Genomic DNA, 118,199 nt, shown 5'->3' on the forward strand with positions numbered 1-118,199 from the left:
AAAACAATAGTGGTCTTGAGGAACACTGAAATTTAAAGTTGATTTGTCAGAGAACAAACCATCCACAGAGACAAACTGATATATTTCCGACCGATAAGATCTAAACCAGGCCAGAACTTGTCCGTGTAGACCAATTTGGGTTTCCAATCTCTCCAGAAGAATGTGGTGATCGATGGTATCAAAAACAGACTACTAATAGGGGTTGCAAAATGGAAGCAGATCATTTTAGAAAGAGAAGGTCCAGATTGTCTAGTCCAGCTGATTTGTACGGGTCCAGGTTTTGCAGTTCTTTCAGAACATCTGCTATCTGGATTTGGGTGAAGGAGAATCTGGGGAGGCTTGGGCAAGTATCTGCGGGGGTGCGGAGCTGTTGGTCGGGGTTGGGGTAGCCAGGAGGAAAGCATGGCCAGCCGTAGAGAAATGCTTATTGAAATACTTGAAATTACTTTAGAGCTCAGGGACTTTCAATGTGGCACCAACAAGTCAGTTTGTCAAATGTCTGCCCTGCTAAAGCTACCCCGGTGAACTGTAAGTGCTGTTATTGTGAAGTGGAAACGTCTAGGAGCAACAACAGCTGCATAGTGCAAACTGTAAAGTTTGGTGGAGGAGGAATAACAGCCTGGGGCTGTTTTTCATGGATCGGGCTAGAACCCTTAGTTCCAGTGAAGGAAAATCTTAACGCTACAGTATACAATTACATTCTAGATGATTCCGCCCTTCCAACTTTGTGGCAAGAGTTTGGGGAAGGCCCTTCCTTGTCATGACAAAGCGCCTGGGCACAGAAATGGTTTATCAAGATCGGAGTGTAAGAACTTGACTGGCCAGCACAGAGCCCTGACCTCAACCCCATCAAATACCTTTGGGATGAACTGCAAGCCCAACCTCACTAAGGCTCTTGTGGCTGAATGGAAGCAAGTCCCCGCAGCATTGTTCCAACATCTAGTGGAAAGCATCCCAGAAGAGTGGAGGCTATTATAGCAGCAAAGGGGGGACCAACTCCATATTAGTGACCATGATTTTCAAAGGAGATATTCAACGAGCAGGTGTTCACAAACTTTTGTTCATGTAGTGTATTTTAGGTAGGAAAATAAATTAATGTAACTGAACAATACTATTAATCTCTGTGTTTTTTGTTATTGCAAACTATGTTTGAATTTGTTGTGGTGCGCGTGCTACGTTCCCCAGTTTCTGTGTTGTAGTTTGTGTATTTATGAGTGTGTTGCAGGAAATGGCTTTCTGAAATTCTCCCCAAGCAGCTGATTGGTCAGCCCTATTCATGATTGGAGAGCTGACCCCACCCCCTCGTCAGGACGCAGCTGTCTTCAATTACCAAATCCTGCTGAAGCTATTTAAACCAGTGTTCTGTTACTCAGAGAGGAGATGATTGCTGAGAGAGAGGAGAGGCTGATGACTATGTCATGTTGGTTGTTGCTGGGAGCAGCTTTGGTATGAACTGTGTTAGTTTGTTGCTCAGTCAGATGGCGCTTATTTGATATCCTGTGTTTCTCTTTTTTTTCTAAATGGTTTAATATTCTGTTTAATTTGTTCCCAGGGGGGAAGGGACCTAGGGAGTGCTTGGGCAAGAGGCCCGCGGGCATACATATACCCACCCGTAGTATATTCACTGTCTAGACACAAGGTAAGACCTGGGCGGACCACTCCCTGTATTTTGGTTAGGACACCAGGTGGTGCAAGGTAAGTAGTGTGTAGGCAGGTAAGATAGGAGAGGGGGCTTTGACATTTACTTTCTTTGCTTTGGTTCCGTCCAGCCCCTTTTCCCCGTATTACCGTGTGAAGGAACACATTCCTAGTAAATGGTAAATTCTCTGCCTTTTGTCATCCTTACTCGCACCTACAGTCCCATACCTCTTTCACACCATGGGGAGTTGAGTTGTAGCAGGGTGTCGCGTTCCCTCTTCCTAGAGGCGTGCGTAACAAACTACGTATACCCATTCCTCACCGTGGTGCTATGATGTAAGGGACAATTTCACCTCATAACTGCAGAATTCCACTGTTTGCTGTAGACCTGAGGATTGGTTAGGTGGAAGCAATATTTCCACACAGCGAATTTGAAGGCAGGATGAAGAATCACCATAATATTGTCTATTCGCTCCGACGTGGCACAGGTCTAAGGCACTGAATCGCAGTGCTTGAGGGATCACTAGACACGGTTTGGAAACCCATGAGGCGTCGCACAATTGGCCCAGTGTCATCCAGGTTAGGGAAGGGTTTGACCAGTCAGGGTTTCATTGTCTCATCGCACTCTAGCGACGCCTTGTAGCAGACCGGGCACCTGCAAGCTGACTTCGGTCGCCAGCTGGACAGTGTTTCCTAGGATCCTTTGATGCGGCTGGCTTGCGGGGTTAAGCGAGCAGTGTGTCAAGAAGCAGTGTGGCTTGGCAGAGTCGTGTTTCAGAGGACGCATGGCTCAGACCTTCCCCTACAGCAAACAGTGGTCAGGATACTTTCATCCTCCTTTGACAGCAAAGTAATTTGGTTCACTCATTCACTAAACAAATCCTAGCAAGTGAAGCTCATCTGAAGAAAATAAAATATGGGGTGTTCAGTTGGTTGAAAAAAATGTGTTGCTACATTTTACAACGGTACATACCAAACATGTTTTCCCGAAATGGTGCAAATACTAGGAACTTGGAGGTTAGCTAGATTGGCTAAATCCCATCTGGTGTAACCATTACTGGGAATTCCAGGTTAGGTAGTGTTTGGTGTAACACAGAATCTTTGACTAACCTTAGCGATACTGTCCTCCGATTCGTGGAAAAATATCCTCATAAAATGTCTGCCTAGTTGAAGGTCCCTTTTGAATTTAGAAAATGCTCCTTTATTAAAATACAGTTCTTGCTCAATGTGTACACCGCCATCTTGTCTTTCAAGTCTTCTCACATTGAGACAGGTGGGCGTCCACCCCAAAGTGCCGCATATCATGAGACAACTGCCTTGGCTACTAGCTACTCAAATGTTAGACATGTTCATGTTTTGCGCCTATATGACAAAATCCCACAATTTTGAATGTTTCACACACATCCATGAAAAAAATGAGGTCCAAACATTTAAGTTAATTGTACAACATTTTTAACCCGGAGGCTTATGGATTTGTCAAATAGCATTAATGTGGGCTACCATTATCATTCTAGGTGGCGCACACTGCTAAGGCAGTGGGGCGGCAGGTAGCCTAGTGGTTAGAGCGTTGGGTCAGTAGCTGCAAGGTCGCTAGATCGAGTCCCCGAGCTGACAAGATAAAAATCTGTTCTGCCCCTGAACAAGGCAGTTATAACCCACTGTTGCTAGGCTGTCATTGTAAATAAGAATTTGTTCTAAACTGACTTGCCTAGTTCGACTTCAAGTCGGGACACTTTAACCATGTTTTTGAGCCTCTCCCTCTCAAGCTTTTTTTTCTTGAGGAAAAAAATAACACTGCTCGATTCAAAACCCCATAGCGTAGGCTACTACTAGCCTACAGTCTCCTCCCCAGGAGGGCATAATCACCTTATGGGTAGGCTCCACCATGCTTTCGCCTCCCCTGGCCTGGAAGCCGAGGCTGCATATGGAATTAAGGGGGTCAATTGGGTTCATCATGAATTGAGGTGTCCCATATGCATTAGCAGGTTATAACGCAGACACTATGAATGAAAGGTTATATTGTTGATTGGAGTTCCGATAGTAACCTAAAGTAAAGGATCAGTTAGATTAATACTGCCATCTGTAGGATGATGGGAGTGCAACCTATACTACTACCGGGCACTTTAACGCATGTGACAGCAGGTGATAAGATTGCATATAAAGCATTGTAATCCTACATTTAGGAGTACCCGCCCATGTAATATAGCCTATGCAATATGATTATTAGGCAATAGCAGTGTGTTTGTGTACCAAGGCTGAAAGACGTACCTTAAATGTATTAGTCTTCTGTAGACTACGTCCCTATTTCCACACACAAACACAACATACGCAAATCCACATTTCAAAGGGGAGGGAAAAACGTGCGATTCGAACCCTTGCCACAATCTGCGTCAATTAATTTCCTAGGTCACTTCCCAGAGAGCAATTTGACCAGTCAGTCAAATACGCGTGATAGTGAATGTGCAGTTGGACTGAGGTATGAACAAGTATTGGAAGTCCAAGTAAATCTGCGATTTTAATTGGCTGAAATGCATTGAGCCGGAGAAACTTTAAAATGGTTGCTTATGTTCATGGGGGCAAGTATGGCCGCCCCCATGTCCTCAATCTGCCATGTCTGGTTTGAATGACAACCTATGTGCAATTAATAACCATCTGTACTATTGGGCATCACACAACCTATTTTGTGGAGGAAATAATCTAGTTTTACTAACAAAAGTCAGAATACATCGAAAACCAATGTAACGGTCTTATTTTAACAAGGTGTTACACAAACAAAAGGGTCAAGGTGTTGAGACTTCAATACAAGTTTATGATAAAATTCTGATAAACTTCATTATCGATCAATACAAAGTAGGGAAGAGAGTAGGCCAATCCAAATGAAAGAATGCATTCGTCACCATTTTGTAAAACAAAGAAAACATTTCAGACATGACTAAAATATCAAATCAGGTACAACTTGGCAGTCTCTGGGTCCACAAAAATACATTCACAACGATAAAAAAAAAAAAAAACACGCTGATCTACTTGAACAACCGCTTCGTCGGGGAACAGTGTCGGGAGTAGAAACGCCAGGTAGAAAAGTCTGAAGCCCGGTCGTCTTGAAGTAGATTTACTTTGAAGGGAAAAAACAGCAAAAAAAAAAAAAAAAAACTTCCTTTACCACAGGCGTTTGGAGCCAGAGAAAAATATAACAAGTGGACACAAGTTGAGGAGCAGTGGTCGTGGAGACCACCTCAGTTACGGCAGGGATTCTGATGTGCTGCAGTTCAGTGTGTATGTGAGACGGTGGACTCAGTAGATTCGGCCTCGGCTCCTGCCTCCCCTGCCTCCGAAGCCTCGTCCCCGGCCTCCCCTGAAGCCTCCGCGCTGTTCTGGAATCACAACAGAGGGACAACAGGTCAGTATGAGGACTCATTAGGGCCAGGAGTTTTCCACATTGCCTGACCTGGCCAGGAAAGACTGGGCCCTAGTTTGAGTAATTTAGCATGTTTGAGGGGAGAAAACACGATGGCAATGTGATATATCTCAAACAGCCTATTAAAAGTAAGAAATAAATTGGGTTACATGGTCAGGGGAAAAAAACTACCGCCCAGACTCAATGTATTGAAGCTAAATGGCACAGCGCAGGCATTTATCTCTATCAAATCCTTTCTGGGTAACAATTAAATACCTTACTGTAATAGTTCTCCACTCAACTAGTCAAGAATTAAAAAATAAAACTATTTCTCAAGCAAGAATTTTGCTAGGACCGAGGGAGTTCTATTAACCTGAGGTGCGGTGCACCGTCTATGGGCCGTGACATGAATGGGCAAAAGTGGTGACGCTGCGTTTTCATGGTACGAGAGAGGGCAAACCGGATGTCATTGTTTTCAATGAGAGCACGACGGTAAATACCGTTGAGGCTGTCGATGAATGCCGTCGATGAATGCCGTCGAGGCTGGCGGTGAATGCTGTCGATGAATGCTGTCGAGGCTGGCGGTGAATGCTGTCGATGAATGCTGTCGAGGCTGGCGGTGAATGCCATCAGCTGCCAAGGTAGAAGGGACTCGCCCGCCCGAGTTTAAATATTTCAACTTTTGACATCTTCATGAGCATAATTTTCAACCGGATGTTAATTTGCACGGTTTTGTTTACTGAAATCACCATAGCAACGGATACCATCACGCTGGCTTGCTTTTGCCGTCATCAACTTTCTAATCCACTATGCCGACTGGTATGCCGTTTTTTTTTGCGTTCCTAGTCTAAACGCTGCATGAGGGAGGAGCGCCCTTCTCAAAACGAACAGGAATCTGCGCCGTTCGGTCATATTGTCAACAAGGCAGCATGGTGGATCATCCAGAAACATACAGTAGCAGTCATAAGTTTGGACATATACTTCAAGTGTTTTTTATTTATTTTACAATTTTCTACACTGTTGAATAGTGAAGACAAACTATTAAATAACACATATGGAATCAGTAACCAAAAAAAAAAAGTGTTAAATGAAAATATTTTATATTTGAGTTTCTTCAAATAGCCACCCTTTGCCTTGACAGCTTTGAACACTCTTGGCATTCTCTCAACCAGCTTCACCTGGAATGCTTTTCAAACAGTCTTGAAGGAGTTCCCACATATGCTGAGCACTTGTTGGCTGCTTTTCCTTCACTCCGCGGTCCAACTCATCCCAAACCATCTCAATTGGGTTGAGGTCAGGTGATTGTGGAGGACAGGTCATTTGATTCAGCACTGCAGCACTCTCCTTCTTGGTAAAATAGCCCTTACACAGCTTGGATGTGTGTTGGGTCATTGTCCTGTTGAAAAACAAATGATTGTGGGACTAAGCCCAGACGGGATGGTGTATCGCTGCAGAATGCTGTAGTGGCCATGCTGGTTAAGTGTGACTTGAATTCTTAATAAATCACAGACAGTGTCACCAGCAAAGCACCCCCACACCATCTCCTCCACGAAGGGAACATGCTTCACTACCCCTGCGTCTCGCAAAGACACATCGGTTGGAACTAAATATACCAAAATTGGACTCAAACCAAAGGAGAGATTTCCACCAGTCTAATGTCCATTACTCGTGTTTCTTGGCTCAAGCAAGTATTTCCTTCTTATTGGTGTCCTTTAGTAGTGGTTTCTATGCAGCAATTCAACAATTAACAGTTGATATATGTGTCTGTTACTTGAACTCTGTGAAGCATTTATTTGGGCTGCAATCAGTCAGGTAACTCCAAATGAACTTATCCTCTGCAGCAGAACTAACTCTGGGTTTTTCTTTTCCCGTGGCGGTCCTCATGAGAGCCAGTTTCATCATAGAGCTTGGTTTTTGAGACTGCACGTCCAAAGTTCTTGAAATGTTCTGGATTGACCGACCTTCATGTCTTAAAGTAATGATGGATTGTCATTTCTCTTTGCTTATTTGAGCTGTTCTTGCCATAATATGAACATGGGTCTTTTACCAAATAGGGCCATATTCTGTATACCACCAGAACTGATTGGCTCAAACACATTGAGGAAAGAAATTCCACAAAATAACTTGACACACCTGTTAATTGAAATGCATTCCAGGTGACTACCTCATGAAGCTGGTTGAGAGAATGCCTGATTGCGTGAAAAACGTTTTTTTTTACAGTACAGTGAAAATTGGTTAACTTTGTTAAAGCAAGGCCCCTGAACTCTCGTATTTTCTGCACTATGCAATGATATGGGCAACGACCATGTAAGGCTTTCACAACATACAGAAGGGTGCTGGTTATCAAGGGGCAAAGTACTGACACACAACAAAAAAAAATGAGACAAGCTTAAAAGTTCTTTACTGACCAGAATTTTCACTTGTCTGACCACTTGCATGATGACGAGTTTCTCACATGACTGGCCTATCTGGGTGATGTTAATTCTCGCCTGAATGATCTGAATCTAAGATTACATGGACTCTCCTCGACCATATTCAATGTGCGGGACAAAATTGAGGCTATTATTAAGAAGTTGGAGCTCTTCTCTGTCTGCATTAACAAGGACAACACAGTTATTTCCATCATTGAATGTTTTTTTTTGTGTGCAAATTAACTCAAGCTTACGGACAATGTCAAATGTGATATAGGGAAGCACCCGAGTGAGTTGGTTGTGCAATTACGCAAGTACTTTCCCGAAATGGATGACACAAACAACTGGATTAGTTATCCCTTTCATGCCCTGCCTCCAGTCCACTTACCGATATCTGAACAAGAGAGAGCCTCAAAATTGCAACAAACGGTTCTGTGAAAATTGAATTTAAAATCAGAAACCGCCAGATTTCTGGATTGAGCTGTGCTCAGATAACAGCGCGATTTGCCAAGGCAGGATTAAGACACGGATGCCCTTTGCAACCACGTACCTATGTGAGAGTGGATTCTCGGCCCTACCTAGCATGAAACTGTAATACAGGCACAGATTGTGTGTGGAAAATGGCCGACTCTCTCCAATTCAGCCCAACACTGCAGAGTTACAGTGCCTTGCGAAAGTATTCGGCGACCTTTTGCCACATTTCAGGCTTCAAACATAAAGATATAAAACTGTATTTTTTTTGTGAAGAATCAACAAGTGGGACACAATCATGAAGTGGAACGACATTTATTGGATATTTCAAACCTTTTTAACAAATCAAAAACTGGGCGTGCAAAATTATTCAGCCCCCTTAAGTTAATACTTTGTAGCGCCACCTTTTGCTGCGATTACAGCTGTAAGTCGCTTGGGGTATGTCTCTATCAGTTTTGCACATCGAGAGACTGAATTTTTTCCCATTCCTCCTTGCAAAACAGCTCGAGCTCTGAGGTTGGATGGAGAGCATTTGTGAACAGCAGTTTTCAGTTCTTTCCACAGATTCTCGATTGGATTCAGGTCTGGACTTTGACTTGGCCATTCTAACACCTGGATATGTTTATTTTTGAACCATTCCATTGTAGATTTTGCTTTATGTTTTGGATCATTGTCTTGTTGGAAGACAAATCTCCGTCCCAGTCTCAGGTCTTTTGCAGACTCCATCAGGATTTCTTCCAGAATGGTCCTGTATTTAGCTCCATCCATCTTCCCATCAATTTTAACCATCTTCCCTGTCCCTGCTGAAGAAAAGCAGGCCCAAACCATGATGCTGCCACCACCATGTTTGACAGTGGGGATGGTGTGTTCAGCTGTGTTGCTTTTACGCCAAACATAACGTTTTGCATTATTGCCAAAAAGTTCAATTTTGGTTTCATCTGACCAGAGCACCTTCTTCCACATGTTTGGTGTGTCTCCCAGGTGGCTTGTGGCAAACTTTAAACGATACTTTTTATGGATATCTTTAAGAAATGGATTTCTTCTTGCCACTCTTCCATAAAGGCCAGATTTGTGCAATATACGACTGATTGTTGTCCTATGGACAGTGTCTCCCACCTCAGCTGTAGATCTCTGCAGTTCATCCAGAGTGGGCCTCTTGGCTGCATCTCTGATCAGTCTTCTCCTTGTATGAGCTGAAAGTTTAGAGGGACGGCCAGGTCTTGGTAGATTTGCAGTGGTCTGATACTCCTTCCATTTCAATATTATCGCTTGCACAGTGCTCCTTGGGATGTTTAAAGCTTGGGAAATCTTTTTGTATCCAAATCCGGCTTTAAACTTCTTCACAACAGTATCTCGGACCTGCCTGGTGTGTTCCTTGTTCTTCATGATGCTCTCTGCGCTTTTAACGGACCTCTGAGACTATCACAGTGCAGGTGCATTTATACGGAGACTTGATTACACACAGGTGGATTGTATTTATCATCATTAGTCATTTAGGTCAACATTGGATCATTCAGAGATCCTCACTGAACTTCTGGAGAGAGTTTGCTGCACTGAAAGTAAAGGGGCTGAATAATTTTGCACGCCCAATTTTTCAGTTTTTGATTTGTTAAAAAGGTTTGAAATATCCAATAAATGTCGTTCCACTTCATGATTGTGTCCCACTTGTTGTTGATTCTTCACAAAAAAATACAGTTTTATATCTTTATGTTTGAAGCCTGAAATGTGGCAAAAGGTCGCAAAGTTCAAGGGGGCCGAATACTTTCGCAAGGCACTGTATGTGCATCCTTTCAAGCACACCCTTCTCATTAACCTGTGGTGAGTTATTCACAATTTGACGAACAAATTAAGTTGTATATGTAATATGGCTAAATAAAGAGCAAAATTATTGATTATTATTATATTATTTGTGCCCTGGTCCTATAAGAGCTCTGTCACTTCCCACGAGCCGGGTTGTGACAAAAACTCACATTCTTATGTTTAATAAATGTATTTAATAAATGTATCATTTAGTGTGTGTGTGGTAGGCTTACAATGATGGCAAAAAACAACATTTGAGAGTGCGCTGACCTCGGTGCTATAGGGGGTACGCAGCAGGAAAGTTGAATGTTTGAAGTGGTACGGGACTATAAAAAGTTTGGGAACCACTGGTATAGAGTGTCTATACCAGAAGTTAATGGTTATCTGTAGGAGGAAGGTACATGGTGTGTGCAATTAAGCTTGGAATGTACTGAGTGTAGCGAAAACAATCACGTGGCAGGCACTGATATGGGTAAAAAAAAAACATGGATTAGTGATGAAGGGGGTTGAGGTCAGGTCACGTTAAGGGAGAAGGAACAGTTTATTACCCGCTTCACTTAATTTCCTGCCGAGCAACAGAGATGTGGTGTTTAGAGTGGAGGAGGAGATTCCACCCCAACTTGGGGTGGGTGTATGCATGCATACATACACCACTAATGGAAATGTGTCTGTCTGTTCAGCTGTTCAACCCTTTGGGATGAATAAACTTAGTTTAACTTAGTCATAGTGTCCGTCGAGTTCTTACTCTGATATTTCAAACCTAACACCATATGTAGCATTAATTTATAAAAACGTTTTCTATCTGTATCCATGTTGTTTATGAGTTTCTAGTGGATAAATCTAATGGTTCAAGAGAACATTGCCTAATTAAATGGAGAAAAAAAAAGCATCTCAACAACGGCATTATTTTCAATTAAATCTGCAACACTTTAGTAAAATAGAACGTTTTACAGCTACGCCATTCTATTGTCATTCTAAAAATCACATTATTTGATATGTTTTCCATGTGATACGGCACACACAGAGGGCCAGAGATAATTAGACATCTGTGTTCATTGGAGTTCCCCAAAAGGCCCTCTGGTAAACTTAAAATAAACTTGAAAGTCACCAAAATTCTAGTCATTTACTGGTCAACTTTGAAAGTTTCCAGTAATATACCCTCCCTTTGCAACCCTAGGCACAATGCAAGGTGGAAGTGAACAATATCCACCACACACACACACACAATGGATAGAAAAAGTAGGCACCAAACATGTTTATAGTTCAGTAAATGACTCTCATACCCAGAGTGATTAAGTTACACCAAGTGCAGTCGACTAAGGTAGGTGATACCAAACGAGAAAACACAGATACAATGTCCGTGCAACGTTCTACTGTTTAATTAACATGCTACCCAAGTGCCACCCTCACCGTTGGTGAAGTTGCCAATGGTGGCGCTGTACTTGCCGCTGGGGGGGTTGTATATCTGTCGCGCGTTCCTTCGGGGCAGCGGGGGGGACAGAAGCTTTTTCATGGTACTGCCCGTGCCCATCTCCTCCCCGGATGGGCGCTTCAGACTGTGATGGGCACAAAGGGCAAAGGTCACAGAGGTCAGTTGGGGGTTATAACGCTAACACTACTGTTGCGTTTGCAGTCTTGTCTGACTAGGTGCTTGTACTGAGAAGTTGGTAGTTTCCTTACATTGATGTGGGCGGGTCAGTTCAACCACGAATTAACATTAAAACGGACATTGTACTCAAACATCAACTTTTGTCAGATGTTTCCCCATACCATCCACAAAATCTGGACCCTACATGGTACTCATAACTTTCATTTCTTTTAGATTGCGGAAAAGAGATGGATTTACATAAGATGGTCTGGGATGTGAACTCAAGACTACTTTTGAGGTCTGAACATTCTGGATTTTAGAGTGTAAGGTTAATAACACTCCATCAGAAACCAGGTGTTCTCGGTCACCAGATAACCCGTGACAACATGAGAGAGGCTTACGCTACAGCCTCAGCCTTCTGGACAGGCCTCCAGGACAGAGTGACCGTGCTCTTGTACGATGGCGGGTTGTGGAAGAGATCCTGCAGAGAAAGGGGAACAGTAATGAGAATGTAAGAGACGCAACTAGCTACATAGGGTCGGAACCCAGTGTTTTAACACATTGATTATGAACGTCTCACCTTGATCAGAACGTTGATGTTGTTAGTGATCTTCAGAGCCACCACTTTGATCTTGTTCTAAGAGGGACGACAACAACTATTACACTAGAACAGAAGGAACGCACGGTTAACAAGGTCTACAGAGACCTCCTGATTGAATCTGCGCGATTCTTTGCGGCTCGTGAGATACCGTCAAGAGGAAACATGGCAATTTCTCGTTCAGAGCGCCAAAACAGCCGGTGAGACGATACATACCTCGTCGGTCTTCAGTGCATCTCCCGTCTTGCCTTGAAGGGCTACTCGCAGCTGGCGAATGTATACCTGCAGCCCTCTGGCAAAGTACTGTAACCTGAAGGTGGGAGAGAAGACCAAGTAGGGTTAAAGTGACTGAAGAAAGAAACAAGATGACTAACATTACTGGCATCCAGACTCTACAGTGGAGACCAGGGCCTAAAATGTACTTTGTGGTCCACCAGACACTGTGGCAGGTAGATTAAATACAATTACCAGCCAAAATATTTTACCCCCATATTTACATTTTAAAAAAATATTTAAAAAACACATGTTCATGCTTTGTAATGTTTCTAAAACAAGAAAAGTATTACTAAGAAGTAATGCGGAATATTGCTCAATTTCATGTCATTTTTTGTGACCCAAGTTTTAGTCAAAAGAGAAACCGTTCAGCTACTACTTGAAGGTCTGGAGGTTACCATGGTAACGGGGCTGATATTTGTGATCTGAATAGGCTAGGGCGTCTATTCGCCATCAGTTGAAGCAGCAGAATCAAGCCAATGTTGAAAAACAGCAGCTTGTGAACAAAAAGTTAAATTGCCAAGAAACACAAAGACTAAGTGCCTTTACAGTATGGCTGACCCCATTTAGTTGACAGGCTGTTGGTCGGCCGAGATTTCTTCAGTCGAGCGGTAGCAAAAACATTTTTATAATCTATAAATACATTTAAATCGCATGGTGTATAAGACACCTGTCTGATTCACGCCTGTCTGAGTGGACAGATCCACTGTGGAGGCTAAGACGTGTGCTACTGAAAATGGTATATAGTTATATTACATAAGAACAATGGTGCAACACTAATCAAAAATATATTTAACAAATGCGCTTTCTCCCTCAGTGTGCTGCTGAATTGCCACCTTTTCCTAGACTATGTTGCTACGTGCATAACAGAAAAGTTAAACCCGCATATTGGTGTTGAGCACAATGCCATGGAGGAAGCAGCAGAATGAGGTGAGAAAACAGCCCTTGCCTTGCCTAAGTGAGGAGAGAGGAAACCAACGTAACTAGGTCTATAATTAATAGCCTAATTGTTAAACAGGCCTGGCTTCGTAAATCATCAATATGTCTACAATATGTCTACAGAAAGACGACAGATCCTGCATCTGTTGCCTGTTTGAGTGTTTGAGTGTTTGAGTGTTTGTTTAATAGCATACTGATTCCGTGACCACCAAGCCTCGCGCAACATGACAGCATACAACTGACCCAAACGATTGGAAATGATAACTCATCCATAGCGTTAAAATGCATCTGTTCAGTGCATATCTGAAAGCTGGTGGGGGGTGTATTTAGGACGTACTGCGGATCGCTAAAATATCTTAACGATTATGATCTCACTTCCTTGACTCAAACATTACGGCGACACTATAGGAAAGAAAGGTTTAGAAACTTGGGAACCAAGCTCGAGTTATCAGTGTGACCCTGCCACACAGACATGTTGATATACTATTGTCACGCCTAAAATAAAAACCTCCAGGCTTCAGTCATAAGTCAATTTATTGGGAAAAAAATGTATAATTACAGGGGGCAGTTTGAAGAAAAAAAATTATCCCGTCCAAATCGTCCTTCTGGAACGACGGTCATTCTGGAGTAAATTACATAACTAACCCTCTCTACGAGTAATACTAGTCCCGGGCATGCGATGCATACATGCATCACGTAAAGAGAGCAAGGGTTGAGGGAATAGGAAATGTTTCTCCTAAACAAATTAAGGATTTCAGTAAAATAACTTTTACGTCAGAAATGGCTGTAAATATGGTGCAGATTCAGCCAGGCAGACAGCACGATAAGCACTGATGATCTGTAGCCTCCTTCTACCTGATCTTGAAGTCTTTGAGGCGCTCTGCATTTATCTTGTCGATGAGGAAGTCGGGCAGCTTCTTTCCCAGCTGGTGGAAGCTGAAGAGAAGACACTCCACATAGCTGAACTGCAGCTTGGGTTCCTCGCTCATCGTGTTCTCGCCGTTCTCACCCTCCGCCTCTGGGGGAAGCGGCATGAACTCCTATACACAGGGAGGAAAGGGTTGATCAGTTCGTCTTATACCAGCCAAGACCAGTCAAGGACAACACGGACCACAGCAAACATTGACCGGGCACACCAGAGCACCTCGTGTGTGTTGACGAACGGTGGCGATTCAACATGTAGGATCTTCAGTAAACAAAAAAGAAAATGACGCCCAATGTTCTGTGCTAAGAGGCGATAGGACGGCCACTCGTTGCTTTTAGCGGTCGTTGGCACGGTCCGTTTTGGCCATTAGTCTTTTACCAGTCTAAACAAACCAGATTAACGTGTCCTGGTCAACTCCTAACCACTATCCCTCAATAGTGACACATCTGAAGGTACTAGAGGGGTATGCAGTACAGTGAAAGCACATTGAAGTCCCTTAGAAGGCTGAGCTAGGCTGTTACTTACCAGCAGCTTCTCAAACAGCATGAGGAGGTTGGCCTCCACCTTCTCCATGTCCCCACAGAACGGACTCATCTCAGCAAGCAGCTTTAGCACCTACACACACAACATATGTCAATGCTATTATCCTGGCATGTTGGAGCCAACATGGAGGACTAGTTGCCGGAACACTGTATGGTCGGTACAGGGGAGGGCGGTAACTGACCTCCTGCTGAATGTCCAGCTCTGCCACAGGACTTGTCAGGGTACTGAGGTTGGGCAGGACGTGGTCACAGAAGTAGGTCACAAAGCGGGAAGAATGGACATTTTTCTGGAAGGGTAAAAAAAAGTTGAAGTCTCAGAAGAAAACGAGTTCTAAGAGGTGGGTGGGGATTGTCTACTTGATGTGGTTGGTCAAATCAGTTCAGAACCTCGACCAACAAACATGCAGAAATAGGAATGAAGTAACAATGGGAGGTAACGGCACAAACAAACACTGAAACGCAGCGCTCTCATTACGAGAGTAATTAGCCATTGGAAAACAATTGACAGTACGTGTGTTTGGTGATACTGTGTGTGTTGTGAGTGTGAGATTGCAGTTCTCAGTTGGTAAAAGTGTGGAGCTAGCAATGCCAAGGTTGTGGGTTCAAGTCCCACAGGGGGCACACACAAAAATTGTATGCACTCTATAAGTCCCTAAGTGAAGTATATTATTATGACTTGGCCTGTGTGTGTGTGTTTTATAACACACACAGAAAAGACAGGCAGGGCCTGGCACGTGTGTTATAATGCGTGTGTGTTGGGAGTGTACGGATCACTCACAGCGAAGAGGGGCCTGGCCTGACCCGTCAGCTTGTGTATGCATCACTCACGGAGAAGAGGGGTAGGGCCTGGCGCGTGCACTGCAGCAAGCGGTCCACGGTGTCGGGGTCGGCGGGGTTCAGCGCCTGCTCCAGGAAGGCCTGCTCCACCACCAGCTCCACCAGCTGCTGCCGCCCGTTCACCGTCTGCAGGCCCTTTAGCGCCATCAGGATGCGCATCAGCAGCACAAACTCCTCCCCTGTCACATCCTCCAGCACCTGGGGTTGGAGGGAGAAGGGTTCAGAGGTCAATGTGGGTCAGAGGTCAATGTGGGACAGAGGGCTGAGAAGTTTAGTGGGCACAATGCAAAAACAAAAACAACTAAAACGGGGAGGGACTATATGGAATCATCCAATAAGAAAGTAATTCTCGCTTGCAAGACATTTGCTACGTTGTGCCCTAATGAACATGATCAAGGAGTCAATGTTAGGCTGACCAGTTACAAATACATCCAACACGCAACTAGATTACAGATCCTTCCTATGGAGATCTTGTATTCAGTTGGCCAATAATAGTAATAAAAACACATTCTACTTCATCCTACTTCAGCCCTTTCACAAAGTGCTCTACTAACCAGCCCCCAGAATGGAGTGTATCACTCCAGGTGATTCACTTTGATAGCTGTACAAAAGCAGAGAGATATGGAACAGACCTTCTTTGTCTCGGTGAACACGTAGTCCTCCACCTCCTTGGTCATGGTGTCCTCAGGCAGTGTCTTCAGCTTGATGGAGAGGAACTTGATGGCCCTCTCCCTCACTATGTCCTCCCCCTGCAGGATCTGAGAGAAGAGGCCTCGCAGGGTAGCTGAGGCAAAGCGGAGATACAGGTTGGCTAGACAAAGAACTTAGAGGCTATACAGAACTTGTGCCTTGGGAGGGGGCTCTTGAGCCAAATGAGGAATAAGAAGCATGTTATGCTCACATCAACAAACTACATCTTCTAACTCTAATCCAACGCCCGTTTTCCCCCCTTCATTTGGGATTGAGGCCTGCCAAATCTCTCTTAAAGCGTTATGCGAGGTTCTACACAACAGATCACGTGGAGTAAAGCCAGCATCAGGTATGAAAACATCTGAAAAACAGTTCTCTTCGTAGAGTCTTGCATGAATACATGAAAATGAGCCACATTATCCTGACTGTTCACTCGTGAAGTTGTCCGTCTTCTCACAATTGAAAGCCAATTCAAGCATGAGAGAAGAGACGCTTACCCTTTGCGTCCATCTTGAAGATCGAGACCAGCGCTGTGTTCACTTGACTGAATTCGGCCGAATCATCTGTAAGCACCAACGTAGAAGAGAGTATAACAATTGGTCCATCACTGTCACAGAGAGCACATATCTTCTATTGACACAAACTACACCGTAGCATACATAATGTCCACTCCCACCATAGCATACATAATGTCCCATTAGAGGGATGGAATGTAGGAGCATCAAAGCAGAGGGGTTGACCCAGGAGTGGCAACGTGAGTGGGAGAGAGTGGAGAGGGGGAGGCAGTGTCTCTCTATCCAGAAGTCTGCGAGGAAGGTCAGTAGGCATTTGTGGAGTAACAGGGGGATGGGGTTCTGTTGTGAAGGCTGAGGTTGGGCCATTGTGGATTGGGAAGTGTGTGATTGCTAGCTGGGAAACACCCAGGTGGGAAGTGTGAGGAATGTGGAGAGGTAGAGAATGTGAAGCATGTCCTGTTATATTGCTGAGGATAGGAGGACTTTTTTCTGTGAGTTGGCCAAGTTGGGCGTAACCAAATTTTCGCTTGTAACAACTTTGGGTTCAAATGACAGGCAGAGTGAAATACCAAGGACGTTGTGGTTTCTCCCTTCCATTGGCCTGCACCCACGGGTGTGAGACTATTAGATAATGGAATGTGTCATTTGAACGACAACCTGAGAAAGGCAGCAATACGGAACGCAGCGTCTTTCCCGGGAAACGTACAAGAATTAGTAGTCTAGGTGGGTTAGCTCAAGAGTACTGTACCGGTCTGGAGAAGCTGGGTCAGGATATCTGCTACCCTGACAATGTTCTCCCCGGCTGCGAAACGGGGGAGCTCTTTGATGGCCTGCCTCCGAATCTACAGGAGGAAGGAAGAAGAAAAACGAACAGGTAAAAAATAGAGCGCGACTACTCCGACCAGGCACTTCTACATCGATTGATTTCTCAAATCTAACTTTGTTTATGATTCAAGTGTGTATAGTGGTATATGCATGTTATGTTTTGTCAACTCCATTGTGCACAATGGTATTTTCCAAATGGAAATGATAGTCCCAATGATATAATCCTTACCGAGACATCTTCATCCTCACAAAGGTCAAGCTGAGCATTGATTGCCGCATCTGCCAGCTCTGGGAAACTGCTGAAGAATTTGGGAATGAACTGTGCAGCCAAGCGCTTCTCCTTGGGACCCCCTTTCACGCCATCAAGGATCACCTGATAGGCATATTTGTGCTAGAGAAGAGATGGAAACAAATTTATACATTCACACGCTTGATACATCACTGTACAACATTAATTTCAAAAGCTTCCAGTGATTTGGTCAAAAGTGTTCAGTAGAGGACTAGAAAACAGAGTTCTGCCAAAGAAGCATGCAATCTTTGACGCCATTGGCATAATAGTTAGCTAGTTGCCAGCAGTAGGAACTAGCGCTGGATGTTGGCGGCATCTTAATTGAGAGGGACGAACTCGTGCTAATGGCTGGAGCGGAATGGTATCAAATACATCGAAAACACATGGTTTCCATGCGTTTGAGGCCATGCCATTCGCTCCGGCAATTACTATATGCCGTCCTCCCCTCAGCTGCCTCCTGAGCCAGTTAGCCTTTGAGTTTTACATTGTAAATCTTACCAACGTGACAAGTGGCCAGAGTCATGGCATAACTACGTTTTCGGCAGCAGCTGTGCGTGGGAATCAACTCATATTTTATTTATTTCACCTTTATTTAACCATATTGGCCAGCTACAGTACTCAGTTAGCTACCACCTAAAACCGTCGTTAAAGTTGTTTGCACATAACTAACTACTGTAGCTAGCGTAGTTCCATGGCCGAGATAGCTGGCAAGCTAAACTAAAAACGCCGGGAAACGTTCACTGAAATGAAACAGGATTAACGTTAGCTAACGTTACCAAGCTAGCTAGGCCCCTTTTAGCTAGTTAGCAAGCTAACGCTAGTTAGCATGTCCAGACAATGCGGGCTATGTAGCCAATACGTTGGCCTAACTTTCACATTTAGCTTCCACTGCTGATATACCGGATATGAAAAGGTACCTATTCTGGAAGATATTTCAATTAGCTAGCCAGTCATCTGATGCTTACCTGGCCCAGGTCCTCTGGCTTAGCATCGGCAAGGATCCCATAGTTACGATACAGCTCCTCGATAGTGACCGCCATCAGCGTGCGTCGGACTGCTTGTTGTCGAGATGAGAACGTCACCAACAATATTCCACAGATATGACTTTCAATTCGTCACCTTTCGTACAGAACTTCTCCAAACGTAAACAACACTACGTTCTGGTAGTACGGTGTGTCGGAAAAGGGGATGGGGAGAGGAAATGTCTAGTAAGCTCGCTGTGAACGAAACCCCGCTGTCCGTTCCTTTGCTTCCACAATTAACATCAGGAAGAACGTTAATGCGCATGGGCCCGCTTCAAACAACATCAGCGTTCTGCAATGTTAATCTTCATCATATTCCTTAAAATACTGTTGTTTTCATTTTACGAGTGCCGAGTGAAGTAATACATTTGAAAGCAGTGATGGCAAACACATATCCTATACATAAAGTAGGGATACTGGCCCGTTCATTTACATAATTATTTATTGGCACAGCTCCTTTATATTTTATTAACCAGGCAAGTCAGTTAAGAATAAATTATTTTTTACAATGACGGCCTAGGGACAGTGGGTTAGCTGCCTTGTTCAGGGTAGAACGACAGATGTGTTTTACCTTGTCAGCTCGGGGATTCGATCTAACGAATGCCATGCAAAATCAAGCGGAAGGTAGGTCAATGCCAAAGAATGACGCATACTAGTGTGGTTTTTGAATACCTGTAGAGGGGATGATAATTTATTACCGAACATAATAATCCAGACCACATTATTTGACTCATGGTAAAGGCACCCATGGCTGATATGTCACTTTTGGCTTCCACATCTTGGAGCACTGGTGGCTCCAGTCATTCATTAGTACTGGAGGAAAACCTCCATTGTTGCCTCGTCCATTATACAATAGTTTGGTTGTGGTATCCATTGCATTCCCAGCAACCTTTGGTGTGCTGCAAGGGTCCCGGCGTCTCACTTACTAAAACCAATTAAACAAACTCCTGTAGTCCTCAACTCAATTCAGCAAGACAGGATCACAGGAATCGGACTCCAGCTCCAAACTGAAACCCGTCGCATATCCTAAACAAAAATACTTAAGTGTTATTTTTAACAGTAACTCAATACCCTTTTCACAATATTGTGATCAAAGCCGAGTTGTACTGGGATGGCCTGGTTATGCATCCACCGTAGTTGCTGAAACCATGCTGGAAAGGACAACACGGTTCGAGTCGGCCTTATAGTTTGAATCAGGCATACAAGTGTACTGCTCATCTATATACTATCATGCCATGGTTTGACAACAGAATGGGCAGATATTAGCCTACCTGTCTCCACTCTGGACGCCCGTGGGAATGCAATAGTTGAGCTCCAGCCGGGCGATGTTTCCGAGTCGCAGCACAATTCCCGCTCCGTAAGACCAGCGGATACACTCTGCCAGTTTCCTCAGGTGTGCTTGAGGCCCGTCACCTACAGGAAAACACAGCGTGAGTAAACCTAGAGCAGTGGTTCCCAAACTTTCCCCCTCAGGCTCCCCTTCCAGCATTGAGGAACATCCCGCGCGCCCCCCCCCCCCCCCCCCCGCGCCACATCTATTTCTATGGGCACAAGCACGGTTTATGACACAGCCTGTTCACATCCCTCTTGTTGGCAGAGAATATTTTGCAGGTTTAAAGCTCACTTCGCACAATTCTGCACATTTTGTCATGAGGTACAGATAATATTTTGCGGTTTTAAAGCGAATCGTTTTGCAATTCTATCTATGTCTAATGTGTATTCATGTGATATGAGTGACTCAAACATTACTACACAATCTACGGGCTAGAAAAACATAGCTGAAAAAAAAAACATTTTGATCTGGACATTTCTGACAAGTTATAAGTAGCTCTCTAAGGTATGCAATGACTGACATGACCAGAGAACAACTGATGATGCACTACCCAATCTCGAAATTGCACATTGTGCATTCTACTGCAACAAATTTTAAGAGTAGGTTGAAAGCCGAACTGAGTTGCCCTACAGTATGGGAACCACTAAGCTGGTTCCCATACTGAAAAGCGCAGAGGATTCTCTTTCCCTGTATAAAGTCGCAGAACAGACCATTGTGCAATCAACTTTAATTTCTAGCAAGCAGGGAAGTTAGCGATCACCATTGTGACCTCAAAGCTCATCCCTAAGCTAAGTACCCTGCGACTAGACACCTCCCTCTGCAACTGGATCCTGGACTTCCTGACGGGCCGCCCCCAGGTGGTAAGGGTAGGCAACAACACATCTGCCACGTTGATCCTCAACACTGGGGCCCCTCGGGTGCGTGCTTAGTCCCCTCCTGTACTCCCTGTTTACCCACGACTGTGTGGCGAAGCACGACTCCAACACCATCATTACGTTTGCTGACGACACAACAGTGGTAGGCCTGATCACCGACAACTATGAGACAGTCTACAGGGAGGAGGTCAGAGACTGCCAGGACAGCAACCTCTCAATGTGAGCAAGAGAAAGTAGCTGATTGTGGACTATAGGAAAAGGAAGGCCAAACAGGCCACTATTAACATTGATGGGACTGAGGTGGAGCACATCACCAACCAACTATCATGGTCAAAACACACAGACAGTCGAAAAAAAGAGGGCACAACAACACCTTTTTGACTGAAAAAATTTGGCATGGGTCCCCAGATCCTCAAAAAGTTCTACAGCTGCACCATCGAGAGCATCCTGACCGGTTGCATCACCGCCTGGTATGGCAACTGCTCGGCCTCTGACCGGAAGGCGCTACAGAGGGTAGTGCTTACGCCCAGTACATCACTGGGGCCAAGCTTCCTGACATCCAGGACCTATATACTAGGCGGTGCCAGAGGAAGGAAAGCGGTACCAGAGCGCCAAGTCTAGGACCAAAAGGTTCCTTAACAGCTTCTACACCCCCAAGCCATAAGACTGCTGAACAACTAATCAAATGACCAGCCGGACTATTTACAGCTACTCAATGTTTATCTATGCATAGTCACTTTACAAATTACCTTGATTAACCTGTACCCCTGCACATTGACTCAGTACCCCCTGAATAATGCCTCGTTATTGTTATGTACATTTCTTGTTACTTTTTTATATACACTGCTCAAAAGAATAAAGGGAACACTAAAATAACACATCCTAGATCTGAATGAATGAAATATTCTCATTAACTATTTTTTTCTTTACATAGTTGAATGTGCTGACGACAACAATCACACAAAAATTATCAATGGAAATCTGGATTTGGAGTCAAAATTAAAGTGGAAAACCACACTACAGGCTGATCCAACTTTGATGTAATGTCCTTAAAAGAAGTCAAAATGAGGCTCAGTAATGTGTGTGGCCTCCATGTGCCTGTATGACCTCCCTACAACGCCTGGGCATGCTCCTGATGAGGTGGCGGATGGTCTACTGAGGGATCTCCTCCCAGACCTGGACTAAAGCATCCGCCAACTCCTGGACAGTCTGTGGTGCAACGTGGCGTTGGTGGATGGAGCGAGACGATGACCCAGATGTGCTCAATTGGATTCAGGTCTGGGGAACGGGCGGGCCAGTCCATAGCATCAATGCCTTCCTCTTGCAGGAACTGCTGACACACTCCAGCCACATGAGGTCTTGCATTAGGAGGAACCCAGGGCCAATCGCACCAGCATTTGGTCTCACAAGGGGTCTGTGGATCTCATCTCGGTACCTAATGGCAGTCAGGCTACCTCTGGCGAGCACATGGAGGGCTGTGCGGCCCCCCAAAGAAATGCCACCCCACACCATGACTGACCCACCGCCAAACCGGTCATGCTGGAGGATGTTGCAGGCAGCAGAACGTTCTCCACGGCGTCTCCAGACTCTGTCACATCTGTCACATGTGCTCAGTGTGAACCTGCTTTCATCTGTGAAGAGCACATGGCGCCAGTGGCGAATTTGCCAATCTTGGTGTTCTCTGGCAAATACCAAACGTCCTGCACGGTGTTGGGCTGTAAGCACAACCCCCACCTGTGGACGTCGGGCCCTCATACCACCCTCATGGAGTCTGTTTCTGACCGTTTCAGCAGACACATGCACATTTGTGGCCTGCTGGAGGTCATTTTGCAGGGCTCTGGCAGTGCTCCTCCTGCTCCTCCTTGCACAAAGGCGGAGGTAGCGGTCCTGCTGCTGGGTTGTTGCCCTCCTACGGCCTCCTCCACGTCTCCTGATGTACTGGCCTGTCTCCTGGTAGCGCCTCCATGCTCTGGACACTACGCTGACAGACACAGTAAACCTTCTTGCCACAGCTAGCATTGATGTGCCATCCTGGATGAGCTGCACTACCTGAGCCACTTGTGTGGGTTGTAGACTCCGTCTCATGCTACCACTAGAGTGAAAGCACCGCCAGCATTCAAAAGTGACCAAAACATCAGCCAGGAAGCATAGGAACTGAGAAGTGGTCTGTGGTCACCACCTGCAGAACCACTACTTTATTGGGGGTGTCTTGCTAATTGCCTATAATTTCCACCTGTTGTCTATTCCATTTGCAAAACAGCATGTGAAATTTATTGTCAATCAGTGTTGCTTCCTAAGTGGACAGTTTGATTTCACAGAAGAGTGATTGACTTGGAGTTACATTGTGTTGTTTAAGTGTTCCCTTTATTTTTTTGAGCAGTGTATTTTTTTGTTTTTAATAAATATTTTATTAACTCTATTTCTTGAACTGCATTGTTGGTTAAGGGCTTGTAAGTAATAATTTCACACCTGTTGTATTTGGCACGTGACAAATAACATTTGATTTGCTTATAAAAAAAATGCTGCTTATTAACAGATGGTGCCACTCCTTCCAATATAATGCTGATTGAGTCCTGCAGATTTCTAATACGGATGAATTTGAACAACATTGATTGTGGGGTGAATTACATCTTTAAACACCCACCATAGTTGAGGTTACACAGGTTCCCGGCATTGAGGAAGAAGTGGATCCTGAAGAGGTCTCCGAATCCCCCTTTGCCTGGATGGAAGGGCAGCGGAGTAAACAGGTGGACGGCTCCAGCCCAATACACCTCACCTCCTAGGTAGTCACCTGTCATGCCAACAATAAAACCACACACGTGATGTGAGAATGTAACCTAAATCGGACTTTATTGAAATGGATAACATCTCACCTTCACTCTGAGGGCCGATGCTGTACATACTGAAGCCCCTGACGCTAGTAGGACCACCGAGATAGAACCTAAGAGACGAATAGGTCAAAAATCTAATCAAATTGTATTTGTCACATGCTTCGTCAACAACAGGTGTATACTAACAGTGAAATGCTTACGGGCCCTTCCCACAATGCAAAGAGGGGGAAAAAAGAGAAATAATAGAAAAACAATAACCCAAGGAATAAATAAACAATGAGTAATGACAACTTGGCTATATACACGGGGTACCAGTACCGAGTTGATGTGCAGGGGTATGAGGTAATTGAGGTAGATACCGTATATATAGGTAGGGATAAAGTGACTAGGCAACAGGATAGATAAGAAACAGTAACAGCAGCGTATGTGATGAGTTAAAAGAGTTTGTGCAAAACGGGTCAATGCAGATAGTTAAATAGTTAACCAATAGCTACTTGGACAAACTATTTAGCAGTCTTATGGCTTGGGGGTAGAAGCTGTTCAGGGTCCTGTTGGTTCCAAGACTTGGTGCATCGGTGCCGCTTGCCGGGCGCTAGAAGAGAGAACAGTCTATGACTTGGGTGGCTGGAGTCTGACAATTCTTGGGTGGCTGGAGTCTGACACTGCCTAGTATAGAGGTCCTGGATGGCAGGGAGCCCGGCCCCAGTGATGAACTAGGCCGTACGCACTACCCTCTGTAGCGCCTTGCGGTTGGTGCCGAGCAGTTGCAGGTAGAAACCATTTAAGGGTCAAGAAACAACATGGTATACAGATAACGTGGCAGGCCACATTAAAACCGTCTCGCGGGCCAAGTTTGACACCTGCCGTGGATATTCATACTGACAGAGACTTTGTCATTTCCTCAAACAATCGTCTATATTTACTATCGATTAATTATTGCAATAATGAAAGTAGTCAACCCGAGTAGCCTAACTTTTGAGCAAATGCAGAGTACTATAAAGTGCTGTGAAAAATGATTTGCCCCCTTGCCGATTTCTTGTTTTTTTTGCACATTTGTCACACTTAAATGTTTCAGATCATCAAACAAATTGAAATATTACACAAAGATAACCCAAGTTAAACACAAAATGCAGTTAAGTGATGATTTTATTTATTAAGGGAAAAAAGCTATCCGAACCTTCATGGCCCTATGTGACAAAGTAAATGCCCCCCCCCCTTTTTAAAATATGAATTTACTGTGGTTGATCACATTTCTTGGAAAGCTGAGTTCAATTTCACTAGTCACACCCAGGCCTGATTACTGCCAGACCTGTTGAATCAAGAAATCACTTAAATAGAACCTGTCTGACAAGGTGAAGTAGCCAAAAGATCTCTTAAAGCAAGACATCATGCCGCGATCCAAAGAAATTCAGGAACAGATGTAGATGTCAATGACTTTGTTTCTCCAGTCTGGAAAGGGTTACAAAGCCATTTCCAAAGCTTTGGGACTCCAGCGAACCACGGTGAGAGCCATTATCCACAAATGGAGAAAATTTGGAACAGTGGTGAACCTTCACAGGAGTGGCAGGCCTACCTAAATTACCCCAAGAGCGCAGCGACGACTCATCCAAGAGGTCACAAAAGAACCCACAACAACATCTAAAGAACTGCAGGCCTCACTTGCCTCAGTTAAGGTCAGTGTGCATGACTCAACCATAAGAAAGACACTGGGCAAAAATGGCATCCATGGCCCGAGTTCCAAGGCGAAAACTACTGCTGACCAAAAACAACATAAAGGCTCATCTCACTTTCGGCAAAAAACATCTTGATGATCCCCAAGATTTTTGAGAAAATATTCTGTGGACTGACGAGACCAAAAGTTGAACTTTTTGGAAGGTGTGCGTCCCGTTACATCTGGCGTAAAAATAACACAGCATTTCAGAAAAAGAGCATCATACCAACAGTCAAATATGGTGGTGGTAGTGTGATGGTCTGGGGCTGCTTTGCTGATTCAGGACCTGGACGACTTGCTGTGATTGATGGAACCATGGATTCTGCTCTCTACCAAAAAATCCTGAAGGAGAATGTCCGGCCATCAGTTCATGACCTCAAGCTGAAGTGCGTTTGGGTTCTGCAGCAGGACAATGATCCCAAAACACACCAGCAAGTCCACCTCCGAATTGGCTTAAAAAAACCAAAATGAAGGTTTTGGAATGGCCTAGTCAAAGTTCGGACTTGAATCCGATTGAGATACTGTGGCGTGACCTTAAAGGTGGTTCATGCTCGAAAACCCTCCAATGTGGCTGAATTAAAATAATTCTGAAAAGAAGGGTGGGCCAAAATTCCTCCACAGCGATGTGAAAAACTCATTGCCAGTTATCGCAAATGCTTTGATTGCAGTTGTTGCTGCTGAGGGTGGCACAACCAGTTATTAGGTTTAGGGGGCAATTACTTTGTCACATAGGGCCATGAAGATTCAGATAGCTTTTTCCCCCTTAATAAATAAAATCATTGCTTAAAAACTGAATTTTGTGTTTACTTGGGTTATCTTTATGTAATATTTAAATTAGTTTGATGATCTGAAACATTTAAGTGTGACAAATGTGCAAAAAAAACAAGAAATCAGGGAGGGGGCAAATATGCTCAGTCACAGTTGGTTCCACCCCCTTCATGCAGATTGGGGGCATCATAAGCCACTCTGGGTTCATCCGGTCGTCATCTGCACAGGGTGGTTGTCTTAACCCCACCCTGGCTTAGTTTCCCAGATGCAAGAATGATTTTGAGACAATGAGGGACTGTTCTACTCCTAAGCTATCCCTAGTAAAACACATTATTGTCTATGCAATGCAGTCTTTTAACTAATTTGTCAGCTCAAGCCATCTCTAGTGAACATACGCCCAGATTAGCTGCAGGGAACTAGAGCAGAGACCATAAAAACACAGCATTAGCAGGACAGAAATGTCTTCCCATTCGTTACGTATTCATTGCTAACTATTAATATCCAACAAATCAGGTAAACACAATTTTTCTCTCACACACCCCTGGTTTTTCATTGACGACATTGTGGAATAGAGAGTATTGTCTTACCTGTCAGCAATGCAAGTTGGCTTATCTCCAATGGGCAGGAGGCATCCCCCCCAGAGAGATGCAGACAGGACCTGGAAGATAGAGGAAGAGGTCTCAACAAAAGTGCTCTCCCACTTGCTCTTTTATCCCAACCTGTCCAAAACCATTTTTCAACCCTCCATCAACAAGCTGTTGGTGTTGTTATAACTTGTGTTTACTGTAAAGGTGACTATTACTATTCCAACTAGAGATCCATGTGTGTAACTCAAGTTCACACGCAAATTTCTCCCTGATCAATAAAAACAATTCAGGTTCTCACCGAGTCCCAGAAGAGACGTCTGTTAAACTGGATCTCAAAGTCCTCCTTCAGGAAGCTGGCATCTCCTCCAGTGTATCCTGCCAACTCCTGCAAAACCACAGCGATGCATCGGCTGAATGTGTTGTCGGTTCAAAATGGTTTAAATAGGAAATCATTACTGGCTGCAACACCGGGTCAGGTAATGTCAACCCACACACCTGGTTGATCTTCAGCAAGGCCCCCCTCCTGGGAAGGATTGCCGAGTTCCTGGTGTCGATGACCATGGAGTGCTGCGATCGCAAAGGAGAGGATACATGTTGATGAAAAGTATTGTCTCAAATGTCTCAGTGGGTCGAATCCTAACTTGAGATTTTGGCAACATCAATGCAAGATATACACAAAAACCCACATTTTTAGTGTACAGATCTCAAAATAGGATTTGAGTCCAAATGTATTATCACGATTAGGCAAGAATGCAATCAATGTATTGATTGTTGCTGCCTTCTTCGCCCGGCCCCCATTGTAAAAGAGACACTGGGTCTCAATGGGCTTTTCCTGATTAAATATATATATTTTTAGTGTTTTATCTACTAAAGGTAGTTGTGTGAGGATTGTGAAGCGGAACTGAAGTCCCGGTACCGAGAGTGATGACTTGAGGGAGTGGCCGCTCTCCTCCCGGACTGCAAACGAAGCGGTACGCTCCAGACAGCCCAGCTCTCGCCACACCCCCTCCCACTTCAGGGTGTGGTTGGTCTTCCAGAGAGGGAACTGTTTGTATGCAAAACAGAAAGGGAGAAACCCAGAGAGGATCAAGCATTAGCAAAAGCATTGCCGGCAGGATGAAATTGAATAGAAAAGTAGCTGAGAAATTCCATTCTACTCATATTAGTTAGCGTAACAGCAGCAAAAATGTTAAAAAATCACCTTGGTTGTTTCACACAGAGTCCAGAGGTAAACACAGAGCACAGGAGTATGCCAAATGAGAACTTGTACAATAATGATAGATTAATGGAAAATGATCTTTACACTGAACTCTGTGGAGACACCGCGATCAGTCTCTCTCAGCGAGCTCCATGGAAATTGGCCTGCAACTTTGTACAAGTTGACAGCGAAACTGCAACAGCCAGAGAAAGTCAATTAGATTGATCCCAAACAAAAATAACTCAGGGAAATGCAGCATAAACAACAACACAATTCACTGTTTTTGAAGCATTGCTGATGATGGAATTAGCAGCTTTGTTTTGTCTCATACCTGCGCTCAAAGTGGCCAGGTTGGGGCTTGAAGAACGACAGCCCGTAGGAAGTCTCTTTGGTGCCGTAGGAGACCTGGAAGGTGAGCTTTTCTGCAGAACCGAAGATATTGGGCAGCTTGAGACCAAGAACCTAAAGTAGGAGGCAGGTAAACTAATAAAAACAGAGGATGGAACCTCAATTGCACTTGTAATCACCACCATGGTTCAACCTAAATTAATCTTTCCTCAATTCCTGGTATCCGCTCACCTCGCTTCCTTCTCAAAAGGCATTGGAGAAGGTCCTAGGGGACGGATCTTGGACCTTCTCCTCCAATACGGTTGAGAAGGAGGCGAGGCGATAGGACGTGAGGAATGAATTGAAACGATGCATTGAATAGAGCCCATCACTCACCATGCAGCCTTCGTTATTTCCAACCATGGTGTTATAGCTACCAGTCATGCGTCTCAGCTCAGTCACATCAAACGTCACATCTAGTCCATTAGGCAGAGCATCCACCCCTGAAAGGAAGTATTGTTTTTGTTGTTGTTTTGAGTGCTTTACCTACTTTCCCATTGATTTTAGTCCCTTCCAAAGTAAAATACAACATTTTGGACAGACACTGTGATCAGAATAGATCCCCTTTCTAACCACTGTACCTTGTGAGGTATCGATGACAACATCCACTTGTCTGAAGATACCGAGACGCAGGAGCTTCTGTCTGGCTTCGTGGGCTCTCCTCATGACCTAGAACAAACAGTAAACAAAGTCGATCCTACTTTTGCTATAGTCTCTATACAGACTCCACGTGAATAAACATGGTCTGTACTGTACTGATAGATTCACTCACATCAATCAAGTTCTTGGCACGGAAGACATCAGCAATCTCGTATGTTAAGCAATCCTCCTTGGTTCTTCCGAGACCATCTATGTGTACACGCTGGACTATGACCTACAGGGCAAATACATGAAATGTTATAATCAGCAGTGACAGCCAACAATGTAAAAGGTAACTTTTACATTCAACCACACAGAAATTCTTATGGATTAAGTCACAACTTGAGTCAATGCGGTTTTCATTCAGAACTGAGTGAAAAAAAAAAAAAAACATACATCTTTGTTTTCAAGGACCTCTTGTTTTGACTCCTGCTCCATATCTGGCCTCTCAATGTCATCTGCATGAAACCCCAGCTCAGGTCCCTGCATTGGTAGAGGATCAAGACTCTGCAACACAACAGATTTAGTGATGAATACGTTGACTTATCAGGCTATATCTTCAATATTAAATCTATCTGTACAAAAGGCATTCGCTGAACAGGTAGTTGGGTGGATGTTGTGTTTTGGTCATTATGAAAAGGTACGAGTTCATCTCAATAGTTGTATTTTTTATTATGGAGTAGTGGCCCTCAAGCCACAACTCTACTACCATATACAGTTGAAGTCGGAAGTTTACATACACCTTAGCCAAATACATTTAAACTTAGTTTTTCACCATTCCTGACATTTAATCGGAGTAAAAATTAGGTCAGTTAGGTCTTAGGTCAGTTAGGATCACCACTTTATTTTAATAATGTGAAACGTCAGAATAATAGCAAAGAGAATGATTTATTTCAGCTTTTATTTATTTCATTATATTCCCAGTGGGTCAGAGGTTCACATACACTCAATTAGTATTTTGTAGCATTGTCTTTAAATTGTTTAACTTGGGTCAAACGTTTCAGGTAGCCTCCCACAAGCTTCCCACAATAAGTTGGGTGAATTTTGGCCCATTTTGGCCCATTCCTCCTGACAGAGCTCAGAGTCAGGTTTGTAGGCCTCCTTGCTCACACACACTTTTTCAGTTCTGCCGACAAATTTTCTATAGGATTGAGGTCAGGGCTTTGTGATGGCCACTCCAATACCTTTACTATGTTGTCCTTAAGCCATTTTTCCACAACTTTGGAAGTATGCTTGGGGTCATTGTCCATTTGGAAGACCCAAGCTTGCGACCAAGCTTTAACTTCCTGACTGATGTCTTGAGATGTTGCTTCATTATATTCACATCATTCACACCCCCACAACATGATGCTGCCACCCCCGTGCTTCACGGTTGGGATGGTGCTCTTCAGCTTGCAAGCCTACCCCTTTTTCCTCCAAACATAACAATGGTCCTTATGGCCAAACAGTTCTATTTTTGTTTCATCAGACCAGAGGATATTTCTCCAAAAAGTACGATCTTTGTCCCCAGGTGCTGTTGCAAACCGTAGTCTGTTTTTTTATGCCGGTTTTGGAGCAGTGGCTTTTTCCTTGCTGAGTGACCTTTCAGGTTATGTTGATATAGGACTCGTTTTACTGTGGATATAGAGACTTTTCTACCAGTTTCCTCCAGCACCTTCACAAGGTCCTTTGCTGTTGTTTTGGGATTGATTTGCACTTTTTGCACCAAAGTACGTTCATCTCTAGGAGACAGAACACGTCTCCTTCCTGAGCGGTATGACGACTGTGTGGTCCAATGGTGTTTATACATACGTACTATTGTTTGTACAGATGAACATGGTTCCTTCAAGCATTTGGAAATTGCTCCCAAGGATGAACCAGACTTGTGGAGGTATCCACATTTTTTTTATGAGGTCTTGGCTGATTTCTTTTGATTTTCCCATGATGTCAAGCAAAGAGGCACTGAGTTTGAAGGTAGGCCTTGAAATACATCCACAGGTACACCTCCAATTGGCTCAAATGATGTCAATTAGCCTATCAGAAGCTTCTAAAGCCATGACATCATTTTCTGGAATTTTCCAAGCTTTTTAATGGCACAGTCACCTTAGTGTATGTAAACTTCTGACCCACTGGAATTGTGATACAGTGAATTATAAGTGAAATAATCTGTCTGTAAACAATTGTTGGAAAGATTACTTGTGTCATGCACAAAGTAGATGTCCTAACCGACTTGCCAAAACTATAGTTTGTTAACAAGACATTTGTGGAGTGGTTGAAAAACAAGTTTTAATGACTCCAACCTAAGTGTATGTAAACTTCCGACTTCAACTGTATCTACGACAAAATCCATGTGTACGTGGGTATGTTATCATGTGTGTGTGTCTCTTCACAGTGCCTGCCGTTCCATAAAGTGTATTTGTATCTATTTTTTTAAATCAGATTTTCCTGCTTGCATGTGTTACTTGATGTGGAATAGAGTTCCATGCGGTCATAGCTCTATGTAGTACTGTGCGCCTCCCATAGTCTGTTCTGGATTTGGGGACTGTGAAGAGACCTCTGGTGGAATGTCTTGTGGGGTATGCATTACATGGGTGTCTGAGCTGTTTGCTAATAGTTTAAATAGACAGCACAGTGCATTCAACATGTCAATACTTCTGACATAAACAAGTAGTGATGAAGTCGATCTCTACTTTGAGCCTGGAGAGATTGACATGCATATCAACGTTAGCTCTCCGTGTTCATATGTAAGGACCAGTCGTGCTGACCTGTTCTGTTCTTTCCTTCCCTCTTTGTGGCACCTGACCACAAGACTGGTATTTACAAGTCACATTCTTCAAAGTGTCATTAGTTGAATTCACTGGAAATTTCAGCTTGTTGTTTAAAGCATCTAATAATGCAAATGATTAATGCACCCCCATGCATATGATCGGTGCCCTCACTATTTCAGATCAGTGGCTGTAGTGCGCACAATACACGAGCAACGTTCACCAATGCTGTTGTTACAACTATGCAGCATTTGATCATGTTAATTTCCTTCACTTCCTGACAAGGTATGGACAGTTCGTGTTTCTGGAGTTTAGCTAGTTGCCATAGTTGGCAAGCTGTCCAACTGGACCCCTTTCGCTTTGCGTGCTGACTACGCTAGCTACTCCGGTTACTGTACTCAGAGGTCATGCGTTCACCCTTTGCATTTTAAGCAGTTATCCTTACCCTCGCGTGGACGGTTCCCATGATTACGTCTAGAATGTACCGTACTTCAAATGTTGGTGTTAATTTTAAGAAATGAAGGGACATTTAATTCACACTCGGCACAAGAGAAATGTAGCTTCGTGGACGCCATGACACCACCAACACCACGCCCCCTCATCCACCCTGGGGGTGTTCAAGATGTCAACGTTTCACAATATATTGCAGAACTAAAGAAAAATTGCAAACAGTTGCTTACTGTAAACACAAAACAATAGTGTACACACAAAACCTCTTGATAGCCAGTAAAATGAATATTTTCAAAACTGAAGTGTTGCTGAGTTAACATATAATAACATGTACTTGGATTTGTGTAGGACTTTTGGAACGGGTGCATGCCCATTGATGTATGGTGGACAAGCCGAGGCAACTTGCATTCAAGACTGTGACCATACTGGGTTCAGACAACACACATCTGACTGTATAACTAATCCAATTTGACCATTACTTTCATTATTATGAAGAGTTCGTATAGCCATCATAGACATATCATTCACAATATCACACACTCAGAGTGATGGGACAGAGATCTCCAATTTTATTAAGATATAAACGTTGCTGAGCTTCTCTGTAAGCCCTCCTTCCTGTAAAAAAATATATAGAAAAAAAGACAAAGATAATCACATCACACAGTGTCTCACAATAACAAACATTTTATCCACTGAATGAATATTTGTCTTATGTTTGACTTAAAAGAGATCCATAGATCTTACGCCTCTCTCTTGAAGGTCTCGTGAGATATCTTGTCCTTGGCCACACCTTCAGGACACGCATTAAACTTCTCAATCCCCAAAGTGGTTAGTGCTGCGAAACAGAATCATACATAGTATGTTGAATGAGTGTTTCCTTGGGAGTGATGGAGAGGCATAAACATTGGGTTGTGGTAAAGTATTATTAGACTTACAAGCTTAGACTTATATAGGCTGAGTCCTCGGTATTCCCTTGGTATGCCCCCTACTTGTTTTTTATACACTTATCTGATACAGTAGGTACCTCACTGTCCTATCTCCTCCAAATTATTTCTCGGCCATTGCCTCGCAAATGATCAAATGGCCCATTTCTGACTCACCCTCCTTGTACTGAACAAAAGTGATGTACCCTTGGTTGGTAGGGTCCAAGATGCCCAAAACGGCATCCAGGTTTGTGTCATTGAACAGGCTTGGGCAATCCAGTGACCGCATTTTGGATACTCTCAGTTGTTCAAGCTGTGTGATCAGGAACTCGTTTGGTCTCTCTGTAGTAGAAACAGCACAGATGATGGGGAAAAAGACGTATGTCATGTGTCAATAGTCCACAATGCGTTGCCTGCCCTGCTAGGTAGGCTATGTCATAGGAATGATCCTCCTGTTTTGCAGTAGATCACACATTGTCTCTGTACCTATACCCCCTGTATATGGCCTCGCTATTGTTATTTTACTGCTGCTGTTAAATTATTTTTTACTTAACGCTTTTTTCTATTTTTTTTTTACTTCTCAAAGCATTGTTGGTTAAGGGCTTGTAAGTAAGCATTTTACTGTAAGGTCTACTACACCTGTTGTATTCGGCGCATGTGACAAATACAATTTGATTTGACTTTAACCTGACCTTATCTCAACCATTCTTTTTGCAAACTAGTGTGAAACAGATCATGAAAAACAACACTATAGTATAAGAAAGAATACAAAACACGAGATTTGGGGAGGGGGGTTTAAATAACTAATGTTGCCAAAGAGGATGCTAGTGATGAGATTATTATGATGACCCTCTTTCCTAACGTTAGTCAAGCAGTCAGTGCAGTTAGCGTTAGCACAGCAGGCTAGCTTACCTTTTACTTCAGCCACCACACAAGATGGGAAGAAAATGTTAACAAATGATGAAAAATAAGTCTAACCTGGTCTGTAAAAGAAGAGCATGCTTGTTAAATTATCCATGAGTTCGATAATTTTGTGTTTTCTAAGATAATCTGCAGCCTCTTGCTCTCTTGGTGTCGCCATTCTTCTGAAAAGTATATGTAGCTAGCTACATTGGTTGCTATCGGTGGTTGCTATGGATACGCCAAATCGCCTGACGCTCCTCCTCGTCTAGCGCTCTGAATAATCAAAACCAGAATGATAACTATCAGAATAATTTAAAAGTTTATTCATTAATAAATAATGAAATTCAGATTTGGATATATCTATATTTTTTGTTGTTGCGTGTGGACCCAACATAAGTCTATTTAAAGCATAAACACAAACATTTGATTCACATCTGTTGATTAAAAACCCAATGAACAGTTACATACATACAGTATCTGACATACTCATACTAGTCTGCACAGAAGTTACATGAGTGATCCATCAGACATGGTTAAAACTTGAGCTCACTTTGCTATGGCTCTCGCATCAAGAACAGCAAAAGGTTGTCTGCTCTGCAAGTTGTCCCATACTCAAGACCTCATGAGCTCTCCATGACAATAGGTTCGATAAACGCAATTGTAGGCTCCTGACCTAAATGTAAATAAGAACTTGTTATTAACTAACTTGCCTAGTTAAATAAAGGTTCCATTTCTTTTTATAGTCTGAGGAGCCTGAAGCGCCATCCAGCCATGTGAACACATCATTGAGTAACTTTGAATAGAATTGGCACACGTCAATTTATACCACATTCGTTTCATAACAAATGTGATACGCATATGTCCATCCAATTTCTTATTCACATTTGTCCCTTTGTGGTTTTTAAACATGTGCAATATGTACAAGGATTGCTCTAGAGTTAGATACTGTACAAAAATGTAATCAGTCAACGGAAAGGGTCACTGTCTTTGGGCAGCAACGGCAGCAGCCTCTTCTCTGGCTTTAAATCCCAGCAGTTCAGTCCTCAATTCACCAGGTTTGGGAGGGATTTCTGGAATAGTCTGGCAAAGGGAAATAAAAAAGGTGCATGCATTACATTGGAGTATCAGCAACATTACAAGCAATGCATTTATGATCTTATGAGCAAGTACGCAAAACACAAGACCATGTGGACCCTTCATTTTACAACACACGTGGTCATATAATGAAAAAGCAAAAAAAATAAAATAAAATATTTTACCTTTATTTAACCAGGCAAGTCAGTTAAGAACAAATTCTTATTTTCAATGACGGCCTGGGAACAGTGGGTTAACTGCCTGTTCAGGGGCAGAACGACAGATTTGTACCTTGTCAGCTCGGGGGTTTGAACTCGCAACCTTCCGGTTACTAGTCCAACGCTCTAACCCCTAGGCTACCCTGCAAATGAAGAAATGGGGGAAGGATAGGAGTTTTTCCATGCTTACCAGATCGGGTCTGTAGTACTGATGGACAACTTCTGCTCCGACAAACATAGATAGTACACTGGCACCAAACATCCTCAGGTACCGAGGCCATGACACACCAGCAGGCATCTTCACATCAGCCAAGAGGACCAATCAGTTACCTATACAGGGGAGAGACAGACAGTGGTATAGTGGTAGTCATTAGCAGAAAGATTTGGATTGGTTCCAGGTGGGTGGGCGTTGTGCTAACCCTAACCCAGTACCATCATTGTATCGAATAATCAACACAACATGCTAAGGCGTTGTAGTAGGGTACATTCATTACTTTCGATAATCACAGCCACAGGAAACACAGTTTACATGTTAAACACAGATTTTCTGACATTACATGGCACGTCATCAGGGATCCATTGCCATACTGCTACAGTAGTTCTAGGTCTCCAAAATCTCTTATATCTCAATCCTTAGCTAGCTATGTCACTTGGCATATGTAACGTTACCTAGCTAGCCAAGTAGCTAGCCAGCTAGCAGTAGATATTTTGTCTTTGCTCCATAGTCATACCACCCAAAATAAACACTCGCACTCAGCTATTGACATTACCTTGCTCTATTCTGAAACAGACAAAAGGCGAGTTTGAAAAACGGTCGTTTTCCAACAGAAATCTATTTATCATTGAAGCACATCGATAGGTCACTTAACGTAACAGCACTGCTAACACAGCCTTCTTCTTCTTTTTTTAGAATGTTATGTTACCGCTGTGGGTAATATTTGGGCGCTACTGCCACCTATCTCGTTCCGTTTTCGAGAGATGGAATCTTTAGTTGTGAAATTCTGAAACTACTTTTCCCATTCTGGTAAAACGCGTAATGTGCCTACAGTGTGTAGATAAGCTACATTTAAATATAATGGGTTAATGGCACAAAAAGCCAAGTTGATGTGAGCCCAGATCCATACTCCAACCCAGTAGGTGGCGACAATGCAAATACTTTTGCTAAGAACAAGCCAACAAACTGAAGACAGATCCCCCCCCAATGTTCCTAAATGGTCTTTGTTTTGGGTGCATTGATCGCCCTCATTCGGTGCATTTGCTGAAAAGGGAATTGTAAACATATGTATAACAGGTATGTCTATACACAACATCTTTTATTAGTTACGCTAGCACGTTTATATACCCTCCTCACAATTTTCCAGAAAGCTTTTTTTAGTATAGTAGACTGTGTAGCTAGAATTAATGTTGGTTGTCCGTAGCCCTTCCTACCACCAGACGTCTTTGTGGTGCTATGATAACAATCCGTTTGCCAAATCTAAAGACCTACAGCTTGTCAATACTCCTATTGTGGTAACTTAGAGCGTAAAGGCATATCATTGTAGCTAACAGCAACATGAATATTAATTTATTTAAGTAAATCCTCGTAAAGATGGAAGAAAAGCAGTATACGTCACTGACGGTTCCTACGGATTATCTCCAACAGTGGTGAGTTGTCCTCCAAATGTATTGGTGTTGGAGGGTTTGCTTAAAATAAAATTATTGTGGAGTGTCAGTGCAGTCTATATCATGATGAAATAAATAGCATTTTGTAACAACTGACAAAACAGTTACTATTGTCGAGGCCTACACTAGGCAATTCTTAATTGTCATCACAAACACATTCAGAAAAAAAGCATGCTTCTTATTGCAACACTACTTTTAAAATGAAGAAGCAATAATGGTCCTGTATAGACGGACAGACAGACAGGCAGGAATTCAGAAAAACAGACCGACAAAACAAAGACATCTCTCTACATGTTACATGATCAAATGTAAGATTTGCAATGAAAAAAAAACGGTAATTGAAAGTGTATATGCAAAGTTACTCTGTTGATGCAGAGTATGAGGCAACGTGTCATTGATAGGCCATTTACATTTAACTAAAGTAGTCCTAGACCTTAAAAAATATGCTTCATTAAAACATGGTCATTAATAGCACACATCCATATCAAATGATTGGCCCATAAGTAGGGCCATAAGTTTTTTTTTTTTCTGACCAGGAAACGACATGTCAAACCAATGTGTGTGTGAAACGTATTCTTTGAAGGCCGCTATCATTGATGTAAACTCATTCTCAGATCCTAGGAGCATGAACAATTTCTCTATGGGTCCTCCCATCGTTGGTGCGCCATTTGTTTGTCATCAGTTTTGTGTCGGGACAAATCCCATGAAGACAAAAGAAGATAGTGTCACCCCAGTCTGCCTCTTGTCCTGTTGTCTTCTCGACCTGTAGGTACCAGTCCACCCAGCAGCACCCCCAAGCTCAACATGTGATGCAGTACCATAACACAGGTCATATGGGCCATTACATGGAGGGATCCAGAGAGGACCGGGTCATGACAGAGCTGTCGGTCCACCAGGAGCTCCCAGTCCACCAAGAGCTGGACTTCCATCATGACTTCCTCGGCCATCAAGAGCCAATTGTCCAACATCATCAGCCTGTGGATACATCACAAGGTATGTGATTACTGCCCCTCCCCCTACTTAGCCATGCAATCTACCATGTTTGCTTGGTAAATATTTGTACAGCTCGATTTGCCACTCTGTGCTCTCTTTCCTCCACATACCGTAAACACATTTCCACCAGTCCCCATCTCCCTGGTATTAACATGAATTCACCCATCCTCGTGCAGTGCTGTTCCTGTAATCAATTGGTCAATCAATTCAATTATATTTGTCTCGCACCATTCGCAGAATTAGCGGGCATGTTTGAGAATACATTGCAGTTGGACTGCACAGGATCACTGATCTAGAAATCACCTTGCTTCCCAGATAGGCACTCATTATATGATCAAGATAAGCGATTCTGCACCTGGCCTGAAACAGATTCACCTCAAACGTGTTCATTTTCTTTCTTTTAGCTCCAATGCCAGGGAAGAGAAAGAGAGGTAGGCCTCCCAAACAGAAGCCTGGGGAGGGCCAACCGCAGGAGGAACACGATCAGGCAGAAGCTCTGAAGAAAGCCAAAAGGACCCTTAACCGCTTCAATGGCATGTCAGTGGATGAGGTCATGGCCAAAACCCTGCCAGACATTATTGACCACAACCTCGACATTTTGATAGTGAGTTTTAACGTCATTCAACGAGTGACATTTTTGGAGTGGGAATGTCGAGTAGGACTTTTGATGTGAAGTTTGGCTACATTTTGCTTTATCTATACCATTTTCCCCTAATGATAGCCCGTGGATCAAACGCAAATGTTAATTAGATTAAAGCTATGAATTGTGTAAATCTCAAAAATTACTTTTTTTTTTATTAAAAAAAAAATCTCTAGCATGTTGCAATAATAAGGTATTGTATTATCCCTTTCTCAGATTGGTATCAATCCAGGACTATTGTCAGCCTACAAGGGACGACATTACCCAAACCCAGGAAATCATTTTTGTACGTTTCACTCAGTATTCTTTTTTTCACTTCTATTTCCATATATCCAGAATACTGTAATATGACACTCTGACTGCTTGATCAGGGTCATGTTTATTGGGGCACACCGTAGCAAAACGATGTGCAATGGAAAACAAAAGCTAGCTGTTCTTGTTGGACAAGTTCAGATAGTACCTCCCTGCTTAACTCATTTGAGACAGCTTTCTTCCGTTTTGTACCTAAGTGAGCACGGCCCACGTTATTAGTAACATTACGATGAAAGTGATTGAGCTTGTTCTTGTTTCGGAACTTAGGGAAATGCCTGTTCCTCTCTGGTCTTACTGATGAGCAACTCAACCACATGCACGATCGAAACTTACCGGAGAAATATGGCATTGGCTTTACCAACATGGTGGAGAGGACAACGCCAGGAAGCAAAGACCTCTCAAGGTGTCAAACCCCCTTCTTTTTTTTCCAAATGTATAGTTATTGTCAAATGTATGTTATTTAACGTGCCATCACAGTAGTATTTATAGTAATAAAACTACCTTGCATGATGTGTTTTCTCTTCAGTTTAGAATTGCCATCATGGTAAATTGGCTGTTCATTGTCTAGGCTAACTGTTGCTATTTCTACAGCAAAGAGTTTCGTGAAGGAGGCCATCAATTGGTAGAGAAGCTGAAGAAATACAAGCCGCTAATTGCAGCTTTCAATGGAAAATGTGAGAACATTTTTAGAGGATATCAGTAATTAGAATTGTATTTTTTTTAATGCTGCCTTTTACACTTAACTTACTATTAAAAATGATTTTCATTGCATTGCTCTTCTTTGGCAGGTATTTACGAAATTTTCAGCAAAGAGATCTTTGGAGTGAAGGCAAAGAAACTCGAGTTCGGCTTACAGCCGTACACAATCCCAGAAACCGAAACGGTAAGTAGTTTTACCAAAATAGAAAGAAGTCGCAAATGTTTGTATTTTGATGTTTGTAGCCATTCTCTCATTGGCTGTTCTTCTAATTGGCTCTTCCTACTGTTGTTTTGGGGTCTGTTCAAGAGGGTGCAGCGTTATAGAATATTCAGATAGAAATGTATTGTGTGTCGATCAAGTTTAGTGTTTGTGAGTCATGTCGGCTCTACACATTGCATTCCTACCTGCAATGTTGCGAACGTTTTCACTCATTAAATACACCCCAGGTGTGCTACTTGATGCCCTCGTCAAGCCCCCGCTGTGCCCAGTTCCCCCGCGCTCAGGACAAGGTTCACTTCTACATCAAGCTGAAGGAGCTACGGGACAAGATCAAGGGTGTGGCCCCAGTCGCCCGTGAGGTGCAAGAGACAGAGTACCACTTCGACTTGGGACTTGCCAAAGGTAACTGAATTAGTCTCCCTTTGCCACACTTCAAAGTCTCGTTCATTTGGCTATTTCAGAACGAACGTGTGAAAGCCGGATACTGAATCTCTTATACAGTGCATCAGAAAGTATTCAAACCCCTTGATTTATTCCACATTTTTGTTGTTACAGGCAGAAATCACAATGGATTACATGTATACAGTACCAGTCAAAAGTTTGGACACACCTACTCATTCCAGGGTTTTTCTTCATTTTTACTATTTTCTACGATGTACAATAATAGTGAAGACATCAAAACGATGAAATAACACATATGGATGTATGAATGTAGTAACCAAAAAAGTGTTAGACAAATCAAAATATAGCCACCCTTTGCCTTGATGACAGCTTTGCACACTCTTGGCATTCTCAAAACCAGCTTCACCTGGAATGCTTTTCCAACAGTCTTGAAGGACATATGCTGAGCACTTGTTGTCTGCTTTCCTTCACTTTGAAGTCCAACTCATCCCAAACCATCTCAATTGTGTTGAGGTCGGGTAATTGTGGAGGCCAGGTCATTTGATGCAGCACTCCATCACTCTCCTTGGTCAAATAGCTCTTACACAGTCTGGAGGTGATTTGCTTCATTGTCCTGTTGAAAAACAAATGATTGTCCCACTAAGTGCAAACCAGATGGAATGGCGTATCGCTGCAGAATGCTGTGGTAGTCATGCTGGTTAAGTGTACCTTGAATGTTAAATGAATCACCAACAGTGTCACCAGCAAAACACCATCACACCTCCTCCTCCATGCTTCACGGTGGGAACCACATATACGGACATCATCCGTTAACCTACTCTGCATCTCAAAGACAGCGGTTGGAACCCAAAATCTCAAATTTGGACTCATCAGACCAAAGGACAGATTTCCACCGGTCTAATGTCCATTGATCGTGTTTCTTGGCCCAAGCAAGTCTCTTCTTCTTATTGGTGTCCTTTAGTAGTGGTTTCTTTGAAGCAATTCGACTATGAAGGCCTGATTTACGCAGTCTCCTCTGAACAATTGATGTTGAGATGCTGTCTGTTCCTTGAACTCAGAAGCATTTATTTGGGCTACAATCTGAAGTGCAGTTAACTCTAATACACTTATCCTCTACAGCAGAGGTAACTCTGGGTCACTTGAAGAAACTTTCAAAGTTCTTGACATTTTCTGGATTGACTGACCTTCATGTCTTAACTTTTAACAAGGCACACCTGTTAATTGAAATGCATTCCAGGTGACTACCTCATGAAGCTGGTTGAGAGAATGCCTAGTGTGCAAAGCTGTCATCAAGGCAGAGGGTGGCTACATTGAAGAATCTCAAATATAAAATATGTTGTTTTGTTTAACACTTTTTTTGGTTACAACATGAGTATGTATGTATGTGTTATTGTATATATATATATATATATATATATATATATATATATATATATATATATATATATATATATATATATATATATATATATATGTATATATGTATGTGTTATGTATGTGTTATTTCATAGTTTCGATGTCTTCACTATTATTCTACAATGTAAAAATAAAGTAAAACCCTGGAATGAGTACAACATTTTAATTGGTGCTGTGTGTGTATATATACATTATCTACACACAATACCCCCTAATGACAAAGTGAAAACATGTTTAGACATTTTTATTGAAAATTAAATGCAGAATTTTATTTCCGTAAATATTTACACCCGAGTCAATACATGTTAGAATTAACTTCGGCAGTCTTTCTGAGTAAGTCTCTTAAGAGCTTTGCACATCTGGATTGTACAATTATTTGCACATTCTTTTAAACATTTCTCAAGCTCTGTCAAGTTGGTTGTTGACCATTGCTAGACAGCCATTTTCAAGTCTTACCATAGATTTTCAAGCAGATTAAAGTCAAAACTGTAACTAAGCCACTCAGGAACATTCAATGCGGTCTTGGTAAGCAACTCCAGTGAATATTTGATCTTGTGTTTTAGGTTATTGTCCTGCTGAAACGTGAATATGTTTCCCAGTGTCTGTTGGAAATCCGACTGAACCAGGTTTTCCTCTAGGATTTTGGCTGTGCTTTGCTCCATTCTGTCTCTTTTTTTTTATCCTGAAAAACTCCCCAGTCCTTAACGATTACAAGCATACCCATAGCATGATGCACCCACCACCATGCTTGAAAATATAAAGAGTGGTACTCAGTGATGTGTTGTGTTGTATATGCCCCAACAGTTTAATAGTTTAGCAATGTCTAACAATTCACAACAATACACACATCTAAAGTAAAAGAATGGAGTTAAGAAATACATAAATATTAGGACGAGCAATGTCAGTGGCATTAACTAAAATACAGTAGATTAGAATACAGAATGTACATATGAAATGAGTAAAGCGTTATGTAAACATTTGACCAGTGATTCTATGTACAGTGCCTTGCAAAAGTATTCGGCCCCCTTGAACTTTGCGACCTTTTGCCACATTTCAGGCTTCAAACATAAAGATATAAAACTGTATTTTTTTGTGAAGAATCAACAACAAGTGGGACACAATCATGAAGTGGAACTTTCAGTGCAGCAAACTCTCTCCAGAAGTTCAGTGAGGATCTCTGAATGATCCAATGTTGACCTAAATTACTAATGATGATAAATACAATCCACCTGTGTGTAATCAAGTCTCCGTATAAATGCACCTGCACTGCGATAGTCTCAGAGGTCCGTTAAAAGCGCAGAGAGCATCATGAAGAACAAGGAACACACCAGGCAGGTCCGAGATACTGTTGTGAAGAAGTTTAAAGCCGGATTTGGATACAAAAAGATTTCCCAAGCTTTAAACATCCCAAGGAGCACTGTGCAAGCGATAATATTGAAATGGAAGGAGTATCAGACCACTGCAAATCTACCAAGACCTGGCCGTCCCTCTAAACTTTCAGCTCATACAAGGAGAAGACTGATCAGAGATGCAGCCAAGAGGCCCACTCTGGATGAACTGCAGAGATCTACAGCTGAGGTGGGAGACTCTGTCCATAGGACAACAATCAGTCGTATATTGCACAAATCTGGCCTTTATGGAAGAGTGGCAAGAAGAAAGCCATTTCTTAAAGATATCCATAAAAAGTGTCGTTTAAAGTTTGCCACAAGCCACCTGGGAGACACACCAAACATGTGGAAGAAGGTGCTCTGGTCAGATGAAACCAAAATTGAACTTTTTGGCAACAATGCAAAACGTTATGTTTGGGGTAAAAGCAACACAGCTCATCACCCTGAACACACCATCCCCACTGTCAAACATGGTGGTGGCAGCATCATGGTTTGGGCCTGCTTTTCTTCAGCAGGGACAGGGAAGATGGTTAAAATTGATGGGAAGATGGATGGAGCCAAATACAGGACCATTCTGGAAGAAAACCTGATGGAGTCTGCAAAAGACCTGAGACTGGGACGGAGATTTGTCTTCCAACAAGACAATGATCCAAAACATAAAGCAAAATCTACAATGGAATGGTTCAAAAATAAACATATCCAGGTGTTAGAATGGCCAAGTCAAAGTCCAGACCTGAATCCAATCGAGAATCTGTGGAAAGAACTGAAAACTGCTGTTCACAAATGCTCTCCATCCAACCTCACTGAGCTCGAGCTGTTTTGCAAGGAGGAATGGGAAAAAAATTCAGTCTCTCGAACTAAGGATCCAATTCGGGAAAGTCATATTCCTTGTAATGCTGGGGAGTTACCGCCGCTCTGATATCCAAAAGTTATTTCCGGCTGTATGAAACAATACAAACTTCTTGGGCAAATAATGTAAGAAATAACACACAAAAAAACAAAATACTGTAAAGTTGCTTAGGAGCTAGAAGCAGAGCTGCCATATCTGTCAGCGCCATCTTGTCATCAAGTCAGTTAAGGACAAATTCTTATTTACAATGAAGGCCTACCCCCCCCCCCGGCCAAACCCTCCCCTAACCCGGACAACGCTGGGCCTGTTGTGTGCTGCCCTATGGGACTCCCGATCACGGCTGGTTGTGACACAGCCTGGGAACAAACCAGGGTCTGTAGTGACGCCTCTTAGACCGCTGCGCCACTCGGGAGGCCCCTTTTCACTCTGTAATTTAGGTTAGTATTGTGGAGAAACTACAATGTTGTTGATCCATCTTCAGTTTTCTCCCATCACAGCCATTAAACTCTAACTGTTTTAAAGTCACCATTGGCCTCGTGGTAAATTTCCCTAATCGGTTTCCTTCCTTTCCGGCAACTGACTTAAGAAGGACGCCTGTATCTTTGTAGTGACTGGATGTGTATATATACACCATCCAACGTGTAATTAATAACTTCACCATGCTCAAAGTGATATTCAATTTCTGCTTTTTTTCCCCCTTTACCATCTACCAATAGGTGCCCTTCTTTGCGAGGTATTGGAAAACCTCCCTGGTCTGTGTTTTGAAATTCGCTGCTTGACTGAGACCTTACATGTGAGGGGTACAGAGATGAGGTAGTCGATTAAAAGTCATGTTAAACACTATTATTGCACACAGAGTGAGTCCATGCAACCTATGTGACTTGTTAAGCCAATTTTTACTCCTGAATGTATTTAGGCTTGCCATAAAAGGTGTTGAATACTTATGGACTCAAGACATAATCTATTCATTTTTTTAAATTTAATTTGTTAAAAATTCTAAAAACATAATTCCACTGACATTAGGGGCCATTGTGTGTAGGCCAGTGACACAATCTCAATTAAATCCATGTTAAATTCAGGCTGTAACACAACAAAATGTGGGGGAAGTCAAGGGGTGTGAATACTTTCTGAAGGCACTATATACACTGAATATAATGTCATTGTTAAGTAGGGTGTCCAATCAAAAACAGATATTTTGAACAATGGGTAACATGTGTTAATTGTGTAGATAACCCTCAAAGAAAAACAATGGTCCAAACATCAGGTCTCTATCATAAACGGTTTAAAAGTTGTTGGAGTGTTTACCCTTGTAATATGGTCAGAATTAGGGTGACAAAATCCATGGCAGTGGAAAAAGTGGTTAAAAATCAAATCTGGAAAGTTGCATCGTGTCAGCTACGCTAAATTCTGTGCAAGAATTAAGGCGATTGGCTACGAGACAGGCTCACTTTCCCATTGAACTCATGTTTCTTCTTGAATCCGCAGGACATAAAACAATATAGAGATAGGATTCTGAGTCATGACATGTAGTATTTTAGTATACATTTCATATTAATTAGACATTCCTGTTCTTTTTCAAGGAGTTCTCACAGAAACAAGCGTATCTTTGCGAAATGTCAACGGAGCATTGAGCGAATACCAAGCTTATTTTCAAAAGCCTTTTACATGAATTCAGCTCATGTCATGCTAATTTTACTTTCTGCGACCCACGGAAACTACTTAAGACAACGACCACAAATTTGTAAAATCCTCAAAAGTTCAAAAAAAAACCTGCATGGCTATGTCAGAGCTCTGCGTTTATTATCGGATCTATTATCTTACGAAGTCCAACTTTTTAGATAATAATGTTTATTATATGTTAGAGAAAGATCCCACTGAACGATTCAGAACATGAATAATCATTTGTCTTGCTAAAATGTATTTTTGATAACATAAGGAAGTGAAATTTCATCACCAAAGTGCATTTTCACCCACTCTGGGCACAGTGGGTGGACACCCTTGCATAATGAATATGACTGATATGATGATAATCATACCCTTCATGTTAGGCAAATTATATTCAGTCGTTTGGTGTACATGCAAAGGAGAAACGAATGTCATCCGTTTGTCAAGGCAGTTCAGAGTGTTGAAGATGAGTAACCTTGTATTTCCTGTATCGCTGCGCTACAGAAGATGCTAAGAGGATGGCCATCAAGGAAGAGCAGGTGGATCCGGAGTACGAGAACTGCGGTGGGGCGTCCCAGGATGCAAAGCAAAGCACCAGCTACTGCAACATTTCCTCCACCAAAGAGACTGGTGAGAGTAGGTTTCTGTCGGTTTCTGAAGACCAGAGTGCTTGTGTTTTTAAAAAAAAACTTTCGTTAGTTAACCTGGGCCATCTGAGGCTGATCGAAAAGTAGATCCGAAAGATGAGACAAGTTAGCATCACTAGTCATACAGGTTTTTAAGTTTGTTAATCTAAAATGACATATGTAATGAAATATATTCTCTTTGTTTTTGTTTTTTGCTTCTTTCAGGAATGCCCAGTAAGGACCAAGCTACAGCAATGAGCCACATGCCATACGACCAGTGGATGACACAGTCGTTTGCGGACCAGATACCGGACATTAGCTGTAACAGTAGCAATGTACCTCAACCTCAGTTGGGAGCAGAAACCTTTTGAAGAAGGTCCCACAAGAAGAGTCATTGGGTCATACCGTTTGAGGCATCATAATGCATGCGTCACACTAGAAGGAAGACGGAGGGGAAGTGGCCCATCTTGACTGGACTCCCATTTTCAAATCCTCTTTAAAACACAGGCCATTTTTTTTCTTAATTTTGTAACTATTTATTGCATTTCATACAGCATGTGTCCAGTGTCTTATTTTTATATTTTTAAAGAATGGGAATTTTGTCGTATATCTCACTTGTGGAAGTGTAATTGTGCTCTGGAATTTTCAAGTTTGTTATTACCGAGATATTAAATCAGTTGTAAAACTGAGTTATTTTGTGTGATCGCAGAACTTATTGATGTACATTGTTCATGACTCATTAGGGCACACCGTATGAAAACCTATGGCAACGGGACACGAAAACAAGCGTTCCTTTTGTTGAGATATTCAGATAGTTACCTCCCCGTTTGCTTCCGTTTTCTGTTCAGTGACTTCAACTGCTGAAAGGTTTGAAGAAAACAGAACAACGGGGATGAACTGAAATGTAAAGTTTTTTTTAAAATTTATTTATTTATTTATTTTTTTACCGTACCGTGTGCCCTAATGACCATGATCCTAATTTCCATCTTCTGGATTCACGGCCACCTTGTCAGCAGTTCCAGCGGGTCTCTCAAGGCCTTTTTGCACACAGACAGTTTCAGTTGCTCAAGATCAGGTGAAGGCAGCCCCAAGTTTCCTCCTTGTGGCGGATGTTTATGGCGTTTGTATCACTCATTTTAATACTGACCCATATATTTCACTTCAGCAGAGCTGCAAAGTAATTGCCAAATAAATGAGACCCGGCGACTTACAATTTCACATGCGAAAGTGTTAATGCACCCAGAATTGAATCACGCCTTTCATTAAACAGAAATAAGCATGTCTTACCGTAACCAAAATGGTTAGGTGGAGGTGTTTTATAATTTACATGGATTGTAACTTTATTTTTTTATGTGACTAGGCAAGTCAGTTAAGAACAAATTCTTATTTACAATGATGGCCTACTGGGGAACAGTGGGTTAACTGCCTTGTTCAGAGTACAGAACAACAGATTTTTACCTTGTCAGCTCAGGGATTTGATCCAGCAACCTTTTGGTTACTGGCCCAACGCTCTAACTGCAAGGCTACCTACAGCTGAGTCAAGCTTTCCTGACACACCTGTGAAAAACATTCTGGCTACATCATGTCAATCAGTCTATAAAGTGTATGCGAGTGGCCGAATTCTACTCATGGATTATGAGTGTGTTTCAATTTACTTACTGGGTTGTATCTTTTTGAGGAAGAAATCTGGCTCCCTGTAAATCAGTCTTGTTTTGAGGCTACACTTTGTTGTGTAAGGATTGAGGATTTATATTGACCCTAAAGAAAATATAGATTATCCCATTCAAACCTTAAAGCCTGGCCTGAATGAATGCTGGACTTATCTGGTGTTGATGATGATGTTGGGTTTAAAATCTTCAATATCAAACACAAATGGTAGACATTGGTAAGTTCAGTTGTTCTGATACTAATACGATATTGTCGTACTGTTGTAATTGCATAGTTTTTATTTCACAGCCACAAGTGGAATAGGGATTGTCCATATTCCTATAGAGGACCACAGTGGGAGTCATAATACCCATAAAACCTAGCGGTCAAACAAGGAAAGGGTTCTAATCGTTTTTCCACTATTCATTTTTTCCCATAGGGGATTTTAGAAACACTTAAAATAAGGGATGTCTTTTGTGTAGGCTTACCCTGGTGTGACATTTTGATAAGTGGAAATCTCTCTTGGAACACCAGGTGACATCAATAGACGCCTGTATTTACACCCCCCCCCCCCCAAAAAAAAATTAAACGCTAATTAGCTGTTATTGTGGCTATCATAAAGAACTACAAATGCCATAATCGAGATGAGACTTCCGAATTGAGGCAAAGGTAAGAATTGGCTACATTTCTTGGAATGGACAATTCTGTGAAATGTCTTGTGCAAGTTTTAAATTAACACAATACCTGTTAGCAAACGTGTCAGCTGGAGATGACATGCAGGAGCTTGCAGGGATTTGTAGTCTTGCATGATGTCTACTTTGATGCTAATTAGCATTTTTGAATCAAAGTAAATAGAGATGAACATATTGATAAAAATCCCCTTGTCCGAGAGAAATTTACATGGTTTTCAAAACGTCACGCCAGAGTAAGGCTACACGAAACACAGCCCTTATTTGAAGTGCTACTAAAATTCCCCATGGGAAAAATGAATGGTGGAAAAAACAAATGGAACCATTTCCCTGTTTGACCACTAGGTTTTATGGGTATTATGACACCATTGTGGGGCTCTATTGTGTAACAAATCTTTCGACACAATGCAAAACATGGCTGAAGTAGTAAAGAGACATGTTAATGCAATGTTGTTACTACACACAAAAAAATGTTGAGGGGTTCTTTGAGGGTGATGTGTAACCATTTTTCAGGTAGGGTGCTTAAGTGGTTTATGGTTATGCTGTCAAAGGTTGACCACCTCTTTTATCAATGCCAGTTCTGCAATCTTTGTAAGAGCATGTGACAATTATGGGTCTACAGTGCATTTTACAGTAAATACATGGAAGTTAGTAGCCTGTAAGTTGCTGTGAATTTTGCTTTACCTAACTGGCAACTAGCTATCAGTAGGGCTGGGCGACATGGCTAATAAATGATGACGATATATATATTTTTTTCATTCGATGACAATAATTATCACAATATTAATCAAATAATGTTTAAAAGGTGCATATCTGCCTCAGACTCTAAACGTGTTTATATCGTTATTGGGGGTTAGTAATTACCTCAACAAATTATTGATTTATCGCCCAGCCCTAGCTATCAATGTCAAAAAGCTATCCAAATTCACAGTAACTTAATAACCAGTAACTGCTAGTAACTTATCTGCAACTAGCTGCCATTAACTTACTGTACTTTCACTGAACTTTATTGATTACAAGATAGCTTAACATTAGCTGACAACTACTAATCATTCTTTGTGGTGAGTACACTTGAGACTCAGCCTCCCTCACCAGACCTCAACATTTTGGTTGAGAGCCAACTGACCTTCCTGTCACACCAACAAGTCAGTGAGCATGACAGGGATCAGCCACAGTACGTTACTGTGAATTTTACAATAACTACTTGCAGCAAGCTGACAGTAATTTATTGAAAAATAAACATGAACTTCCTGGTGACCAACTTCCATTAAGTTACTAGAAAATGCACAGTAAACCCTCTTAACAGTGCAGCTCTTGATTGTCACAGGCTCTTACAAAGCTTGTAGAACTGGGAGTGGACAAAGGAGGTGCTCAACCTTCACTTAAACTGGTACACACTACCACTAACAGTTGCCACAAATACACTATATATACACAAGTGTTTGGACACCCCTTCAAATGAGTGGATTCGGCTAATTCAGCCACACCTGTTGCTGACAGGTGTATAAAATCGAGTACACAGCCATGCAATCTCCATAGACAAACATTGGCAGTAGAATGGCCTTACTGAAGAGCTCAGTGACTTTCAAAGTGGTACAGTCATAGGATGCCACCTTTCCAACAAGTCAGTTCGTCACATGTCTGCCCTGCTAGAGCTGCCCCGTCAACTGTAAGTGCTGTTATTGTGACATGGAAAAGTCTAGGAGCAACAACGGATCAGCCACGAAGTGGTAGGCCACACAAGTTCACAGAATGGGACCGGCAAGTGCTGAAACACGCAGCGCGTAAAAATCGTCTGTCCTCATTTGCAACACTCACTACCGAGTTCCAAACTGCTTCAGGAAGCAACGTCAGCACAATAACTGTTCGTCGGGAGCATCATGAAATGGGTTTCCATGGCTGAGCAGCCGCACACAAGCCTAAGATCACCATGTGCAATGCCAAGCATTGGCTGGAGGGGTGTAATGCTGACCGCCATTGAACTCTGGAGCAGTGGAAACACGTTCTCTGGAGTAATGAATCACGCTTCACCGCCTGGCAGTCCAACGGACAAATCTGGGTTTGGCAGATGCCAGGAGAACGCTACCTGCAGCAATGCATAGTGCCAACTGTACATTTTGGTGCAGGAATAATGGTCTCGGGCTGTTTTTCATGGTTCGGGCTTGGCCCCTTAGTTCCAGTGAAGGGAAATCTTGACTGGCCCGCACAGAGCCCCGACCTCAACCCTATCGAACACCTTTGGGATGAATTGGAACACCGACTGCGAGCCAGGCCTAATCGCCCAACATCAGAGCACGACCTCACTAATGCTCATGGCTGAATAGAAGCAAGTCCCCACAGCAATGTTCCAACATCTGGTGGAAAGCCTTCCCAGAAGAGTGGAAGCTGTTATAGCAGCAAAGGGGGGACCAACTCCATATTAATGCCCATGATTTTGGAATGAGATGTTCGACGAGTAGGTGACCAAAAGTATAACATGTTTTAGAACATGCGCCCAAGTATGCTAATGAGCCCCTGTTTATTCTCGCTTCTCTTCCTCGCGAAGAGCATCTCTACTCTAGCGCTCATATTGGATCCCTGGTTTCTGGCTTAACGGCTCACAAGTGAACCATGAAAAATATCGCTGCAGGGCGTAGGTCTTAGGACTCTGTCGAGAGGTTGGGTACTAACCATTGTGTTCCTCACAATGGCCAGTGCTATCCCGTCCCAGGATGAACCTAGTCCGTCACTCAAACCCCCCACGTTCTAGTGCTTGCAGTTCCATGATTGCGGGAAAGATTCCCACCCTCTATGCATCAATTCCTTGGATTAGGAACACGCCCAAGAGGTGCTCAAGGACCCGGAGTCAAGAGAGCAGGCCTGAAAAGGAGGCTTAAATGGGCTTCTATCTCGATAGCCCCTCTTGCCTCCGAGCCAACAGTGATAGCTGAGGCTCAGCTCTCCGCATCAGAGCCCAGTTGGGCCGAGGTCATGGATAACCATAACTCCCCCCTCCTCACTGTCTGACGACGTAAGAACCGACTTGCCTAGTTAAATAAAGGTTAAATAAAAAGGAAGACGAGGATGACTATGGGATTAATATTATGGATATCCTTGAGATAGCACAGGTAATGGGGATGACCCCAGCCTGGAAATGCGCAACAAGGAGGAATCCGGGTTTGGCAACCCTCTCACTGGCTCACCACCTCAGCCTCTCACGACATGTTACAATCGACACCAGCGCCTCACTCCCTGGGAAGGCGGAACACTTTACTGCCTCTGTTTTTGTCAGAGGACTTACAAGCCCTCAGCCCAAGCAAGAGCTTCTAATGAGACCTTTTTATTGTTATGATGTCAGGCTTAGCAACTGGACTCAATACACCCTAGACCCAGATGCTTGGGAGGTTATTTGGCCATTGGCCCAGCTTTATTGCAAGGAATTATAACTACATCCTGTCCCTTTCTTCACTGGGGAGAATCACTGAGGACAGGGAAGGAACGACCATCTACCTCTCAGCATAACATCTATGATTCATCCTCTTTGAATAAACCAATTGTCCTCCCCCTGATTTGCTTTGGGGTCTGTGTTATTAAAGAATAACATCAACTGCTAACACTCCTGTAGTGCCATCCAAGGCTGTGGTCGTATCACGAGCCTAGCGGTGGTGGGAGAAAGGGCTAAGCTTATCGAGCCTAACAGACAAAGAACAAGTGGACCTCCTGGATGCCCCAGTGAAGCCCAAGGAGTTGTTCGGGTCCAACGTCGATGCCATGCGGCAGAAGTGTGGCGTGCAAAAGCGAAGCTCGTGGCAGCCTGCTGGATCCTGCGTCGCGCCCCAGCCGCCTCACAGCCGTCTCTACAGGTTATAGAAAAGAGCAGAAGCTCCAAACTCTCCACTCAGAACCTAGTCCTACTTATCTAAAGGTTATGGAAAAGATAATAAAACAAAAGCACTTTAGTAAATATTACTGTCCACAAAAACACTACAGTAAATACTACAGTATGCCGTAGCACAGTCCGCAAAAACACTACAGTAAATACTACAGTATGCCGTAGCACAGTCCGCAAAAACACTACAGTAAATACTACAGTATACCGTGTGTAGAGGTGGCAGGCGATCAGAAGATGAGGTGTGGTTTATTTGGGGCATGGCTTTCAATTTGTTCTTTTTAGCCACGGCCCAGAGTGAATGTCATTCCAGGTAATCTGTTCTGTTGTATTCACCATGCAGAACTGTACTGCCAACACTGAATCTGTAATGATACTTATGTAGTATGTAGTAGTTAGAAGCCTCTACTCAACAATCATGCCATTTATCTGGGGTTTACAAAGGCCATAGTTTTTGTAAAGCTCACCTGCAAAAGCCCTTGGAAAGTGGAGGCCTACCTATCTTTAAACAGCAGTACTGGGCTGCGAATGCCAAGGCGTTAACTCACTGGCGATTTGGGTTTCCCTGATGTGTTAGACGCTGATGCCATCCTGTGGCTAAGTATGGAAGTCTATACCACAATAAATACCTATCTTATTTAAAAATATATATATATATATATTTAACCTTTATTTCAATTAACTTAAGGCCTTGTTTTTCTCCAAAGCAGAGTGCCCAAACAAATTAACAGGCAACAACTTTTTTTAGAAAATATTCTTTAAGAATTCTAAACCAGATTATGCATGTATATAAGGTGCCTGATACCTCTGTATACACCCCGATATGCTTTAATCATTATTTGGTTCCATCTCAGGATCATAAGGTGTTTGTTGAATGGAAGAAAGGGCTGGCCACAATTGAAGACCTATACTAGACTGTTGGGGAGTAGTGAACTACATGTAGTTCAACCAGTAATTGAACTACATGTTGCAGCAGCTTGGTGGTAGTTGAACTCAATGCACTTTGTTGCCATGTAGCAGTGTAGTTAACTACTGGAACTAGTTAGACACAGTACTTTTTTTGCAAAAAATAAAAGAAAATGTGTGAAGTAGGCAAGATGTTTTTTTAGCATCAGTCCTGCCTAATTCTCGCTTGAAACACATTTTGTTTTAAAGAGGCTAAATGACACATTCTGCTACCAGTCTATGCAGTCTATGACAATTGGTAATCTATGACATTTTAGATTTAGATATAATTTATCACAAGTAGTTTTGTAGTGAACTACCTTTTCAAAGTAACTTTAGTTAGGTAAACTATATTATTTTAAAAAGGTAGCTTTAGTGTTGCTTAATTGAGCTGACAGAGCCTACCTCCCCAGAAACCTATGACCTTTGGCTTTCACCTAGAATTGTTTATTTATGACAACAACAACAAAACACTTTCCAACCCATATGATCTAGTACACAATAAAAGTATAATAATACATACAGTGCCTTGCGAAAGTATTCGGCCCCCTTGAACTTTGCGACCTTTTGCCACATTTCAGGCTTCAAACATAAAGATATAAAACTGTATTTTTTTTGTGAAGAATCAACAACAAGTGGGACACAATCATGAAGTGGAACGACATTTATTGGATATTTCAAACTTTTTTAACAAATCAAAAACTGAAAAATTGGGCGTGCAAAATTATTCAGCCCCCTTAAGTTAATACTTTGTAGCGCCACCTTTTGCTGCGATTACAGCTGTAAGTCGCTTGGGGTATGTCTCTATCAGTTTTGCACATCGAGAGACTGAATTTTTTCCCATTCCTCCTTGCAAAACAGCTTGAGCTCAGTGAGGTTGGATGGAGAGCATTTGTGAACAGCAGTTTTCAGTTCTTTCCATAGATTCTCGATTGGATTCAGGTCTGGACTTTGACTTGGCCATTCTAACACCTGGATATGTTTATTTTTGAAACATTCCATTGTAGATTTTGCTTTATGTTTTGGATCATTGTCTTGTTGGAAGACAAATCTCCGTCCCAGTCTCAGGTCTTTTGCAGACTCCATCAGGTTTTCTTCCAGAATGGTCATGTATTTGGCTCCATCCATCTTCCCATCAATTATAACCATCTTCCCTGTCCCTGCTGAAGAAAAGCAGGCCCAAACCATGATGCTGCCACCACCATGTTTGACAGTGGGGATGGTGTGTTCAGGGTGATGAGCTGTGTTGCTTTTACGCCAAACATAACATCTTGCATTGTTGCCAAAAAGTTCAATTTTGGTTTCATCTGACCAGAGCACCTTCTTCCACATGTTTGGTGTGTCTCCCAGGTGGCTTGTGGCAAACTTTAAATGACACTTTTTATGGATATCTTTAAGAAATGGCTTTCTTCTTGCCACTCTTCCATAAAGGCCAGATTTGTGCAATATACGACTGATTGTTGTCCTATGGACAGAGTCTCCCACCTCAGCTGTAGATCTCTGCAGTTCATCCAGAGTGATCATGGTCTTCTCCTTGTATGAGCTGAAAGTTTAGAGGAACGGACAGGTCTTGGTAGATTTGCAGTGGTCTGATACTCCTTCCATTTCAATATTATCGCTTGCACAGTGCTCCTTGGGATGTTTAAAGCTTGGGAAATCTTTTTGTATCCAAATCCGGCTTTTAACTTCTTCACAACAGTATCTCGGACCTGCCTGGTGTGTTCCTTGTTCTTCATGATGCTCTCTGCGCTTTTGACGGACCTCTGAGACTATCACAGTGCAGGTGCATTTATACGGAGACTTGATTACACACAGGTGGATTGTATTTATCATCATTAGTCATTTAGGTCAACATTGGATCATTCAGAGATCCTCACTGAACTTCTGGAGAGAGTTTGCTGCACTGAAAGTAAAGGGGCTGAATAATTTTGCACGCCCAATTTTTCAGTTTTTGATTTGTTAATAAAGTTTGAAAGATCCAATAAATGTCGTTCCACTTCATGATTGTGTCCCACTTGTTGTTGATTCTTCACAAAAAAATACAGTTTTATATCTTTATATTTGAAGCCTGAAATGTGGCAAAAGGTCGCAAAGTTCAAGGGGGCCGAATACTTTCGCAAGGCACTGTATATGAAATGATCATGTTTGCAATGCAAGGTAGCTTGCTAGGTACGTTAGCTAGCTACCCACCCTAAAAGTTGTCAATGTAGTTCGAAACACATTTTTAAAACAGTAATGTTTCTTCCACATAGGGGTAACAGAACATTACTTACTTTGATTAACATCATCCACTGTCATTTAAAGGAGATCCTGCAGGCAGCAGTTGTAAAGTGCCAAACAGGTTTTGGCAAACAGCTTGATGTTGATGTTGTTGACATAGCAAGGGAAATTGACCGGCTGGCTGAGTAGAATGCTTAAGTACAGTGTCATAATGGGTCGAAAGAGCCTATTAATTTAATATTATAAACTGTGCTTAGTGCTCTGAATGGCTGAAAGTCGTTTTATATCAGACCGCATACCATGGGTATGACAAAAAAGTACTATTTACTGTTCTAATTACGTCAGTAACCAGTTTAAAATAGCAATAAGGCACCTCCGGTTTTGTGGTATATGGCCAAATGACCACGGCTAAGGGCTGTACCCAGGCACTAACAGCCTATACCAATACCCTCAATGGCCTTATTGCTTAAATATAGGCTAAGATTGTTAGGTTGAATACTGTGACTCGGTGTGTTAGTTTTGTGAATAAATAACATGCAACGTTCATTTGAATGGTCAGCAACTAGAGAGATAGTAACCAGAGTTTTACATTCCCAAGTTTATTGCTCATATCAGCAGGGATGTAGTCCTGCCATAGTGCAGGTGAGGGGCGCTCCCTCACTTTTTTCAATTTGGTAAAAAGTATTCCTGGAAAATTAATAATGATAAATTCTCAAATTCTATTTAATTCCCACATAAATTGCATGAAAATTATAGAATGACTAAGTAAATAAATATGCAGGCAATAGCAGCCTATACGTAGGTAAATGGTGGTTTCTTCCCCATCTTCTCCCAATGCAGAGCACGATTGATGAATAACTGTGCAGAGGCCCATAGGTTGGATGATTCACCACTTTGAGTGGGCCAAATCTGACATAAGAAATGCTAGACAGAACTCCAGGGGTTGCTAAAACTGCTGTCCTCAAAACAGTTTCTTATGGATTTGGGGCTCGTGTACGATGCACTTGAACTCACCCTACTGTTCCGAGTGCTTAGTTTATGGAAACGTACCACTATTGCAAATGCAGATAAACTGATCCATCACATGAACCTTATCACACCAAAGAGATCTAGGATCCAAATTCACCACGTGTATGCCTTGATGATCAAATAACTTTTATACAGTGAAGCCCAGGCCAGAACCATATGTGACCATGGTGCCGTCCTTTCAGCACCGCGATTTGAATGGCGCTCAAATCACTTAAAATAATCTTCATCTGTTGGCTAAGCCTAATGCCTATTCATCACTTATTGTTATTATTATTACAAATAGAAGATTATAACTTTTCACAATGGTGTTCATTTAGTAAAGTTAGATCAAAGCTCAATCAAATGATTAATTCGTATTAAACAGAACCGAATATAATATAATAGCATATATGCCTACTGTAGCATAGTAGGTCTAGAAGTAACGCCAAAAACACCTCGGTCATTTATTTTCTCTAGCTGAATAGGAGCTTTTCTTTTCTCATGTGACCAACACTCAAAGGCGCGTGCCACTAAGCAGGACAAAATAGGCCCACTAGAAAGGCTTATACATTTGTTACCACCACCTGCTTTAATTCGCTCACGAAACAGGAATACAAGAAAATCTAAATGCTTATTCTCATGGAGCTAATTCATATCAAACTAATGAAGCGGCAACCTTGCCTGCTTGCAAGTGGTCAGAGTGTTGGAAGCCAATGGAAAACCACCTCGCGAGTTTAAAAGTCCGTAGAGCAAACCAACGCTGATATGGGGGGGGATGTGGCTTGGGTTATGTATATTTTTTGCGGTTCATATTATAATTAGCATGAATCCCTGATGTCAATATAAATGTTTGTTATACATGCACTAAAAGTTGACGTATTATTTCAGGAGAAGAACGTTTTTACTTTTTTTCCCTATTAATCATGTTGGTATATTCCCATGTCAAAGTTGACGTGCATCGCTTTCTTTGTTGCATGCTAGAAAGTCCAAAGGGAAATTGATAGAGTACAATCGTTTTCAAGAAAAATAATAATAAACACATTCAACCATATCTGTAAGAGGTATGTATGCATTTGGTCAATTAACGTTACATTTGGTCAATTAAATACGCTTTGTATTTATTGGACAGCGAACCGGATCATTGCTAGTTAGCAAGTCATTCATCCATGCTATTTAGCGGAATAGCTAACCAAGCTAGTTAGCATAGCTATATTCGCCAGCTAACGTTAAGTATCCATAATGGCTTAGATTTTGATTTAAAGTACACTATAGACGAAGTAGGGGTAGAATGTGTGGTTGTTTAATTTGTTGACAAACAAGTTACTAAAGCGACACTAGTCTAGCACAACATTTATCCTTTTGACTTTTCTCCCTGACACTTGCTAGCTGACGTATTCATCCTACAATGCCAGACATTGACAATGACCAGGAAATGTGCTATATCCAAATCAGAATAATAATAATGTCAATATGAATATTGATCAGACTAACAAAGTAAATCCACCATAAATAAAATAAAAGAAAAGCTGTGTGGATGACTGCTTGTCCTCTCAAAATATTTTCAACAGTGTTGAGTTCTCATAGCGCTCAGGAAGGAGATGCGTTCTGTTTTCTAGAGATGAACATACAACAGCAAAGGACCTTGTGAAGGGGTTGGAGGAAACCGGTGCAAAAGTATTTATATCCACAGTAAAACGAGTCCTATATCGACATAACCTGAAAGGCCGCTCAGCAAGGAAGAAGCCACTGCTCCAAAACCGCCATAAAAAAACCAGGCTATGGTTTGCAACTGCACATTAGGACAAAGATTGTACTTTTTGGAGAAATGTCCTCTGGTCTGATGAAATGGAAATAGAACTGTTTGGCCATAATGACCATTGTTATGTTTGGAGGAAAAAGGGGAGGCTTGCAAGCTGAAGAACATCATCCCAACCGTGAAGCACGGGTGGCAGCATCATGTTGAGGGGGTGCTTTGCTGCAGGAGGGACTGGTGCACTACACAAAATGGATGGCATCATGAGGATGGAAAATTCTGTGGATATATTGAAGCAACATCTCAAGACATCAGTTAAAGCTTGGTCGCAAATGGGTCTTCCAAATGGACAATGACCCCAAGCATACTTCCAAAGTTGTGGCAAAATGGCTTAAGGACAACAAAGTCAAGGTATTCGAGTGGCCATCACAAAGCCCTGACCTCAAACCTATAGAACATTTGTGGGCAGAACTGAAAAGGCATGTGCGCGCAAGGAGGCCTACAAACCTGACTCAGTTACACCAGCTCTGTCAGGAGGAATGGGCCAAAATTCACCCAATTTATTGTGGGAAGCTCGTGGAAGGCTACCAGAAACATATGACCCAAGTTAAACCATTTAAAGGCAATGCTACCAAATACTAATTGAGTGCATGTAAACTTCTGACCCACTGGGAATGTGATGAAATAAATAAAAGCTGAAATAAATAATTCTCTACTATTATTCTGACATTTTACATTCTTAAAATAAACTGACCTAAGACAAGGAATTTCTACTAGGATTAAATGTCAGAAATTGTAAAACTGAGTTTAAATGTATTTGGCTACGGTGTGTGTAAACTTCCGACTTCAACTGGACATGCATATACAAACACACAAGTATGTGGACACCCCATCAAATTAGTGGATTTTGGCTATTGCAGCCACACCCGTTGCTGACAGGTGTATAAAATTGAGCACACAGCCATGCAATCTCCATTGGCAGTAGAATGGCCTTACTGAAGAGCTCAGTGATTTTTAACGTGGCACCGTCATAGGATGCCACCTTTCCAACAATTCAGTTTGTCAAACTTCTGCCCTGCTAGAGCTGCTCTGGTCAACTGTAAGTGCTGTTATTGTGAAGTGGAAACATCAGGGAGCAACATCAGCTCGGACGCAAAGTGGTAAGCCATTCAAGCTCACAGAATGGGACAACTGAATGCTGAAGCGTCTGTACTCGGTTGCAACACTCACTGCCGAGTTCCAAACTGCCTCTGTAAGCAACGTCAGCACAATAACTGTTCATCGGGAACTTCTTGAAATGGGTTTCCATGGCCAAGCAGCCGCACACAAGCCTAAGATCACCATGCACGTTGACTGGAGTGGTGTAAAGCTCGCCTCCATTGGACTCTGGAGCAGTGGTAACGTGTTCTCTGGAGTGATTAATCCCGTTTAACCATCTGGCAGTCCGATGGACAAATCTGGGTTTGGCGGATGCCAGGAGAACTCTATCTGCCCGAATGCACAGTGCCAACTGGACATTTTGGTGGAGGAATAATGGTCTGGGGCAGTTTTTCATGGTTCGGGTTAGGCCCCTTAGTTCCAGGGAAGGGAATCTTAACGCTGCTGCATACAATGACATTCTTGACTATTTTGTGATTCCAACTTTGTGGCAGCAGTTTGGGGAAGGCCCTTTCCTGTTTCAGCATGACAATGCCCCCGTGCACAAAAAGGTCCATACAGAAATGGTTTGACGGCCGGTGTGAAAGAAATTGACTGGCCGGTTCAGAGCCCTGACCTCAACCCCATCGAACGCCTTTGGGATGAATTGGAACCCCGACCACGAGGCAGGCCCAATCGCCCAACATCAGTGCCTGATCTCAATAGTCCCCGCAGCAATATTCCAACATCCTGTGGAAAGCCTTCCCAGAATGAGATGTTTGATGAGCAGGTGTCCACATACTTTTGGTCGTGTGTGTGTGTGTGTACACACAATGCATTTGGAAAGTATTCAGACCCCTTGACTTTTCCACATTTTGCTATGCTACAGCTTTATTCTAGATTTTTTTTTTCTCAATCTACACACAATACCCCATAATGACGACGCAAAAACAGGATTTTAGATAATAAAACATGTCAAAACTGTATTCAGGCCCTTTACTCAGTACTTTGTTGAAGCACCATTGGCAGCCATTATAGCCTCGCGTCTTCTTGGGTATGACGTTACAAACTTGGCACACCTGTATTCAGGGAGTTTTTCCCATTCTTTGCAGATCCTCTCAAGCTCTTTCAGGTTGGATGGGAAGTGTCGCTGCACAGCTATTTTCAGGTCTCTCGAGATGTTGGACCAGGTTAAAGTCAATGCTCTGGCTGGGCCGCTCAAGGACATTCAGAGACTTGTCCCGAAGCCACTTCTGCGTTGTCTTGGTTGTGTGCTTAGGGTCGTTGTTCTGTTGGAAGGTGAACCTTCGCCCCAGTCTGAGGTCCTGTGCGCTCTGGAGCAGGTTTTCGTCAAGGATCTCTCTGTGGCCTCCCGAGTGGCCTAGTGGTCTAAGGCACTGCATTGCATTGCTAGCTGTGCCACTAGAGATCCTGGTTCGAGTCCAGGCTCTGTCGCAGCCGGCCGCGACAAGGAGACCCATGGGGCGGCGCACAATTGGCCCAGCGTCGTCCGGGTTAGAGGAGGGTTTGGCCGTCGGGGATGTTCTTGTCCCATCGTGCACCATTGCATTTCTGTTCAAAAATTTGTATCAAGACTGCCCAAATGTGCCTAATTTGTTTATTAATAACTTTTTATGTTCAAAATTGTGCACTCTCCTCAAACTATATCATGGTATTATTTCACTGTAATATCTACTGTAAATTGGACAGTGGCGTTAGATTAACAAGAATTTAAGCTTTCTGCCCATATCAGATATGTCTATATCCTCGGAAATGTTCTTGTTACTTACAACCTAGCCTACGTTAGCTCAACCGTCCCGCAGGGGACCCACCAATCCTGAAGAAGTTTTCAACCATCAAGTGCTATGATGAAACTGGCTCTCATGAGGACCACCACAGGAAAGGAAGACCCAGAGTTACCTCTGCTGCAGAGGATAAGTTCATTAGAGTTAACCGCCTCAGAAATTGCAGCTCAAATAAATGCTTCACAGAGTTCAAGTAACAGACACACCTCAACATCAACTGTTCAGAGGAGACTGTGTGAATCGGGACTTCATGGTCGAATTGCTGCAAGGAAACCATTACTAAAGGATAAGAAGAAGAGACTTACTTGGGCCAAGAAACACGAGCAATGGACATTCTGGTACCTTTTGAAGTTTCTGAATCTGTCCTGGAGGGTATGATGTACTTGTTTTACAGGTGTCACTACAGCTTTCCCCAAACTCAGTCATCAAGGCAAAGAGTGGCTACTTAAAAAAAATACAAATAATCTAAAGTACAAATATATACTAATATATTTTTTCACCAAGGGGTGTACGTTTAGGGTTTTGCCCTAACAATGCACGGTTGATTCAAATTATCAAAGGTTAATGATTAGTTGCCTATTTGAATCAGCTGTGTAGTACTTGGGCAAAAACCAAAACTTGGGTCCTGAGGACCGACTACAGGAAACCCTGTGCTAGAATATACACTGAGTATACAAAACATTACAGACCAATCAGGTGAATCCAAGTGAAAGCTATGATCCCTTATTGATGTCACTTGTTAAATCCACTTCAACCCAGTGTAGATGAAGGGGAGGAGACAGGTTAAATAAGGATTTTTAAGTCTTGAGACAGTTGAGACATTGGTTGTGTGTGCCATTCAGAGGGTGAATTAAGTGCCTTTTGAACGGGGTATGGTAGTAGGTGCCAGGCGCACCGGTTTGTGTCAAGAACTGCAACACTGCTGGGTTTTTCCACGCTCAACAGTTTCCCGCGTGTATCAAGAATGGTCCACCACCCAAAGGACATCCAGCGAACTTGACACAACTGTGGGAAGCATTGGAGTCAACATGGGCCAGCATCCCTGTGGAACGCTTTCAACACCTTGTAGAGTCGGCATGACTTATTGAGGCAGTTCTGAGAGAGAGGTGGGGGGGTTTCAACGCAATACTAGGAAGGTGTTCCTAATGTTTGGCATAGTCAGTGTATTTCAGTTATATAATTAACAATGTGGGTCTTCTTTTTTTTTTTGTCTTCCTTTTTTCAGGATTCAGTCTACTCAACAGCTTCAAGCTCTACAGGGGCAGTAGCCGGGCATCAACCACCATCACAGTCCTCACCCTCACTACACAGAGGGACCAAGACAGAGGGTCATGGCTCATATGGTTGTCAGTCATGAGCCCATGGCACTGCAAGAGCCCGCCAACATAGCGAAAGGTACCCTAGTTCTTTATTCCCACAGAGCTGTATTCAATAACGGACATGAGCCTTAATGTATTTCTGATGGATTTAAAGTTGATTCATTTGTGGGCGAAGTGTTCTTTGATGCATTTCCCCACAGATTTAAAAGCAAATGCTTCATCGAACAAATCAGTGTTCCTGTGACAGTCGAGGCTAGTGTGAAGTTTCACAGCGAGGTGATTGGAAGATCTCTCCCTCTTGCAGCTCCAGCAAAAAAGCGAGGGAGAACGGCACAACCAAAGGAACCCAAGCCACCCAAAATGCCCAAGGCCAAACCGGGACCCAAGGCCAAACCGGGACCCAAGGCCAAACCGGGAGCCAAGGCCAAACCGGGACCCAAGCCCAAGAAAGGCAAGGAGTGTCAAGAGGCAGACGGCACGCAGGAGAAAATAGACAAGACCTTCAAGAAAGTCAAGAAGAAAAGGGACCGCTTCAAAGGCATGACTGAGGATGAGGTCATGAGTAGAACTCTGACCGACATCCTTGACCACAACCTGGACTATGTTATCGTGAGTTCACCGCTTTTGTCGCTTTGTGCCAGACATTTTTTGATGTGCGCCAGACATTGGAGCGACTTGATTTGTCCAATGAGAAATGCTTATTTTCGTTTTCAGCTGCAAAATGTTCTGTCTTGCGTGCTCTAATGAGAAAAAAACGCTAGTATAATATGCAACTTTTTTGTTCTAGATTGGAATCAACCCAGGTCTCGTGGCAGCCTATGTTGGACGATGGTTCCCTGGCCATGGAAACCATTTCTGTAAGTTGCTTTGCGTATTTATTCAGTCTCTTACTTTGGAAACATCATAAATCTTCCTTCTCAGTATTTGTTTTGTCTGTTCTTTCATTACCCTAACACCATTTATGAATGAAATAAATTGCTAAACTTTACATTCAAGGCAATGTTATTGTTACTCATGCCAAACAGGATGACGCAGTTGTACGCTTAGTGCGCAGAGAATACAGATTTTCACCCCAATTTCAGAAAAATAATGGCACAATGAATTTAATGAGTAGTTATCCTCTTCAGGGAAGTGCCTGTTCTTGTCCGGATTCACTGATGAGCAGCTTAACCACATGAGCGACACCAGCCTGCCAGAGAAATATAAGATCGGCTTCACCAACATGGTGGCAAGGACAACGCCTGGAAGCAAGGACCTGTCAACGTAAGCTTAGGAAGAACATAATAAAATACCTAAAGTCAGTCTGCAATGTCCTGAAAAATGAGTGGGAGGATGCAGAGACATTTGTCTCGAACAGTAGCAAGCTGAATTAACATAGATGGAATACAATGTTTGACTCAAATCTTCTGTTTCTTCACAGCAAAGAGCTACGCGAGGGCGCCTTAATTCTTGTTGAGAAGCTGAAAAAGTACAAGCCCCTAATAGCTGTTTTCAATGGAAAATGTAAGTAGCTACACATCCCTGCTAAATAGGAGAAATTCCAGTGGCCAGAACTTTCCTTTGAAATTCGATATTAACCATTGACATTCTGTTTATTTTCAGGTATCTATGAAATGTTCTGCAGAGAGATGTTTGGTAAAAAGCCCAAGAAGCTTGACTTTGGTCTGCAGCCACACAAGATACCGGACTGTGAAGTGGTAAGGGCTCTGCTACCTGGTAGTGTATGTTGTTGTGGTGCTCCAGGTACTGTATTTCATGATGAATTGAGGATAAAGAAATGGAAGAGTTGAAAGAAGATGTACTTCCTGGATCAAGCGCTTTCTCACAATAACTGATCCAAATGTCACCGTTTTGACTAAAGATTCAAATCGAACAAAACAGTCTTTGAAATAGTTCACATTTAACTATGATCATTGAGCATACGGTGGCAGTACCGTGCCATTTCCCCTTTGAAATGACATGTAACCCTGCCCTCGCCCATACAGGCATTGTATCTGATGCCCTCGTCGAGTGCCCGCTGCGCCCAGTTTCCCCGTGCCCAGGACAAAGTGCACTTCTACATCAAGCTGAGGGAATTGAGGGACCAGCTCAGGGGCGTGGCCCGATCTGAGGAGATTCAGGAGTTGGAGTACAGCTTTGACCTGGGACTGGCCAAAGGTAAGAGAACGTGCTGCAGGCAGTGCTATAATGACTATTCAAACAGGAACATCATTGACCTAATTAATATAAAATGTACATTTATTATGATACGGTACAGTGTGACATTTCATTTTGAAGAATGAAATGAAAACCCATCACGGTCCTGTCCCATCTCATGGTCTCAAGGAAGTCATAGTCACCTGAAGGAGCTGATTTCAAAACAACAAAAAAAAAAGTTGTGAATTGAATTGTGTGTTTTTCTCCCCGTTGCAGAGGACGCTAAGAGGATGGCGATCAAGGAAGAGGCGTACGACCCAGGCTACGAGGCCGCCCTCGGCGGAGCGTATGGAGAGGGCGGGCCCGGGCCTGAGGAGGGCCAGAGCAACGGTCACTAACTTCTCGTTGGCTGGGAACACAGGTCAGCACCATACAAATAGAATGAGCAGTAACTATATCAACTGTGGTCTTAAAAAGTGGTAGTTAACCCTAATTACAAAAGTACTTCCGCATCCTCACCTTGTAGTGAGTCTAGGTGCCACGAGGTATCGTGATCCAAGCACTGGATTTGTATGTGCCTCGAATTCCTCGTCTCCTGACACTGCTACAGATTTAAAGGGGCTGGATAGGTGGGAAAAATATGGCGTAAATTACATCCAGCCTATCAAAAGGCATATTTTGCGTATTCCTGTCCAATCCCTCCAGATCTACGGGAGTGGCTAGGGGTCGGTTTGGAATGCAGGGTGTGTCATAAATCCTGTGTCATAAATCCTAGCGGTCAAACAGGGAAATGGTTCCAATCGTTATTCCACCATTCATTTTCCCCAAAGGGGATTTTTGAGGGGGGGAAATGCAACCCTTGGGGTCCCCAGGACAGAGTTTGGGAAACACCGAACTACAGCCAGAGGATGGGTACATGACGGACACATTGTTGTTTTGCAGTTCTCATAGAGATTTACACGGTTATCAAAACATCACACCAGGGTAAGCCTACACGAAACAGCCATCATTTGTGTTTCTAAAAACCCCTATGGGAAAAATGAATGGTGGGTAAATGATTGGAACCATATCCCAGATTGACCGCTAGGTTTTATGGGTATTATGACTCATACTGTGGTACTCTATTGCTGATGGCATGGCCAAAAATGTAGGAGACTGAATGGGGTTTTGAAACCAATTACCTAGACTGTAGAATATTTTTTACCAAAGCTATGTCTAGGGGTCCTAGCTAACTAACTGGGCCATAACCTAATATTAATGTGTGCACTAAGCATGAAAGTAAGCGATTTTAAGCTGACCGGTGTTGTAATTAGGACACACGTACTTACCAGGGTCCAGGGTGAGCTCTGTCTGGACTCTGTAGTCAGTCAGCCCAAGCAGGTCATAGTTGTTCAATTGTGACAAAAATAATTCTAATATACACAAAAATAATCAAGAAGGCATGCCAAAACTAAAGTCCTACTCCGTACACTTCTCACCTGCTGATCACTAACTTATCATGCCTTGCTGGCACAGTCAGTACCAGGCCCGGTTGCTGCTGTCCCCTATGGATGGGATGTGTACTGTCTAGCTATGGCCTAAACCCATAAGCTCAATTCCCAATAACCTCCACTTAGCCCTCCCCCTCGTTTTCGAGTGTCCCTCGGTGGTGGAGTGTCCTTCAAAACGGAGCAACCAGTGGTAGGGAGAGAAATAACCCTATGAAATGGGAAATCACTTGTGAACAGCAGAAGTGGCCAAAGGATAGTCTACGACGCAACTCATTGATGTCGGGCCTTGTGTTTTTGACAATGCCTGTACTGGTGGCAGTAATAGTTTTCCTTCCATTTCTCATGCAACAAATACGTACTTACCATATGAACAATATATGAGAACTGCAAAACAACAATGTGTCCGTCATGTACCCATCCTCTGGCTGTAGTTCAGCGTTTGCCAAACTCTGTCCTGGGGACCCCAAGGAGTGCACGTTTAGGGTTTTGTAAATAAGAATTTGTTCTTAACCGACTTGCCTAGATAAATAAAGGTTAAATATATTTAAAAGAATTGTTCCCCAAAGCCTGCTTTAGCATGGGCAGCGCCATTGAGGACTTTCACAATTTTTCTTATGGGTTAAGGAAGGATCACATAATTCCATCCAGGTCATCGGGAGAAATCAGCCAATGAGCAAACATTCCATAACCGCAGGTGGCAGTGAGTAAATCACCAACTTTGGCTTTACACATGTTCAGACAACACACTGGCAGTGGCAGTATGCACCTATTCAGTTCGTTTAGACTCAAATGTAGAAGAAGAAATGGAAAGCCCTAAATTAGTGCTGCCCATGCTGTCGCAGAAGCCATATTAGCACGGATACAAAGAAGCCCGATCTTTTGACCTCCAAGCCTAAAACACTTGACTACCTGTTCCAATTTTTCTTATTTATCCTTTATTTAACTAGGCATGTCATTTAAGAACAAATTCTTATTTACAATGACGGCCTAGGAACAGTGGGTTAACTGCCTTGCTCAGGGGCAGAACAACAGATTTGTACCTTGTCAGCTTGGGGGATTCGATCTGGCAACCTTCCGGTTACAAGTCCAACGCTCTAACCACGAGGCTACCTGCCGCACCTAACAATGGGCTCGAGGTAGCGTGCCCAAATTTCCTCACCTCAGCTTTAAAGGCTTTTTGTTCTAATTTCAGACGCTGCCGAGAAGGCAAACACTTACCAACCTCCTACGGCCGCCACCACCACCACAGAAGGACAACTCCCAGACAGACAGTGGATGAGGCAGTCTTTCACTGATCAGATTAGACATGGGTGGCTCTAAAGAACCACAGGCATGGGTGGGCAACGTATAAGAAAGGGTAAATGGCTCCTAACGAGCCCTATCTATTCGTGCACAGACCTCAAAGCCGCACATCCTTTACCCTCCCTTCAACAAGAAGCTGCACCTCTGTTTAAAGACAGAAATAATAGTTTTTAGTGTTTTGTATTTTTTTTGCCATTTTGGAATATACACTTGGCTACTTGATAGATGGAATTGTCTAGATTTATAATTTTTAAAGGATTTGTGAAATATGAGCTTTTTTTAAAAATCTGGTTTTGTCATACTGTGTGTGTGTTTGATTGCCCACAAGGCAGTCCTTTTTAAATATGTGAAATCAGGGACTTGACACTTTGTTTTAATACCGTACTTTGCCACAGGCAGGTACAGTAGGTGTAAGCAAAGCATGCATACTGTATTGGTTACTGCTCTGACAGTACAAATGGTTCTAAATCAAGCTTTTACACACGTGTCAGAGAGTCCCAAATAAACATGTGACAAAACACATACAGTAAGATGACACTGTAAGTAATGCATTGTGAAGTTTAAGATGAGCTAGTACTCTACTTTTTATATAAGTGCTGTACCTTGAGGAGAATGAACTAGACACAAGGTCAAAAAGTGATTCCACTGAGGGATGATTTAGTAATGTCTTTACAAGCCTTTTATCATGGAGTTGCAAAACTCAAGATGGGTGCTATATATTTTTTATTTTACTTTCTTATGTTTAGTATGTTTCTGAAAATGTTGTTTATAAAATTATGGGGATTTTCTATTTTACTTGGCTTTTTTTTTTTTTAACTTTGCAGCCTTAAAAGAAACATCAGGTAGCTGTGTTGGTAATATTGTTTTTATTCGAGTTCTGAAGGTGTGTTTGTTGAAAACATTGCCTCTAGCCTTCGTTCTGTTAGCATACCAAGAAATTGTCTTCTGTTGCATCCTGAGTGACTAAACGCTGGGATGTGTTCATAAAAAAATGTAAACATTTTTCAATTATTTGAAACGGATACAAAAACGGAGTTTCGGACAGAATGTCCCTTCCGGGTTTCAACCAGTTTTTTCCCATTTGGTGCCTAATGAACACGACCCTGTTCTTTCTTAAAATCGTTTCATGCTGTACATTACAATATACTCTTTGCACACGTTCTTACTTCTGAGATACTACTCATGATCCCTCTGGGCAAATGTATGGATGCACGCTGAGAAGTGTTGTCATAGTACCTTTTTTTATGCGTACAGTTAATTTGGAAAGTATTCGGACCCCTTCACTTTTCCCACATTTTGTTACGTTACAGCCTTATTCTAAAATTTATTGAATAAATGTTTTTCCTCATCAATCTACACACAACACCCCATAATGATGAAGAAAAAACCGTTTTTTATAAACAGAATTACCTAATTTACTTAAGTATTCAGACTATTGATTGGAGTCCACCTTTTGTAAATTCAATGATTGGAAAGGCACACACCGGTCTAATATAAGGTCCCACAGTTGACAGTGAATGTCAGAGCAAAAACCAAGCCATGAGGTCAAAGGAATTGTCCGTAGATCTCCGAGACAGGATTGTGTCAAGGCACAGATCTGGGGAAGGGCACCAAAACATTTCTGCAGCATTGAAGGTCCCCAAGAACACAGTGGCCTCCATAGTTCTTAAATGGAAGAAGTTTGAAATCTTCCTAGAGCTGGCCGCCCAGCCTAACTGGGCAATTGGGGGAGAAGGGCCTTGGTCAGGGAGGTAACCATGAACCCAAGAGTTTCTCTGTGGAGATGGGAGAACCTTCCAGAAGGACAACCATCTCTGCAGCACTCCACCAATCAGGCCTTTATGTTAGAGGGGCCAGACACAAGCAACTCCTCAGTAAAAGGCACATGACAGCCCACGTGGAGTTTGCCAAAAGGCACCTAAAGACTCTGACCATGAGAAACAAGACATTCTGGTCTGATGAAACCAAGATTGAACTCTTTGGCCTGAATGCCAAGCGTTGTCACGTCTGGAGGAAACCTGGCACCATCCCTACGGTGAAGCATGGTGGCAGCATCATGCTGTGGGGATCCTTTTCATCGGAATGGACTGGGAGACTAGTCAGCATCGAGGGAAAGATGAACAAAGCAAAGTACAGCAAGATCCTTAATGAAAACCTGCTCAGGACCTCAGATTGGGTCGCAGATTCAACAGGACAACGACCCTATGCACACAGCCAAGACAACGCAGGAGTGGCTTTGGGACAAGTCTCTGAATGTCCTTGAGTGGCCCAGCCAGAGGCCGGACTTCAACCCAATCGAACACCTCTGGAGAGATTGAAAATAGCTGTGCAGAGACGCTCCCCATCCAACCTGACAGCCTGAGAGGATCTGCAGAGAAGAATGGCAGAAACTCCCCAAATACAGGCGTGCCAAGCTTGTTATGTTATACCCCAAAAGACTCGAGGCTGTAATCGCTGCCAAAAGTGCTTCAACAAAGCACTTAGTAAAGGGTCTATATTTATTTATTTGCCAACATTTCTTAACCAGTTTTTGCTTTGTCATTATGGGCTATTGTGTGTAGATTGATGAGAGAAAAACGATTTAATCCATTTTAGAATAAGGCTTTAACGTAACAATGTGGAAAAGGTCAACGGATCTGAATGCTTCCCAAAATGCACCTGTCGATGTAACAGTATGTCAGAAGTTCTAATACTTAAGCATTAGTCTTTACACCAGTGGTGAAGTTACAGCAGCATTCCATGTCACAAGTCCCAAGTTGCCTACCGTGAGCTAGATCAGGGTTTAAATGGCTACAAGCTCACCTTTTGAGGTTTTGTATTGGTTTATTTTTTTGTGACCAATGTGAATTTAAATAAAAAATAATAATTTTGCCAATTGTAATTCAATTGGTCACTTCCTGTACATGTTATCCTTGTAAAGAGACTAAATAATAATAGACCTAGGCTGGGATTCAGTCAGAAACCAAGCTATAGTGGCTTGACATTTTATAGGACATTTCTCAAATGAATCTGACATCTGCAGCATTTACCTTGAATGCGATCTAATGTTAAAGTGGTATTATGTTTATATTTTTTTCAAATTAATAAATTGTGAAGCTGATGTCTTAGACCAATAAATATTCAACCTGTCATGGCAAGCCAAAATAAATTCAGGACCAGAAGAACACCTATTAGTAGATGGGTTTAATTATTTATTTTGAAGCCGACATTGAATATCCCTTTGCGCATGGTGTTCTTAAATAGCACTTTAAATAGCACTTTGGATGGTGTATCAGTACACCCAGTCACTACAAAGATACAGGCGTCCTTCCTAACTCAGTTGCCGGAGAGGAAGGAAACCGCTCAGGGATTTCACCATGAGAGCAATGGTGACTTTAAAACAGTTACAGAGTGATAGGAGAAACCTGAGGACGGATCAACATCGTTGTAGTTACTCCACAACACAAACCTAAATGACAGAGTGAAAAGAAGGACGCCTGCACAGAATAAAAATATTCCAAAACATGCATCCTGTTTGCAATAAGGCACTAAGGTAATATTGCAAAGAAATTAACTCTGAGCAAATTCAACAAATCACTCTCCTCTTTTACATGCACCCCAATATCCCGTTATTACTTTGGGATAGTCAAGTATTCTGTTTTTGAGTTGCCGCAAATACAGTGCCTTGCGAAAGTATTCGGCCCCCTTGAACTTTGCAACCTTTTGCCACATTTCAGGCTTCAAACATAAAGATATAAAACTATATTTTTTTGTGAAGAATCAACAACAAGTGGGACACAATCATGAAGTGGAACAACATTTATTGGATATTTCAAACTTTTTTAACAAATCAAAAACTGAAAAATTGGGCGTGCAAAATTATTCAGCCCCTTTACTTTAAGTGCAGCAAACTCTCTCCAGAAGTTCAGTAAGGATCTCTGAATGATCCAATGTTGACCTAAATGACTAATGATGATAAATACAATCCACCTGTGTGTAATCAAGTCTCCGTATAAATGCACCTGCACTGTGATAGTCTCGGAGGTCCGTTAAAAGCGCAGAGAGCATCATGAAGAACAAGGAACACACCAAGCAGGTCCGAGATACTGTTGTGAAGAAGTTTAAAGCCGGATTTGGATACAAAAAGATTTCCCAAGCTTTAAACATCCCAAGCAGCACTGTGCAAGCGATAATATTGAAATGGAAGGAGTATCAGACCACTGCAAATCTACCAAGACCTGGCCGTCCCTCTAAACTTTCAGCTCATACAAGGAGAAGACTGATCAGAGATGCAGCCAAGAGGCCCATGATCACTCTGGATGAACTGCAGAGATCTACAGCTGAGGTGGGAGACTCTGTCCATAAGACAACAATCAGTCGTATATTGCACAAATCTGGCCTTTATGGAAGAGTGGCAAGAAGAAAGCCATTTCTTAAAGATATCCATAAAAAGTGTCGTTTAAAGTTTGCCACAAGCCACCTGGGAGACACACCAAACATGTGGAAGAAGGTGCTCTGGTCAGATGAAACCAAAATTGAACTTTTTGGCAACAATGCAAAACGTTATGTTTGGCGTAAAAGCAACACAGCTGAACACACCATCCCCACTGTCAAACATGGTGGTGGCAGCATCATGGTTTGGGCCTGCTTTTCTTCAGCAGGGACAGGGAAGATGGTTAAAATTGATGGGAAGATGGATGGAGCCAAATACAGGACCATTCTGGAAGAAAACCTGATGTAGTCTGCAAAAGACCTGAGACTGGGACGGAGATTTGTCTTCCAACAAGACAATGATCCAAAACACAAAGCAAAATCTACAATGGATTGGTTCAAAAATAAACATATCCAGGTGTTAGAATGGCCAAGTCAAAGTCCAGACCTGAATCCAATCGAGAATCTGTGGAAAGAACTGAAAACTGCTGTTCACAAATGCTCTCCATCCAACCTCACTGAGCTCGAGCTGTTTTGCAAGGAGGAATGGGAAAAAATTCAGTCTCTCGATGTGCAAAACTGATAGAGACATACCCCAAGCGACTTACAGCTGTAATCGCAGCAAAAGGTGGCGCTACAAAGTATTAACTTAAGGGGGCTGAATAATTTTGCACGCCCAGTTTTTGATTTGTTAAAAAGGTTTGAAATATCCAATAAATGTCGTTCCACTTCATGATTGTGTCCCACTTGTTGTTGATTCTTCACAAAAAAATACAGTTTTATATCTTTATGTTTGAAGCCTGAAATGTGGCAAAAGGTCGCAAAGTTCAAGGGGGCCGAATACTTTCGCAAGGCACTGTAAACATATCCGTTTGCATTAACCAGAAAAGGCTTATGTCCCGGTTATGAGAAACCCGGATAAGATGCCTGGGATATGCTGATCGTAGATGGGATACTGGGGCATGTAAACATCTTATGCCGTTTACTGTTGTTTTTCACGGTCTGTGCAGGTTCAGTTTCGTATATCATCACTGTTGTGATGTTTTCATCTAATTGTCAAACAAATCACTTCAAGAAGCAGGCTACCTGTGCAGTTCAATACACAATCTATTTAGCTGATATGCTGTATTGGACCATATAGTTTACTGGCTTAGGCTACTTTTACCCTTCATTTAGAAACATTTCTGATTATAATTTTCAACATTTGTTGGCCATATTATAATTTCCGACTTATGGTAGGTCATTTTTTGTTGTTGTCAACTATAGTTCGATGCCTGCATCTTCTCTTCTGTCATAACTTGTTGCCCCGGAAGACTAAATAAAGTTGTGCTCACATGTATGTCTTACATTGATAGAATGAATGCATTAGTAATCTAGTTAACACAGGTAAAGTTGTCTGTTTAGTTTAGGGACCGGGGAGAAAATCCAATCATTTAAAAACAGTGGAAACCGTTTATAAGGAAATGAAAAGGTGAGAAAACTATGAAACATATTTCTGATAAGACTTCAGTTCGACTTGGGTGCATATTTTATGTGGTTGAAATACTGCCTGCTTGCATAACAGTGTCAAAGATAACAATTACATGCACATTAGCATTTTCTCAAGAGTTGCTGAAAGAAATAAATCATATTTCTCCACTCCTGTTCCAGAGATAAAATTAACATTTGTTGTATAATTTTCTGCAAGAAATGCATAATTCTGCAGGAGTTAATATTATATTTGACTACATGTGAGAGGTTATAGGCCTACAGTCAGTGTCCAGATTTCAGTTACTATTCCATTTAACCTATATGAAATTAAATTAGGAATATTGTGTTTATTCATGGTAAATGGATATTCGTGAGCGGGATATCAAAGGTTCATGTAAACAGCTTATCCCGAATAAGACCTTAAGCGGGATATGATCTACTATCCGGAATACTGAACGCATGTAAACGTGGTCACTGAGTACCACTCTTCATATTTTCAAGCATGGTGGTGGCTGCATCATGTTATGGGTTTGCTTGTCATCGGCAAGGACTAGGGAGTTTTTTGGGGGGATAAAAATAATAAGAATAGAGGTGAGCACAGACAAAATCCTAGAGGAAAATCTGGTTCAGTATGCTTTCCAACACTGGGAGACAAATTCACCTTTCAGCAGGACTATAACCTAAAACACAAGGCCAAATATACACTGGAGTTGCTTACCACAAATGTTCCTGAGCGGCAACATCTATGGCAAGACTTGAAATGGCTGTCTAGGAATGATCAACAACCAACTAAACAGAGCTTGAATAATTTTTTTAATAATAAATGGGAAAATATTGTACAATCCAGGTGTGGAAAACTCTTAGAGACTCAACACTATAATCACAGCCAAATGTGATTCTATGCATTGACTCAGGGGGTTGAATACCTATCAAGAAATATTAAGTGTTTTATTTTCCATTGTTAAAAATAAAGTTAGAATTTAGAGTATCGTTGACAAAAAAAATCATATATTTTAATCTCACTTTGTAACAACAAAATTTGGAAAAAGTCAAGGGGTGTGAAGGCACTGAAGGTGTCACTGACTCTTATTGTTACCAAGGAATTGTGCATGCATGATATAGGCATGTGAAGTAACATCACTTTTCACGGGGGGCTGGCTGGGAAAAAAACAAACATTTCGTAGGGCCCTCCCTGCACACTTCGGAAACTTCAACACAGACCATTATTGGTTTACACAAAAGTGTACATCCACAAATGTCAGCTCCACACACAAGTGCACCACACCCATATTCAGTGCCTGGTGTAAGTGTTCACTATCCTAAAGTAATTCGGTTGTGTTGCACATTTCACAAACTTAAACAACCTTCTCTACACGTTTTGTCTTATCTTTATTAACGGCATCACAGCATCAACTTAAACAGTTATTAAGAAATGTTTAATGTGTCAAACTACTAGAAGTATCCCATTTAGTGTGTTTTCAAGAGGAAGGGTGGGGACTAGATCCTGGGACAGGGACAGGTTGAAGATGTCCGAGAAGACGCCCGCCAGCTAGTCAACACACACTCTGAAGACGAGGCCAGGGGTGCCATCTGAGCCGGGTGCTTAGTGAATATTAACAATTTTTGAGAGTTTTCGTCAGGTCAGCCTCGGAGAGGGAAAGCACCTGGTCTTCTGAAGCAGCGACAGTCTTCCTGGATGGCTTTTGCTCAATGAAGGTGTCAACGAGCTAGCTAACTATTTATTTGCCTGAACACTCATATTTGTAGGTGAATACGTTGCTGTCTATTCATTATTCATTAATACCAATATGTCAATACGCTAGTGTCAGTGTTCAGTGGCATGTTCGCTAGCGTAACAGCTAAGGTAGCCACAATTATGAGCTGACTTGACATTAAAGCAACATTTCACTTTTGATATATATTTTTGTCTTCGAATTTGTTTTTTTTTTGCTTTGTCATTATGGGGTATTGTGTGTAGATTTAATCCATTTTAGAATAAGGCTGTAACGTAACAAAATGTGTGGAAAGTCAAGGGGTCTGAATAATTTCCGAAAGCGCTGTATGCAGCCGTTTTCTTTAACGATTAGTTAGGTTAAAGTTAAGAGACAAAGGTAGTCTGTATATCAATCCTGCTGGGCACAGACGTCAATTCAACGTCTATGCCACGTTGGTTCAATGTAAATACATTGAAACAATTTTGAGTCAACCAGTGTATGCCCAGTTGGATGATAGTCATGTCAACCACCACCTAACCTTCTACTGGAACCTGTGTGTTGCCTCGTTCACTTCCTGTCGGGAACTCGGAAGTACGACCTTTCTACTGGGAAGGAGGAGGAAACTCAGGTATGATCTCTGGAGCCCGATCTTTCCTACATGCTAAACTCTGGTCTCATGCATCACTGAATATGGCAACAAACATGGCCGCGGTTTCGTCTTCAATGGTGAGAAGGAAGGGTACTTGTGTTCCTCCGATCACTCCAACATAACGTGAACGTGGCATAATATATCCCCGGTGAAGGCAGGGGCTTATCTCACATCTTCAATAACTCTTATGGAAGGAAGTGAACATTTCCCATGTTAAGCATATGGAATGAATTGTACATGTTATGACTTTTAATACAGTTTTATACACTTTCTTGACATGTACTCTAATTATTTTTACTAAGTGATTAACCCAAGAAGAAACAACTTAGTAAAACTGTTACATTAATCCTTGTAATACACAAACAAGAGAAAGGAGGGTATAGAGGAGACTGTATTGTTGACATTTAGGATAAAGAAGTTGAAAGCAAGGGTTATTTGATGTCAGATAGGAAGATAACTGTTCAAAAATAATTGTCTCCATCACCTTGCTCCTGTTTCTCATCGTTCTATCGTCACTCCATGTGTAGTGGGGAGATGACTACACCAAAAGAATAGAGGCGCAAAGAAACCCTATTGAGATTGTCTACAGGGCCTAGCCTTTTGGGCCCCCCAAGTCATAGACTCCAGCCACCCAAGTCATAGACTGATCTCTCTGCTTACCGCACAGTGCACGAAGTCTGGAACCAACAGGACCCTGAACAGCTCCTACCCCCAAGCCATAAGACTGCTAAACAAGACTTCTAAATAGCTAATCAAATGGCCACCCAGACCACCTGCATTGTCCCTTTTTTGCACTAACTCAATGCACACACACACACTGGACTCTACTCACACATTCTTACACTAACACAAAGTACGTGTGGATAGCTGGGGAGGTGGTCCAGAGGGTGACTAGACTTCCCGTGCGAAAGTTGGAGAATTTAGCATTTTTCAAACACCTGAAACATGCCTTTCCTTTGTTTCTTGAGCCATAGTCATTATACTTAATTGTATGTTAATTAAATAAAAAAAATCTAAATATGTCTGCATATCTAAGCATACCTCGTAAGGGGGAGGGGAGGGGGCGACCTCTTATGCCTAGAACTGGCCCTAGTGATTGAGAGAGTGAGATCAGGTAAAGTTCTGGAGATGAAGGAATACAGGTACTGTATGTGCAACTTTAGTTAGACCCGTATGGCGTATCAATACCATTTAGAATCTGTCCCAGTTCAATGAGAGGATGTCTAAACACGAATGGGGGAATGTCAGCCATGAAGTATTCCAATGACAGTGATCTGAAATATACACTGTATTCCCAATGTAGTGCACTACTATTGACCTGGTCAGAAGTGGGTGTCATTTGGGACAGAGCCAGTAACTCTCCTGTGTATGAAAATCTTTTGTCTTCTTTATCGTTATCTCCTCCCCTCCTCTATCAGCACACCACAAACCAGCTTCAACACAGTCCATTTAAAAGTCAAATACATACCTCGGAATACTATTACTATAGTGTTTGTTAATGTAATCTGTTAATGTCAGACATAAACATACAAACAACTGTGAGGTACGGGTGAAACGCAGTATTTTAACGTTTCAGGAACTTGCTTATCCAATTGGAAAAGACATTTGACAATCCAAATCATGACCTTGTTTTTTGTTGAATTTATTTCCCAACACCAGAATTTTTTTAATTTTTATCACTGAACAATAGAAGGCCTAACTTAATCTATTCCTAACTCGGGATAGTTGATTGACGATACATCTACAACATATTAGCACAATATATTGACTGGCAAGTCAAGATATTTGCAGTTTTTTATTGTTTGGTCAGTAGCACCATCTGCTGGATAGGTTTAATGTTGCGCCTGAAAATTATGGGTGCATAAAATATGCCAAATTTAGAACGGGTTTCCCAGACAGCTCCATTGAACATGCTTTTAAGTCTAGTACTGGGCTTAATCTGTGTCCGGGAAACCATCCCAAATAGTTTAGTTAGCAAGTAAGTGAAACTACCTATTCCATGCCACTGAGAAAAATTGCATAGAGACCGATAACCAATAGAAAACGTATCAATGGCGCTCAATGCAAACCAATATACATCAAAAACATACACCATGGTGAATATACAAGATTAAAACATTCCATTTGATAGAATATAAATACATTACATTTTTATTAATTACATCTCTGAAGATCTAATCAGTCCGATGAAGTAACTGCAGAAAAAAAACTAAGCCGAATGAAGCATCACATATGGGGACTGTCACCACCAGCATGACTAGTATCTATGTGGGCCCCTACCACAGTTTACACAGCTCAGCAGTATCATTAGCTCCATAGAGACGAAACCCAGGATAGAGGGGCTGAGGAAATGTGGTGTGGACTTTGTGGAGGAGGGTCATTGTGTCAGAGATGCTGTAGAAGGACAGAGTACCTGCCTTGTGATCCAGGTACACTCCCACTCTGGAGGACCAAGGGCCCGGTACATTAGTCACAACATTATTGTGTATGAAACGATAACCACCCGTAGAGCACCCTAAACTCCAGGACTTGTCATTGGATCCGAATGCATGACCTGCCCTTGTTCTGCTGATGTCTTTATATGAGACTGCTGTATGTACCCAGTGCCCACTCCACTCCACCTCCCAGTAACAGCATCCAGACAGACCCTCTCTACACAGAACCTGGTAGTAGTTGGTGAACCTGTCTGGATGGTTAGGATATGATTGGGCTTGATCTGTAAAGGTGACCTTTCTCTTCCCTTCAGTCAGAAAGAGTTCTTCACATGCTGTGTTTGGGTCCAGTGTGAGCTGACAGGAATCTGGGAGAAGAGCAGAGTTTAGTACAAGTTGTCAAATAATGTATCCACAATGTAAAAAAAAAAATCCTGTCTTTTTTCAGTAATTTACTGGCAGCACAGTAGCCAGTAGGTTACTGTAGAGTTACAGGAAAAGCTTTTTTTGGTGCTACAAAAATACAGTATGGGTTGGTACTGCAATATAGTAAATGATTGGCAGCACAGTAGCCAGTAGGTTGCTGTATTCTGTGGCTGTACCCATTTCCAACAATGCACCATAATTTTTCAGTATGCTGCAGTAAATGAACAGCAAAACAGTTAATACAGTACTTTATTGTAAAATTACAGCAATTGCTAACAGTGTAGCTGAATGTCATTGAGCCCCCATAATGTATTGCTTTTACAGTACTGTAACAAAGAATTCCAGTAGCTAATTTAAGATTTTTAGCTGTACATTTTCACCAATTTGTTACAGTGTACCCGGTCTTTGATTATAGCAGAGCAGAGATCAAAGGAGCAAGACAATGAATCAGATAGCTGCAGTACCCAGTCTTTGACTATATCCACTATTGCTATAGTATATATTCCTATCTCAGGGTTTGTGAGGAGTGTCCGTATAAAATAGCATTAGTGATAGAGATAGCATCAACTGAGATTACACCAATCAGATTAAAACAGTAACTACATTAATATTGAGGTCTATTGAACTTGACCAGTTCTGCACACACACACACACACACACACACACACACACACACACTCTCTTCTGCGCTAAACTATGCCATTAGCTTTTCTTTGCTGCTTAATATTGCTGCCGCGGTAACATTGCTGCTACCCGCTATACATTGTCTGTTTTCTGCTAGTCTCAACACCACCCCAGCCTCCACCTGTTTGTTTCTGCTATTTGTTCCTGTCAGGGGGATTGGTATATATCTCGCTCACTGCCTGTGGTTGATTGATAATGGTAATAATGGTACTCATTGATATGGCATCGAGGCATCCCCTGAAGTAGCATTGCCTAATGCCAAGACCAAATCTATTGTCATCTGTTTTCGAAATCTATTGTCATCTGTTTACTAACAAATGGTTAAACGAATGAGGGTTTCCTGTCTGAACTGTTAGTTGCTTTGAATAAAGAGACTCACATTGTAAGAACTGTTCTCTGGTCTTGGGCTCTGTAGGCAAAACATCCACTACAGACAAACAAACACATTCACAGAGAGAGGGAATGTTATCGTCATACCATATTGCACATGTACAGTGCATTGTTGTGTTACAGCCTTATTCTAAAATGTATTTTATAGTTTTTTTCCCCCCTCAATCTAAACACAATACCCCATAATGACAAAGCAAAAACAGATTCTTTTTTAAAAATGTATAAAAAAAAACAAATATTACATTTGCATCAGTATTCAGACCGTTTCCTTAAGACTTTGTTAAAGCACTTTTGGCAGCGATTACAACCTCGAGTCCTCTTAGGTATGACGCTACAAGCTTGGGACTTTCTCTTATTCTTCTCTGCAGATCCTCTCAACCTCTGTCAGGTTGGATGGGGAGTGTCGCTGCACAGCTATTTTCAGGTCTCTCCAGAAATGTTCGATCTGGTTCAAGTCCGGGCTCTGGCTAGGCCACTCAAGGACATTCAGAGATTGTCCCGAAGCCACTCCTGCGTTGTCTTGGCTGTGTGCTTAGGGTCATTGTCCTGTTGGAAGGTGAACCTTCGACCCACTCTGATCTCCTGAATGCTCTGGAGCAGGTTTTCATCAAGGATCTATCTGTCTTTTGCTCTGTTTATCTTTCCCTCAATCCTGACTAGTCTCCCAGTCCCTGCTGCTGAAAACCCTACCCACAGCATGATGCTGCCACCACTATGTTTCACCGTAGAGATGGTGCCAGGTTTCCTCCAGACGTGACGCTTGGTATTCAGTTCAATCTTGGTTTCATCAGACCAGAGAATCTTGTTTCTCATGGTCTGAGAGTTCATTAGGTGCCTTTTGGCAAACTCTAAGTGGGCTGTCATGTGCCTTTTACTGAGGAGGGGCTTCCGTCTGGCCACTCTACCGTAAAGGCCTGATCTGAAGGTTCTCCTTTTGGAAGGTTATCACATCTCCACAGAGGAACTCTGGAGCTCTGTCAGAGTGAACATCGGGTTCTTGGTCACCTCCCTGAGGTAATCAGTTTGGCCAGGCGGCCAGTTCTTGGAAGAGTCTTGGTGGTTCCAAACTTCTTCCACTTAAGAATGATGGAGGCCACTGTGTTCTTGGGGACCTTTAATAATGCAGAACTTTCCCCAGATCTTTGCCTCGACACTATACTGTCTCGGAGCTCTATGGACAATTCTTTCGACCCCATGGCTTGGTTTTTGCTCTGACATGCACTGTCAACTGTGGGACCTTATATAGACAGGTGTGTGCCATTCCAAATCATGTCCAATCAATTGAATTTATCAGAGGTGGACTCCAAACAAATTGTAGAAACATCTCAAGGATGATCCATGGAAACGGTATGCACCTGAGGTCAATTTCCTGTCTCATAGCAAAGGGTCTGAATATTTATGTAAATAAGGTATTTCTGTTTTTTATAATAAATTAACAAAAATGTGTAAACACCTGTTTTCGCTCTGTCATTATGTGGTATTGTGTGTAGATTGATGAGGATTATTTTTATTTAACCCATTTTAGAATAAGGCTGTAACGTAACAAAATGTGGAAAAAGTCAAGGGGTCTGAATACTTTCCGAATGCACTGTATATGAATTGTAGGGAACTTTCAGTGATCTAAAGTTGATGTTTTTATTATTTTCAACGTACCTGTAGTCGAGATCTTGGTCCATTCTCTTTTAAGGAAGTATTCTAGTTTCTCTCTCAGCTCAGACACAGTCTTACTCACATATCCAAAGTACTGAAGAGGACGGACAGTGATGCTGGGTAAGTCTGAAGAAACACTCAGACTGGAGAGAGACTGATAACTCTGGGGAGTCAGACAAACGGACAAATAATTGAGAGTTTCATCCATTCTACACTGATGTGTCACATGTAAAGTTGAAGTCGGAAGTTTACATACACTTAGGTTGGAGTCATAAAAACTCATTTTTCAACCACTCCGCAAAATTCTTAGGGCTGCAATCCCGTTAACGGGATTGATATGACAACAGCCAGTGAAAGTGCAGAGCTCCAAATTCAAACAACAGAAATATCAATTAAAATTCCTCAAACATACAGTGGGGCAAAAAAGTATTTAGTCAACCACCAATTGTGCAAGTTCTCCCACTTAAAAAGATGAGAGAGGCCTGTAATTTTCATCATAGGTACACTTCACCTATGACAGACAAAATTAGAAAAAAAATCCAGAAAGTCACATTGTAGGATTTTTAATTAATTTATTTGCAAATTATGGTGGAAAATAAGTATTTGGTCAATAACAAAAGTTTATGTCAATACTTTGTTATATAATCTTTGTTGGCAATGACAGAGGTGAAACGTTTTCTGTAAGTCTTCACAAGGTTTTCACACACTGTTGCTGGTATTTTGGCCCATTCCTCCATGCAGATCTCCTCTAGAGCAGTGATGTTTTGGGGCTGTTGCTGGGCAACACAGACTTTCAGCTCCCTCCAAAGATTTTCTATGGGGTTGAGATCTGGAAACTGGCTAGGCCACTCCAGGACCTTGAAATGCTTCTTACGAAGCCACTCCTTCGTTGCCCGGGCGGTGTGTTTGGGATCATTGTCATGCTGAAAGACCCAACCACGTTTCATCTTCAATGCCCTTGCTGATGGAAGGAGGTTTTCACTCAAAATCTCACGATACATGGCCCCATTCATTCTTTCCTTTACACGGATCAGTTGTCCTGGTCCCTTTGCAGAAAAACAGCCCCAAAGCATGATGTTTCCACCCCCATGCTTCACAGTAGGTATGGTGTTCTTTGGATGCAACTCAGCATTCTTTGTCCTCCAAACACGACGACTTGAGTTTTTACCAAAAAGTTATATTTTGGTTTCATCTGACCATATGACATTCTCCCAATCTTCTTCTGGATCATCCAAATGCTCTCTAGCAAACTTCAGACGGGCCTGGACATGTACTGGCTTAAGCAGGGGGACACGTCTGGCACTGCAGGATTTGAGTCCCTGGCGGCGTAGTGTGTTACTGATGGTAGGCTTTGTTACTTTGGTCCCAGCTCTCTGCAGGTCATTCACTAGGTCCCCCCGTGTGGTTCTGGGATTTTTGCTCACCGTTCTTGTGATCATTTTGACCCCATGGGGTGAGATCTTGCGTGGAGCCCCAGATCGAGGGAGATTATCAGTGGTCTTGTATGTCTTCCATTTCCTAATAATTGCTCCCGCAGTTGATTTCTTCAAACCAAGCTGCTTACCTATTGCAGATTCAGTCTTCCCAGCCTGGTGCAGGTCTACAATTTTGTTTCTGGTGTCCAGCTCGTTGGTCTTGGCCATAGTGGAGTTTGGACTGTGACTGTTTGAGGTTGTGGACAGGTGTCTTTTATACTGATAACAAGTTCAAACAGGTGCCATTAATACAGGTAACGAGTGGAGGACAGAGGAGCCTCTTAAAGAAGAAGTTACAAGTCTGTGAGAGCCAGAAATCTTGCTTGTTTGTAGGTGACCAAATACTTATTTTCCACCATAATTTGCAAATAAATTAATAAAAAATCCTACAATGTGACTTTCTGGATTTTTTTTCTCATTTTGTCTGTCATAGTTGAAGTGTACCTATGATGAAAATTCCAGGCCTCTCTCATCTTTTTAAGTAGGAGAACTTGCACAATTGGTGACTGACTAAATACTTTTTTGCCCCACTGTACATGTATCTTATACCATTTTAAAGGTAATATTGTTGTTAATCCCACCAAATTGTCTGATTTCAAATAGGCTTTACAGCGAAAGCATCACAAACGATTATGTTAGGTCAGAGCCAAGCCACAGAAAAACAGCCATTTTTCCAGCCAAAGAGAGGAGTCACAAAAAGCACAAATATACAGTGCCTTGCGAAAGTATTCGGCCCCCTTGAACTTTGCGACCTTTTGCCACATTTCAGGCTTCAAACATAAAGATATAAAACTGTATTTTTTTGTGAAGAATCAACAACAAGTGGGACACAATCATGAAGTGGAACGACATTTATTGGATATTTCAAACTTTTTTAACAAATCAAAAACTGAAAAATTGGGCGTGCAAAATTATTCAGCCCCCTTAAGTTAATACTTTGTAGCGCCACCTTTTTCTGCGATTACAGCTGTAAGTCGCTTGGGGTATGTCTCTATCAGTTTTGCACATCGAGAGACTGACATTTTTTCCCATTCCTCCTTGCAAAACAGCTCGAGCTCAGGGAGGTTGGATGGAGAGCATTTGTGAACAGCAGTTTTCAGTTCTTTCCACAGATTCTCGATTGGATTCAGGTCTGGACTTTGACTTGGCCATTCTAACACCTGGATATGTTTATTTTTGAACCATTCCATTGTAGATTTTGCTTTATGTTTTGGATCATTGTCTTGTTGGAAGACAAATCTCCGTCCCAGTCTCAGGTCTTTTGCAGACTCCATCAGGTTTTCTTCCAGAATGGTCCTGTATTTGGCTCCATCCATCTTCCCATCAATTTTAACCATCTTCCCTGTCCCTGCTGAAGAAAAGCAGGCCCAAACCATGATGCTGCCACCACCATGTTTGACAGTGGGGATGGTGTGTTCAGCTGTGTTGCTTTTACGCCAAACATAACGTTTTGCATTGTTGCCAAAAAGTTACATTTTGGTTTCATCTGACCAGAGCACCTTCTTCCACATGTTTGGTGTGTCTCCCAGGTGGCTTGTGGCAAACTTTAAACGACACTTTTTATGGATATCTTTAAGAAATGGCTTTCTTCTTGCCACTCTTCCATAAAGGCCAGATTTGTGCAATATACGACTGATTGTTGTCCTATGGACAGAGTCTCCCACCTCAGCTGTAGATCTCTGCAGTTCATCCAGAGTGATCATGGGCCTCTTGGCTGCATCTCTGATCAGTCTTCTCCTTGTATGAGCTGAAAGTTTAGAGGGACGGCCAGGTCTTGGTAGATTTGCAGTGGTCTGATACTCCTTCCATTTCAATATTATCGCTTGCACAGTGCTCCTTGGGATGTTTAAAGCTTGGGAAATCTTTTTGTATCCAAATCCGGCTTTAAACTTCTTCACAACAGTATCTCGGACCTGTCTGGTGTGTTCCTTGTTCTTCATGATGCTCTCTGCGCTTTTAACGGACCTCTGAGACTATCACAGTGCAGGTGCATTTATACGGAGACTTGATTACACACAGGTGGATTGTATTTATCATCATTAGTCATTTAGGTCAACATTGGATCATTCAGAGATCCTCACTGAACTTCTGGAGAGAGTTTGCTGCACTGAAAGTAAAGGGGCTGCATAATTTTGCACGCCCAATTTTTCAGTTTTTGATTTGTTAAAAAAGTTTGAAATATCCAATAAATGTCGTTCCACTTTATGATTGTTTCCCACTTGTTGTTGATTCTTCACAAAACAATACAGTTTTATATCTTTATGTTTGAAGCCTGAAATGTGGCAAAAGGTCGCAAAGTTCAAGGGGGCCGAATACTTTCGCAAGGCACTGTAGATAAAATTAATCACTAACCATTGATGATCTTCCTCAGATGACACTTATAGGACTTCATGTTACACAATACATGTATGTTTTGTTCGATAAAGTGCATATTTATATAAAAAAAATCTCAGTATACATTGGCACGTTATGTTCACTAGTTTCAAAAAGATCTGGTGATATTGCAGAGAGCCACGTCATTTTACAGAATTACTCATTATAAATGTAGATGAAAATACAATTGTTAGACATGGAAATATAGATACACTTCTCCTTAATGCAACCGCTGTGTCAGATTTCAAAAAAGCTTTTACGGAAGAAGCAAACCATGCAATAATCTGAGAACGGCGCTCAGAAAACAAATAGAAATCCACCATGTTGGAGTCAACAGAAATCAGAAATAACTTTATAAATATTCACTTACCTTTGATGATCTTCATCGGAATGCACTCCCAGGAACAAATCCAAAGTCATGAAGCGCGTTCCCTAGTTGCAGACGAAATGTCAAAAAGTTCCGTTACCGTCTGTAGAAACATGTCAAACGATGTATGGAATCAATCTTTAGGATGTTTTTAACATAAAACTTCAATAATATTCCAACCGGAGAATTTCTTTGTCTTCAGAAAAGCAAAGGAACGCAGCTACCTCTCATGTGAAATGCGTGACCAGCGTGTGACTGCTGGCAGACCTCTGACTCATTCCTCTCTCATTCGGTCCCACTTCACAGTAGAATCCTCAAACAAGTTTCTAAAGACGGTTGACATCTAGTGGAAGCCTTAGGAAGTGCAACATAACCAATATCCCACTGTGTATTCAATAGGGGCTGGGTTGAAAATCGACCAACCTCAGATTTCCCACTTCCTGTTTTGATTTCTTCTCAGGTTTTTGCCTGCCATATGAGTTCTGTTATACTCACAGACATCTTTCAAACAGTTTTAGAAACTTCAGAATGTTTTCTAGCCAATACTAATAGTAATATGCATATATTAGCAACTGGGACTGAGGAGCAGGCAGTTTACCCAGGGCAACTTTGGGCACCTTTCATCCAAGCTACTCAATATTGCCCCTGCAGCCATAAGAAGTTATTAACAAACTATCGTTTTGGCAAGTCGGTTAGGACATCTACGTTGTGTATGACAAGTAATTGTTCCAACAATTGTTTACAGACAGATTATTTCACTTATAATTCACTGTATCACAATTCCAGTGGGTCACAAATGTGCATACACTAAGTTGACTCTGCCTTCAAACAGCTTGGAAAATTCCAGAAAAAGATGTCTTGGCTTTCGAAGCTTATGTTAGGCTAATTGACATTATTTGAGGCAATTGGAGGTGTACCTGTGGATGCATTTCAAGGCCTACCTTCAAACTCAGTGCCTCTTTGCTTGACATCATGGGAAAATCAAAAGAAATCAGCCGAGACCCCAGGAAAATAATTGTAGACCTCCACAAGTCTGGTTAATCTTTTGGAGAAATTTCCAAATGCCTGAAAGTACCACGTTCATCTGTACAAACAATAGTACGCAAGTATAAACACCATGGGACCACGCAGCCGTCATACTGCTCAGGAAGGAGACGCGTTCTGTCTCTTAGAGATGAACGTACTTTGGTGCAAAAAGTGCAAATCTATCCCAGAACAACAGCAAAGGACCTTGTGAAGATGCTGTAGGAAACAGGTAGAAAAGTGTCTAAATCCACAGTAAAACGAGTCCTATATCGACATAACCTGAAAGGCCACTCAGCAAGGAAGAAGCCACTGCTCCAAAACCGCCATATAAAAAGCCAGACTACGGTTTGCAACTGCACATGGGGACAAAGATCGTACTTTTTGGAGAAAGGTCCTCTGGTCTGATGAAACAAAAATAGAACTGTTTGGCCATAATGACCATAGTAATGTTTGGAGGAAAAAGGGGGAGGCTTGCAAGCTGAAGAGCACCATCCCAACCGTGAAGCACGGGGGTGGCAGCATCATGTTGTGGGGGTGCTTTGCTGCAGGAGGGATTGGTGCACTTCACAAAATAGATGGCATCATGAGGTTGGAAAATTATGTGGATATATTGAAGCAACATCTCAAGACATCAGTCAGGAAGTTAAAGCTTGGTCGCAAATGGGTCTTCTAAATGGACAATGACCCCAAATATACTTCCAAAGTTGTGGCAAAATGGCTTAAGGACAACAAAGTCAAGGCATTCGAGTGGCCATCACAAAGCCCTGACCTCATTCCTATAGAACATTTGTGGGCTGAACTGAAAAGGCATGTGCGAGCAAGGAGGCCTACAAACCTGACTCAGTTACACCAGTTCCATCAGGAGGAATGGGCCAAAATTCACCCAACTTATTGTGGGAAGCTTGTGGAAGGCTACCCAAAACGTTTGACCCAAGTTAAAAATTTTAAAGGCAATGCTACCAAATACTAATTGAGTGTATATAAACTTCTGACCCACTGGGAATGTGATGAAAGAAATACAAGCTGAAATAAATCATTCTCTCTACTATTATTCTGACATTTCACATTCTTAAAATAAAGTGGTGATCCTAACTGACCTAAGACAAGGAATTTTTACTCGGATTTAATGTCAGGAATTGTGAAAAACTGAGTTTAAAGGTATTTGGCTAAGGTGTATGTAAACTTCTGACTTCAACTGTATCAAGGCAATATAGTTACCTGCAGGAAATGGATGTGGTCCTCTGTGTGTGAGAGCTGGTCCAGCTCAGCGTTTCTCTTCCTCAGCTCAGCTATCTCCTGCTTCAGTTGCTCCAGAAGTCCTTCAGCTTGACTCGCTTGAACCTTCTCTTGGGCTCTGATCAGCTCCTTCACTTCGGAGCACCTTCTCTCAATGGAGCGTATCAGCTGAGTAAAGATCTTCTCAGTGTCATCCACTGCTGCCTGTGCAGAGTGCTTTTAGGACAGAGAGAGAGAGAAGAGAAGGCTTCATGTTAAACAGTCTATTCTCTCTTTAACTAGGAGCCCAGACAGCCTGTTCCCCACAGTTGGGATCAGTGAGTTCGGAGAGGGGTCTCTCTCTCTCTCTCTCTCTCTCTCTCTCTCTCTCCGAGAGATGTGAAAAGGTGCATCTCTGGTCAATACTCACCTTGAGAGACTCCACAGCCTGTTGGAGCTCCTTCAACTCCTTCTCTCTCTTCTGGACTCTCTGCTGGACCTTCTGCTGACTCATCCCCAGTTGCTTCTGTGGAAAGTCACTATTCAATGAGTTATCAAGCTTTATTTGTCCAGTAGTTCCACTAACACAGTAATGAGACATAGGGCCCATAGAGAGTAAGGTCTAAAATAATGACGAAATACCTTTGCAATATGATAATTGATATGTTGCTATGTAAACCTACATGTATCAAGTAGTTTACACTGAACTTTGGAGTCATGAAAGGGCATATTCTGAATGATAATGGTGTTTGGCTTGAGAAAATGTTGATACATTTGGGGCATCTAGGTTAAAGTAATTATGTACTACATCATACTTTTCGTATTATATGGTAATTTCCATGTAAAATTACCCATGAGCACCAGCATGTGAAGTTCATAGGAGCATATCAAATTGGGTGTCAAATGAAAGCTAAGAGTATATTTTTGGGAAATTAAGGCATAGATACATTTTCCATCTTAAAAATGAGGCACATGTTTCCATCCACAGTTTTTATGCGAGTAAAGTCATGCTATATACAAAAATGTATCACAACAGCTTTGAAGGAAACAGGAAGTTTCCGTCCAATTTTATAAATGCCGACAGAACATTTCTTTGTTAGACATGGTGGGAGGGATCTTTTTGTGTCGGTAAAATGTATTACGCTAGACATTGTGGAAATGCCTTTAAGCGCAAATATTTATATAACAATCATCCAATTGGGAGTCACGCGATGGCATGGTGTGTGGTCCTCCAACTAGGACTCGGGAAACCATGAAGTTTATTAGGCTACAGATTAAATAAATTATTATGAACTTCACAGGGTCGTGGAAGTGCACACATTTCCAAGGTCACTGTATGTCAACAAGTCAGTTTGGTGGATCCACACCACTGGTGGAAAAATGTGCATATTTTCTTCATGCATATTTTTTAAATATTTGCATGAGAATCTGTTGCCAATTGGATGGAAACCTAGCAACTAATGGCTTTGATTTCTGGTCAAACTGATGGAAAAGGGGTTATTAGACAACATCTACCAGAAAAAAAGTCTTAAAAGGTATTAGAAATACATCAATTACAGACCCCTGCCAATTAATATTAACACTTATTTTTCGTTTGGATAAATTATTTGCCTTCTGTAAATTTAAGAAACATTGCCTTGTAATTCCGTTACCAAAAACCCACATATTTTTAAAAGCCCCGTGCATGATGGAGCTTTGGCCTGGTGACATTACCAGGTGGTAAATTCGTTAATAGACCAATTAGAAAGAGTTCCAAAGATCTCTGCCAATAACAGCTAGTTTTCCCCTCCCCACTGAGACCAATCCCAGACAGTCCAAGCTAAATTCTTGCTTGAGAAATGTATCTTCGCTAAGAAGCTATTTGTTTCTTTTAGACCATTTTAATAGAAAACAATCATGATTTGGCGTTGAAAAAACAACAACATCTGCGTTGAAGCTTTAACGGCAGACGCACTGCAAGGACGACTGTCGCCAGGAAATGTCCCGCCATCACAGGATCCTTCTGAGCCGGTGTAGGGACCTGACTAAAACAGAAAAGCAAGCTGATTTAGTTTAATTAACATTAAATTATTATTTTTGTTTTTTACCCGCTTTTTTTCATTTGTTGAACTTCATTATCCACCTGTACAGTAGGTGGCGGAATGCACATATAATTGTTGCGAATGCCATTATACCAAAAATGGGGAAGACGACTAGTTTTCATGCAATTTCTTTCACTTGAGAAAGACTGCGGCAAACATCTTAGTGAGATGTAAAATTGCGCACCGAACACCTCCTCTGCAAGAAATGTGCAAATGAATTACGGATTTCTTGCGTTATCTTAGATTAATTCAGACTATTTTGAGAAAGTGTACTGGTTTACGGCATCTCGAGGGACAAACGGTAACATTGCGTTTTTCAAGCGTAGGTATGTTAAGGGGATATGCGAGCGCAGACGTTCACTTCGCCTAGCCGAACCTATGTATGCGGAAGAGTGTGCAAAGCTGTCATCAATGCAAAGGGCGGCTACTTTGAAGAATCTCAACTAGAAAAATCTATTTGGATTTGTTTAACCTTTTTGGGTTACTACATGATTCCATATGTGTTATTTCATAGTTTTGATGTCTTCACCATTATTCTACAATGTAGAAAATAGTAAAAATAGAGAAAAACCCTTGAATGAGTAGGTGTGTCCCAACTTCTGACTGGTACTTTATATTCTCACAGTTTGTGTTACTTCTGCTGTGGGTCAATTATATTTCAAATATATATCATTCAAACAGACTTAGTTCCTACTGTATCTTTAAGTCTTTGTTCATCAGACAGTCACCAACATGTTGAACAGGTCCTACCTGTTTCTCAGTTCTCTCTGCTGCAGCTGACACTGTATCATGGCCTTTATGTACATCCATCACACACAGCATACAGATACACTGCTGATGTGTACGACAGTAAAACTCCAGCAGTTTGTCATGATGAGAGCAGATCTTCTCCTGTAGTCGAGCTGTGGCTTTAATCAATTTGTGCTTCTTAAAGGCAGGAACTTCATAGTGAGGTTGGAGGTGAGTCTCACAGTAAGAGGCCAAACACGCCAGACAGGACATGAGGGCTTTCTGCTTTCTGGTCCCAGTGCAGAAATCACACGCCACATCTCCAGGTCCAGCATAGCACAGAGTAGGAGGGGTAGCAGCCTGGAGTACTGTCTTCTTCAGTTTCTCAACTACCTCAGCCAACATGTTATTTTTCCTCAGAGTAGGCCTTGGAGTGAAGGTCTGTCTGCACTGGGGACAGCTATAGACCCCTTTCAGAACATTCTTATCCCAGCAGTCCTCAATACACCTCCAACAGTAACTGTGTCCACAGGCAGTAGTGACTGGCTCCTTCAGTAGATCCAGACAGACAGAACAACAGAACTGGTCCTGATCCAGGAGAACTCCTTGCTGAGCCATTTGGACTGTTGTTCACTCTCACACAGACAGATACTCAGATCAGCTTTGTTTTCTCAGGAGAGAGTTTGTGGGAGGGAGAGGGACTTCCTGGTTCTGGCCAGAGGGGTGGGGTTAGAAAGAGAGAGAGAGAACTGGGGCGCGTTCAGCAGGACGCAACGTTTTAGAACATTCAGATAGAAATATGTTATGTAGAATTAACATGCCACTCCGACATGTAGAATAAGAAATCACTTCGGCTCTATTTGTGTATTTCTATCTGCAATGTTCAAGAACATTTTGCAACTGAACGTGGCCCTGCAGGCAACTTCAAGAGAGAAACAAACTGTTTTGTTCCTAGGTTAGGGCCTGAAGTTTAAAATGGAATAAATCAAACAATTAAATATTCTCAAATGCGAGTTATTAGAATATATGAAGTATGTTGTTCATGGTTCCAGTTTATTTTTGTATAATTAGTTAGGTTGGAGTTAGAAAAGACCAAAGTTGCTTTTCAGATAAGCAGTGGGTTGGGTTTGAGGGAGTTTAATTAGGCTGAATCAGGGTGCACCGGGCTATGGCCCATGACATGACCGGGCAAAACCGGTGAGGGAGGAACGCCCTTCTCAAATTGAACAGTGGGTGCCCCGGTTGGGCAAGGTTTACTATCCGCTTTGAACTGGACACTCGTCTCATGCCCAGGACGCAGCCGGTTACAAAATGAATGCAATTACTTTTCACCCTCCTCCTACACAGTTAACCATACCATTTGAGCCCTATCAGTCCCGAGAGCCCAGTATCACGTTTCAGGTAAGACCCAAATGCAAACTGTGTTGAAGTAACAATGTTTATTATAGCAACAGGGCTGGCAAACTACAGGTCAAGGCAGGCAGAGGTTGGTAATCCAGAGTAGGGGCAAAGGCACAGGACGGCAGGCAGGCTCAGGCAGAGTGGTCAGGCAGGTGGGCTCAGAGTCAGGACAGGCAAGGGTTAAAACCAGGAGCGAGAAAAAGAGAGACATGGGAAAATCAGGAGCTGAGACATAACGCTGCTTGACTTGACAAACAAGACGAACGGGCAACAGACAAACGGAGAACACAGTTATAATTACCCATGGGATAATGGGGAAGATGGGCGACGTCTGGAATGGGGTGGAGACAAGCACAAGGACAGGTGAAACAGATCAGGGTGTGACACCCAGCAAAAAATGCTCTTTTCATTGATGACTTTCATTCATCTGCATGTCCAGCTCTTATACTGTATTTAGCCTCACAATGAAGTGTTTTACCCATTTCTTTTCAGGATAACCAGGGCTACAAGTGGAACACAACTATTTTACAAAATCCGTTTTATTGACAAAAGTAAAAATATATATATATATATATATATATAGAGATATGTATATAAAGGCTGCCAAAGCAAAAACCCGATAAAAATGAATTCATATGAAAGCTGTACAGAAATGGTTTGCTCACTGGGAAATTAATATCTAACTAGTCGATGACAACTATGTGGAGTTTGTTACAGTATTGTAGACACTATGTCCTAGGATTTCCTATGATCTTCTATGTAGAAGAACCCCTTACCTTCTAATGACTCTATTGTAGTTTGTGGACATCAAAGAGCAAAGCATGTTCGTGAATCTCAGCCTTTCATAAATACCTTTTAATAGTTTGTTGCTCAAGCCATTCGGAATCTACAGACGTTTTTTTTATTTTTTAAATACCTGGCACCAGGCCCCTTCGGGATTCGCCCTTGTCTCACAAACACCGCTCTAGCTCAGCCCCCGTTAATTACACAAACTGGTTGGTATCTACAGATGAAGAAGAAATAGACAAATCCAAATGTTCCAACCCAGAAGTCTGTAGCTCAAACCCATAATGATTCAAATGGGTTAGAAGTTCAAAACACACCGGCGTTATGGTGGAACTCAATGGGTTAATCGAATCCCCTACCACACCCAATTCCGTTTTTAGGGGGCCCCCAATCAAATTATTATAAAAAGAATGTAGGGAAGTCAACTAGCAGTATAGTAGTAGAATACACAATGTGGAATTTCGAACTTCGGTTGTCAGCAGTTTTCCTCTTGTTATGTCAGTCGCTGATAGTCACTCAATTAGCCCATGTCGTTTAACATTTTATAGATTGCTAGGTAAATTAGTCTAGCCTGCTGTCTAAACTTTGTAGTAATCATGGCCAAATTGCTGACCGGGCACGCAAGATATGTGTCCAGGGGCCCTGACCTCTTGATTTTGTTAGTCACTCTCACTCAGATATCATATGAACGTGGCATAATGCCGTGTTCACGTGTGTGTCAGAACTTCCTATTTCTTAAATGTGATGTCAGAAAAATGACTTATTGTCATTGATGTACATTCTGGCCGGAACACTTATACTACAAACCAATAAGATTTTAGCGAGCTTGATAAGTTATTAACTAATGGTGCTTGCTTAACATTGACAATATTGTCAGAGTAGCTACATTATCTATATTGATAGGGTTGAGGTTGTCAGAAAACGGATTTGTTGTCATCTTTTGGTTGAAAGGTAAAATGTCAGTGGTGAAACGTCACAACCCGGCAACTCGGGCCACAACATTTTCTCTGAGCCTCCCACTTGTAATTCTGACTTGGAGGGTCATTCAAGGCAAACTTCCCAGTCAGAACTAGGAATTTCCGATAACACTGATAGTATGTGAACGCGGGATATGTCATGGCAAAATATGTAGAAATGCAGGAAATTTGCTTTAAAACTTCCCATTTCTCTCTCCACCCAATGCAAAAATGAGTAGAACGCCATGAATTTTTTTTTCAAACTTTAAACGTTTCTCTCTGCCCCATGGTAAAATGTGTATAATTGCAGGACATTAACTTTAAAGCTGCACTTTTTTCTCTAAACGGCACTTGTGTAATATATCCCCTCGTGAAGGCAGGGGCCCTCTCTTCGAAATCTTTATGGGGAGGAAGTAAGTATTTCCCATGTTAACAATTCAATATTGGGCTATGTACAATGCTTGCCTGTTTCAATGAGACAAAATGGTGACAAAAATAAATTACAGTGCCTTTGGAAAGTATTGAGACCCTTTGACTTTTTCCACATTTTGTTATGTTACAGCCTTATTCTAAAATGGATTTAAAAAAAAAAAAAAAAAAAAAGATACTCAGCAATCTACACATAACACCCCATAATGACAAAGCAAAAACAGGTTTTAGCTATTTATTTACATAAGTATTCAGACCCATTGCTATGAGACTCAAAGTTTAGCTCATTGATCATCCTTGAGATGTTTCTACAATTTGATTAGAGTCCACCTGTGGTAAGTTTTACTGATTGGACATGATTTGGAAAGGCACACACCTGTCTATATAATGTCCCACAGTTGACAGTGCATGACAGAGAAAAAAACGTTGGTAGAGCTCCAAGACATGATTGTGTCGAGTCACAGATCTGGGGAAAGGTACCAAAACATTTCTGCAGCATTGAAGGTCCCCAAGAACACAGTGGCCTCCATCATTCTTCAATGGAAGAAGTTTATAATCACCAAGACTATTCCTATTGCTGGCCGCCCGGCCAAACTGAGAAATTCGGGGGTCAGGGAGGTGACCATGAACCCAATGGCCACTCTGACAGTGCTCTAGAGTTCCTCTGTGGAGATGGGAGAACCTTCCAGAAGGACAACCATCTCTGCAGCACTCCACCAATCGGGCCTTTATGGTGGCCACTAAGGAGTGGCCAGACGGAAGCCACGCCTCAGTAAAAGGCACATGACAGCCCACCCAAGATTCTCTGGTCTGATGAAACCAAGATTGAACCCTTAAGTCTGAATGCCAAGCGTCACGTCTGGAGGAAACCTGGCACCATCCCTACGGTGAAGCATGGTGGTGGCAGCATCATGTTATGGGGATGTTTTTCAGCAGCAGGGGCTGGGAGACTAGTCAGGATCGAGGGAAAGATGAACGGAGCAAAGTACAGAGAGATCCTTGATGCAAACCTGTTCCAGAGCACTCAGGACCTCAGACTGGGGCGAAGGTTCACCTTCAAACAGGACAACGACCCTAAGCACACAGCCAAGACAATGCAGGAGTGGCTTCAGGACAAGTCTCTGAATGTCCTTGAGTGGCCTAGCCAGAGCCCGGACTTTAACCCGATCGAACATCTCTGAATATACCTGAAAATAGCTGTGCAGCAAAGCTCCCCGTCCAACCTGACAGAGTTTGAGAGGATCTGCAGAAAAGAATGGGAGAAACTCCCCAAATATATATGTGTGCTAAGCTTGTAGCGTCATACCTAAGAAGACTCGAGGCTGTAATCGCTGCCAAAGGTGCTTCAACCAAGTACTGAGTAAAGGGTCTGAATACTTAGGTAAATGTGTATTTCAGTTATTTTTTTTATTTTTTATAAATTAGCAATCATTTCTAAAAACCTGTTGTTGCTTTGTCATATTGGGGTATTGTGTGTAGATTTATGAGAAAAAAACACAATTCAATCAATTTTCGAATATGGTTGTAACCTAACAAAATGTGGAAAAAGTCAAGGGGTCTCAATATTTTCCGAAGGCACTATATATACCCGTTTAAGCAACACAATGGTGCAAGCAAAAATACATTTGGGACTGATTTGTTCGTAAAAAAAAATGTGTAGGGCAGAAACAGGCCAGTTATCTCAAAATATATAGGTCAATTATCATTTCTACAAAACTGGTGGTTTAAAAAAAATCAAAAATTAATATCATATATACGCTGGGTTTACAAAACATTAGACAGACTGACCAGGTGAATCCAGGTGAAAGCTATGATCCCTTATTGATGTCAATTGTTAAATCCACTTCAAACAGTATAGATGAAGGGGAGATGACAGGTTAAAGAAGGATTTTTAAGCCTTGAGACAATTGAGACATGGATTGTGTATGTGCACCATTCAGGTGTTCCTAATGTTTTGTACACCCATCTAGTACCGGATCAGACCCCCCTTTGCCTCCAAAACAGCCTGAATTATTTGGGGTCTGGATATGTTCAGATACGCTGTGGCGTCCAAACGTTGCTGATTTGGTATCAATTGGAAAACATTCCCCACACCATTACACCACCGCCACCAGTCTGAACTGTTGACACCAGGCAGGATGGGGCCATGGAGTCATGCTGTTCACACCAAATCCTGACTTTGCCATCAGCATGAAGCAACATCAACCGGGATTCGTTGGACCAGGCAATGTTTTTCCACTCCTCAATTGTCCAGTGTTGGTGATCGCGTGCCCACTGGAGCCACTTCTTGTTTTTCGCTGATCGGATTGAAACCCGGTGTGGTCGTCTGCTGCAATAGCCCACCCGTGACAAGGACCGAAGAGTTGTACGTTCCAAGATGTCGTTTTGCACACCACTGCTGTAATGTGCCGTTATTTGTCCGTTTGTGGATCACCTGTTGCCTTGCACCATTCTTGCCTTTTTCCTTCCACTTCTTTCATCAACAAGCTGTTTTCACCCACAGGACTACCGCTGAATGGATGTTTTTTGTTTGTCGCACCATTCTCTGTCAACCCTAGACACTGTCGGTGAGTGAAAAGCCCAGGAGGCCGGACATTTCTGAGATACTGGAACCGGCGCAACAGGCACCGACAATCATACCATGCTCAAAATCGCTTAGGTCACTCGTTTTTCCCATTCTAACGGTCAATCTAACAGTAACTGAATGCCTTGATGCCCGTCTGCCTGCTTTACAGATCAAGCCACGGCCACGTGACTCATTGTCTGTAGGAGCAAACTATTCTCATGAAACTGGCCCCTGAGTGCATCTCTGTATGTAATGATGGGTACTGTGTGTGTTTCAGTGTGTAAAATATTGGGTGGACAAGAGAATGGCTACTGTAGTCAGAAATGCAACCAGTCGATTGTCCTTTGATGCCCATATAAAACATATTTAAGAAATATCCCCCTTCTCAAACCATCACTCTCCCAGGCAGACGCAGTTAAACTCGTCCACGCCTTCATCCTCTCCCCGCTTGACTATGGCAACGCTCCGTTCAGGGGGCCACTTCAGAGGCTACAATTTCTCCAAGATAGTCAGCCCACATCGCCCCCATTCTTGCTGAACTCCACTGGCTAACACTACAGCAACTCACCACTGCTTCAAGTCCCGAAGACAATTCTCCGTACTATGGAGGACCAGGCCTTCTGCTCCATTGCCCCTCGCCTATGGAATTCTCTCATTGACCATCTGAGAGCCGCGCCATCAATCAGAATTTAAAACAGGCCTCTCTTAGTGCTAATCTGGAAAGTCCTTTTATCACCTAGACGACTATTGCTATTTCCTGCCTTGATTCTAAATGGGTTTTTAATAGTAATTTGTATTATCATTATTTTTGCCTATGTAGAACTTTGAGATAACACTGCAATGAAAAGCGCTATACAAATGAAATATATTGTTATTTTTATTATATCCCCACAATAGACTTTGGTCCTAAACTGTGATCATAATATATACTCTCACAAATAAAGACAAGGTCACACACAGAAATACAGACACTGGAAATGAAGATGAATGTGTCATTTAAGACTCCTTATTATCACTATTGTCCCTATCAACCACAATGAAACAATTTACAACATTCTAAGTCGACATCAAATGGGGCATTTTTGTTACACAAAAACAATTAGCAGTTTGTGGCATGTAAACATTCTTTCGGCCAATATTAAATTACTACAGTACCTTCTTAATGTATCTGTGTACTACAGTAATGTATCTGTATGTATCTGTGTAATGTATCTCTGTACTACAGTAATGTATCTGTATGTATCTGTAATGCATCTCTGTACTACAGTAATGTTTCTGTATGTATCTGTAATGCATCTCTGTACTACAGTAATGTTTCTGTATGTATCTGTGTAATGCATCTCTGTACTACAGTAATGTATCTCTAGCTTAATGTATCTGTATGGGCAATTATTAATATCAGGAATGAATCAGCAAGGTTCTCACAGTAAACCATCTCCAGGTAAGGTTCTACATTATTTATCATGACAGCATACTATCAAGCAGCATATCAAAATTGACATTCATTTGACCCACCTCCGTAAACTATTTAACCAAAATGTATTTTGTATTTTAAACAAATCTTTCCCCACAGAAATAATCCCACGGGGTAGCATACCTAACTAGGTAGAAAACAAAACATTGCACGTATTCAGGAACAAAACCCTCTTCTCAACCAAATGACTTCCCATATCGAACCATGTGCTGGTTGTGGCAAGAGGGAAAATAACTAATAACAAAAGAGTGGATTGTCTACAAAATGCCTGGTTCAGCAATTATTTCAAGTCTCGTTGGTTGTGCTGGCTGTTCCTGCCAGCTCCGGAATGCGACGACTGGAAGTGGGTCAAAATCCAAGGCTTCATTCTGATTGGTTTAGCTGGTCTCTGGAAATTGTTGGACTGTATGTGTGCGTCCGGGTATAATGTGGGAGCGTAGAGCGCCGACAACACATTAAAACTAACTAAAACGGATTCGTTGCAAGATTAATTTACACACATATGCACACAAAAACACATGAGCGCCCACACACACACACACATCAAGAGATTCACACACACAGAAAAAGCTGCCGGGCCCGCTAAGAGTGTGCAGGTAAGTCTTGGTGGTGACTCGGGGGTAGAGGTTGGCTGTCTCCTGGTAGTACTGGCAATGATTGACCTCCAGGGGGCACTGCTACTGTAGCTCCTCCATCTAAAGCACATAATCGCGTTTGAAACAAATAGGATTTTCCTCTAACTTCCTCGAAATTTTCACTTCATCTTCCATTGACATCAATGCTTGACCAAGTGAAAATTTGGCTTAAGAGGAAGTTAGGATTCGACCGATGGTCATTATTCATGTTGGCAATACTAGTCAATAATAGAGGATGTTATTACTGAAGGCAACTTGTACTGACCTTTGACCTCAACGGCCGCATTTGCTTTTTCAAATTTTATTATCTGCATTTGTTCCACCGCCTGAGGACAAGACAGACAAGAGATGGAGATGTTATTTGACCCCAAGAAAACAGAGAGCGATGACCCAGTTCCAAAAAGTTACAATAAGCCTCCCAGGTGGCGCAGAGGTCTAGGGCACTGCAAAGCAGCGCTAGCTGTGCCACCAGAGACTCTGGGTTCGCGCCCAGGCTCTGTCGCAGCCGGCCGCGACTGGGAGGTCCGTGGGGCGACGCACAATTGGCCTAGCGTCGTCCGGGTTAAGAAGCTGTGTTAAGAAGCAGTGCGGCTTGGTTGGGTTGTGTTTCGGAGGAATCATGAGACTTTCGTCTCTCCTGAGCCCGTACGGGAGTTTTTGCGATTCTGACATTTTATAAATGCTAACATTGATATGAGGTAGGTTACCTGCTGCAGCTCGGCTTTCTGGGCGTCAAGTTGCTCCTGCTGCCTTTCCAGCTCCTCTTTCTGTTTCTGCAGCTCTACGTTCTTCTGCTTGAGGTTGCTCTCCTCCTGGGCCAGCTGCTCCTCAAACAACTGCATCTCCTCGTCCGTGTAGGCTGGGGCCTGCTCCAGAGTCTGGAGAGGAGAAGATGTGGAGAGAGGAGTGGAGGGTAGAAGCACCATTATTAGGGTCAATGGCATTCAGTTCCTCTTGACCACTTCAGGCTTCAGCAGGAAACCACACTGAGGTGGCGGTAGTTGCCTGTCCCTTACCTCCCAGCTGTCTGGCTCTTGGAACTCTTTCTTGTTTGTGGAAATCAGGAACTCATCCAGGGAGACCAGTCTATCCTTGTTGGTGTCCACCTGAGTACAGATGAAAGGAATGAAACATCAGCAAATAGGTTGACTGAAGAAGCAGTGTTGATTTTGTGTGTGTGTGTGTGTGTGTCTGTATGACTCAGTGACTCCATCATACCCCATCCCTCCTGCCAGCTCACCTCATTCATGACGTGTTCCCTCATGCGCAGTCGCTCCTCCTCCATCTCTGTCATGTCATCCTCTTCAAGATTAGGGCTGTACATCTTCTCCAGCTACAAAAAAAACAACACATTTTTCAACTCTGGGCCTGCTCGAGTTAACACACACACACACACACACACCTCTTTAGTGAACAGGGCTTCAAGCTCCTGTTGATCAATGTAGCCATCTCCGTTGTTGTCTGCAAAAAAAGAGGAAAAAAGAAAATGGCTTCAATAAAAAAAAAGTGCTTAACTTGATGATTTCTTAATAAGGTCCATTGTGATTGGTGTGTAATTTGAGAACGTGACACTATTTTATTAGGCTTTTTTGAACCTGTGAATGGCTACTTGTGTGAACTTTACCGTGGAGTTTGAAGAAGGTCTTGGGGTCAAAGTCATTTGGGTCCAAACCGTCAGACTCCTTCCAGACCTCTTTCAGCTGGTCCTGACCTCCCTACACACACACACACACACACACACACTCTTCACTAGTACAGTTTATAGAAATACACATATACAGTGTAAACTAGGGAACCAGTAAGGATTTCCTATGCCGGACAACTTATTGATAATAATCAGCATTTTATACACTACCGGTAAAAAGTTTGGACACACCTACTCATTCCAGGGTTTTTCTTTATTTGTACTATTTTCTACATTGTAGAATACTTGTAAAGCCATCACAACTATGAAACAACACACATGGAATCATGGACTTCAACTGTATACATAAGCTCAAGCACACAAAACACACATACACATGCATATTGACACCACACACACACACTTCCTCACACGCTGCTGCTGGTTCTCCTTGCATATAGCCTTCTGTGTTTTTTATTTATTGTGTTACTGTTTGGGGCGGCAGGTAGCCAAGTGGTTAGAGCGTAGTACCTGAAAGGTTGCAAGATCGGATCCCCGAGCTGACAAGGTAAAAAAAAAATCTGTCGTTCTGTCCCTGAACAAGGCAGTTAGCCAACTTTTCCTAGGATGTCATTGAAAATAAGAATGTGTTCGTAACGGACTTGCCTAGTTAAATGAAGGTCAAATAAAAATTCCTTGATTTAGCAGACATTTGTCTTACTTTTTAACTCTACACCGTTGGGAATGGGCTCATACAGTGCCTTGCGAAAGTATTCGGCCCCCTTGAACTTTGCGACCTTTTGCCACATTTAAGGCTTCAAACATAAAGATATAAAACTGTATTTTTTTGTGAAGAATCAACAACAAGTGGGACACAATCATGAAGTGGAACGACATTTATTGGATATTTCAAACTTTTTTAACAAATCAAAAACTGAAAAATTGGGCGTGCAAAATTATTCAGCCCCTTTACTTTCAGTGCAGCAAACTCTCTCCAGAAGTTCAGTGAGGATCTCTGAATGATCCAATGTTGACCTAAATGACTAATGATGATAAATACAATCCACCTGTGTGTAATCAAGTCTCCGTATAAATGCACCTGCACTGTGATAGTCTCAGAGGTCCGTTAAAAGCGCAGAGAGCATCATGAAGAACAAGGAACACACCAGGCAGGTCCGAGATACTGTTGTGAAGAAGTTTAAAGCCGGATTTGGATACAAAAAGATTTCCCAAGCTTTAAACATCCCAAGGAGCACTGTGCAAGCGATAATATTGAAATGGAAGGAGTATCAGACCACTGCAAATCTACCAAGACCTGGCCGTCCCTCTAAACTTTCAGCTCATACAAGGAGAAGACTGATCAGAGATGCAGCCAAGAGGCCCACTCTGGATGAACTGCAGAGATCTACAGCTGAGGTGGGAGACTCTGTCCATAGGACAACAATCAGTTGTATATTGCAAAATCTGGCCTTTATGGAAGAGTGGCAAGAAGAAAGACATTTCTTAAAGATATCCATAAAAAGTGTTGTTTAAAGTTTGCCACAAGCCACCTGGGAGACACACCAAACATGTGGAAGAAGGTGCTCTGGTCAGATGAAACCAAAATTGAACTTTTTGGCAACAATGCAAAACATTATGTTTGGCGTAAAAGCAACACAGCTGAACACACCATCCCCACTGTCAAACATGGTGGTGGCAGCATCATGGTTTGGGCCTGCTTTTCTTCAGCAGGGACAGGGAAGATGGTTAAAATTGATGGGAAGATGGATGGAGCCAAATACAGGACCATTCTGGAAGAAAACCTGATGGAGTCTGCAAAAGACCTGAGACTGGGACGGAGATGTCTTCCAACAAGACAATGATCCAAAACATAAAGCAAAATCTACAATGGAATGGTTAAAAAATAAACATATCCAGGTGTTAGAATGGCCAAGTCAAAGTCCAGACCTGAATCCAATCGAGAATCTGTGGAAAGAACTGTAAACTGCTGTTCACAAATGCTCTCCATCCAACATTACTGAGCTCGAGCTGTTTTGCAAGGAGGAATGGGAAAAAATGTCAGTCTCTCGATGTGCAAAACTGATAGAGACATACCCCAAGCGACTTACAGCTGTAAATCGCAGCAAAAGGTGGCGCTACAAAGTATTAACTTAAGGGGGCTGAATCATTTTGAACGCCCAATTTTTCAGTTTTTGATTTGTTAAAAAAGTTTGAAATATCCAATAAATGTCGTTCCACTTCATGAATGTGTCCCACTTGTTGAATGATTCATCACAAAAAAATACAGTTTTATATCTTTATGTTTGAAGCCTGAAATGTGGCAAAAGGTCGCAAAGTTCAAGGGGGCCGAATACTTTCGCAAGGCACTGTATGTAAGCATTTGACTAAAGTCTACACCGATTGTATTATATGATGTGATATATGACCAATAACTAAGGATCAAATCAAAAGTTCTCTCCCATTACAGCCATTCAACTCTAACTCTTTTAAAGTCACCATTGGCCTCATTGTGAAATCCCTGAGCTGTTTCCTTCCTCTCCGGCAACTGTGTTAGGAAGGACACCTGTATCTTTGTAGTGACTGGGTGTATTGATACACCATCCAAAGTGTAATTAATACATTCACCATGCTCAAAGGGATATTCAATGTCGGCTTTTTTTTTACCCATCCAATAAGGTGCCCTTCTTTGTGAGGCATTGGAAAACCTCTGGTCTTTGTGATTGGATCTGTGTTTGAAATTCACTGCTCAACCGAGGGACCTTACAATTATTTTTATGTGTGGGGAACAGAGATGATGAAGTCATTCAAAAATCATGTTAAACAATATTATTTGCACAGAGTGATTCCATGCAACTTATTATGTGACTTGTTAAGCAAATGTTTACTCCTGAATGTATTTAGGCTTGCCATAACAAAGGGTTATTGACTCAAGACATTTCAGCTTTTCATTTTTGATAGTAATTTGTAAAAATTCCACTTTGACATTATAGGGTATTGTGTGTAGGCCAGTGACCAAAAAAATCTCAAATGTAATTCATTTTAAATTCAGGCTCTAGCACAACAATATGTGGAATACTTTCTGAAGGCACTGTATAGTCCTTGGCCTATGTTGTTGTATAGGTGGAGTTATATATATATATATATTTTTGTTGTTGTTGTTGTTGTTGTTTCAAACCACTTTGAAAATGTTTATCCCAATGTCACACATTGGCCCCATTATTTATAGAAAAACCCATATACAGTAACGGGGTCTTTGTTAGATTAGTATCACTGTAAATTCCTACAGGGTGGTAAAGTTGTAGTCTTATCCTAGATCTGTTTTTGCATTATAGCCAACTCATATGGTTGGCTATAGGTCTACAGAACAAAAAAGATTGAAGACCAGGCTAGTTCATTTGGGGTTCAGTAATTTGGGGTTTAATATCACTGAAATATCTTAGAGGGTGGTTGATTGTCAAGGTAAATGTCTTACATGGTGATTGATTTTGGGTTTAGTTATAGTATCATTGTAAAATCTCAGCCTCCAGTATTTATGCTGCAATAGTTTGTCTGGGGGCTAGGGTCAATCTGTTATATCTGGAGTATTTTTTCTTATTCGGTGTCCTGTGTGAATTTAAGTATGCTCTCTCTCCCTCTTCCCTCCCGGAGGACCTGAGCCCTGAGACCATGCCTCATGACTACCTGGCCTGATGACTCCTTGCGTCCCCAGTCCACCTGGTCGTGCTGCTGCACCAGTTTCAACTGTTCTGCCTGCGACTATGGAACCCTTACCTGTTCACCGGACGTGCTACCTTGTCCCGGACTTGCTTTTTTCGACTCTCTCTCTACCGCACATGCGGTCTCTAACTCTGAATGATCGGCTATGAAAAGCCAACTGACATTTACTCCTGAGGTGCTGACCTGTTGCACCTTCTACAACCACTGTGATTATTATGATTTGACCCTGGTGGTCATCTATGAACGTTTGAACATCTTGGTCATGTACTGTTATAATCTCCACCCGGCACAGCCAGAAGAGGACTGGCCACCCCTCATAGCCTGGTTCCTTTCTAGGTTTCTTCCTAGGTTCCTGCCTTTCTAGGGAGTTTTTCCTAGCCACCATGTTTCTACATCTGCATTGCTTGCTGTTCGGGGTTTTAGGCTGGGTTTCTGTACAGCACTTTGTGACATCAGCTGACGTAAAAAGAGCTTTAAAAATACATTTGATTGAAATGTCCAATACGGTGGTTGATTTAGGGTTTAGTTAATGCAATCATGTTTCCGTCCAACCCTTTTTCAGCAAGTAAAGTAGCTGTTGGATAAATTAGCCTGATGGAAACAGCAAATTGTCTGTAAATTTCCCTAAATATTGATCAAACAATATGATGCTCGATGGGTGGATAATTTTTGGGCCAGTGAAACGGTTCATGCAACAAATTGGCAGTGGGAACTATTTTATTGCCGCAATTGTTGATGGAATAGGCCTAACCATTATGTTGGGGTAAATGTGCAGTCATGCAATAGAGGGTTTAATTATGGTATCATTGTAAAAGTCTTACAGGGTGGTTGAATTTAGGTTAAGTTACAGTATCAAGGTAAATGTCTCGCATGGTATTTAGCTTTGGGTTTAGTTATCGTAGCAGGGTAAATGTCTTACAGGGTGGTTGATTTTGGGATGGTTTGCGTGTTTCTTCCTCAGCTCTTCGTAGTGCTGTTCCTCGTCCTTGCGTTGCTCCTCGTCGAGGTTCTTCAGGTGCTCCTTCCTCTTGTGCTCCTTCATCATCTCGTACCTCTTAAACTCCTCGTGACGATCCTTGTCATAGTTTTCCAGGTCACTGGTAGCCTATATAAATATCAACCAGGAAAAGGAGAGAACGAGAACTGAACAAATGAAAACAAAAGGACAATTTCAAGTCAACCCCTAGCCTTAGATACCTCTGAAAAGGCTTTAGATTTGGGTAGATGTGGAATTGAGAAAAATAAATACTATTTAAGTCCACAGTTCTGTGTCAGAGACTAGTTACCCATGGATCTGGATGGATTTCAAACCAATAAAAATACTATTATAGAAGACTATTATAGAAGAGACTGAGAAAGGATGTGACATGCTCTTGACGATTAGTTTTAAGTGCAAATGATATTAGTTCACATAGCAACATCACTGATTTCAGACTCATCACTTAGAAGTAGCGCGCAACCAAAGGATTCACATTAGGCACTGGAAAGGTCAGAGCTCAAACTGAAATCACTTTTAGTTGAGTGTAAATGTGCAAAATTGTCTTAATTCAGATATCAAGAAAAACAGGAAGTAGGTTTGCGTCCTTCTTTACCGAGGAGAAATCTTGAATTTTCAAGTTTAGTTCACACACACACACACAACCCCAGGCTCTCAACTGTCAAAGCTGATTTGGCCCTTTACCTCTGGCAAGCCAGCTCTCACCAACAAAGGACAAATAGTTCAGAATGCTTCACTACCTCTGTGTAATTAAATCTACAAGTGAAAGCTCAGGATTGTTAATAGCAACAAAAATGTTAATTTGTTCACCATGGATAAAGAGGAGCATTAAAAAGGTCATTCAAAGACCCCTATAGGTCAAATCGACCATTTAAATGTCCTGGGGACACTGTCGTCCTCTAAACATTTTTCCATGGTCTAACATCACCAGACAGAACACATGTGCATGGTCAGGATGAACTTTCCAATACATTTGCTATTCAAACAATAAGTTAGCTTCAAAACTATAACCCCTTTGGGCTGTTGGCTCAAAATGGATGTCCTAGCTCAGAAGAGTTTAAAAGTTATTTTATGCTTATTCATTCAAGAGGCATCAAGTGCCTAGCAAACATTTCAGCTGTCAGGCCATTGTCAGCATGTGAACTTTTAAACTCTCTTTTCGAGTATGGACCCTGGCATAATTTTGGTCCATGCACCATATGTTCTGAGCAGGGTGGTTTCAAGAACCATTGTGTGGTCATTTTAAACATTGCATCATGTTGTAGTGTGTGTATAAACAACATTCCTACCGATTTAATAAGCTTATCCAGGTCCTCCACTTCGAAGGTGTGTGGGTTCATGTGGTTCATGTACTCAAACTGCATGAGCAGCGCCTTGTGGTTCATTTCTGGAGGGGGGGAGAAGTTTCCTATTAGGAGGGAAACTAATTCTGTACGATTTAAGTGGTTACAAATTGCTTGCTGACAACTGCTGCCAAAAAGTATATGCTTACTTCATATGATGAGGTAATTGTATAGTTACAGCTCAAATGTATCCACAATTCAATCATTGTAATAAATTGTGTTTGTAATAAATTAGAGTGACCTTTACTCTAGAATATTGTACCTTATTATCCTCTCGTAACAATAATAAACTAGTCACTCACACCTCTTTTGAATGATGACACCAAGCAGTTATTAATATTGCGGATATTAGACAATGGTAGTGCAATGCTAAAAGACTGGGCTAAGAATTCACAGGAATTTGAGAGATTGTTTTGATGACTGACTCTTGCTTTGGCAGTGACCGCAGCCAGGTATTTCTGGCAGTCCCAATATAAGCATGGTCTTGTTTGTGTGCAAGACCATGCTTGTTAGTAGTACCTCAAACCCTCTTCCAAAATGTGTCAACATGGACATTTTCACAACATGTGACACGTTCCTATTTACTTGCACAATAGCCTCGAGTCACTTCCATTTTCCTATGTGACGGACTACATCAAGCTTAGGATGTTGGTGGTGGATTGCATCATATGTCCTGTCAATTGGACAAAAGTTCCTGCTGATAGGATGGCTGCCAGTTGGACAGGAAGGGACATATTTGAACAACAGACCAGCATACCATGCCCTCCCTCAACGTCTTGTTTAGCTTTGATGAGTGTCCGTAGCCTGTTCACCTCCTGCCTCTTCAACTCGTCAAGTTTGGTCCTCACGTGATGGCCGACAAAGTCCAGCTCTTTGGCCAGTTTGCCTTGCTGCTCAGAAACATACGCAACCAGAGATTTGAGTGACCAATAACAATAAATGGAAACCGACCAGGAGGCCAGCGGGGTCATGTTCATTAGGGCATGCAACAAACAGTTAAACATTTTGCAGCAGAAAATAAAATGAGCATTTCTTATTGGACAAGTCTGGGTAGTCCCTCACTGTTTCCCCCCCCCCGTTTGGTGCCTAATAAACACAACCCTGCAAATGCTGTAGCTGCTGGGGTACCTTAATGTCCTCCATGTCTGTGTTGTGGAGCTTCTCTCTGAAATGCTGGTCCTTCTCCAGGAAATCAATGACTTCCCTGAGGTAGCGGTCATAGTGAAGCCCCGTGTCCTGAAACAAACAAAAAACGGTCAAAATCCACATTGTAGTGCGTAAGTGGGACAGAGATGAAAGGGGAGAGGTTCACATTGGATTCATATGGCCTAGGTCTAAACCTCCTTCCTTTTCCTGCAGCACTTCCTCTTTCTTACACATTATTGATGCTCAGAGTGCCTTTCTTCTTTCTTATGCGTTCAAATAGCCTAGCCTTAGCCAGTCTCAAAATATTATTTGTCAAGTATTAAAAAGACCATCTGCTTCCTACACAGTCGTTATCACTTCTTCATCAAATTGCACATAAGTACTGCAACACACACACACACACACACACACACACCACACTCTGTGGCGCCTCAAGTTTCTGCTCTGGGGTTTCCACTTTAGTCTTGTCCACAGCGATGGGCACTGCTTCCACACAGAACCACAAGCTCAGGACGAGCACAGGGCAGCGGCAGAAGGCTTTACTCCACAACATCTGTGTACACAGGAGAACATCACCAGCCTAAGGTTAATAAGTGGCTACAGCTGCTTCAAGGGAAAGTACACAGGAAAACATCACCAGGCTAAGGTTTATTGGCTACACAACAGCTGCTTCAAGGGAAACTATGAGAAATTGCTGAATATAAAACAGACAAATGTCATATTTCACAATTGGTCAAATGAAATAACAATCTATTTTTCACAGACATAGAATGGCAAGATGTACAGCATCTGTTTGAGCGTATATGTACGTAATTGATATTGCCAGTTGCCAATGGAGCTCTTTATGTATAGAGTGTATATTACATTCCTAAATGTTTCATAGTGATAAGAACAAATAGGTTTATACTGTAAACATCACCTTCTTACAGTAAGCTCACTGGCCTGGGAAATGGGCCATTGATTTTGCAACCAGTGAACCCACACACACACACTCCTCCCTATTGACCAATGTGTTGACAAGTAAAATGTTAAACTAGTTTAATCTCAATCTCCACAGTAACCTCCCCACCAAAAGAAAACAGTGGTGATTGTGCCACTCACGTGTCTGTGGGATAAACCAGGGAGTGTGTTCAGCAGGACATAACGTTTTGGAACATTCAGATAGAAACATCTTATGTAGAACAAAAATGCCTCTCCGACATGTAGAACAAGGCATAATGTCCCATGTCCCGAATGGTGCAGCGGTGTGGTCTAAGGCACTGCATCTCAGTACAAGTGGCACCACTACAGTCCCTGGTTCGAATCCAGGCTGTATCACATCTGGCCGTGATTGGGAATTCCATAGGGTGGTGCACATTTGGCCCAGCGTCGTCCGGGTTTGGCCGCCATTGTAAATACGAATTTGTTATTAACTGACTTCGCCTAGTTATATAAAGGTTCAATACAAAATGTAATTAAAATGTCGACTCTGTTCAAGGCATTTCTATCGACAACGTTTGGCAACTGAACTTGGCCCAGTTCTCTTGGGCTTTAACACCTGAAAGAGAACCTGTTTAGGTATTACTTCACGACACGACCACATCAGCAGCATCCAGTAGTTTTGAACCTGTTGTTACATCTGTGATCTAGCTATCTAATTTGATCAGGTCCATATTGTGGGTCTTTCCTGATAATATTATTGATAATAATGAGTTCTGGCTATATGTGTAAGAAATACCGGAAACATCATAATACCTACTTAAGTGTCGAACAAGTAGGCTGTGGATGATTTCCCTTCAACTGGTCCAACTAACGTTACTGAACTGTCATTTATCCATAATAGCATGATAATAAATGTCATTTAAAAGCTAAGAGAAACAGAAACTTACTTTGACAGCTGCCACTTTCAAGTAATTGTCTGTCACGTTGCGCTTTTGAGACGTTAAAATTAACGTTAAAAAGACTGGAGTCCGTTTCCAGCTGTCATGCACTACACACCGGCCAGAGTCTCTTCCTAACCCTAGTGGTCATCATTAGTTATCACAGCCACAAAGTCACAATTATGCCAAACCCCGCCTATTTAAAAAAAAAAAAAAGATATAGATAGTCCTTCTTCTTGATATCCCGAATTAAAAGCTAACCCGAACCCTAACCTTAACCACACTGCTAACCTTATGTCTAACCATAATCTTAAATTAAGACCAAAAAGCAACATATATTTTTTTTACGATGCCAATTTTGACTTTATGGCTGGGGTAACTAGTGACAACTCTTCCTAGTAGTAAGATCAACCTACCGGCTAATTGCCATGGTAACGCCCCCACGTGGGCTCAACTATCCTCATTGGGTAGAAATATTCTCGTCGCTTTGTGAAATAGTCGCATTGGCAGTCAGTTGGGCAGAAGATGTGTCAGTCAAACTGTTCCTCAAATGTGTTGGTCAAGGTGCTATGAAGCTAAATGTACGTGGCGTTTGCAAACCTGTGTGAACCAAGAACAAGTATAGTTTAGTATGAATATATTCAACCCACGTTCACGTTTGTAGGCGATGGGCGTATTCAAGTGGATCACTTTTGTCAAGTCGGAGACCACCGCCTTTCGAAGTGTGTTGCATTAAATCAAATCTAAGTTTATTGGTTGCATACACATATTTGAAGATGTTAACATAGGTGCATCAAAATGCTTATGTTTCTAGCTCCAACGGTGCAGTAATAACTAACAATACATTAACAATACACACATAATCCAACATTTAAAACATTAAATGCTACTTACGGTTTGTATCTTAAAAGCTAGGTGGGAAAACCACATCACAGTAAGTACATTTTCTAGTCAGAGCTAGTAAAGTGTGAAAAAAAAGTCATGTCTGAGTGTTAGTTTACAAAAGGCATTCTGAATTATTTAAGATGCTCTTCAAAGAGATTGGTTTTAAGATGTTTTCGGAAGATAGGATAGGCTGTCCTAGCTTCAGGGGGAAGCTGGTTCCACCATTGGGGTGCCAGGATAAAGAAGAGCTTGGACTGGGCTGCACATTCCCGTAGGGGTGGGAGGGCCAAGAGAACAGAGTACTCTGAGAATATAGTGTGTATTGACAGTATGGACAGTATATTAATAGAAAAGATATGTATAGCAGTATTTATAAAGGATGAGTTTTGACTAGAATACAGTATGTACATATAAAGTGGGTAAAACGGTATGTAAACATTAGTTGAGTGAATGGTGTTCGATGACTCTATGTACAGTACATAGGGCAGCAGTCTCTGAGGTGCAGGGTAGATTACTGGGTGGTAGCCAGCTAGTGATGACTGTTTAACAGTCTGATGGCCTGGATATAGAAGCTGTCTCTCGGTTCCAGCTTTGACGCACCCTGTCTCCGCCTTCTAGATGGTAGCGGGGTGAACAGGCCGTGGCTCGGGTGGCTAAAGGTCCTTGATGATCTTCTTAGCCTTCCTGTAACACCGGTGCTGTAGATGTCCTGGAGAGCGGGTAGGTTGCGGGCGGGCGGTGCAATTCCCGTACCAGGCGGTGATGCAGCCCGACAGAATACTCTCGATGGTGAATCTGTAGAAGGGTTTATCATAGTCCAAAACATGTATGCACAGTAGTGTTCTAAAATATTGGACTGTTGGCTTTCATACTTTTCTCATTCTCAGCGCTGCTCAAGCAATTTCTCCAACTGGCAACACATTCAAATGAATAGAGGAAGTTTACTGGAGCTTACCGGATTGGAAATTGTGGCGAGGTGTGCTTTCGGGCGGTGCGTCTTCGGCCGATGGTGGTCTCAGAGTCAAGTAGCTATGTCACAGTGGGACACCGGACTATCGTGTCTCAGCATCTGTATGATTTAAGCTTTATGGGGATAAAAATTGTCCGACTTGCAGCAACAACATGTTGATTGGGGTGGCAGGTTAGAGCATTGGGCCAGTCACCGAAAAGTCGATGGTTCGAATACCTGAGCCGACAAGGTAAGAAATCTGCTGACGGGCCCTTGAGCACGGCACTTAAAATCCTTAAGAGTCTATTGACGCACCCGCGCATCAATCCAATTAACATACTACAAAAATACCCATCAAAACTGTTAATTTAAGCTAGAGATATCTGGTTTTGCATGGGCTGGGTCTCAATCCACCACATCCGTCTTTTGGCCTTCCGCATCTGCGGTGGAAAGTGGTAGAGCTAAAGAGCTGTTTGTCAGACCAGGAGACATCCCAAAAATCGCTCCGTCTGTAGCGTCTGAACGGTTTGGCCTGCTAACTATGAAATGATAACACTCCAACAAACACAATGGGGTTTGTCACGGATCCCTCCGGACCTTTCATCATGCACACCCGTCCCCTATTCCCACTGATTAGTATTTGTATATATGTGCCCTTTGGTTTTCATTGGGGGTCGAATATTGTTACAATGTCCGTTGATGCGTGTGAGTACCTGTGCTGTGTGTTTTGGGCTTTCGTGCCCTTGTGGATTGAGCAGATGATTACGGGTCTTGTCCCGTGTGTTAATCATTGTGCGCGTGTGTATTTATTTGAGGTACTCCTCGCTCTTTTGTTTGGGTTTCAACCCTGTGTTTTGTATACGTGTTTGTTTGGTGTTTGTTTGGTCTTCGTGCCCTTACACGGCACACCGTAATTTGGGGCCTAATAAAATTATTACGCATTCCTGCACCTGTCTCCCGAATTATTGTTACCAACGTGATAGTGTTCTCCGTTTTGAGGTACAACCCCCACAAGTGTCACGGGACTCAACCTCTCCCTCAACGTGATTTAAGACAAAGGAGATGATTGTGGACTACAGGAAAAGGAGGACCGAGCACACCCCCATTCTCATCGACGGGGCTGTAGTGGAGTAGGTTGAGAGTTTCAAGTCCCTTGGTGTCCACATCACCAACCAACTAACATGATCCAAGCACACCAAGACAGTCGTGAAGAGGGCACAACAAAACCTATTGCCCCTCAGGAGACTGAAAAGATTTGGCATGGGTCCTCAGATCCTCAAAAGGTTTTACAGCTGCACCATTGAGAGCATCCCTGACTGGTTGCATCACTGCCTGGTATGGCAACTGCTTGGCCTCCAACTGCAAGTTACTACAAAGGGTAGTGTGTATGCCCCAGTACATCACTGGGGCCAAGCTTCCTGCCAGGACCTCTATACCAGGCGATGTCAGAGGAACGCCCTAAAAATGGTCAAAAACTCCAGCCACCCTAGTCATAGATGGTTCTCTCTGCTACCGCACAGTCAGCGGTACCGTAAGTCTAGTTCCAAGAGGCTTCTAAACAGCTTCTACCACCAAGCCATAAGACTCCTGAACATCTAATCAAATGGATACCCAGACTATTATTATTAAGTATGAGGGTAAATATGGGGTTAAATATGTGTCCAAAAAACGTAAATATTTCCTGAGCTTTCTTATATCTCCTAGACACAGGACAGACACTTCAAAACCTTTTTCCTTATGATTTATTTTTTGACTGTCATTTTTTGGCCATTCATGAATGTGTTATTCAATGTGTTTCTGTGGGTTGTAGTAGTAAAGGCCAAATTCAATATTTTATCACTTTCTTTATACATAAAGGGGTCCTAAAATTCTAAATCTAATAGCTTAATGATCCAAGGTATGACCATCTTAAAACTATTCCATATATTAGCCTAGTAAAACAACACATTTCACTGCACCTATCCAGTGTATGTGACAATATTTTTTTCTAAATAATAATACATAAAAAAGACTGCATGAATATTGCAATCAAATACAAAGGTGAGGAAGTTTTTACTGCAGACGACTGAAAGTTTCTGCAGTTGCTCTTCGCCAACTTCCTCATGCAGCCATCGCCTGCGTTGTGGGAGGCTCTATTGTCAACCAATCATTAGACTTTTTTTGTTTGACCCATGCAAACGTGACCCTCAGTCCCGCTCAAAATCCCTTAGATAGCTCTTTTGTCCCACCCCACACACATGCGGAGACCTCACCTGGCTTAATTGGTGCCTCCAGAGACAAAACCTCTCTCATCATCACTCAAAGCCTAGGTTTACCTCCACTGTACTCACATCTTACCATACCATTGTCTGTACATTATGCCCTGAATCTATTCTACCACGCCCAGAAATCTGCTCCTTTTATTCTCTGTCCACAACGCACTAGACAGCCAGTTCATATAGCCTTTAGCCGTACCCTTATCCTACTCTTCTGTTCCTCTGGTGATGTAGAGGTTAACCCAGGCCCTGTAGCCCTACCTAGTTCCACTCCTATTCCCCAGGCGCTATGATTTTTTGATTACTGTAACCGTTTCATGCATGTTAACATCAGAAGCCTCCCCCTAAGTTTGTTTTATTCACTGCTTCAGCACACTCCGACAACCCTGATGTCCTAGCCGTGTCTGAAGCCTGTCTTAGGATAGCCACCAAAAATTGGGAAATTTCCATCCCCAACTACAACATTTTCCGCCGAGATAGAACTGTCAAAAGAAGCGCAGTTGCAAATCTACTGCAGAGACAGCCTGCAGAGTTCTGTCATGCTATCCAGGTCTGTGCCCAAACAGTTAGAGTTTCTACTTTTAAAAATCCACATTTCCAGAAACAAGTCTCTCACCGTTGCCGCTTGTTATAGACCCCCTCAGCCCCTAGCTGTGCCCTGGACACCATACAGTGCCTTGCGAAAGTATTTGGCCCCCTTGAACTTTGCGACCTTTTGCCACATTTCAGGCTTCAAACATAAAGATATAAAACTGTATTTTTTTTGTGAAGAATCAACAACAAGTGGGACACAATCATGAAGTGGAACGACATTTATTGGATATTTCAAACTTTTTTAACAAATCAAAAACTGAAAAATTGGGCGTGCAAAATTATTCAACCCCTTTACTTTCAGTGCAGCAAACTCTCTCCAGAAGTTCAGTGAGGATCTCTGAATGATCCAATGTTGACCTAAATGACTAATGATGATAAATACAATCCACCTGTGTGTAATCAAGTCTCCGTATAAATGCACCTGCACTGTGATAGTCTCAGAGGTCCGTTAAAAGCGCAGAGAGCATCATGAAGAACAAGGAACACACCAAGCAGGTCAGAGATACTGTTGTGAAGAAGTTTAAAGCCGGATTTGGATACAAAAATATTTCCCAAGCTTTAAACATCCCAAGGAGCACTGTGCAAGCGATAATATTGAAATGGAAGGAGTATCAGACCACTGCAAATCTACCAAGACCTGGCCGTCCCTCTAAACTTTCAGCTCATACAAGGAGAAGACTGATCAGAGATGCAGCCAAGAGGCCCATGATCACTCTGGATGAACTGCAGAGATCTACAGCTGAGGTGGGAGACTCTGTCCATAGGACAACAATCAGTTGTATATTGCACAAATCTGGCCTTTATGGAAGAGTGGCAAGAAGAAAGCCATTTCTTAAAGATATCCATAAAAAGTGTCGTTTAAAGTTTGCCACAAGCCACCTGGGAGACACACCAAACATGTGGAAGAAGGTGCTCTGGTCAGATGAAACCAAAATTGAACTTTTTGGCAACAATGCAAAATGTTATGTTTGGGGTAAAAGCAACACAGCTGAACACACCATCCCCACTGTCAAACATGGTGGTGGCAGCATCATGGTTTGGGCCTGCTTTTCTTCAGCAGGGACAGGGAAGATGGTTAAAATTGATGGGAAGATGGATGGAGCCAAATACAGGACCATTCTGGAAGAAAACCTGATGGAGTCTGCAAAAGACCTGAGACTGGGACGGAGATTTGTCTTCCAACAAGACAATGATCCAAAACATAAAGCAAAATCTACAATGGAATGGTTCAAAAATAAACATATCCAGGTGTTAGAATGGCCAAGTCCAGACCTGAATCCAATCGAGAATCTGTGGAAAGAACTGAAAACTGCTGTTCACAAATGCTCTCCATCCAACCTCACTGAGCTCGAGCTGTTTTGCAAGGAGGAATGGGAAAAAATGTCAGTCTCTCGATGTGCAAAACTGATAGACATACCCCAAGCGACTTACCGCTGTAATCGCAGCAAAAGGTGGCGCTACAAAGTATTAACTTAAGGGGGCTGAATAATTTTGAACGCCCAATTTTTCAGTTTTTGATTTGTTAAAAAAGTTTGAAATATCCAATAAATGTCGTTCCACTTCATGATTGTGTCCCACTTGTTGTTGATTCTTCACAAAAAAAATACAGTTTCATATCTTTATGTTTGAAGCCTGAAAGTTCAAGGGGGCCGAATACTTTCGCAAGGCACTGTATGTGAATTAATTTACCCCCATTTATCATCAGAGTTTGTACAGTTAGGTGACCTAAACTGGGATATGCTTAACACCCCGGCCGTCCTACAATCTAAGCTAGATGCCCTCAATCTCACCCAAATTATCAAGGAACCTATCAGGTATAACTCTAAATCTGTAAACACGGGCACCCACATAGTTATCATCCTGACCAACCTGCCCTCTAAATACACCTCTGCTGTCTTCAACCAGGATCTCAGCGATCACTGCCTCATTGACTGTGTCCGTAATGGGTCCGCGGTCAAACGACCACCCTTCATCACTGTTAATCGCTCCTCAAAACACTTCAGCGAGCAGGCCTTTCTAATCGACCTGGCCCGAGTATCCTGGAAGGATATTGACCTCATCCCGTCAGTAGAGGATGCCTGGTTATTCTTTAAAAGTGTTTTCCTCACCATCTTAAATAAGCATGCCTAGTTCAAGAAAATGTAGAATTAAGAACAGATATAGCCTTTAGTTCACTCCAGACTTGACTGCCTTTGACCAGCACAAAAACATCCTGTGGCGTACTGCATTAGCATCGAATAGCCCCCGTGATATGCACATTTTCAGGGAAGTTAGCAACCTATATACACAATCAGTTAGGAAAGCTAAGGTTAGCTTTTTCAAACAGAAATGTGCATCATGTAGCACAAAAAGTTTTGGGACACTAAAGTCCATGGAGAATAAGAGCACCTCCTCCGAGCTGCCCACTGCACTGAGGCTAGGAAACACTGTCACCACTGATAAATCTACGATAATCGATCATTTCAAAAAGCGTTTTTCTACGGCTGGCCATGCTTTCTCACCTGGCTACCCCTACCCCGGTCAACAGCTCTGCACCCCCCACAGCAACTTGCCAAAGCCTTCCCCATTTCTCCTTCACCCAAATCCAGATAGCTGATGTTCTGAAAGAGATGTAAAATCTGGAACCCTACAAATCAGCTGGGCTAGATAATCTGGACCCTCTCTTTCTAAAATGATCTGAGATCCCTAAAGATTGGAAAGCTGCCGCGGTCATCCCCCTCTTCAAAGGGGAGACACTCTAGACCCAAACAGTTACAGACCTATATCTATCCTACCCTGCCTTTCTAAAGTCTTCGAAAGCCAAGTTAACAAACAGATCACCGACCATTTCGAATCTCACCGTACCTTCTCTGCTATTCAATCTGGTTTCCGAGCTGGTCATGGGTGCACTTCAGCCACGCTCACGGTCATAAACAATATCTTAACCGCCATCGAAAAAAGACAAGACTGTGCAGCCGTCTTCATCGACCTGGCCAATCAACGCATACTTATCAGCAGACTCAATAGCCTTGGTTTCTCAAATGACTGCCTCGCCTGGTTCACCAACTACTTCTCAGATAGAGTTCAGTGTGTCAAATCGGAGGGCCTGTTGTCCGGGCCTCTGGCAGTCTCTATTGGGGTGCCACAGGGTTCAATTCTTGGGCCAACTGTTTTCTCTATATACATCAATGATGTCGCACTTGCTGCTGGTGATTCTCTGAACCACCTCTATGCAGACGACTCCATTCTGTATACATCTGGCCATTCTTTGGACACTGTTTTAACAAACCCCCAGACGAGCTTCAATGCCATACAACTCTCCTTCCGTGGCCTCCAACTGCTCTTAAATGCAAGTAAAACTAAATGCATGCTCTTCAACCGATTGCTGCCCGCACCTGCCCGCCCATCTAGCATCACTACTCTGCACGCTTCTGACTTGGAATATGTGGACAACTACAAATACCTAGGTGTCTGGTTAGACTGTAAACTCTCCTTCCAGACTCACATTAAATATCTCCAATCCAAAATTAAATCTAGAATCAGCTTCCTATTTCACAAAAAAGCCTCCTTCACTGATGCTGCCAAACATACCCTCGTAAAACTGACTATCCTACAGATCCTTGATCCGGCGATGTAATTTACAAAATAGCCTCCAACACTCTACTCAGCAAATTGGATGTAGTCTATCACAGTGCCATCTGTTTAGTCACCAAAGCCCCATATACTACCCACCACTGCAACCTGTATGCTCTCGTTGGCTGGCCCTCGCTTCATATTCGTCGCCAATGACTGCCGTTGGCTGGCCCTAACCGTTTAGATGGCAATGCACAGCCTTTTATTTTATTGAGGTGACACAACTATTGCTAGTTATGTTATTTGAATAACCTACCTGTCATTCTGTTTGTTATTTCTCATTGCGCTC

At 42.3% G+C, this 118,199-nt stretch overlaps 8 protein-coding genes across 13 annotated transcripts; 2 read left to right on the top strand and 6 right to left on the bottom strand.

Annotated features, from left to right (window-relative positions):
• Positions 1–4,426: 4,426 nt before the first annotated feature.
• LOC110492111 (apoptosis inhibitor 5) lies at positions 4,427–19,250 on the bottom strand. Of its 2 annotated transcripts, none has more exons than XM_036951020.2 (14): positions 18,701–19,250; positions 17,676–17,837; positions 17,370–17,463; positions 16,604–16,669; positions 16,049–16,200; positions 15,408–15,614; positions 14,762–14,866; positions 14,563–14,652; positions 13,968–14,152; positions 12,117–12,210; positions 11,883–11,939; positions 11,704–11,783; positions 11,161–11,270; positions 4,427–5,009 (listed from the first exon to the last, which is right to left on the bottom strand). In XM_036951020.2, exons 1-14 carry the CDS (start codon positions 18,773–18,775, stop codon positions 4,930–4,932), a joined length of 1,557 nt encoding a protein of 518 aa, XP_036806915.1. In that variant the 5' UTR covers positions 18,776–19,250; the 3' UTR covers positions 4,427–4,929. The 2 variants fall into 2 exon arrangements, with proteins under 2 accessions (XP_036806915.1, XP_021421816.1); XM_021566141.3 differs by having other exon boundaries at positions 11,125–11,270.
• Positions 19,251–19,418: 168 nt separating this feature from the next.
• Positions 19,419–32,481, bottom strand: LOC110492118 (sorting and assembly machinery component 50 homolog A). Of its 2 annotated transcripts, XR_016487273.1 has the most exons (16): positions 32,276–32,458; positions 29,483–29,593; positions 29,220–29,321; positions 29,029–29,116; positions 28,784–28,890; positions 28,392–28,522; positions 28,166–28,253; positions 27,779–27,907; positions 27,358–27,429; positions 27,161–27,247; positions 26,863–26,933; positions 24,291–24,388; positions 23,839–23,906; positions 23,610–23,756; positions 20,029–20,170; positions 19,419–19,783 (listed from the first exon to the last, which is right to left on the bottom strand). XR_016487273.1 is itself a non-coding variant. In XM_021566161.3 (15 exons), the coding sequence occupies exons 1-15, from the start codon at positions 32,357–32,359 to the stop codon at positions 19,738–19,740; spliced, it is 1,473 nt and encodes a 490-aa protein (XP_021421836.2). In that variant the 5' UTR covers positions 32,360–32,481; the 3' UTR covers positions 19,419–19,737. The 2 variants fall into 2 exon arrangements, 1 of the variants encoding a protein (XP_021421836.2); XM_021566161.3 differs by lacking the exon at positions 24,291–24,388 and having other exon boundaries at positions 32,276–32,481.
• Positions 32,482–32,823: 342 nt separating this feature from the next.
• On the bottom strand, positions 32,824–34,411 carry efcab10 (EF-hand calcium binding domain 10). Of its 2 annotated transcripts, none has more exons than XM_021566192.3 (4): positions 34,182–34,411; positions 33,381–33,545; positions 33,025–33,115; positions 32,824–32,895 (listed from the first exon to the last, which is right to left on the bottom strand). In XM_021566192.3, the coding sequence occupies exons 1-4, from the start codon at positions 34,282–34,284 to the stop codon at positions 32,853–32,855; spliced, it is 402 nt and encodes a 133-aa protein (XP_021421867.1). In that variant the 5' UTR covers positions 34,285–34,411; the 3' UTR covers positions 32,824–32,852. The 2 variants fall into 2 exon arrangements, with proteins under 2 accessions (XP_021421867.1, XP_090058952.1); XM_090202826.1 differs by having other exon boundaries at positions 34,116–34,299.
• A 2-nt stretch (positions 34,412–34,413) lies between these two features.
• Positions 34,414–36,352, bottom strand: uqcc6 (ubiquinol-cytochrome c reductase complex assembly factor 6). The gene is made up of 3 exons (XM_036951021.2): positions 36,169–36,352; positions 35,589–35,728; positions 34,414–35,186 (listed from the first exon to the last, which is right to left on the bottom strand). Exons 2-3 carry the CDS (start codon positions 35,694–35,696, stop codon positions 35,085–35,087), a joined length of 210 nt encoding a protein of 69 aa, XP_036806916.1. The 5' UTR covers positions 35,697–35,728; positions 36,169–36,352; the 3' UTR covers positions 34,414–35,084.
• Positions 36,353–36,535: 183 nt separating this feature from the next.
• Positions 36,536–46,960, top strand: LOC110492132 (G/T mismatch-specific thymine DNA glycosylase). 2 transcript variants are annotated; one of them, XM_021566172.3, is made up of 11 exons: positions 36,536–36,689; positions 36,972–37,042; positions 37,830–38,053; positions 38,458–38,657; positions 38,910–38,979; positions 39,273–39,408; positions 39,597–39,679; positions 39,794–39,888; positions 40,152–40,326; positions 46,150–46,275; positions 46,497–46,960. In XM_021566172.3, exons 2-11 carry the CDS (start codon positions 36,987–36,989, stop codon positions 46,640–46,642), a joined length of 1,311 nt encoding a protein of 436 aa, XP_021421847.2. In that variant the 5' UTR covers positions 36,536–36,689; positions 36,972–36,986; the 3' UTR covers positions 46,643–46,960. The 2 variants fall into 2 exon arrangements, with proteins under 2 accessions (XP_021421847.2, XP_021421855.2); XM_021566180.3 differs by lacking the exon at positions 36,972–37,042 and having other exon boundaries at positions 36,553–36,689.
• Positions 46,961–57,417: 10,457 nt separating this feature from the next.
• LOC110492152 (G/T mismatch-specific thymine DNA glycosylase) lies at positions 57,418–70,483 on the top strand. 2 transcript variants are annotated; one of them, XM_021566210.3, is made up of 10 exons: positions 57,418–57,709; positions 62,569–62,738; positions 62,967–63,271; positions 63,450–63,519; positions 63,790–63,925; positions 64,083–64,165; positions 64,265–64,359; positions 64,648–64,819; positions 65,075–65,219; positions 67,481–70,483. In XM_021566210.3, exons 2-9 carry the CDS (start codon positions 62,675–62,677, stop codon positions 65,194–65,196), a joined length of 1,047 nt encoding a protein of 348 aa, XP_021421885.2. In that variant the 5' UTR covers positions 57,418–57,709; positions 62,569–62,674; the 3' UTR covers positions 65,197–65,219; positions 67,481–70,483. The 2 variants fall into 2 exon arrangements, with proteins under 2 accessions (XP_021421885.2, XP_036806919.1); XM_036951024.2 differs by having other exon boundaries at positions 57,577–57,709; positions 62,863–63,271.
• A 6,977-nt stretch (positions 70,484–77,460) lies between these two features.
• Positions 77,461–91,390, bottom strand: LOC110492158 (E3 ubiquitin/ISG15 ligase TRIM25). Its single transcript, XM_021566219.3, has 6 exons — positions 90,704–91,390; positions 88,303–88,398; positions 87,876–88,109; positions 81,420–81,579; positions 79,756–79,803; positions 77,461–78,634 (listed from the first exon to the last, which is right to left on the bottom strand). Exons 1-6 carry the CDS (start codon positions 91,298–91,300, stop codon positions 78,111–78,113), a joined length of 1,659 nt encoding a protein of 552 aa, XP_021421894.2. The 5' UTR covers positions 91,301–91,390; the 3' UTR covers positions 77,461–78,110.
• Positions 91,391–97,798: 6,408 nt separating this feature from the next.
• On the bottom strand, positions 97,799–109,757 carry LOC110492166 (nucleobindin-2). The gene is made up of 13 exons (XM_021566231.3): positions 109,625–109,757; positions 108,172–108,309; positions 107,739–107,846; positions 107,368–107,500; positions 106,557–106,654; positions 105,190–105,375; positions 100,554–100,644; positions 100,332–100,390; positions 100,170–100,262; positions 99,946–100,035; positions 99,637–99,807; positions 99,195–99,255; positions 97,799–98,989 (listed from the first exon to the last, which is right to left on the bottom strand). The coding sequence occupies exons 2-13, from the start codon at positions 108,307–108,309 to the stop codon at positions 98,877–98,879; spliced, it is 1,341 nt and encodes a 446-aa protein (XP_021421906.2). The 5' UTR covers positions 109,625–109,757; the 3' UTR covers positions 97,799–98,876.
• Positions 109,758–118,199: the final 8,442 nt, after the last annotated feature.

This window comes from Oncorhynchus mykiss, chromosome 2, assembly GCF_057628025.1.
Source record: "Oncorhynchus mykiss isolate SJ-2025 chromosome 2, ASM5762802v1, whole genome shotgun sequence".
NCBI lineage: Eukaryota > Metazoa > Chordata > Actinopteri > Salmoniformes > Salmonidae > Oncorhynchus > Oncorhynchus mykiss.

Coding starts and splice junctions, on each gene's coding strand:
- LOC110492111 (XM_021566141.3), bottom strand. CDS start 18,775: ATGGCGGTCACTATCGAGGAGCTGTATCGTAACTATGGGATCCTTGCC. Junction 16,670..17,369: donor GACCCAGCTTCTCCAGACCG/GTACAGTACTCT, acceptor TGGTGCTTACAG/ATGATTCGGCCGAATTCAGT. Junction 16,201..16,603: donor CTTCAAGATGGACGCAAAGG/GTAAGCGTCTCT, acceptor GCTTTGCCTCAG/CTACCCTGCGAGGCCTCTTC.
- LOC110492118 (XM_021566161.3), bottom strand. CDS start 32,359: ATGTCCCTTCATTTCTTAAAATTAACACCAACATTTGAAGTACGGTAC. Junction 28,523..28,783: donor GAAATAACGAAGGCTGCATG/GTGAGTGATGGG, acceptor CTCCTACTTTAG/GTTCTTGGTCTCAAGCTGCC. Junction 26,934..27,160: donor GACGTCTCTTCTGGGACTCG/GTGAGAACCTGA, acceptor TCTATCTTCCAG/GTCCTGTCTGCATCTCTCTG.
- efcab10 (XM_021566192.3), bottom strand. CDS start 34,284: ATGGCGACACCAAGAGAGCAAGAGGCTGCAGATTATCTTAGAAAACAC. Junction 33,546..34,181: donor GCTCTTCTTTTACAGACCAG/GTTAGACTTATT, acceptor TTTCTACTACAG/AGAGACCAAACGAGTTCCTG. Junction 32,896..33,024: donor GAGACCTTCAAGAGAGAGGC/GTAAGATCTATG, acceptor ATTTTTTTACAG/GAAGGAGGGCTTACAGAGAA.
- uqcc6 (XM_036951021.2), bottom strand. CDS start 35,696: ATGCCTGCTGGTGTGTCATGGCCTCGGTACCTGAGGATGTTTGGTGCC. Junction 35,187..35,588: donor AGTACTACAGACCCGATCTG/GTAAGCATGGAA, acceptor TCCCTTTGCCAG/ACTATTCCAGAAATCCCTCC.
- LOC110492132 (XM_021566172.3), top strand. CDS start 36,987: ATGGAAGAAAAGCAGTATACGTCACTGACGGTTCCTACGGATTATCTC. Junction 38,658..38,909: donor ACAACCTCGACATTTTGATA/GTGAGTTTTAAC, acceptor TCCCTTTCTCAG/ATTGGTATCAATCCAGGACT. Junction 39,680..39,793: donor TGCAGCTTTCAATGGAAAAT/GTGAGAACATTT, acceptor CTTCTTTGGCAG/GTATTTACGAAATTTTCAGC.
- LOC110492152 (XM_021566210.3), top strand. CDS start 62,675: ATGGCTCATATGGTTGTCAGTCATGAGCCCATGGCACTGCAAGAGCCC. Junction 62,739..62,966: donor GCCCGCCAACATAGCGAAAG/GTACCCTAGTTC, acceptor TCCCTCTTGCAG/CTCCAGCAAAAAAGCGAGGG. Junction 64,166..64,264: donor AGCTGTTTTCAATGGAAAAT/GTAAGTAGCTAC, acceptor GTTTATTTTCAG/GTATCTATGAAATGTTCTGC.
- LOC110492158 (XM_021566219.3), bottom strand. CDS start 91,300: ATGGCTCAGCAAGGAGTTCTCCTGGATCAGGACCAGTTCTGTTGTTCT. Junction 88,399..90,703: donor CAGAGAGAACTGAGAAACAG/GTAGGACCTGTT, acceptor GACTTTCCACAG/AAGCAACTGGGGATGAGTCA. Junction 78,635..79,755: donor CAGAGAACAGTTCTTACAAT/GTGAGTCTCTTT, acceptor CTCTTCTCCCAG/ATTCCTGTCAGCTCACACTG.
- LOC110492166 (XM_021566231.3), bottom strand. CDS start 108,309: ATGTTGTGGAGTAAAGCCTTCTGCCGCTGCCCTGTGCTCGTCCTGAGC. Junction 106,655..107,367: donor AGACGTTGAGGGAGGGCATG/GTATGCTGGTCT, acceptor CCCCCCCTCCAG/AAATGAACCACAAGGCGCTG. Junction 105,376..106,556: donor TGGATAAGCTTATTAAATCG/GTAGGAATGTTG, acceptor ATATTTATATAG/GCTACCAGTGACCTGGAAAA.